This window comes from Tetrao urogallus (assembly GCF_951394365.1).
Source record: "Tetrao urogallus genome assembly, chromosome: Z".
Classification (NCBI taxonomy): domain Eukaryota; kingdom Metazoa; phylum Chordata; class Aves; order Galliformes; family Phasianidae; genus Tetrao; species Tetrao urogallus.
In genome coordinates this window covers 63,975,807-64,119,985 of record NC_136816.1, presented here as the reverse complement: position 1 = coordinate 64,119,985, position 144,179 = coordinate 63,975,807, and the positions used below count along the sequence as shown (strand labels likewise).

At 37.8% G+C, this 144,179-nt stretch overlaps 1 protein-coding gene across 4 annotated transcripts; it reads left to right on the top strand.

Moving 5' to 3' along the window:
* Window positions 1-51,684: 51,684 nt before the first annotated feature.
* SLC1A3 (solute carrier family 1 member 3) lies at window positions 51,685-106,707 on the top strand (the record flags this gene model as incomplete). 4 transcript variants are annotated; one of them, XM_079548821.1, is made up of 9 exons in its annotated part: window positions 51,685-51,865; window positions 69,051-69,188; window positions 91,135-91,339; window positions 92,720-92,762; window positions 100,237-100,532; window positions 102,183-102,416; window positions 103,787-103,981; window positions 105,346-105,480; window positions 106,503-106,707. In XM_079548821.1, the coding sequence occupies 9 exons, from the start codon at window positions 51,685-51,687 to the stop codon at window positions 106,705-106,707; spliced, it is 1,632 nt and encodes a 543-aa protein (XP_079404947.1). The 4 variants fall into 4 exon arrangements, with proteins under 4 accessions (XP_079404947.1, XP_079404949.1, XP_079404948.1 ...); XM_079548823.1 differs by lacking the exon at window positions 69,051-69,188; XM_079548822.1 differs by lacking the exon at window positions 105,346-105,480.
* Between the last annotated feature and the right edge of the window lie 37,472 nt (window positions 106,708-144,179).

Below are 144,179 nucleotides of genomic sequence, written 5' to 3'. Positions count from 1 at the left end.
TTTATTTTTTATGATGACACTTTAATTTTGGTTGAAAAGGATATAATGTTTCTTTCCACTTTGAAGCAGTGGTACATTTATATGACCTGCTTAATGCACTGCTGAGATTTCTTTTTTTTTATTTTTTTGTGAGGATCTGCTAACCTCTCTTCTTCATTTCTGTGCAGTGCTGCTCTTTCATGGTGATCACTTGTAAGTACCCCAGAAATGCTGCATATTGCTGATAAGCTGAAGGCTTATGCTCTCTGTCTTATTTTGGGAGCTTTCTAACTTGCACCTGGTGCAAAAGCGATGGCAGTTTCTCTGTTTGCTCGAATAGATTTTTTAAGGACGTCATTTGCTGCTTCCCTAGGTAAAGGCTAAAATCACATACTTGCTACTAATCAGGTTCTAGCAAAACATGGCCTTGTTCCTCAGATGTGAGAACAGGCTGCAGCCATTTCTAGTCAACAGTAATTGAATAGAATAACAGGGCTCATTTGAAGCGTAATTCAAGAGGATCACCATAACAGCACTAGCTGCAGAGTGCTGATAGTGTTCCTGTCCATAGTGTGACCCTGTCCTGTTCCCCATCTTAGCATCAATGCAGGCTGTCCCTGAGGACAGATGCTCCCTAATCCACCTTCAGGAGGCTAGGAGGATTAAATAATAGACGTAAGATTTATTTACAGGTAACTGTGATGCTACAGTGTTACCTTTCTGTACGACACAGTTCAAAAGGTCTTAGAAATACCAGGCGACAAAGCTGGCAACAAAAGGAGGTAATTTAAGAAATCTATCAGAAAAGGGAGGAAATCAGTTGTGTTTTTTTTTTTAGGATGAATCACAGTTCCTGTGAAGTCAATTGCTTTAGTGAAGCTATTCATGCTGGTAAGGTAACTTTGCTTGCTTGTGAAGGCACCCTCACAGGCTGAAGAAGTACAATTGAAGTTCATATTCTATTACTTAGAATTTCACAGAATCACACAGAATCACAGAATCATAGAATTGTAGGGGTTGGAAGGGACCTCCAGAGATCATCGAGTCCAACCCCCCTGCCAAAGCAGGTTCCCTACAGCAGGTCGCACAGGTAGGCATCCAGGCAGGTCTGGAACATCTCCAGAGAAGGAGACTCCACCACCTCCCTGGGCAGCCTGTTCCAGTGCTCCGTCACCTCACTGTAAAGAAGTTCTTGCGCACATTTGTGCGGAACTTCCTATGCTGCAGTTTCCGTCCGTTTCCCCTTGTCCTGTCTCCACTCACCACTGAAAACAGTCTGGCCTCGCCATTCTGCCCCCACACCTCAGATATTTATAGACCTGGATCAGGTCCCCTCTCAGTCTTCTCTTCTCAAGGCTGAACAGACCCAGCTCACTCAGCCTTTCTTCATAGGAGAGATGCTCCAGGCCCTTCACCATCTTCGTGGCCCTCCGCTGGACTCTTTCCAAGAGATCCCTGTCTTTTTTGTACTGGGGAGCCCAGAACTGGACGCAGTACTCCAGATGAGGCCTTACCAGGGCAGAGTAGAGGGGGAGGATCACCTCCCTCGACCTGCTGGACACGCTCTTTCTAATGCACTCCAGGATGCCATTGGCCCTCTTGGCCACAAGGGCACACTTCTGGCTCATGGCCAACCTGTCGTCCACCAGGACACCCAGGTTCCTCTCCGCAGAGCTCCCCTCCAGCAGCTCATCCCCCAACCTGTACTGGTGCATGCAATTATTCCTCCCCAGATGCAAGACTCTACACTTGCTGTTGTTAAACTTCATCCAGTTTTTTTTTGCCCAGCTCTCCAGCCTGTCCAGGTCTTGCTGAATGGCAGCACGGCCTTCAGGCGTGTCAGCCAATCCTCCCAACTTTGTATCATCAGCAAACTTGCTGAGGGTGGCCACTATCCCCTCATCAAGGTCATTGATGAAGATGTTGAACAAGACCAGACCCAGCACCGACCCCTGAGGAACACCACTGGTTACAAGTCTCCAGCCAGACTCTGCACCACCAACGACGACCCTCTGTGCTCTTCCAGTCAGCCAGTTCTCAACTCACCTCACTGTCCACTCATCTATCCCACACTTCCTCAGCTTTGTTATAAGGATGTTGTGGGGGACAGTATCAAAAGCCTTGCTGAAATCAAGGTCGACTACATCCTCTGCTCTCCCCTCATCCACCCAGCCAGAGACAACATCATAGAAGGCCACCAGGTTGGTCAAGCACGACCTCCCCCTGGTGAACCCATGCTGACTACTCTTGATAACCTTTTCTTCCAGTTGTCTGGAGATGACATCCAGCACAAGCTGTTCCATCGCCTTTCCAGGGACAGAGGTGAGGCTGACTGGCCTATAATTGCCTGGATCTTCCTTCTTGCCCTTTTTGAAGACCAGAGTGACATTGGCTATCCTCCAGTTTTCAGGCACCTCCCCCATCCTCCAAGACTTCTCAAAGATGACAGAAAGTGGTTCAGCAATCACCTCTGCCAGCTCCCTCAGCTCCCATGGATGAATCCCATCGGGTCCCATGGATTTGTGAACATTGGTGTTGCCTAGGCGCTCTCGGACCACCTCTTCCCTGACTGAAGGGAGGTCTTCCATTCCCCAGATCCTCTCACTAACCTCCAGGGTCTTGGATTCCTGAGGGGGATCTTTTTCACTAAAGACAGAAGCAAAAAAGGCATTCAGTATCTCCGCCTTCTCAGCATCCCCTGTTACCAGAACACCCCCGTCACTTAGCAGGGGAGCCACATTCTCCCTAGTCTTCCTTTTACTGTTAACGTACTTAAAAAAGCCTTTTTCATTATCCTTTATCTCCCCTTCTTGTGAGTGAATACTCAGACTACTCCTTTAGACCTCAAGTCTTTAATCACTTTACTCACTAAGCACATTTTTAAGGAAACTAAATTTTTTATCAACAGAATTGTAGGCATTTTGCTTCAGCTGCACTCAGAACACTACAGCTGCACGAGACTGAGCCAAAAAGAACAGAATGTTCACAGAGGGCATGTTTGCCTGCTCTTTCCATCTTCCTAGCTTTCATTTATGACCACTTGTGGAGACAAGAGTTTGGTGTTTGATGAACAGCTTTGCTGTGACCTGGGATCGTCACTCTCGTGCTCTCAAGTGGTGCCTGTTACTCAGGAACAAACAATGGCTGATGTGATTAAGCACAGCTCAGCCAACACAAAACTGCACTGCAGGCTGCTGATCTTAGATTCAGATCAGACAATGGGTGTTGCCTTTGCTGTGTCATTTACAATACACTCCAATGCTGGTCTGTAAAAATGCAGGTTATATATCTGGGAGGCTTACATCAATCCATGAATCAATCCATCTGTTGTGTAAGAGCAATCATTAATCCCACTAGCGGTGGCCTCTACTGCAATTGCAGGTGCCAACCCTAGGTCACTTTGGGAAATAAAGTTTGTGTGTGTCAGCACACCTTAGAAGAAATGAAGGCTGCACTACATAGAGGGGTGTTGACTGGTTGTACTTACTCCTTGTTGTGTAAATTATTGCAATGTACTTTTGCCAAACAGCTGAATAAAAAGAATTAAAATTTTTTCCAAATTAAAAAGATCTATTAAACTCCTACATATATAGTTCACATGACCATCTTTTTCTAAAGAGAAGCATTCTCAATGGAACAAATTCAAGATACAAGATACTAGTCAACATATTTAGACACACAGTTATCTGCAATAATATACATTATCTGAATCAGACATGTTTAACAGAAGTAAATGGAAAAGTACAGACTGGAAATAGGCAATGGGAAGCACTGGAAAGATAATTATTGCAAAAGGAACAGCATCACATAGCCTGGATGAATGTTGTATTTAGGAAAATATTTTCCAGTGCAAAGGAAGTATAACGCTCCATTTCTTGATTAAAATGCCTAAAACTTCCGGCCTACAAGCAATAAGATGAAATATCTGAAGAACTCTACAATCACACTGATTCTTTTCATTCTTTGTCTAGCATCATGAGTACAAAACTTACATCACTTCTTCGAATGATGTGTTTGAAATGCTTCTATTGCAAGCTTTTACTGCCTCCACTCAACAGTTCAGTTTCCCTGGTGCTCTGTACTTCCTTAGAAGATGCTCATACATACAGTATCACACATTTCAGTGGTTGCTATAGTAATGAAAGTACTCGCCTGTTACAAAACTGTAGAATGAAAAATCGAGGTATAAAATATGATGACTAAACAACAAAGTAGTAAGTTTGTGAGGGAATTTTGCTTAATTCATTGACTGGTATTTCAGCTCATTCCCTTTCTGCTTAATAACGTGAAACTAAACTAACATAATGAAAAGAAAATGCTTGTGTCTGGGCAACAGAAGTGTGCATATTTCACTTGTGCCAAAGTTTTGGATCAGTAACTGATCCAAAAACAAGTATCTAATTTCCACGTTTTTCTGTACAGTATACTCATCACACAACTTGCTAATATATATATTTATTAGTGTTTTTACTGAACAGTAGCAACATGGATGTTTGCATACAACAATAAGTGGTCCCTGCACTGTGAAAGAGACATTTTGAAGCTCAAATGCCCCAGCCAGTCTCATGTCAAGAGAGGTGCACATTGCCTCTTACCAAATGCTACCAATTTACAGAGGAAGAGAACCAAGGGGGAGACTACATTCTGGGAAAAGTACAGGAAGGAAACACAGTGGTAGACTCCAGTAAGACAGAAGTATGAGCTGAAATTAGCAAGATTTATTTGGAGAAGAGGTTGCTACTCCTGTGGAAGTGACTCAGTAGAACATGCAAATATATTAATATATTACTTCATATGCAAACGTATCATAACACATGTAAACAAAGTTGAATACACACAAAGCACAGCAGGACATACCTATGGAAGAGAGAAAAGAGAAAAAGTTACGAGACAGAAATATCTGCTAACAGATAAGAAATAAGCTATGACTGTAAAAGGAGATGTAGCTATGCGAAAACACCTGTTAGAAACAACTTTTTTCAACTATTAAGTTCTTAGAAATATTTTTAAGGATCTAGAAATATGTGACCTTATATTTCATACTCTTAAATTTCTACTACTTTTGTCTCAAGGCCACTCAAACCTTTCTGTAGGATTTGAATTAACTTTACATGACTGCTAGTTTCAGGCAGTGCATACAAGCATTATAGAGGTTCTTTTCTTTAATCTATGATCTTAAACTATAATGTAAAGTAGGAATCAAATGAGTTTTGATGAAATGAAATGAAAATTGTAATCAAAGTAGATGAAAACTAAGACCATAGAGTCTACATGAATTAACTTGTGGCATATACCATGCCAGAAATTAAGACAAGACATGATCTCAGATCACCAGCATCTCAGGGCAATGTCTAAATTGCAGGAGAGTGCTTTGTGAGTGAGAGAAATGCTAAGCAAGCCAGTTCCTAGCATTATCAGTGCGACAATTTTTTTTTCTACCTCTTAATGACATCAACAGTCGCAATTTTCTTTGTAACAAGCATTTAATATACAGTAACACAGAACAAACATGGAAATGTTCTCATTCTTTAGATATTACAGAATACTTTTTCTGCTCATTTACTGAACAATGATAATTTTGCTCATTTAGTGATAGTTACAGGACTTATTTAACACATATTAATCAAATTCTGATTGACAAGAAAAATTTGTGCTTTCCTTTTCTCTGGTATTTATAGAATCATAGAATTATAGAATCACCAAGGTTAGAAAAGACCTCCAAGATCTTGGACCACTCCAACCATCCACCTATCACAGTATTACCCCACAAAACCGTGTTCCTTAGTACCTCATCTAAATGTTTCTTAAACACCTCCAGGGACAGCGACTCCACCACCTCCCTGGGCAGCCCATTCCAGAACCTGACCGCTCTCTCGGAGAACAAATTTTTCCAAATATCCAACCTGAATCTCCCCTGGCACAACTTGAAGCTTTCACTCTCATTCTCTTGCTTGTTACATGGGAGAAGAGGTTAACTCCCGCTTTGCGACAACCTCCTGGTAGCAGTAGAGAGCTAGCTATAAGATCTCTCATAAACCTTCTCTTCTCCAGGCTAAACAGTCTCAGTTCCCTCAGTTCCTCCCCATAAGACTTGTGCACTAGACTCCTCATCAGCTTCACTGCCTTCCTCCAGGTCCTCAGTGTCTTTCTTGCAGTGAGAGGCCTAAAACTGAGCACAGAACTCAAGATGTGGCCTCACCAGATCTGAATACAGGGGGGCAATCACTTTCCTGCTCCTGCAGGCTGCAGTATTTCTGATACAAGCCAGCATGCCATCAGTCTTCTTGGACATGTGGGCACACTGCTGGCCTGTGTTCAGCTAAGAGTCAACCAGCATCCCCAGGTCCATTTCTTCCACACGGTCTTCCAGCCACTGTGCCACAGGCCTATAGGGATTGTTTTGGACAACTGAATATAGTATCTGAGTTGTTCATGAATGTTAATAAAAGTTTTAAAGCACTGGTGAGATGAGTGGGGAAGGTATTACTTTATGGATACAATAAAGTTGTTGAGCAGAAAGATTTTTTATAATTATTTATAATTATGGCAATTTCTCTGAGGCATGCATTTTTTTCTGGAGTTTTCATGAAAACAAACGAGAAAAAATAACAAACCTACAAAGAGCCCCTAAGTTTCGTCATGGGGCTTCATTTTTTCGTTTTTTTTAAACATGAGAACAAGATTTTTGACTTATGGCACAGCAATTACACTAGAAAAGTAACTATCATCATCATCAGCTGCTATATTTAATAAGATCTTTGAGGAGCCAAGATCTGCTGCTGCTTGACCAGATGCACAAAGAGTTTTTGAGACAAGACTGGTCAAGCACACAACATCTGGGTGTGAATATTCTTCAATGCATTCTTTTCCACATCTGTTCTCTCCATACTTTGTTATGCTAAAATGTGCTAGCATGAAAGGAATGGGGTAATCTTTTGTTCTCCTTTTTTCTTTTTTCCATGTTTGGACTTACGGCCCCTAAGAAAGATCTGATAAAAAGAAATTAACTCATTTGTTTACATCCTCTTCATTATAACCAACTAAATTCCTAAGTATCAGAAAAATCCCATCCTCTTTTCAGACCTTACCACTTGTCTTTCTGTTCCATTGAATCCATCCTGCTTTCATTCTAAACATTGCCAGATTTCTCTCTTTTCACTTGCAGCTCTCAACCTCATCACTACCTGTTATCTTTGATCATCCATTTTTGGACTAATTTACTCAGGGTGTTGTTGATAACACACTAATGTTTAAGTTTCTGCTGAAATTTAGTGCATTAAGACAGTGAAGGGAAGCATCACCTGTGTCAAGGCAAGGGATAGGGTAGTATATCTTACGCAAGAAGGGTAAGGTGGACAATCAGGAAGAAAGTGGAAATTTATAGGATGTGGCCCAGATGATCTCATCTTACTTGGTTCACTTTCCTGAGGAGCTGCAGCCTAAATCTTGCTTGCATCTGTTTACTTTAGAATTTTTCAATCTTATTTCTAATCAGCTCCCAGACCGTAGTGCTCCCCTACACCAAATTCACTGATCTACTCCCCCTGCTCATCTGGCCTTGGCAAGCTAAAGCTCAGCTCCCCATAGTTCTCCTGATTCAACTCTTATCTCCACTGCACTCCATAGCACATCTGAGTACAGGAGACACCCTGCTGCTCCTGGCATTTGTTTGCCTACAATTAAGCTAGCCCACAAGCAGCTGGAAGTAACTATACCAGAGTGAGGTTTTGTGCCTGGGCTCTGTAGAACGCACAGCTGTGTTTTTAGAGTGACGTGCTCAGGCTGGCCAAGAACTGTGAGAGGCTGTCTCCATCAATCTTCAGATTTAGTTGCTGAACTCTTAACAAGTCTTGGAGCACATTCCAAGTAAGATGATTCAAAGCATAACTTGGTTATGTGAGGGTGGAACTCCAGAGAAATAGCTATAAGCACACTGTCAAACTGTGAATACCATAGTAAAGAGCTGTTAGACTTTTCAGAGAGGTGGTTGACAGATATCTTGTTTTAATTTGAAAGTGAAAAGCTTTCTTCCATGCTTTCTGCATGGAAGAAATGTATAAAAAAAAAAATTCCTCCAAGCATTCAACTTATGACAGACGTTCAGTCTGAAAAAGTGAGTTAATGCTTGATAAAGTTATAGGTAATTGAAGATATATTCTTAATAAAAATGTCAGTTAACATTCATAGGAGAAATTGCAAACAGTCCTACCTGCATTATTGTTGTGTATGTTACAGCTACAGGATTGTATGTACAATACAGCTATGCAACTTTTTGAAAGGGTAGATAATGGTAGGAAAAGGGGAAATGGTTTTAAGTTGAAGGAGGGAAGATTTAGGTTGAAGCTCATGGGAAGTTCTTTACTGTGAGAGTGGTGAGGTACTGGAACAGGCTGCCCAGAGAGATTGTGGATGCCCTATCCAATGAACAAAGGTGTTCAAGGCCAGACTGGATGGGGCCCTGGGCAGCCTGGTCTAGTATTAAATGTGGAGGTTGGTGGCCCTGCATGTGGCAGGGGAGATTGGAGATTCATGATCCTTGAAGTCCTTTCCAACCAGGCCATTCTGTGATTCTGTGTGATTCTGTGTGATTCTGTGATTGTGTATTTTCCTACAACTTTACAGAAGTTATACCCTTTGCCTTGCAAGTTTAGAGAAATGGGTTTGAAAATTATCTGATAGGATAAACTAATTACATGTGAATTAGTTTAGGCTAGGTATTTACATGCACAAAAAACCTACCATGATATTTCAAGAAAAAGATTAGACTTTTAAGTCAGATTTTGCTACAATTTTTACTAGCCAACCTTCAATATGATAAGTAAACCAGCATCACTATGTAAAAGATAACCTCTTTTTTTTCCCTTTCCATTAATAAAGTTTGTTCATCCCTATAGATTTTATTCTCAGAAGCCAGCAGTGGCAAGCAATCTAAACACCACTGACAGTAGTAGTACATGCATAAAAGAAATGAAGATTCCACTGATAGATCTCTAAAGCTTTGGATGACATCAGTGGTAGCAAGATAAGACAAGGCCAATATTGACTGATTTTGACAATCTCTGCCAAACTGTTTTCAAAATTAGATTTTTTTCCTTCACTAATCTGGCAGAGCATCACACCTGCATGGCATAAAGCCAAACTGTGGAACTGACTGAATAATGGATCCTTTGGTTCACTGGAAAACAGAAAGGAAACTATTTTGTACAAATGAAAATAATTTGTTGACTAAAAATACAGTGCTATTCTTTGCTTTAAAACCATAAAGCAATGCAAGAAAATTCCTAAATACATTATATAACATTACAACTTTTCTTACTTTGACTACCTTGGTTCTGCACACAGAATCACAGCATCACAGAATCACAGCCCCACAGTAGGGGATGGAAGGGACCTCTAGGGATCATCAAGCCCAACCACCAGCAAAGCAGGCTCCCTGCAGCAGGTTGCACAGGTAGGTGTCCAGGTGGGTCTTGAATGTCTCTGGAGAAGGAGCACCCACAACCTTCCTGGGCAGCCTCTTCCAGTGCTCTATCATCCTCACTGCTCCGGTTTATGGCTGTTTCCAATTTATCACTCTAAAAATCTGTTAAATAAAGATAACAAAAGATCAGTAAAAGCAAGTATTGATTCTTAAAAGTACCTTTTTGTACTTTTCAACCCTTTGTGGTTGAAATAAAGAGAAGATGTATCCTTGCAATGCTATGGGTCATGAACATGAACGAAAAGTAAATAAAATAAACTTGTCCAGATTTTTCTTGTGAAATTGACGGAAGTACTCACATGCAATACATATCCTCTATTAAGAGAGAAGATATTGTCCAGTGTGGCCAGAAAAAATACTATCTATGGTCTTTTGAATTCCTTTTGGGGAAAAAAAAAACAAAACAAAACAATACAATCAACTGTGACGAAATGAGACACTTCTTGTTATCAACTAGTTGCTCTTTAAAAACAGAATTTCTGATAAATCTCTTGTAGTTAACTGAGATGAGATCAAGCGATTACTTGCTAACAGGTCTCTTTCCAAGTAGCATGCAAAAAACAAACTCTTACACACTCCAGTGGTTTGTATCACAGCACATGCATGTTTCCTGACTTTCTGCTTCCACTATCCCATTTCTCTCCTTGGATTCTTTCAATACACACACACCTACAAACATACTCTTTTGTCCTCACCTTCTTTTTCTCATGTATTTTAAAACACAGAAAGTGTTCAAAATCTCAGACATTGGACAAGTAACTTAATCTAAGACACTAAAAGAACACACAATCATTCTCCTTTGTCTGTCCCATAAATTGCTAAACAATTTAGTATCATTTTGCAGGCATCTGTTTAATTTTTCACAAATTCTTGAAACGTGTATTTCAAGAATCTCAGACTAAGGAGATAAGGAAGTCTGGAGAAAGGAACAGTTCCACTTGATTGAGGAGAATCTGGTTAGAGATCACCTAGGCAAACTCAACACACACAAATCATAGAATCATAGAGTCAAGAACAATTTGGGTTGCAAAATACTGTAGAGATTGTCTTCTTCCAAGCCCTCAGTCATGGTCAAGGACAATTCCCACCAGACCTGGTCTTGAATCCTTCCATGGAGGGGGCATCCACAACCTCACTGGATAATTTGTTCCAGTGTCTCACCACCCTCACAGTAAGAACTTCTTCCTGATATCTAGTCTAAATCAAACCTCTCCATTTTTATAACCATTACCCCTCATCCTATCTCTACATGCCCTTATAAACTTCCCTCCCTAGCTTTCCTGTAGGCCCACCTCAGGAACTGGAAGGCTGCTATTAAGGTCCCCCCAGAGCTGATCAACGCCAGCTTTCTCAGCCTGACCTCACAAGGGAGATGCTGTGGCCCTCTGATCATCTTTGTGGCCTTCATTTTGACCCACTGCAACTGTGGACCCCAGAACTGGATGCAGTGCTCCAGATGGGGTCTCATGAGATAAGAGTAGAAGGGCAGAATCATCTCTCTTGACCTGTTGGTCACTCCTCTCTTAATGCAACCCAGGATCCATGGACTCCAGTATGATGCACTCGAGAGCTAATGGAGCTGAAAGAGCTGATTGCCAAACTCTCCTCTATCATCTTAGGACTCTAGGACTCTAGCACTCTAGGACATCTCTAGGACTCTATCAAGTCCTAGAGAATGAGAAAGGTACTGAGGACTGAAGGAAAGCCATTGTCTCTACAGTATTTGAAAAAGGCAAGAATGAGGACCTGAGAAACTACAGGCCAGCCAGCCTCCCCTGTGGCCCTGAGAAGGTGATAGAACAACTTGTTCTGGATGCCATTTCCATACAAGTAGAAGAAAAGATTATTAGTGTGGATTAACCAAGGGAAAGCTGTACTTAACCATTCTAGTAGCCTTCTGTGGTATCGTGGCTGGCTGGTTAGGTGAGGGAAGAACAATGGATGTAGTCTTCGTTGACTTCAGCAAGGCTTTTGAAACCTTATCATGTAAGGTAAGCTTAGGAAACATGGAACAAATGAGTGAGCAAGGTGGATTGAGAACTGGCCGACTGGCAGAGCTCAGAGAATTGTCATTAGTGGCACAGAGTACAGTTGGAGGCCTGCAGCTAGCAGTGTTTCCTGGTGGTATATACTGGTTCTTGTCTTGTTTAATGTCTTTATCAATGACGTGGACGAAGGAATAGGATGCACCCTCGGCAGGTTTGCTGATGATACAAATCTGATAGGAGTGGCTGACTCACCAGAAGGCAGTGCATCTATTCAATGAGACCTAGACAGGCTGGAGAGTTAGGTGGAGAGGAACCTTGTGAAATTCAACAAGTGCAAGCATAGAGTCCTGCGCCTGGGTTGGAATAACCATACAAATCATAGAATAGCTTCAGTTGGAAGAGATCTTAAAGACCATCCTCTTGAAATTCAGCATCCTGACTCTTCTTTGTCAAGACCATATTCCTTGGCATCACAAACTCAATCCGAGCATAATTGTTACAGCCGAGACTGCCTCCAATGTTATTCTCTTCATTAAGCTCTTTTGCACTGGTGAGATTCAGGCCCAGTAAAGCTTCACCTCTGGTTGGTCTATCCAGTACCTGGACCAGGAAGTTATTCTCAAGTGACTCCAGGAGTTATTTGGATTGCTTGCAGAACACTGTGCTGTTTTCCCAACAGGCATGTGTGTAGTTGAAATCCCCAATCAGGATCAGAGTCTGTGAGTGTGATGACTCTTATAGCAGAGACAAGAAGACCTCATCCAAAGGATCCTCTTGGTCAGGTGGCTTGTAGTAGACCCTGTCCACCAATTGGTCTGGTCCCTAATTTTAACCCAGAAACTTTCAACCTGGCTGTACCTCAGAAGCATCTCTTCATAGTCTATCCACCTCTTAACACAAAGAATATTTTCTACCACCAATAGCAACCAAGCTCTTCTGTACAGAGACAGTTTGCATCTTGATAAATTGCTAACAGAAGATCACCATTCTGATCATTTCCATGGCATTCTATTGATGCCAACTAAACTCTAGTTATGATACCTTCAGATTAAGCATGATGTGAGTTGGAAGACTGTTTAAATTTTCCATGCTTAATGTAGAACTGTTCTTCATATTAGATAGTGCCTTCAAGTGCAAGAAAAGAAAACAAATGTACAATTATCCTTCCTGTAGGGAAGGCAGAACTTTACAGTCAAGGTGTATCTGTCTGCTTGTGGACTTGTGAATAATGTCTCTGAAAACAAATAACATGCCTGACACCTGTTTTTTAGAGGAACACCAGAATCAATGCTTATGTCACCCCTTTGGCTAGGGGGACATGTTTGCTCAGAAACTCATTTCAGGTCTGAAGACCCACAGTGTCAGAGAGCTTTTATATTACCTCAGCAAATTACTGCATGACCATGGCCATACCATGGTCGTGGTCACCATACATACCCAGACCATGGCCATAAGTAGTAAACCTTCAGAGAGATTTCTAAGTCATTTAGTGATGCTCATCACAAATTTTAAAATAGAATAAATATATTAAGGTGTGCAGTGTATTATAGATGAGATGGCCTAAGATGATAATGTTGTTACACTTTGAAATAACCAAAATATTTGGCATTTTATATAAATTATGAAGTCTTATTTTTAGCTACAAAAACTGTGACATTCAGAGTCCAAATTGTACTCGTGCTTTTAGCTTGTATATTGTTGTGTAATTTACAAAAACCTTACTCAGAACAGTAAGAAACCCTACAAAACAGTGGGTAATAAATAGCAATTCCTGCCTTAGGAAGTTAACAGAAAGCTGTAAGACTAAGATTCAAAGCCAGACACTGTACTTCCTGTCTCTTAGATCTACTAACATGTAAATGAACCGTTACAAAGACGATTAACTGTTAGAATTGTATGACTGGAGTCCAACATTGAGCTGTCTTCTTTATTCACCATCAGAGTAGACCAGGTGTCCAGAATTCTAATGCTCGTCTTTTCAGTTTAGGTTTGTATGATCTGCATACTAAGCACCAGTCACCATTGTTTTCCAGCTTTAATTTATTGATGGCCTTAACAACTGGCTGTTTTACTGCTAATTGTACTTTAAATTGCTAGTACAAAATCAAACAGCAATTGGGACTCTAAACATGCACTTTCATGAAGTACAATTATTTTAAAAAAATTTTAATTCTCAACTGTTTATTCTAACAAAAAAAATTATACTCATTTTTCTCACAGAAAATTATGCTTTGGTATTTTTGTTATGTTAATCAAATAAGCTTATTATTATATCTACATTCTTAAAGATGTTCTAGAAGTAAGATGACAGCACAACAGACTTTTCAAAAGTTGAAATCGTTGACTCAAAGGCATACATATATCTTTAAAAAAGGAAGCCTAGTGCTTTCAAGAATTGTCCTTCTTCTTTCTTGTTAAAAGAGACAGAAATGTTCTGACAAATTCCATTTTGAAAATCTGCTTTATCTTCCAAAAGTCACAGCATGGCTTCAGTTTGTAATTTAAAGCATGTTTGTCCTGATAGTTGTGGAATAGAGAAGAGGGTTGGTCTGCAATGAGAAGTTCACTATGTGTGGCTATGGGTCTGGATGTTCTACTGGTATAGCCCAGCCTTCATCTTTTAAGAAAATACAAACTTGAAAATGGGCTTGCATTGACCAAATGATATTCAACAAGGCCAGTAGAAAGGAGCTGCACTTAAGTTGGATCAACCACATACGTGTGTACAGAGTGGTACATTGATAGCAGGCCACAGGAGAGTGACTTGGTGGTTCTTCAAGCCAAATGAGAGAGCTTGCTGCCTGGAAGCCAGCAGGTTAAATGAGGTGATTGTCTCCCTCTACTCTGCCGCTGTGAGGCCCCACCTGCAGTACTGCATCCAGGTCTGGAGCCCAAAACACAAGAAAGATGTGGAGCTGTTGGACCAGGTCCAGAGGAGGGGCACAAAGATGATCAGAGGACTGAAGCACCTCTCTTACAAAGACAGGGAGGGAGCTTGCTTAGTTCAATTTGTAGAAGAGAATGCAGCAGGGAGACCTCATCGTGGCTTTCCAGTACTTGAGGGGAGTTTATAAACAGGAGGGAAAATGACTTTTTACATGGGCTGTGATTATCACAAGGGGGAATGTCTTTAAACTATAGAGGGTAGATTTAGATAATGTTAGGAAGAAACTCTTCAGAGGATGATGAGGCAGTGGCACAGGCTGCCTACAGATCTGTGAGTGTCCCATCCCTGGAGGCACTCAGGGCTGGTTTGGATGGGGTCTTGGGCAGCCTGGTTTGGTGGGGGACAACAAACCCAAGGCCAGAGAGTCAGAGGTAGATGATCTTTAACATTCTTTCCAGCACAAGCCATTCTATGATTGTATGAAAAAGCAATTCTTACTTTGATGACATGGATTTAAAGTACAGGTCTTGACAAATGTTTAGGAATCTGCTTGCTTAAAGTCACCATGTGACTTTCAAATAACACTTAGGTTGTCTCCAGTGAGGTCAGAAGATTTAACTGATCTAATAATCTAATAGGGGTTATCTCTTTTAAGCCTGTTTTAATAGTAGAAACAAACCTCAGGTTTAAAGAGTGTAAATGACTTATCCTCAGTTACATTTGGAACCTCTGGCAAAGCTGGAGACAAATTCTCAACTCTTCATCAATGTCCTGTGATAGAAACTCAACCATTGTTTTCCAGTAAAAGAGATCATTTTCACAGATGATCTTGATCTTCACAAAATACTGGGATTGCAGCATAATTCAGAAATGAGATACACTCTGCAGATTGATAGGCTAAGTACCTGCACTTCCATGGTCTTGTTTCATTTTTTCTGTTCAAAATACTGTCCAGACTGAGTAGATGGAGTTTTTGTGTTTTTCTGGGTTCACTGAATTGCCCATGATGAATGTATAACTTCTTGTATTACAGGACTACAATGTCAAAGAAACTCTCGTGAACTACGGCAGCCGTGTAATCAACTCTTGTTCATGTATGAGTAGTTACCTGGTGTGCTCTGAATTCAGTAATGCTAAGGAGGTTTGAATTCTTCTCTTCTCAGGACAAACATCAAAGAGTTGTGTTTCCAACCTGTGAAACATAGACCCATAGTCCTGATGTCTTCATGATGTCAGATGTGGAATAGCCTCTGATGCTCTGAGGCAGTTTAAAGCAGTTGGAATTTAAAAAATCAATCACACAAACAAAAAAAAAAAGCAAACAAACAAACAAAAAACCCATGAGAATATAAAATATAAGAAAAAAAAAGGAAAAAAATAGTGCCAAATTGCATCTCAAGCTCAAATTGTGAAAACTAAACCTTTGTTGCAAATGTATTTGTAAAGTTCTAAATTTGTTTCAAAATATTTAGAATAATATTTTCATGGAATTCGTAAAAGCACTAGACTTGCCTTGAAATACATGATGCGTTTTAATACATGATAAAAAGTAGACTTCAAATTCTGTGGAAAATATGTAAGTTAAGCATACTCAGTTTTTTAGCTTCCAAAACTGAAATCCTCCCTAAAGGTCTCTGTAATTTCCTTGAGCCAACTCACTCATTGATGATCTGCATACCCAGTAACAACAGCACCAGTACTTTTTTCAAACTACTACATGCAAATATTGAAGATATCTACTTAGATTAAAGACTTAGAACACCAGAACCCTACGTCCTTCTGTGCAGGGCTGCCCTCAACGAGTTCTCCTCCCAGTTTGTACACATATCTGGGATTGCCCCAACCAAAGTGCAGCGCTTGGGCATGTTGAATCTCTTTATGTTCATAGTTCACAAGGAAGCAAAAAGAGAGATAGCCCTCTGGAAATCTCATATATCAGTCTCGCCCGTTCTCAAATTTATCCATACATCCAACATTTTGCTTTATTTAGCACCGAAGTGAGTTTACCAGCATTGTAAGTTTGAATTCCCTGTTAATCTCTGTTTACTGAAGTCAGCATTTTAAATGGGGAATGCCTTATTTCTTTGATTCTTCCCTCAGTGTAAATACGTTGTGTGATACAGCATTTGCTAAGTTGAAACTTGTTCTTCAGCTTATGCAACAAAAACAATCCATGTGACATTAAGTCAAGCCACAAATGCTAAATAACATAAAGAAATGCTGTGGAAGAATCATCTCCAAAACCTTTCTTTTCCCTTCAGTGCAATTTCTCCATCTATAAAATGAGTAAGATATACTGAATACTTTATGTATTTTCAAATCTGCAGATGGGAAACACTGGATGAAAACCTGGTATTCATTTTTATGATGGCTAATGCTAGTAATATTAAGGAAAATCTACATTCTGGAGAATAGCTTACATGCACTGGTTTGCTAAATTAGATACCCTGCTATGTTCTGTCTGGGGCTGCTCTCTACAAACACATTGAGTTACTTGAGGTTTTGCAGAGAACAAGAAGGAAGCTGGTGGAGGGGGGTGGAAAACAAAATACATGAGGAATGACTGAGGCAACTGGGATTGTTTAGTCTCCAAAAGAAGAAGGCCAGGGGAGACCTCACTGCTCTCTACAAATACCTCAATGGAGGTTGCAGTGCAAATAGGATATGAAGGAACGGCTTCAGGCTGTGACAGAAAGATTTATAGTGAATATCAGGAACAACTTCTTCATGGAAAGAGTGATACAGAATTGGAACCGACTACCCAGGGAAATTGTGGAGTCCCCTCCCCAGCTGGTATTTAAAAGGAATAGGGTCATAGCAGTAACGGGCATATGTTATTGGCGGGACTTAGTAGTTCAGGCTGATGGTTGGACTTGATGATCTTAAAGCTGAGAATATCTTGTATAATATATTTTCTTAGTACTTTTGATGTTGGGGTTGATTGGGTTTTTTTTGTTTGTTTGTTTTCCTTTTTCCTTTCTTTTTCTTTGATAAATTGTTTTTACATATTTGGACAAAAAAAAAGATGAATTAATCACTTTGGTTGTAAGTAATTTATAGTCCATTCCCTTGCCCAGTTCTCTTCACAGGACCATAGACAGGGCACATATAAACACAGCCTATCAATGAGTTTGTGAATAAAATAGAAAACAATCCATACTGTTTCTTGGAAGCGATAAATTTTGTGAAGATTCAGCTGTAACATCATCAAAAGTTACAAGTAGTTGGCTACTATGCAGGTATGTTTCTTCAAGAGCACACTCAAAAACAAAATATAAATCAGAATATTTTAGTTAGATTGCTAGGTATATTCTATTTCATATCTTCTAAGATGTCAAAACACTACCCTTGCCTTGAGCATTTTTTGTACCATTCTATAACTTCACTGAACATACTTTTCCTTAATACACACATACTCTTCCCTCTAAATTCAGTGAGGAACTATAAAATACACCTTCTTAATAACAGTTTGGAATTGTAATTCAATTTAGATTTAATTCATCATTGATTAAAATAATAGTTCACGCACAGTTCTTTTTAAATATTACAAATGTATTTTTTCATTTGAGAAGGGGGTATTTCTTTCTGACTAGCTACAACTTACAGCAACATGTACAGGAAGTTATTTAAAGCATTTCTTACTAAGAATTACCCATGAATGATCTTAGCAGATCTGTTTTTTGTTTGTTTTTGTTTGTTTTTTTTTTCCTGACACTGACCTCTCAATTATATGCGAAGTGTTTAAAAACACTGATTTCAATAGTGATTTTCTGTGTATTTTTCTAATTTCTTTACTAGAACAATTTTTATTACTGACTGGTACACAGGATCATGCATCATTTCTGGATGAATGTTTGTTCTGAAGAATTGACTCTAGCATGATTCATGGAATTGTGGTACATCTACCTAGGAAAAATTAAACTGGCATTAATATTCTTATTACAGTCTTTTTTTTTCAGAATTTTTCTGATGAACAAAGCAAAAATGTATTTAATGTACATAATCAAGCAAGCAATAGTTTGAGACAGTTGCCAAAAACTGCATTCAATATATCATCTACTACATATTTTATTATATTTGCATGTTAGTCTTCATAGAAAGACAGCATTTCCCTACTGTATATTTTTCTAATAGATGGTACTATTAAAGGATGGAAGCAAACCTATTAAATACAGCACAGCAACGCACTGAGCTTCCCTGTGGCAGACCAGCACATTACCCAAAACTACTGCAGGAATTCAGCCAGTGACGTTTGGTTGCCTGCAGCTTCTAAACATGACTGAAAACCTATAAAACGTGGGCACAATTAAAGAAGAAAATGAGGCTGGTATGTAACTTCTTTCTGTGCTGAGGTGCAATACATACCAACAGAAGGGTGGAGATGGCCTCCAGTAAACTTTGCTCCATTTGTGTTTTAGGAAAGGAGAAATAGTGACAGAAATTACAGCAGAATTCTTATCCTCCAGCAGCACAAATAACTAATCATAACTGATCAGTTATTCAAATTGTTAGAGACTATATTTTTAAGCATTATATTCATTAAAAATCAGACTTATATATAACTCCATATAACTATATGGAGTTAGCACACCTCTCTGATGGAAAAACTTAACAGAATTTAATATTCTTGTAGAAACCGTGAAAACATGGATACAAGTAAAAGCAGAAATGAAGAAGCAAGATTTCCAGGAAGAGGAAAATGGTTGTCATTAGACCAAACAATAAAATTGGAAAAAACAGACACGTTTCAGCCTTTGTTACTTTGTAGTTACTTATTCTGAAACAGTTTTTATGGAACTGTAACTGTTTCACCTTAAAAACCTGATGATAATTCCCTTTTAAATAATTGGTCTTTTTCCGAGGTGTCTGTTCCAAAATTAGATTCTTTAAGTTTCCAACAACCTCTCAGATTAAAGAAGACTTGTGGAAAGTTTTTGCCTTGTTTGAATCTGCCAGATTTCTCTTTATAGAGCCATTACTACTGGCAAGTCAGAGCACGTTCCCTGTTTGTGCTCTGACTTCTTCAACTGTAATTTCATCGCAGTATTCTGTAGAGCTCTATACTGTGTCAGTCTTGTGATTGATTTCTTTAATAATTTTCTACATAAGATTCTTATCTCAAAAGCAGGAAAAAATCCTGGGATACTCATATCGTCATTTAGATTAGCAGAACAGGTGAGGCAAGCATCCCCTTTTTTGATGGAGTTCAGTCTGAGAGTAGCAGTTTTTGTTCTTGACATAATATAGTTGCTTGTTCTTTCATTTAAAATGCACTTCTGTGCAGATGTAGTTGTCTACATTTTACTGGTGAAGGGAACACTGGGATACACAAAGTGCATAGGTACTTGGATTGCAAATATCATAAGTTCTGTGCTTGCTATCCAAACCAACCATCCATGCAGCTGACTTCCTGCCCCAGCAAGTGAGGAAGCTGAGGTGTCTGAATCTCTTCAGGTGCAGCTGTGATCCCTAGGAAATGATTATTTCGTTTGTTTCAGATCCAAGTGAATACTGAACATTGCATACTATTACACCACACATCATCATTATAATAAAAACTTGAGCATGACATATAGCTACATTACCAAGAAAATTCTAGAACACCTTTTTAGTTGGTTTTTATACTGATAAAAACTACAGCTTCTGAATGCAAACTTGAGAACCCCTAGGACAAGGAAAAAAATGGAAGAATCGTCCATGGAAATACATAGGTCAGTGCTCCTCTATCACTCAGAGAAGATGAAGAAAAGAATGTTAGAGGAGATTCTCATCATTATTATTTTACACTGTGCATTGGTATATTGCAAACAATCCTTAGGAAAACGCAGCAGCAGAAATTGTGTTGCTATGTTTTTGTGTGTGTGTATAACCATTGCAGTTTTAAGTATCCTGCATTAAAGTAAGAGTCATCACCTGTAACTAATTACCTGTAATGCCCAAGGAGATCTCCATTCATTTTTATGTTCCACTTAATGATGGTGAGTAGTCACTTGTTTTAAGAAAAGCTTCCTTTGCTCTCCCGTGGGGACAGGAACTGCCCACAGGGCTGCTGTTTGTGTGCTCTACCACTTCCAACTTTCGGTCACATCCTTCATTTGTTTACAATTGCTATGGCAACGATGACTGCTATGGTAACTATTAATAAGCTGCCACTAGTTAAAAGAAAAGAAAAGAAAAGAAAAGAAAAGAAAAGAAAAGAAAAGAAAAGAAAAGAAAAGAAAAGAAAAGAAAAGAAAAGAAAAGAAAAGAAAAGAAAAGAAAAGAAAAGAAAAGAAAAGAAAAGAAAAGAAAAGAAAAGAAAAGAAAAGAAAAGAAAAGAAAAGAAAAGAAAAAGAAATCAAAGAAAACACATTTTGCACCAAGCTGCAAAAAGACAAAACATTTTAATCACCAGCTCGCTCTCTGTACAGCCAGATGCCCCTTTCTCAAACAGCAAGCAGAGATGCAGGACAAATCAAGGTGAAAAAAAAAAACAGTAAAGAGAATCAGAAATTTCCTCACAAGCTTGAGTTGAATTAAACTTTTCTTACTAGACCTCACTTAAAAGTCAGCCACTATTAATGTTTTATGAGTTGCATGAGTCACAGGAGTACATATGCACCAGACAATTTTTAGAGTGTTAGTTTCAAAAGATTTCTTGTGAAACATTTCAGTGAGTGGAGCAAGCATTTTTTGGAAGAGATTCAGATGCAGAAAAGTAAAACAATAGACTCGTGGTTGACTGTGAAGTGTAATGAAATGCAATTAACAGAAGCATCACAGTAGACAGGCAAACATGAATTAAATGCATTTCCTCATACTTCCATAATGTACAAGAGATATAATGCTGTCTAAATTAAAGCTTAAATTAAAAATCATGGAAGTAAAATCTATTACAGGAAAGCTTTGTAACTACTGTATTTATCCCCAGAAGCTTTAGAATAAGCTTTAGAATAAGTGTATGTTATTTTTCATCATCTAATAGTCATCTAGAAGTATGGCTGTATTTATCAAATTCCTAAGTTGGAATTTAAATTTTAAGTGTTCAATTCAACTTCAAAACATAAGGCAGAAAAGACTGCTTTCCTAATTAAAAAATTGATAGCAGACTGACTGTTGCTTGAACAGAAGACTTTGATGTAAATAGCGTTGACTGGTTATAGGTTTTAAGAAACTAGGTAAAAGTGATAAACCCTCCAAAAAAAATTCAGTATCCTTGTTATGCTCACAGAAATCCTAATAGATGAAAAGAAGAATGATGATTAAATCTGAGTAAGAAAGCAGTGTGAGGCCAGGGTACCACACTCTATGATCTTTGAAAAGTGGAAGGCTAGGCCATTCTGAGGGCACTCAACAACTCAGTTCATCTCAGGATGAACTTCAGTTGCTTGCATAGGCAGCTATGTAGGCTACGGTATGCGAAAAAAAAAGATTTTTAGGTGAGCAGATTAGAGTCCTTTGACATCAGCCTAGAGTGGAAAAAGCATTTAAACTTCAAATGTTCCTTAGAGTGTAATTTGTCATCTCTCCTGTATGCAGAAACGCTGTTTTGCTTTGTTGTTTTTTTGTTTTTGTTTTTGTTTTTGTTTTTTTGTTTCTTTGTTTGTTTTTTGTTTTAATCTACCCAACAGAAAAGCAAGAAATCATGGAATCATAGAATAGATTGTGTTTGAAGGGACCACAAAGATCATGCAGGTCCAACTCCCTGGGCCCCATGCAACTCAGCCTTGAACAACTCCAGGGATGGTATACCCATAGCTTCCTTGAGCAATTTCTTTTCTTCTCATAAACATTTTCAAGATGTTTGAATTTATTTCCACTGGCTTGGAGAAACAGCAGCACATGAGTGTCATACAAAGCTACTTCTAGAAGCATTCTATGCATCTGTTAGTAATACCTTCTTTGTTAGAGTATTTTTTGGTGGGTTTGAGTCATCAGTCTTGGAAAGCAGATACAATTAGAGACAAAAGAAGGAATGCAATTCTGCAACTCACTACTGGAACTAGCAGTCAGTAAAGGAATTACGAAACAGGGAGTCACAGAATTGTCTGAGTGATCCCTCTGAATTCCCATTCATCTTTTCATGAATGTAGCTTATCATTAGACATAATGTAAATTAGAACCTGTGTGAACATGAAACAATTTTGTTGTCTCTAGTACCTACTTAATGCTCAGAAGCTAGTGAGCTCTAGTTAGACAAGATCAACAGAAGAATTAAGAAGTTATTGCGGGAGCAGAGATGAAATCTATGCCCTAGTGTAAGATGGCTAAGTATTGCTGAATGGCAGATATAGAATAGTTTTAAGGCATGGAACTGTGAAGGAGATACGTTGTTTTGTGGAGATAAAAGGATAACACAGTGAAAAATCTTCCTGAGAGTAATTTTGCTATGGTTACAGTCTCTTGCAGAAAACATTTGAAAATATCTGAAACAAAATATGAAGTAAGTTGAGATAGATCCTTCCACCTGCCTGCTTAGCATATATAAGAAAGCTGCTGTAAAAGATCAAGCTAAAGAGAGAAATACATGAAATCTACGTAATCTCTTTCCATCTTCTAGAGAATTTCTGAAGTCATAAAAGTGGGGGATGTTTTATGGAACCAGCATGAAGTTGTTTGGGGCACAGACCTGTGCTATCCACCTTGCGTCCTCCGTCTATTCTTGGATGGCAAAGTACTCCAAGTGACTCCTCATGAAGGCAGAGCAGAGGAGGACAATCATAGAATCATAAAATGGCTTGGGTTGGAAGGAACCCCAAGGATCATCAAATTCCAACCCCCAGTGTCATAGGACCTCCAAGACCTTCTCAAGGCTACTCTCAAGAAGTTCTTCTCCCAGTCTGTATACATATCTGGGATTACTATGAAACAAATGCAAAACCTTGCACTTTTCTATGTTGAATCTCATTAGGTTCGCATGGGCCCACCTTTCACATTTGTCAAGGTCCCTCTGGATGGCATCCCTTCTTTCTGACATCAAGCAATCCTCTCAGCTTGATGCCATTGGCAGACTTGTAGAGGATGCACTTGAGCCCATCACTGACGTCACTGATGAAGATACTGAAGAACTCCAGCCTCAAGACAGACCCCTGAGGACACCATTTGTCACCAGTCTCCACCTGGACATTGCACCATTCACCACAATCCCCTCTCTCTCCCTGCTTCTATTCTTCTATTGATGCAGCCCAGGACACAGCTAGCCTTCTAAGCTGCGAGAACACTGCCAGCTCATGTCCAGCTTTTAGTCCCTCAGAATCCCAACCCCTTCTGCTCTGGGTTGCTCTCAGTGAGCTCCTCTCCTACTCTGGGGTTGCCACAGACCTTGCACATGGCCTTGATGAATTTCATTGTGTTATTGGGAATCACTTTTCAAACTTATCTAAGTCCCTCTGGATGCCTTCCCTTCTTTCTATTATATCAAGTGCACCACTCAGATTGGTGTTGTCTTCAATCTTACCTTGGGTGCTTGAGTAAAACAGGAGTACAAGCTTTAAGGTAATACTTTAAGTTTAGGAAGAAAGTACATCAGAGGTTAAAGAAGTTACAGGAAGTGGTAAGGTATTTGTTTGGCAGAATTCATTCCCAGAGAGTGCGTGAGGCAAATCGAGAATTGTTACTCTGCAACTTTTACCTCAGTTGTTAAACTTGTATCATTTCATATCAGTCACTATCAATGCTAAACACAGCAGCAAACTTTTATCTGTACATCAGGAAGAGATCTTCCCAGGAGGGAAGTCCAGGTATTTATATGAGATGGAAAACTCAGCTTTTTGTATCTACATTTTCAACATGTTTAAATTCAGTGAAACGCGTGTGTAAATTAAAATTTGAAAAAAAAAAAAAAAAAAGAAAGAAAAGCATAGTCATTAAGATGGTAAATTTTATATTCTTATCTCTGTAAATAGAAGGCTGAACTCAGTGTTTATTTATAAAATGCAGAGAATTCACTTATTCCAAAAGCATATAGTATATGTCACATTTTGTATAAATATATGTAAACATTACCTGATATCTACATATTGCCACAGGATATTAGCACTGCTGCAAACTATAGGCTTTCCTCAAGAATTATTCCCTGAAAATATCTTTAAATTATAATTAAGCCTGAACTGGCTTGCCACAAATTACCTAAAATTCTATACAGAGAGGAGTAGTAACATAGAGGTATTCCATTCCCTTCGCATAATGAGTTAACAAAGCTTTGGAATACATTCTGTAATCTTTCCTGATTTTTCTTCTTCTTTCAGTCATTGGGCAACAGCCAAAAACAAAATGAATTTGAGATTGAGACGCTTATTGCTTTACTGCCTAAAAATTAAAATCTAGGGTGCAGGAAAGTTCCCTTTATAGTGAGTAGGAGAGAGCTACCTATTGAGAAGCACACAGTGTGGAGACGATATCTAATCCAGGTGATATTAAATGAGAGGAAAAAATTGATCTGGAGCACTTCCCTTGCTTGCCTGGAAGCTGCAAGCAATCACCTTTGTGAAACCAGAGTTAAGAGCAGGGTGTCCTTGGACACATGTTACTTCTGGCACTTACACATTTGCTCGAGGCACCACTTCCAAGTCAGGAAAGTAACAGAACTGAAAACTTGTAATTTTCTTGTTGATGCCACAAAGTCACTTCTAAGCCAGATCAGTCCTTCAAACTGTCCAACTGTTTAGTTTGGCTGAAGTTCATACTGGCAACTGAGATTTCTGGCAGCAGCTTGAGCAATGGCTCAGAGAAATCAAGAAACTGCAGCTTAAGGATGTAGTATGCTGGTTGAGTGCATCTAGCAGCTGTGTACTTCCCATGGTCTCTGCTGGACTGTGCCCACCCCTTCCTTGCTCTAACAGTGGGGCTGATTTGACACATCAGTGATGTGGGTCAGAAAGGAAGTCTGGATTAAACTAGCATCGGAGGGAAAAATATTGAGGAGTGCAATGGGCAACTGAGAGGTGATGGTGGAACATATGGAAGCAAAAGAAAGAGCCGGACTAACTGCTGGAATGCCTGGAAGAGCATGATCCAAGTGTTACTTCCAGATACTTCTCTCATCTCTGAGCATCATAAAGCAAAGTCATGCATTTGAGTGCTGGCACACAGATCACTGTTTTCTCTTACAAACATGGAAAAGTAACTGGAGACCCACAGTTTTACCTTTAACATGGTACTCCAGTGTTTGGAACATTTTCCTAATCATGAGATCATGGTAGGTTATGTTGAATCACCCTCTGTGAGATTTTCAGTGACCACTTTTTTAATTCATTCTTGTCTTATCTCACATTTGAAAGACAAATGTGAAACATGAAATATTTATTTTTGTGCATTTTAGAGTCAATAAAGATATTTGTGTAAAACTTTCTGTTATAAATGTAAATGAGACAACTACAGAATCCTATGAGAATCAGAAATAAGATTTTTTTAAATGTGTATCAGTTAATCGTGTAAAAATCAAATCCCCCTCTATAAAATAAATTCACATTGTGTTGCACTTTCTATGTTTTAATGTTTATTCTATCTAGAAGTACATTCTGTTCCAATAGAAGAACAGATAAATTTAAACAGATTTTTGTTGGATTCTATCCACTTCATTCAGTGCAGCTATGACCTTATCTTCCTGTTCTTTGGGCTCTTGCTTTATTTTGGATACCCTAATCCCTGAATAGTGAGTACAAAATAGTGTCCCTTTCTTCACTTTCCCTCAGTTTTGCAACTTAATATGCAACATTAGTTAGCCCTTAAAAACGTTTCTCCAGGTTTTATGGCATTCAGCCCACTGCATTCTTACTGTTAGAAGTCTTTATAGACATCCAAGTGCTAACAAATGCGAAATAAAAGAACCTGTTTTTCACGTTGCCAGAGGAAAACTTCAAACCAAAGTAAAAACAGAAAAAGAAATATTTGTTCAAGATTTTCTAACCTCCACTGAGAACGTGATTTCAGGTAATTGAGTTCTAGTGATGGTATTTCCTGCATTTTCACATGCATCCTTTAACTGAAACAATTTATATGTAAGTAAAATAATAGTATGTAGTTACTGCAAATTCTTTAAGCATGTTACATGGATACTAAAGTCACAGCTTCTATAGTTCATCATTCTGCCCTTTTGAAAAAAGCAGATTTGAAATATTTCAAATATTAATTAAATATTTGCATGCCTCTTTGCCTCTCTTGTGACTCTAACTGTGGTTAGAGGAAAAAATCCTTCAGTCTTACTAATATTGGTGTGGACTTTTTAAACCACTTCTTAGTCCTCATTTTCAGCAAGGTCATAAGGAAAAATTATGGACTGAAGTTGTAATTTCTGCAGAATTTAAAAGCTTGGCTGTGAAAAGCACATCTGAGCATCAAGCATTTTGAGCCAAAGTTCTTTACCTGTCTAAACTAGATGTACTCTGTCTTCCAGATGCACTGTCAGCTTTCCAACTCACACCTGAATTCACCTGGAAACCAAAGGCAAACGTCCTTGTGCCCATGCACAAAAGAAGAAGGATGAGAATAGAAAAAAAGAAATCCAAACATACTTTTGACTACTGTGAGTTCAACTCATTGAATTTTACTGTATTATTAATGGCTGCACAAGACAAGTTGTATAAGGAATTCAGAGAGCAGAGAACTTGGGGAAGCAGAATGGAGAAACTGAAAACTGTGGTTGACCTGGCACAAGTTTCAACAGAGAACCCAATGAGAGATGATCATAAGTCAGTGGTTACTATGCAGAAAATTCCAGGAAAAGAATGCTAAGGCAGTTAAACTAGGGACAATACTTAGAAAAAGATGTGCTATGCAGTAGAAAGAAAAAGCAGAATATTTGCCTTGTGCTTGAAACTCAAAGTGAATGGAAGGATGTATCCCGAAGGCTTATGCATCACAGAAGATGGTGTAAATTATCTCTTTCTTATCTTCTCTGAATTTGACCCAGTAATTTGAGTTTCTTCTATATCAGTGAATTAAGTTATCTGAGCACTAAATTGTTCCTTTAACTGATGTGATTTGTTGAGTCTTTTGTTCACAAGCTCAGACTTTTCCTTATATGAACCGTGATAAAAGACAAAAGAGAACACTCTCTAATTCTGTCTTCTGAAAACCAATATTCTTCAAAAACTTTTAGCAAAATATGGTGGCAAAAGTTTTCTAATTAAGTCCTGATGAAACTTGACTTGTGCAGAAGATTAATTTTGTTGAGTTGTCTCTCTATAGATTTTTAACATTGATTTTTATTTTTATTTTATTATTTACTGTGCAGGTTACATTCAGATGCTCATACACTGTATGTATTACTCCAAGCCCACATGCACAAATGGCTGGAAAGGAGCTATGCACCTAACACAGATAAAGAAATTGCCAATAACTAAAGGAGCCGTTTGCATTTAATAGTTATAATAAGACACTTCAAGCACAGGGTGAAGTCTTCATGAATGGACATTTTCCCAAAGCTGTCAAATTGCTCAAAAGTGGTGCAGAAACAGAGACACAGAATTGTATATGGATGTTTCATTTATTACGCAGTTTTTCTGTGTTAAAAAAGACAGCTAAAAAAAGAAAACAACAAAAAAACAACAACAACAAAAAACACAAAAAGTCAACAACAAAAAGAATAGTGACTTCTAATTCATTGTTAGAGTGTGACACTGGTTGCACTGCATCAGATTGAGGATCTTCCTGTCCCAGTATTTTACTGCCAGCAGTGGTCACAGAGAATATCCTTAGGGAATCCTTAGTAAAGAAACAAAACAAGCATCTAAGAACCAAGCAAGCATGCAGCTACTTCCCCTTGTGCTCTCCCGGTGTTACTGCCTTGTGCTTGTTCCAAGTGTATAAAGCCTCCAAATAATAAACTAAAAGAAGATGAAGGCCCACTTGGAATTAACTGTGGTGAGAAAGATCAAGGACTACAACATGGGCTTCTGTAAGTATGTCAATAGCAAAAGGAAGACTAGGGAAAATGTGGGCCTGCTGTTGAATGAGGTGGATACCCTGGCAACAGAAGACACTGAGAAAGCAGAGTTACTGAGCACCCTCTTTTCTTCAGTCATTATTGCTAAATCTGCCCCTTTGGAATCCTGGACTCTGCAGACAAGAGAAAGAGTCTGAGGAAAAGACTATTTCTCCCTGGTCAAGGAGGATCTGTCCAGAGGTCATCTATGCAAACTTGATGCACACAAATCCATGTGGCAAAAGTGATTGATGAACCACTCCCCATCATCTTTGAAAGGTGCCAGAGAATGGGAGAGGTGCATAAAGGCTGAAGAAAAGCAGTGTCACTCCAGTCTTCAAAAATGGCAAGGAAGAAGACATGGGAAACTACAGGCCATTCAGCTTCACCTCTGTTCCTTGGTAGGTGATGGAGCAACTAATTCTGGATGTTAACTCCATGCAAGTGGAAGAAAAGAAGGTTATCAGTAGCAGTCAATATGAATTCACCAAGGGGAAATCATACCTGACGAATCCTGCAGCCTTCTATTAAGTCATGTCTGGATGCTTAAATGAGAGGAAATCAGTGAATGTTGTGTACCTTGACTTCAGGAAATATTTTGATACTGCCTTCTACCACAAACTTGTTGGTAAGCTTGGGAAGTGAGGGATAGATGAGTGAACAAATAGGTGGATTGAGAACTGGATGACTGGCAGAGCTCAGAGGGTTGTCCTTGACTCTGTGGTGGCATAGAGTCTAGTTGGAGGCCTGCAGCTAGCAACATTCCTGAGGGTCACGCTTGTTCAACATCTTCATCAGTGACTTGGATGAAGGAATAGAATGCACCCTCAGCAAGCTTGCTAGTGATACAAATCTGATAGGAGTGACTGACACACTAGGAAGACACCACTGAAGAAGACATAGACAGGCTGGAGAGTTAGATGGAGAGGAATATTATGAGGTTCAACAAGGGCAAGTATAGCGTCCTACACCTGAGGAGAAATAACTGCATGCATTAATACAGCTAAGGAGCTGATTTGCTAGAAAGGGTCTCTGTGGAGAAGGGTGTTCTGGTGGACAGCAGATTGGCCATGAGCCAGCAGTGTGTCCTTGCAATCAAAAAGTCCAGTGGTATCCTGGGGTGCATTAAAAAGATCACTACCAGCAGGTCAAGAGAAGTTCTCCTTCTCCTCTATTCTACCCTAGTGGGGCTGCATCTGAAATACTGTGCCCAGTTCCGGGCTCCTCAGTTCAAGAAATACAGGGAACTGCTTGAGAAAGTCCAACAGAAGCCCACAAAAATTATGAGGGTCCTGGAGCACCTGAGAAAGTCTGAGAGGTCTGGGATCAGCTTGGAGAAGACTGAAAGGGAATCTGATTAGCTTTTCTAAATATCTGAAGGGCAGAAATCAAGTGGATGGGGCCAGGCTCTTTCCAGTGATGTCCAGAATGAGGAAGATTCATATGAAAATAAGGAAAAAAATTCTTGACATTTTGGGTGACAGAGAGCTATGAGCAGTAAGAAATGGACTCAGGTCAAGTTTAAACACTATTACAATCTACTCCTGAAAAACATAAATAAGATCATTAACATAAGAAAATTTTGATCTCTGACTCTTTTGAGCTGTTTTATGATCTTTGGCTATACTATGCTGCTGCCTGAATTACAGAGAATTGTATGCTTTAGGGTCTTGCTACTTAGGGTCTTGTCCACTTAGGTTTTGAATGGCTCCACTTAGAAAGAGTCCACAGCCTCTATGGTCTTCTATGTCAAAATCAAAACAACTTCAAATTAATATACATAATATATATATATTATACATATACATATATATATTATACATATATATATATTATACATATATATATGTATTTTGTAATATATATTTTATATATATTATGTAATATATATATATATAATTGTAATAAGATGAAACTTAATTCCAATTGCTCTCTTCTTCCACTGTGCATCTCTGATAAGAATCTCTATTCGTTTTCTCCACATATTCCCATTAGATATTTGAAGACAGTAATAAGTTCCTCCAAGTTTTTCTTCTCTTCTAGAGGCAGAATAACTCTGGGTGTCTCCTCACAGAACACACTCTGCTGTACCATGACCATCTTCATCATTCTCTACTGGACTTGCCCCAACAAGTTAATGTCATTCCTGTATCAGGGAGGAGAAGACTTGATGCAGTAGTGCGATGAGGCATGACAAGTGCCACGTTGAGGGGAAAAATTAGTTCCTCAAGCTATTGGCTGCACTTTCATTAGTGAAAATCACTTTGCTAATATGAATGACCTTCTACGAGGGCACAGTAACATACCCATGAAAATACTTCATCAGTGTTGAGGTTACATGCAGGTACTAATACAGTTCCAGGCTAGGAACAAAACAATGATTCTAATTTAATGAAAGACTTAAAAGCTTCATCAGGCTTTTCTTAATCAAACTGCAAACAAAATAATTTTGTATCTCTTCTTTTTGACTGTCAAGCTTGAAAGAACTTCAATCATGATAACGTTACTCCTCCACCAAGCCAAAGGAAGAATAATACCAACAGTCTCTAATTCCAATGATTAGAGAATACCACAGGAAGAAATGGTTTGAGGGGAGAGAAGCTTGGAGAGACAGGGAGAAGGACTAATGGCATTGGAAAAGGGGAAAAGGACTAACAAAAGGTCAAAATGGGAAATCTTAAGTGAAACGGCAAGTAAGTAATTACAGAATTAAAAGATTGAGAAGTATTCTTAAATCTTCATAAGTATTTTGAGAGCTGGACAACACAAGTAAAGACATCTTCTGAAGTTCTAGATCCTATCGCAAAAATGACCCTGCTGACCCCCTTTTTCAATCCCTTTTAAAGTTCTAAATGATATAAAATCTATCTTAGTGCTTCAAGTCAACTCAGCGACTGTTTGCAATGCATGAATCCTTGATCAGTCTTTGGCTCCACACAATCAAATTTCCACAGTAAAGTGAGACTCTGGCATTGCTTCTCAGTGGCCAGTGCCAGCAGCAACCTGAATTTCAACTATTTTAAATTTGGAAGGATTAAGAATTCAAATGTAAATCCAGTGGCTTGTTTTGTATAGAGGAACACTCTATGCTTCAATATTTTGTTTTAACCAAGTCACTCAACATATTGACCAGTTGTCCCTAAACTGGCTGGTTTTCGTCAATTTCACTTTTCAGCTTTCAAACTACCCCTCCTATTTTTTAGCCATTTGCCCCAACAGGATCAAACAGGGCATTTTTGTGTAATGAATTCCTTTCTCCATGACCACAGCTTTCACTTTGAACAGCAAGAACGTTGCAAATAGGGCTTTATTTACTTATTGTATTTGTTATATAACACCCATCCCCATGTATCTGGCTTCACTACAAAAGTTGAAGACAAGAATAAATAAAGTAAGGCTGTACCCAGTGGCCAGAGAGAAGCAGCTGTTCTGCCAAGGGAAGAGCTAAGAAAGAACTCCAACAAAAAGAGCCATTGAGAAAGGGATGATAAAATGATCAAAGTTGCACTGTCCATGAATGTCTGCAAAGTTTATATACCAAGGCTTTTGCATACCCTGCCGGCTTGGATGCTATATCTAAGTATTTTATGGTCATCCCTAGAGCCTAATGCAGTTGGTGCTGCTGTGTGAACCCATCAGTGGAACCAGAAAATGCTCTACAGTTATCCAGAAGTCATGTAGTATGAAAGGAAAAAAAAACAACAATCATGATGTTCAACTGTAACTGCTTAACAGAGCTGAAGACAGCTTACACTCGTTAGAGTCATTGCCATAAAGTCAAGTTATTGTGATGGTACAGCGGAAGACAAAATAAAAGTAAGTGTAAATTATCTTTAGTACAAGCAACTGTAGAAAAGTAATTTTTTCATTAGCAATGGAAATGCACAATTAAAGCATTGTAGGAAAGTATATAAAGATTTCAGAGAATTCAGAAAATTATGATCACTCAATTTCTGTCCAAGTCTATAGAATCTCTTATACAAGCATAAATAAATACCTCTGTTTGAAATGTGTCACTCCACAAAACAGGGGGGAGGGGTCATTATTCTGACTGTCACTTGCCTAATGCAGAAAACCGTTCAATTTTGAGCCACATGATCTTAAAGTATCTATACAGCACAGTCACATGGTTTTAAAATATCAGCCCTAATGCCTGCCAGATAGCTTGCTAGTCAGTATCAGTATATGTGGATTTTGAGCCCTGTCTGAACTAGCTGGACTAGGAGGACTAGTTTTCAGCTAATCTGAATTACATAATTCGTACTTCTGGGCAGTTGAAATTGTTCTGCTCTTCTGCCTTTGCTTATCCCTCATATTCCATACCAGAGATAGCTACTAAGCAAAACAGCAGCATATGGATATTTCAGGACACATATTAGACAGGCATACACAGGCAGGTACAACTCCTCTTCATCCCTGGCCGCTTGCTGTTGCATGCCTTGCAGTGCTTACCATGTTGCCTGGCCTGCCAGTAGAGCAACTCTGCAAGCATCTCCAAAATACTTCAGTCAAACTCAGTCAAGTTCACAGGAATTAGCGGAAATCTTGACATATATGTCAAGTAACTTAACTTAAAATTAAATCTTTGAAATTCAAAGCATTATGGGTCCAGGCTAATATTTTATTAAATATGCCAAGCCATGACACTATAAACATTACATATTATTTTAAGAACCTTACACTCTTCTTTTTCCTTTTCAGCACCAGAATCCTAAGCATGATTAAAATTCCTCTAGGATGACACTGTGCTTTTTAAAGCCTTCTGCTTAAAATTCCAGTAACTAATTAGAAGATACTTTTATCTTTCACCAAATGCCTCCATAAGGCCCCATGCTCCTGGCATATTTCCAGCTATCAAGATTATGTGCCTGTTTCCCACCCCGTATTCCTTTTAATGCTCCTTCTTGATCTCCAATCTCAGAAGAAAAACAAAAGAAATAAGTTCCACAGGATACTGACTGTAGGGTCCACTCCCCATCAGATTCATCTGTTTGGTACAAACAGATCTTAAGACAGAAAGCCCTTCAGGGCACCGACTGTCTGTTTTCTGTGCTTAAGCTACACAAAAGACCCAGCCCTTGCTGGGAGCACCGGATGCTATCTGGGTTCTTACAGATGCTTTGATCTCCCTCCATTATCAGGCCATCCCTACGGGTCATCAAGCTGCTGAGGCTCTTCTACATTTGGCATCATACATTAAATCTGTATGTGGAGGATGTGTATGCTTTTCCTCTTATTCTTTTAAGAACACCCTCCTCTTCCCTCTGTACATCTGCTAAAGCACAACGAATCCATTCCTTAAGCACATCTCAATCTGTGTTCACAGTTTAACACACAGAAGACCTGGTAGTTACAATGCTGCCTGATGTGAGCTGGCCTGGTAGTGAGAAACCAAACCTCTCAATACAGGCATTCAAATCCATATTTCATGAAACCTGGATTACTTAACATGCAAAAAAATGTAGACCATCGTAGTATTAAATAGATGGAATAGATTTTCCTGAGACAGTTTTGAATTTTGTATCCACATGGAATCACCAAATCATCATCCAAACACGAAAGATGTCTTCTAAGCTACTCATCACCCTCCATCCAGATTGAACAAGCACAGAGATTGAATTACCTCTTGCCCATGGACAAAATAATTGCTTCTCTTTGCAGGGCTGCGGGTTTTGGCAGGGTACCAGGAAGCTCCCAGCATAGCTGCCTCTATCACAGGGCTGTATATGTCTTGAGGGCAAACATAAGATTCCCACTGTGCCAACATATCAACCTTCGTAAACACAATCATGAAATGTAAAATAAGAAGAGGCAAATGTCTCATGCCAGCAGTACATGCTGTATTTATTATTCTAGTGCATATGCTCTGAATAAAAATATCATTGCGGGGGTTCCGCTGCTATTCTTCAAAATTAGGCATTTCTAAATGCACAACAGCTGGTGAGATTGCTTTTCAAGTTAAAAAAAGATAATATGAGGAGAAATCCAGTTTAAGAATGACACTTTTTTCCTATTGCCCTTCCAGTTTTTATTTTCTCACTATGTTGTATCTTGAACCATGGTCAGTCATTGAGTTGTATAAAAAGGGGACCCTTGTCCCCACAGTGTTTAAGGACAATAGCTCTCCCAGCCTCTCTAGGTATCAAGTTCCTGCTAAGAGGGTTGCACAGAAGGTGCATACTGTAGGAACAGAATTTCACACAAACTATCTATGAAAAGGAAATCTTAATCATTTGAATTTTTTCTTTTCACACTTCCAATTTAATTAGAACCTTAATTCAAAACAGATTTGGGGAAGAAATATTTTCTAAGTTGTTTTGATTGTTCTGTTTTTGAATTTTAGTAGAAAACAATGAAATGATCAGGATATAATGGGACAGTCAGCATTATTCAGTTCTTCACTTAAACTTACGTCTAATTTTTATTTGAAATTTTATCATAGTGACCTTGGGAAGGAAATAACAGCTGTTACTGCAAGTTGTAAGAGACTGTCATTTTTCCTCTGAGTTTGCTCAGAATGCACATTTTTCTGAAACAAAACAGGAAATTTTTATACTTTGTCTGAATTAGAGTTCTCACATCCTCATATGCTTTGAGACTCTGCTTTTCACTCTCCATTCACCAAGAATCCACAGGCACTACTGGAATGAGAGCTGTGCCAGGAGGAAGGTGGCCTCAAGATCAAAATGCAGATTTATCAAGAAAACAATAAAGAATGGGAAAACAAAACCACTTGAACTAGACAGAGCCATTGTACATTCGTATCAGGAAGATTTCGCTCATTAGCATATTCATGAACGAAAAGGAGATCCAGGCACGAAGAGGAAAGTCAGACTGATGTTAATGAGGCTGCAAAAATGTAGCTGAGAGGTTTGTCTTCCAAGTTTCACATGTCTGTAATGTAGTCAGTGGTGGTTTAATATACAAGTGGGAGACCTGGAAGCTGTTCTGAGCCCAGAAGAATGTCTGGTGTAAAAGTGGTATGCTAGCTAATGAGAACAGTCTTTTCCAGAAAGTTTCCTGAGAGCACCTATGGCAAAAAATTTTGCTATATTGAGCTTCTACCATAATATCCTTGTTTTGATCTTGACAGAATTCACAAATAGAAAAATGCAGGAGTATCTAATGGGAGATGTTTTCCTATTTGCAAGAAGACTTTTACTCATATGTACTACAGAATGCTACATTGATAGCCCAAAAATGCTATAAAAATATTTTCCAAATGACATGATCTAGTTAGTTTAGCAGATAATACAACAAAAGAAGTAGTGTATTAAAAAGTTCTAATTAATTTATTATTCAAGCATTTTCTTTCAAGATTTTTCAATCCCAATAACTTCAATTCCAGCTTTTATCAGCGTCTCTGCTGATCATTTGCACTATTTGCACTAAATTGCTGTGATATAAATGTAAGTACATGTACTGACTTCCCTATGTACAAGCACAGAAGAAAGCCTGGGAGTAAGAAAATGTTAGACTGTTATCAAAAAAGAAAGCATAATTAGTGTGGAGAGCACTCTTTTTGCTTGTTTGTTTAGGAAATTCATGCTGCGTGATCAAATGAAGGAGGAGAAGAATTTTATTAGGATAGCAAAGTAAGTAGAATGCAAACTGCTCTGGTCTGGTTGTTTTCATTAATTCCAAGCAAGCATGCATCTATGTTCTCTGCTCTGTGGTAGAACTTACATTCCTGACCAGAGAATAAAAGACTTCAAAGTCCTTAGCATGAAAAGAATAGTTTTAAGATTAACACATATAACTTATTTATATATTAAAGTCAGATGTTTAGAATAACATCTGTACTCCCACTGTGACAGTATCCAGATTTCACTAGCATTTCTCTCACTCAAGAGCTATTTAATCTGCTAATAAAGATAGAGAGTAATGTAAAGATGTACAGTCCTTTTAATCAGATTCTGGAGTGTGGGCAGATTGGTGACTAGCAAGGTGATAGCCATCTACCTCTACATTTTCAAAAAAGCACACTAGACCCTTTTCCACAGTGTACTAAGTGTATAAGCTGGTAATTGACTTCTAAGTTCAGAAAAGTATGAATTTCCAGTGGTAATCATTTGCCTAAGAATCTCTGACTCTTCTGCGTAGTAGGATGGTGTTCACCATTGCTCCTCCGCCTGTTTTTGCATTCTGCTTGTGTGAGGTATTCACACCAGCAGCCCAACAGCCCTTCAGCCTGGTGTTTGTCATGCATAGGACACTTGACATAGCTGCTCACTTGCTCCTGTTACAATTGGGCCACAATTCCTGCCCTTTCACAAAGATGAATATGGCTATTCCTAAATTTAATCTCTATCTAAAAAACAGAATCCATGAAATTACAACTTACTTTTATTTTCATAGCAAATGTAGGTATTATCTTCACTTAAGAAAAAAAAAAATCCACAAAAAACAGATGAATTTATGAATTTGCATTTACAAATACTGTAGTTTCATGGTAAAACTACCATACAATATTCTAGTTTCAAATTATGAAAACCTGTTATAGATAAGGATATTAAATAATGAATGTGCAGATTTATATTTCTAATAGATTTTGTATGGCCATCTGAAATGTATACTCAATTTCCTTTGTGCATGCTAACAAAGCTATTCACAAAATGAAATTTATTCAAAAGGCATTTCAAAAATTACACAAATTACATTTGTGAATGGTTAAGATTAAGACTTCGACAGGAAAACAGTACTGTAGTCAAGGGTTTACACACAAATAAACAATGAATGAACAATAGAAAAAAAGTGCTATGTGTGTCAGTAATTGTAACATATGCTTAAACATGCTCATTTGCTTCCCTAGAAATATTTTGCACTTGCTGTGACAGTTAATTTCATTAAGATATGTGAGACAATCAAGGACCTAGAGGACTGTCCACTCTTGACTGCCCACATTGCTATCCCCTGTTGTGCTACCCTGTCTTTTATTCTCACCTGTCTCGGCTCATTGTTGAATCCTTTTGTGAGTTGATTGAAGTTATAAGGGAATAAGGAGATTGGGAAGAGAAAAGTTACAAAGTGACTTGAAGTTTAGGTTGTGGTCTAGTAATCTCACTTGCTGGTCAAGGGATTCCTTCAAAAGCTGTATATATCTTTTGACACAAACTTGCTAATTTTGTAGGCTCATACCAGGCAAATCCAGGTGTCAGAAAAATCTTCTCTTCTATGCATAGTTCCTAACAAGAAATATGATCAAATGGCTGCCTACAGAATATTCATGAGCAAAATGATCTTTCTTAAATAATTTTCATACTAAACTTTTCATGAGAAATTGCCACTCATTTTACATTTAAAGAGGAAATACTCGTGTCCTTTAAGTGTTGAATAATATCTGTATAGTTTCAAGAACTACCCTTTGACTGGATGTGTTGCATGACTGTCAAAATAGTGACATCTGTAGATAATTTATGTTGAATTTTCAGATTGAACGTGATTATCCAGACAGAATTATACCTGTGTAGTTGGTTCATACAACATCTAAAGTATAAAGAAGAAAAGCTGCATCATACATAGAATATCATTTCCAATATTCCACAGTAAATTGAGATTTTGTCCTACTGTTTGATTTTGATCAGCTAATACAGAAAATTTATACTGACTTTTACTACATAAACTACAAGCTTAAGGTTAAAATCTGAAAAATCAGGACATCAGGAAACACAGTTCACTATGAATTGGATAGTGATGTTACAGTTCTGTTTCACAAATATCAATTAAAAAAAAAATACCAACCAAACCCACATTTTTCCATTTGGTCTCCTTTTGTGGCCACAGTATTTATCTTAATATATAATGACACCAAAAATATACTGCATGTTACTCTTTCTTCTAGAAGGATCTACTGTGGATAAATGCACCTCTCTCTTTTATGTACAACTTCAGTATGAATGAATGAACAATATGCCAAAGAAGGAGGTGGTCCAAGTCAGCCAGCACAGCTTCGCTAATGGTATACTGTGCCACACAAATGAAGCGGCCTTTTTTGATAGAATGACAGCGCTGACGGACAAAGGAAGGGCAACTGACATTGTATACTTTGATTTGTGCATGGCCTTTAACACAGTCCCGTACCACATCCTTACAGCTAAGTTGGAGAGAGACAGATTTGAAGATGGTCAGTAGAGAAAGAATTGCTTGGGTGGTCATAGTCAGAGGGCTGTTGTCAACTGTTCTATGTCCAAGAGTATGCTGCTAATCATGAGCGGTGTCCCCGAGAGATCTGTCCTGGCACTGGTACTTTTCTGTATCTTTACTGACATAGACAGTGACATTGAATGTATCCTCAGCAAGTTTGCTGATGATACCAGTTAACAAAAAAAAGGAAGGGATGCCATCCAGAGGGATCAGGAGAGGTGTGAAGGTAGGCCCACTTGAAATAATGAGTTCAACAAAGTCAAATACGAAGTATGACATGTAGGCTGGGAGAAGAACTCATTAAGAGCAGCCCTCTAGAGAAGGACCTGGGGTGGTTCTGGTGGATGAAAGGCTAGACAAAAGCCAGCAGTGCTTACCTGCAGCCTGGAAGGCCAGCAGAATTCTAGGCTGCATCAAAAAGAGGGGGAGCAGCAGGGAGAGGGAATGGATTGATCTACTTTGCCCTCATCAGGCCCCAACTTCTGTACTGCCCTCAGGTCTGGGTCCCCCAGAATAAGGATATGAAGATGTTGGAGTGGGTCCAGAGGAGGGCCACACAGATGACTGAAGAGCTGGAATGCCTTTCCTATGAAGAAAGGCTCTGGGAGTTGGGTTTGTTCAGCCAAGAAGATTCTGGGGAAGCTTCATTGCAGCCTTCCAGTAATAGGAGGGAACTTATAACCAGGAAGGGAAGCAATTTTTTACATGGTCTACTAGTGGTAGGACAAGGGAGAATGGACAATGGAGAATAAACTAAAAGCAGGAAGATTTAGTTTAGGTATTAGAAGGAAATTCTTCTCTCAGATGGTGGTGAGGCACTGGCATAAATTGCCCAGAGAAGCTGTGAACATTCTCTCCCTGGAGGCATCCAAGGGCAGGTTGGATGGATCTTGGAGCAGTCTGATTTGGTGGGGGCAATCCTGCTCACGACAGCAGGGTTGGAACTGAATGATTTTTTATGTCTCTTCCAACATAAGCCACTCCAAAATTCCATGATTCTCTGAAAGGTACACAATAAAGATACCATGCCATGAAAAAAAGTTACAGAATTGAATGGGAACTGAAGTGTGTAATTTAATTTAAAGAGAGAGAGAGAGAGAACTGAAATAGAAATTATCTTGTTCCATGAAGATTGCTACACATTGTGAGGGTTGGTACCTCAGTTGGATGTGATGTATTAGGAGTCTGAAAATCTTGTTGTATTCTACTGTGTTGAAAGTATCAGAATGAAAAGAATAGTTGAGCTTGGAGAGGTTATTATCATGTACAAATACCCTACTGTGTGAACTGAATATATTTCTTCTCCAGGGCTTTTATCTGCAGTACTCAGAAAATGAATAAAATTGTAAATTGCTCTGAAAGTGCTCTGAAGTCCAGAGATGAAACCTTCCTCAGTAATAAAATATTAAAAAAAAAAAAAAAAAAAATCAATAGGAAGCTAGAAGAGTCCTTTAGTAAGCTTATTCTAACAGCTTTCTTATTATCTACATAACCACACAGAGAACACAGACACACAAAAAAGGGGATAATAATGAAAGAAGGGAAGGGAAGGGAAGGGAAGGGAAGGGAAGGGAAGGGAAGGGAAGGGAAGGAAGGGAAGGGAAGGGAAGGGAAGGGAAGGGAAGGGAAGGGAAGGGAAGGGAAGGGAAGGGAAGGGAAGGGAAGGGAAGGGAAGGGAAGGGAAGGGAAGGGAAGGGAAGGGAAGGGAAGGGAAGGGAAGGGAAGGGAAGGGAAGGGAAGGGAAGGGAAGGGAAGGGAAGGGAAGGGAAGGGAAGGGAAGGGAAGGGAAGGGAAGGGAAGGGAAGGGAAGGGAAGGGAAGGGAAGGGAAGGGAAGGGAAGGGAAGGGAAGATTGCATATGATATAATCTTTATATATGTATATTTGGGATGAGAAGAAAGCCTGTGATAACCCTGTATCAACAATAAATTTGATGTTACAAGCAACAGGAAATATCAGAAAGGAATAATTTAACTCTATAAAAAGATATGCATCTCATAGTGTCATTAAAAGTAAGTTTCTAAAAGAAATGGAAGAATCAGTGGAGATTTTTATCCTGAAGGAGGAAAATCTCATGAATATTATCTATGAATATTCTGTCTGCAAATGACCTTACACAAGAGGATGGTGATGGAGAAGTGGAACTGGATAGTTTTCAAAGGCTCCTTCCAAGCCAAACCAATCTATGATTTTGAGGCACTATGATAGTGCACATGAGAATCCTACGGAAATCAAAACTCATGTGACACACTCACAGCATGTTTTGTGTTTCTCACGTTATCCTATAATCATTTGTGAGGCTTTGAGAAGCTTGTACTATAGATCTACAATTTTAGTGTAATCCAAAGGAAGCTCTGTGATACTTTTCATTTTTCAGAATATTAGTTACACATCTTATAGAGCAGAGAGTGGTTTTGCAGGTGACTCCTATTTCCAGTCACACAAATAAATAATATCTGTTTAGAGAACAATATTGCAGTATTGAAGAATACTGCAAATGTATTAACAGCAGTTTCTTATCAAAATGTTTACAGAACAAAATATTAAATATACGCAAGCTACAAAGACATTCACATTAGTGGGATTAGTGAAATTAGTTGCATGGGGGATTAGACGCATCTTGTATTTCTTTTGTACCCTCTAAACATCCTTTAGATTTCAGGGGAAAACCTGGAATGAAATGAAATGATTAAACACATAATCAATAAAATAAGGGAAATACGGGTTATAAACATTTAAATTGAGGTTAAGGATGTTTTATTTTCATGCTTTTCCCCTACATCTATCACAGTAAAATATTACTATAAACCTTTGAACAAGATAATAGATGTAAGAATTTTGAGTTGGTTACTGACCCACTGAGGACTTGAAGAAATTATGATCTGTACAGTTTGCAAATCTTATGTCATGTATATAATGACAAAATCTGCTAAAAACTGTCATCTCATTTCATTCATGTCTTATTTTGTTCTCCTGAGTCACTGTGTTTCTGTTTCCAAGAAATGTATCAGAAACTTGACCAAATAATTAAATACAATCAATTTCCTGGCTTAAATACTATCAAATTCCTGGGCTTAACAGAAAATCAAAAGTATCAAATATTATTCAAGTATTCAGATTTCAGAGAAAATAGTGCTTTAAGGATACATTTTACAAGATGACACATCCTCATAGGTGATGCAGTTTTACAGTTATAGATCAAACCAAAACTGCTGGCTAATTATGCAAAAAATTCAATAGTGATTTTACAGAATTAATGAATCATCAGGAAAATAATATCAAAGCACAGCTGACTGGTTCCTATTCAGCACTTCTGAATCACTGCTCATTGAGCAAAGCAATCACTGGACAATGGGGGTTTTGCCTGAGCAAAATGTGAGTCAGGAGACCTGGACTCCCATTGTCTTCACTGGGAGTTTTGCCTGCATGTGGAGTGAGCTGAGACTCGTGGTGAATGGGACCCATTCACAGAGCAGCTAACTAAAGCACTCAATACATCACCATTTTGAAGTTAACACTAGGTGGTAGACATAACTGGAAGAAATACAGACATTTTTGGAGCCATGTGAAAGACTTGCATAAAGCAGCACTTCAAAAGTATTGTCTCTTATTTCCCCCTATTTTTGCCTAAACTTTTTTGTTTTGAAACGTATTTGGTGTTCACACTGACATTTCCTTTGGTTTAACAAATTAATTAAAATAATTTCCTTTTTTGCACCCAGTCTGTAGGCGGAAGAGACATCCCTGTTTGAAGAAGAGTTGATGTCCTTGCAGCTGCAAATGGAAATCTCTTCCACTATTCAGACAGGCTATCCTTATTTAGTTGGAGAAAGGAGAGATTTCTGCCTAACCAGTTCTCAGCATGAAACTATTTGAGTGCATCTTCACTGATCTATAGAGTGCCAGCTATACAGACTTCTCCATGAGCACAAGTCTGTATGAGTGAGACCTTCAATCCCACTTCCCAGCATAACTGAGAGCTAATATGAACAGAGCACAGGGAAGAGGCAAAAGGGAAAAAGGAGATGGTCAAGTAAAGAAAAAGGACAAAAAGGCCATACAAAAAAAGCCTGTAGGGAAAAGAAAATAATGGGAAAACAAAGAGAAAAGAGTATTATTATCTACACAAACGACGAGCATAAAATAGGGAGTGATTTGGCATAGGTGTTGAGGAACCAAACAGGCTAAGGCCTAAGCTTCCTTCAAAACTTGAATTTACTGAAACAAATGAAAAGAGTAATAATATTCCTTGGATTCAGAGAGAAATCTGGGTGGGATAAGGACTAAGAGAGGCGTTCGTTACAATGGAAATAGAATGTACAGTGAATGTACAGTCATGAGGAGAAGTTGCTCTATCAAAGGAAAGAGGGCAAGCGGGAAGACAACACTCAGATGGAACTGGAATTCAGAAAGGAGAAGAAGGGGTGGACCGGGTGACTGCATGGAAAACAATCTCCATGCATAATTCAAGGACTCCTCCAGGAATAATGCCTCATATTTCACCATGTTGGCCCATGACATCAGAGGTGGATGGTGGTAGTGTGGCAATAGACACTGAGACTTCCCACCAGTATTTCATTAAATTTTGTTGCTGTCAGATTGCTGCAGAGGGGCAGTCTGACAAAATGCAGTCTTACATGGGGATGTGGATAAGACAAAGGGGTGTCACTGACTTCTTCCACATGGAAAAAAATGGCACTCATTGACATTCATTTACACTTGCTTAATATTTATGGAGACCAAACTGTGGATGTAAGTGCTGTGGGGCTGTGAGTGGTGCATTTCAGTAGTGCCAACAGTGATTTAATATACGTGCCACGTTCTGGACACACAAAGCTGCTACACCACATAATGAAGAGCATCTCGATTTGTTCATCTGCATGAACTTTACTAGTGCAGTATGCAGGCTCTTGCTCATCAATAGCAAAAATGCACAATTGATGGTATTGACTTATGTTAAAAAAAAAAAAAATGTTTTGTAGCTTAGAATTTGTTCTATCGACTATTGTTATTTTGCTCTTTGTATCTGATGTAGTTTCTTTGGAAATAAACAGGAAGCACTACTTTCAGTCTCACCAAGTTGTGAGTCTATGAGTGAAGCATACCATATCATGGTTGAAGTACTTTTTTTGCTTATTTCTTTTAGTAATTTCTTATCTGAGTAAAAGGATCACTGTTCATGTTCTTCCTACAGATGCATTGATAATGTATGTCAAAAGAGCTGTACACCAAGTAAATGTATTGATGCATTGTTAATATGAAAAAATTATTAATATAGAAAATTTTTGATATAGAAAAAAAGGAGTTCTAAAATGTGAACTCTACGCATTTTCCTTTTTTGATTTTTGTTATTTTTTTTAATTATAGTTTTCTGAATTTCTTTCATGCAGTGGCAATATTCATGTCCTCTCAGAAGTGAAGAACCTGGTACTGAACAGAATAAACTAAGCTAACTTATCAGTGTGAGTGAGATGACCTCTCTCCTTTGAAATGTCCTTGTTCACCCTGATAACTAACACCTTCATAGGCTTAACTCTTCTATAGATCTGATGGCAGGCATTTGATAACACTTCAAGAACAATTTGTAATAAATACTAAAGGACTGTTCCTATTTGCTTTTAAGTAAGTCATGGAGAACTAATGAGTTCTGTGGGCCTGGGATCCCAATGGAGAATGGAATTTCAGAATGAAAAACACAGCAAGAAAATAAATGCTGACTACCAGACAGCCTGAATGCCCAGATGCCAGGGTTACTGGGAAGTGGAGATATTCTGAGATATACCATGTTATAAGTAACATAGATCATCCGCAAGAACTTAATGACCTTACCTTGTCTCAGCTGATGTGGACTGATTATATAGTGAAATAGAAGGAAAAAGACTTTCTGACATTTGTTTTTCCAAACCTGGTGCTGCTTTTCCGTCAGTGAAAATTTGCATGTTTTCTCAGAGCCTGTTTCTTTCTCACAATAAACAATGCAAAGCCCTCCTGCCAAAAAAATGTCCAAATGCTAAGCAGTTGCTATTATAGTCATTATTATCATAGCAACTTTGAGCTATGTGCTTTTAAATTATAATTATTTTTACAAAAGATTTTTATGTGTCTTGATTGCAGTAATTATGGTTCTATAGTAATAAATGTGTGTTTGAACAGTCATGTTAGTTTATTGCTCCAAATAAACAAGTTGACTCAACTGAACTTCGTGCACGTGAATGGTTTTCTTTGTATTAATCCTATTTGCTATTCTAGCAACACACCAGGATGTATTAAAGAGATGATAAACCATTGTTTTATAATAGAAATAACTATGAACAAAGATGTCAAATAAAAAGCAATATTTCATATGAAATGTGTTTCATGCAGATACTATTAAATTTTAATTTAGAAAGAAGTAAAGCTCTTTAGATTTGTTTTTCACCTATCTGCCCTCATTTTATTTAATAATTGTATCTTGTCAAAAGAATAAAGAAAGGTGAAAAGGAAAAGAAGTTCAAGACTATGTCTGTTGTACAGGCTGTTGTTCAGGCTTTACACAGGCCTGTACCCTGTGTAAAGAGCATCCCATATAATGAGCAGCACAGAATGCAAGAAATGGGCTTCTTTAACATAGAGCACAAGAGTGAATAAAGACAGAAAACTGCTTAGATAGTGAGACACCTACCAACAGCACTGAGTTCCCAGTATAGTACAAATGTGACATCATTGCTCTGTTGCTACCATGACCCATTGGCAGTGCATGCTTTCAGCAGACCTTCCCTTCAGCACATGCAGTAGCTCAGTCAATTCACATGTTAGGAAAATACATCTCTTCAGAGAAAAGATTTTAGAAAGATAAATCAGAAAGAGGTAGCAGAGAGAGAAAGAGGGATGTGAGTCTCTGTCTCCAGTGCTGTGCCCTTTCCTAACTAGCCACAGTGAACATGAACTTTTGAGCTGAACCTGTCTGTGTGGTTTTTGCAAGCTATGGGAAAGCCAACAAAGCAACCCTATAGAGAACCTTGGATCTGAATCTCTACCAGCTGCTAATATGATCCCGTTAGATTTCTCACAATGACACTGTCCCAATCTCTTATCCCTTTCTACAGCCCTACCTACATTTTGGTGAGAATTATTCTGTTGTATATTCAGGAAAAAAGTTCATGAGCCATATTCTCCACTGGCTAAACTTGTCTTCCCTTCACCCTTCTCCTGACACTGAAAAGAGGCAGTGCTGTCAATCCCAACGCGCATTGTGTGTTCAGGCCCAGGCAGCCAGCTATGCTGAGTGGAGATACTGCAGGTTTGTCTTTCTCTGCTGGGAACTGTCACTGAGCAGAAAGGAATGCTGTGTTACTATTGCACAGCTTCTAACTGAAAAACATCAGAGCTCTAAAACATAAAACAACCATTATTTTCATGGCACAAGACCTCAAAATGTTGGAATTAAAATAGCCAACAGGATTTCTTAGCCAACATGAGTTAGCAAAGCTAGGACTGTAATTGGACTTTGCTTTTAAAGTGTTCTTTTGTCAGAAGAGTGGCGTTTTACAATAATCGTTTAATCTCCAACATCAACAGAACATTTCACAACATCTTAATTATTGATAATTGGTTTTGACCAAATATTTGTAGTCTAGTAATCAGATGCTACAATTGTGATGATAAACTCAAGTTCAGAGTAACCAGTAGATGGAATTATCTTCTAATAGTGAATAACAGCAGCATGCTGTGATTCATGTCCTTGAATAGTCTTAGAAAATGTGATCTGTGTTCCTTTATGATAAAAACAAAACCATATCATACAGTCCAAGCATTAACAGGTATTAAGGCTACAAAAAGGAAATAGTAATAATTCAAGTTAACGTTTTCACAGTGCACAGATTCATGTTTTCTAACCGAACGTAACCTATGTCTTCTTTGATGCATGTAGGGTGCACACAGAATCACAGAATCACAGACTTGTAGGGGTTGGAAGGGACCTCCAGAGATCATCGAGTCCAAGTATACACAAGTACACACATTACAGAACACTATTCAGTGAAAGTGTTAACTCTCACTGCACTGTACCTTAAACAAAATAAGGTATATTTTTCACATTTTGCTGGCAAAACCTGAGGTATTTGTAAAATTCCATTGTGCTAAGCAGATCTGAAAGCAACCAAAACCAAAAATTAATTTCTCACAATTATTTCAGCATGGTAAAAAGGAAAACCCAAGAGCCAATCTAGTATCAAAAAAAAAAGCATGCCATGGTCCACGGGAAGTATTCAGGAGCATAAAGCTTTTTCTTAGCTCTGCCAACTAATCGTTAGTTTATATGGCTTAAATTTCACCTTTCAGAGCATCAGTTTCTTCATTGTCACAACAGGATCTAATGGTACTAAGCTGAGTTTGAGCTTGCAAGGCAATCACATATATTCTCATTTTGTCCAACTTAATTGAAGACTGGTTATGTACCAACATATAATTTAAATTACATAAATAAACATACTTTTTTCACAAGTATTTCATTCCTATTTTAACACTATGGCAAAGACTGCATAAAATTTCAACAATATTTAACTAAGCTTCTACCTAAAACAATGAATCTTTAAAGGCACTGACAGCATTAATTGATAGTGCTGATTTGTTAATGTGAAGACTGGATTGCTTGGATTGTTGAGATGCCTTTTTCAACTGGGATCCATGCATGCTCAAGCTAGGTTTTACTGCCATCTGAGAAATGGAGTGGAATGAAATGGAATTCGTTGCTTCACTTCCACATCTTGCATTTTCTACTTTTAATTTCCCTAAGGTTCTTTTTGATAGCTCTATTCAGATGAAAATAACAATACTTTCTGTTTGAACTGCAGCTTCCACTCTGATATCTTTACTTAGTTTACAAAGACATTTTGCCAATGTGCAACGTATATATACTGGCAGATTTTGCTCACAACAACAAAACAGAGCTTGAGTTTACCATGTGGACCCGCACAGCCTGTAAGGAAACAGTTCAAATTAATTTGTCCTCACTTTATCTGTGCATCTCTTGCTTTCCCAAGAAAGGACTGAAACCAAAGCCCAAAGCACAGAAGAGGGTGCTGAGCTAAAATAACCGTATAGAAAGGCTTACAGGGCCTTACATTGTTCCTAATGTACATTGTTCCTAAGGCACATAGAAATGATTTTACCAGTGTGACATTGATAGTAACACATGGAATGCTGCTGTTACTCTATGAACATACTGATGCTTTTCCACATTCTGAGCATTGTCTGGTTCAATCTAAAGTCCATAACCTTCTTAGGAGCTTTATATTTTAGGTTGTTGTCCCTAGAAACTTATAATGGTAAAATTACAGATTAGAGCCCTTAACCAGTAACACTTTAAATCTCATCCTAGTCCTGGTATTAAAGATTGTACACTAAATCCGCTAAATTTGCTGTATATTTAAAAGGTAAATGCATTAGGTGCGTTATAATTATGTTGCCAGGAGACACTGCATTACTAACTCTGACTCACTCATTGTTATTGAGGAATACCTAAAATACATGTTTATTATTATAGTACTATAATATTATAAATAAAGTACTATATTGGATAGTAATCTTTATATATTCTTTACAAGTTTCCTAATTTCACTATCAGAGATAAATAGATTTATAAAAGGAATGAATGCAATGGATGCTAAGAAAGGAAAGAGAGAGGAAAAAAAAAGAAAGAAAATTTTGGACACACTCCCAAAAATCTCTTAGTGTTCTATTTTTCTAAGCAGTCTTTAACAGTATCCATTGCTCATAAGAGCAAATGAAAATATCGCTGCTGAAGTTAAACTAAACTGTAAGGCTGCTTGATGTCTGTTTACATCTTGTCACATTCAATAGCTAGTTCTCACAAGATTCTCTTTTCTTACAAATTGAGCTATTAATGAAAGTGCTAAAAGATGGTGCACTTTGGGATCACCTCATTTGGGTCCTGATGTCACTCCAGCTTAAGACAACTGGAATATTACCACCTATTTGAATACAGGGCAGAACGAAGTCCTTATCTGGGTGGTGTCACAAAAATCTCGCCATGCTCCACAAGGAAACATCAAACAAACTGATCAGTAGAGGCCAAGGGTCAGGTAAGGGGTCAGTCCCAACTCCAGGCAAGGGGGTGAAAATATTTAAAAACTGCACTGGAAAAATAATGATGAGATGGACATCTAAGCTGCCAGGTATTAAAAAATGCAGCATGTGGTTTCTATCCTTGCAACACAAGCTGTTAACATTTTTTCTTGCTTTTTAAAATAAATGAATACAAAATAAGGTCATTCAGATGCTTATTTTCTCTCTTGTGAAATGTAAGATCAAGATTCCAATCCAAACACAAACCTTCATTAAGCATGACTGTGGATGCATTATACTGTAAAATTGTTTTTTTGTTTATGTTGTACATTGTTGTGTGAAGCACCTTTCAAATCAGAAAACATCTTTTCAAAGCTGTCTGACTGAGTGGAAGTTACACTGTTCTGAGTTTTATTTCTTACCTATTTTGTGTTTTTTGTGTGAGTGTTCTGTATACTTAAAGAAATTATTAAAGTCACATCATCTGTAAATGAATCTCATAAATGTAATCTTTATTATATATTTATATAAATGTCAATTTATGGATTTTGTTAATCTTATGGGAAAATACACTTAAAAACTCATGACTTGAAGTCATGAGAATGACAGATACACTCAATTATGATTATTGAAGAATTTAAACTGACTTGACCAACATTCATAATGTTAATACTCCTTCAAGAATTGAGAAATCTGTGGGAATTCCCCTGGCTCTACTCTGCAAATGTCTTTTCAGTAGTGCAAACTTTTAAATACTAAAAAAAAAAAAAAAAAATGAAGGCCAGTTATTTCCCAAAAGTGGATGTATTATGCTTTTCACTTCACCATTCATCCCATGCTATTGAAACAGGTTGAATGGGGCTTTGCATCCAGTGGATTTAAATTGCCAAATGAGAGACGAGTCTCATCACGTCCTTTGATTATCTACAGGAAATGTGTAAAGAATTACAACTGATTGCATTTTTCTCTACTCTTGACAGTGCTCCAGTTGCTTCTGAAAGATATGTCTGGTTCCAGTTCTAGAAGGGTATTCATGAATAGGCATTGTTAAGGGTTAGAAAATACCTGATAGCATCACACCTTGCTTCTTTTTGGCACAAGCTGTCATGCTAATGTATCATATCATTTATTTTAATGAGCACAGGGATGGTGTTATATAATTATGTGGAGGCTTTGCAGCTTTCAGCCTGCAGTGCTGAGTGGAGAAGCGCTCAGCTCCAGTGCATGTGCAATCCTCGGTCCTTCCTGGGTTCTGATTTTGCATTTCTAATGAAGCTGAACTGACAAAGCGTGAAAGTGGTCTAAAAGAAAAAACAAAGAAAGTGACCCTGTTCTCACTGCGCTGAGGCTCATCAATATTCCAGCAGCTCGGCTTTCCCCTCTCCCTGATGTCTTTAATTTTTTTCAGAGCTGGGCTGACAGTCTCCTCCCCTTTCCTTAAGTTGCAGTGATAGCAAGTTGCCGCGTTCCCCAGCACACGCGGATTGTCAGTTTGCTGCCTCCCGCTCGCTGAACTGTGCAGCTCTGCTGCATTTGCTGGGAAATCCCAACCTGGTCTGCCAACAGCGCACGGAATCACACAGGTCTGGAAAGGTGAGCAGACTCTTCAGCTGCGCGGGAGCCCTCATTTCTCAGTCCTATCCTTTGTATGTTCCTTAGTATAATGATCCTTCTGCCTATACCCACGTTCTCTCTTGACCTTAGCACTGAGTTGGTACAGAGCACATTAGCTCTGTTAGAGCTCCATAGATTAGCTGCATGAAGCATCTAGGGAAGAAAAGGCATGCAGAATGAATCTGTTTCTTGCAAAAGAGTGAAAATTAATTGCTCTGAAAAAAACCATCTTGCACCTAGTGCTCATATTCAAGCTGGAATAATGTAAATATCTGGTGCAAATGTTCCCACACTCCAAACAAGTAAAGCATGTGTCCTTCTGTTAAAATTCACAGAGAATACTGCGCTCATGTGCCACTTTCAAAACATATGGTAATTCAAAAAACAGTGATCAAATCTCAATAAAATTAATTTGCTACATAATACTATGATATTTCCTCTAAGACAAATTGTTTCAAAACTTTTGTATTTATATTCTAACTGCTTCCCAAAGAAGAAAAAAATATATATTTAGGCACTCAATTTACTAACATGTTGCAGTTAAGCTGTGTATATGCAGAGACAGGTTTCACTGACTGTACATAGATACAAATTTCTGATTTCCTCATAAAAACATTCTGGTATATTAATACCTCAGAAAACCAGATTCTCAGTCTTGAAAACCACCTTTGTGCAGACAACATTATAAAATAAATCAATGCCAAGTAGATGTCAATATTTTATTCTTAAACTGAAAATAATATTTTAATTATAAAATATTTTATGGTTGATTCAGTGGCATGATTTCTTGAAATCAGACTGTATGCCTGTAGTTGCTGGACATTACATGCAAAGAGAACTTGTATTATGGTCAGAAACCACAAGCTAAGTAGGATATAACTTCTGTTGCTTTACGGATGTACTCCAAATAATTTATACACTTCAAAGATGAATATTATCAACACAGAACTGTCAAGGGCACACCTTCTAAATAGCGGCTGAGGGATGAATAAATGATTCCTGCTGTGTTTTGCCATGTGAAAAGGAGGAATTCAGACAATGCAGGCAGCCAGTTAAAAACATCTGAAGTGCAGAACACTTTAAATGTTCCAATTCAAGAAAAATATTTCTCTCCAGTGTTTATAGTGAAGATGAGCTGGCTTTTTTTTTTTTTTTTTTTCTTTTTTTTTCAGATTGCAAGGATTTCCTAATCAGATGGGAAGCACACTTGACATAGAGTTTTAGACCCTATAGCATCTTACACTTCCAAGAATAGTAACCAGTTCATGTTACTCTATCTCTAGGAATCACAAAAAGTTACCCCTGGTTTTTACAGAATGACAGCAAGCTCATTGTAACTTTTTAATACACATAACGCTTGTCTGAAGAGTACATAAAATCCTTCCAAGAGTTCTTCTCACAGTCAACAATTTAGATTTTACAACAAATACAAGTTTTATTGAAATGGGAAGAACATCTGCTTCCATGTAAATATGTAGTTATTCATTCCTCTGAAATCTTATTTCAGTTTTTGCTATTTCTTGTCTTACAGGCTCCTCCAGCACCACTTATAGAAAGGGGTCTCCCATTTTTCTGAAAGGATTTTGATAAAAGTTTATTATAAGAGAATACTTTCTGCAAGATAAATGACTAAAGGTAACGGAGAAGATCCCAAAAATGGAAGTAGGATGGAGCGCTTTCATCAAGGAGTCCGGAAACGTACACTTTTGGCAAAAAAAAAGGTGCAGAGCATAACAAAGGATGATGTTAAAAGTTACTTATTGAGGAATGCCTTTGTGCTCTTCACCGTTGTTGCTGTGATTCTTGGTGAGTCATTTGTTCAATAGGAATATTCTGTTCTCCACTGCATTTGACAATGACAATTTGCTTAGGCATTTTGCATTACAAACAAGATCCCAAATTCTTCTGCACTGATAAGGATGGTCTTGCTTGGAGAGTTTGGGCTCTTGCAGCTGCATGTTGAAGCTGTGGGAAGAGCCATTTAAATTATTCTAGTATTACTAAGAAAAAAATTGGAGGAAGAGATCAGATGTTTTACAGGTTCTGCTCCTAAAGAATTAGGCTCAATAACTGTAACAGAATGTTTTCAGTAAAATCTTCTACCCAAAGCAAGTTCAGCAAAATGCTCAGGACGTAACTTTTCTTTACCCAGTCTCATAATGAATTGCACTTTGCAAAGACTAACAGAACTTATTTATGAATGAAATGGGAATGAAACTTTAACTTACTCCTAAGCATACTTCTATATCAGAGCATCAGTCTTTTTAGTTTCCCCATGACAAATGCAAACAAATCAGAAGTAAGAGCAAGCTTATGCTTTCTCTGTTGCCCATAATCTTACACATGCATCTTTCAGGTGCAATTGTGGCAACAATAGAAATGTTACCTGTTCAAAGAACTGCAAGATAACACCTGATTAAATGCCTTTTTAGAGGGTATGGAGACAAACATCAAACAGCACACAGCAACAAAACGTTAATTTAAAATATAGCTACACATTTTATATTTACATTAGAGACAGAATCATCTGACAAAATATGCAATTCTTAAAGAAAAATAAATACTTTATATAACCATATAATTACTTTTGATCATTTTCCTTTACGTGCAGATTGATTTTCTAAATGACATCATATGCTCCTTTAAGTACTCATACTGTGAGCGAGGACATTAAGGTTTTACCACCCTTTCTTTCTGTTTTCATTTTTAATTAGCTTGCAATATAAAACTGTGAAACTGCTCATCAAAACTCAAATGTTTTACTTAAAGGTATACATCCTAATCCTACATAGACCTTAATGTCCTTGATGATGCTTGCTCTATTTTTACATCTTTCTTAGAGTTGAAATTTTAGGGCTCTGCTATTATTGTTGTTTGATACCAGTACTGTAAGGGTATTTTAAACCTCATCAGAGATGTTTAGATGAGAATATAGATAGAGACCAAACTATACTCAGGTAAAAGATCTTTAATGCTTTCTGTAATCTGTACATGTAGAGGGCATCAATTTCTAGGGCCGCCAGTCCATAAATTTTCATGAAGCATTTAATTTAAGCTGATTTTGCCTAGGGAGTAAGATGAAAAAGCCACTTAGAAGAACTTTTCTGAATTCTTTGCTGAGCAGGATCCACGCAGGTACAGGTCAAGTGGATAAGGATTATCTGCCCTAGCCCACTTCCTGGACTGTAGCTTGATACATATTTGAGTATATCTGGTGAGTTAGCGTCTGTAGAAACAAGCACTTCGTTATGAAGCAGATGGCTGCAACATGCGGCACTTTGAGTACTGATACTTCACTGACAGAGCAGAGATTTTGTGGCATTCACTTGAGAAGGAGAAATACAATCAATTACCTTAACTTCTGCACATAGTCCAATTCTGAACTGATTTCCAAAGCAGCCAAAAACAAACACTCTTTAAAAATCTAAATATGAATGTTCCAGAAGTTCTAATTCTTACTGAGGATTACTCACGCGCTATTCTCAATTTTTTTAAATCTCAAGAAAGTTTCCTCTGACTTCTCATTTTGCATAGATAGTCTGTCTAGTACATCATTCTCATTATCGCCACTACTGCCATTTTTAGAGAAATTCAAGCTATTTATAAGACCTTTGAGAGACTGAGAAAAACATGGTCAGCAAAGTGACTTACAATTATATTTTTCAGATTCTGCTGGCTCAGCCAGAAATATTAAAGTAAGTTTTTTAGCAGTGGGTTTAGACCAAAGCCAGTAGATGTGAATTTAGGAAGCTGACCATTGATGAATTCAGTGTTGTGATGACCTGGAGCAGTTTAAGGTAGGATAGATGTCAGGGTGGCTCATGGAAAATCTGCAGGAAGTCTTGCAAGCTTTGAAGTTTTAGCCAAATTACTGGCAGAATCTCAGGGGCTGCCCTCTCTCCCACGCTATTTCACTTCATCATCCTGTCCCCAAAATGCCTTCCTTTCAGGAGTTCTTCCTCCAGAGGACACTTGATTCTCTGCTACCAACCCAATGCTCCCATTTTCCAGAACTGCATACAAGTCCAGATTTTGATCTGGCAGAACTTCTGAGTACCCAAAAATATCTTGTAGGTTCTGAACTTGTATTAGAGGAAAGATCCAAGCTCACAGAGATCCTGGGAAGCTGTTCACAGAACAAATACTATTATAATCAAGGGGCTCAGTGAAGAAGGAACTTGTGGAGAAAGTACAATAAAAAGCACTTTCTGAATAGAGATGAAACCACTATGGCACCATTCAAGAGGGATGGAGATGGAGATAATTCTGGGAACCAATTTGTGTTCTGGCTATCCACCCACCAAAGGGAGCACAGGGCTGGCTGCATTGTGACATGCAGTCCTCTGTAATTACAGGAAATCTCACAAAATATGTGAATTGCTGATAGGCTAATACAACAAGTGTGTGCCTTCCATAGGATCCCAAAACTATCTAATGTCCTTTTAAACAAACAAACAAACAGTTTTAATAATAATAATAATAATAATAATTTTAAAATGATTCACAAAAGGATGCAAGTGATACATGGTTAGAAATGGATTTTTAAAAAATGAAAAATAAAAATAAGACAATCTTGTACTTTGAAGCAATATGCTTTCTGCTACAGGTAGATCTCCTGTATCCACTGAAGAGAGGGTTATTTGACCCTGTTGCATGCTGACCATGTGCACGGTGACAGGGCTGACAACAGCCTTGGTAAAATTTGCATGAGAACAAAGCAGACATCTATCACTGTAGGAGAAACTGCTGTGGGAGATGAGTCCTAGATGAGATAATATGGTAAATGTAAAGAGAAAAATGGGAAAAGGATAAAACATATAGAAGTGAATCAAGACAGCTTAGGGTCAGCTGGAAAGAAATTAATGCTGTCTTTTATGAAGTCATAGGCTTTGTCCCAGCATTTTCCTAAAGAACCTGCGCTACACAAAGGATCTTTCTCACCATGTGAACCCTCCTAGCAATGTATTTAAAACATACATATAGCAATATGTTTCTAAGCAAAGCCTTAATTCTATTTGAAGTTTGAAAATATTTATACATTTGGGTGGGGGGGTGGGGGGGTGGGGGTGGGGAACAAACAAACAAAAAAAACAATAACAACAAAGAAGAACCAAACACCAGGTTGTTCTTTGTACAGAGCAACACTTAAAAATACAAAGATTATTCTTTTCCAAAAGAAGCATGGAAATACAAGGATCTGTCATTTTGCTGTTTAGCAGCCAGTAACAAATGGCAGACAGTGAAATATGAACAGCACACAGGTTAAGAAGTTACTTGTAAAATAAAATTATGTACATTTATTAACAGAATCTTAATTTCTTATCGTGCTCTTTGGTGTTAATGGAACAACCCAGCACTACAGTGCAGACATTAGCAAAGGTGCAAAATATGCCCAATGTTACCTTAATACCTTACATGCTTTTATTAGGTCAATGAATGGACTTGCAAAGTGGTGCTGAAATGTAATGTTTCTGGGAGATCAAAGATCAATCCAGAGATACATCTATTCACTGTTTTCTTCATACAGCTGTGAAAATGCTAACTTTTTCCAAACTCGCTCTAGAAATTCAATTTAAATTGTTTTATTTAATACTACCTTGTACAAAATGGATTTCAAGGCTCTCTAGGGTGGAGCTCAGGCCATTAACAGAGATATTTAGTGTGTTTATGTGATTTCTAAGAGATTTACTGATAAATTTATTGCAGTACTCATAGAACATGGCAATCATGCCATCAAAGGATAATGTAGAAAAGGAACAGTGGCTGTATTAAAGACCATCAAGAAACAATTTGTAGTTCTGTGAGCACTAGAGAGATCTAAACTGATATTTCAGTGGCAAAAGAACTATTGTCAGGTGCAGTTCTTTCCAATCTCTTTATGTGTGCTGTAATTACTGTGGTGACTGCAAAGCAACACAAAGTCATAAGCAAAGTGCCAGAGACTTGTATGCTGGATAAATGTTCAACATTGTTAGATTCTTACTAGCACCCTAGCTACTGAAATGCTTTAATGACCAGCCATCTGCACTGGAACGCCTCTTGGATGTCCAAAATGAAAGTGTAGTCCAAGATGTCATATTCAGTCATTTATTAATCCCTGAAGCTTTGTTGTTGTTGTTGTTGAATATTCTTGAAATAATCAGGTATCTAGAAGTTTGTGAGATTTATGATATGAAAATATTTGAAAAAGTACACAAAACAACCTAATATGAATGAGATAAATAAAGAAATTCAATCTTCTAAATTTTAATAAGGCTGCTAAAAAATAGAAGATACAAATGCAAATATTCTCAAAGTTTGTACTATAACATTGACATTTAGATCAAGGTAAGTGGAAGCTGGGAAATATTAACTTATTGATTATTTCACTCCTTCTTTACAAGGTTAGGTGCATAAAAGAGTCCACACAGTTACATTAGCTGTGTGTATATCCTGTTCATTTTCCCAATTCTTTCTTTTCCTGTTCATTACATTCACATTTTGTACTTCATTAAACTTCAGATTAGAACTCACCCATTATCCTTTGCATTTTCTATATTTTGTCACATATTTTTTGCCCAGACAGTTTGACTTTGACCTTTGGAGCAATAAGACAAAGCAAGTGATAAATAACAGAAAAGGAGCTTAGAGATTTCTTCTTTTTATGCTAATTTCTCCGAATGAGCTTCTCACAGTATATATTCGATATCGATATTGTGTATTAGGAAGCAGCTAGGCTACTGATTATGGAAGACACTGTGAAACATGGAGCAGGAGAAAATGGAAATAATTCCAGATACATTTTTGTAGGTGCTTGATTACTTTTTTCATTACATCAACACTGTAGAGTTGGAACTGTACTGACAACATGTGTACTTTTGACTAACACTATGAAATCCCTGAGTATTTAACTTTTAGAAGCCATGCAAAAGTTCGGTAATAGATCAGTTGAAGTGTAGATCAGTGAAAAGGATAGCAATTAAAAGCAGGAAGGGAGGCAAAGTCAGAAGGATAACATAAGAATCAGAAAAGTGTTATTCTTATCATCTCTAGATGTACATCCATGTTTCTTCTCTTAGCAGTTGTTATATTCAACTTTTGAATATCGTTCAATTCCATAAACTGAAGAAACACATTTCCTTCCTTTAAATTTGACATGGCTGCCTACTTCCTATTAGTACTGCTGTAAAATCATAAATGGATATTAGGTTAGCTGTTGCACACTGCATACTTGGTTTTTTACCATTTCAGTAACCTGGCCCAACTGAAAATTCATTTCTTCCACAAAGGTCTATAAAAGGTGTGACTTATTCGATAAACAGTATTTACACTACAGACAAAAACTTCTCCTTCAAATTGCCCCTACTAAATACTCAGTTTTTACCACATACAAGAACCAAGTTTAAAAAAAAAAGGACAGACGCTATCATAGCGTGATGTAGTGAAACTAACAATGAAGAAATTCCTAGGAGTGCTAACTAAATGCTACTGATGAATTAAATTGCTGCACAATTTTTGATGCCTTTTGAAATCTTTTTCACTTAGAAATATATACATGAACAAACACTTACAACCAAGTCCTCTAAAGTTTAAGTAAAGGGAGCTAGCTGTACATGGAATTCAAATCTGAGAGCTGAGTATCTTTTTGGAACACAGTGGAGAGCTAGGAGATTCAAAATGTTACCCCACAAGTCTGCAAAGCAGATATGTAACTGTTTAAATCTTGACAGGAGGCAAAATAAAGCAGGATTACATTCCTATTCCCACTCCTTTCTGTTAGTCAGGATCATGCGTATATTTCAGACCAGTCAAGATCCAGAAGCATATGAATCATCACCTTGGCCATGGTGTCAATGACTCTGGAGGAATTGACTTGCACTTTTCCTTTCAAAATCTGAGTTTTAGGATGGATTCCATAATTTCTTTCAAAGTTGTGTCACTGGGCAGAAGGAAGTGCAAGATTGAAAGTTGTGTGCCAAGAGAACAAAAGGAAGCATAGTCTTTTATCCTAATGGCTAAAACACTGATCTACACCACGGAGTCCCAGATAGTGAGGAAATGGGAAAAGAACAGTAACATAAGGCATTCCAAATCCAGCTGACTCTCTGTATATATGTGTTGGTTCTTAGATTATGGCAATTCTGAAAAAAAAACACAGGCAGAACTGTGAAAAGCTAGGAAACTTAATAAGTAAGTATGTAAGCAAATAAATAAGTAAATACATGCATACATACATACGTACATACATACATAATAAGGAGAAGTGACCAGTAACTTTACAGAGTCCCACAATTAAGCTTTTTTATCTAGAGGGACTTTGAAGGTCAAAATTTGGACAGATTGTGATTAAGTGCTGTTCCAGGTGCCAGTTTTCCTTTGCTGTTTTTCTGACCTTCCATTTTGAATACTTAGAAGTTAGAGGAGAGGTATCGGAATTTATGTGGAAGTTACATTCAAATCAATCCCCTTTGGTACAACACTTTCAGAATCAGAGACCACTCACTGTATCCTTCAAATTACAATTCATAAGAAGTCAGCCAATTAAGAGGCCCAAATTTGTCCTCATCAGAATCAAATTAAATGAGGAACTTTTTGAAATTCATACACTGGAAGAGACTGTTGACCAGTGAATAGAATGGATGGAAGATTCTAGATATAGGTAGTTTCATCAAAGTTATAATAAGATTTTTAGGAGGCTCAGCTGAACAAATCCAAGTGTCTGAAAGCATCCTAACCATCTTTTGAAAAGATGATAACATGATCCCACAAATTTCATTCATGAACTTAAATTCGTTGTTGATAGAATACAATTTCTTTCAATCCTTAAACCTGATACAGCAGCAGTCTTCTATTCCACATCTGGAAATCCTTTCTTTCAATTCTGTCCAGGCTATTTACATGTACCAGTGGAATACGGGATAAGAAATCTTTTAAATCTTCTAACAAAGTCTGCCATGTGAGTTATGTTCCATGACCCAAACAGGTCTGGCACAGGCATATCTTGATTCAACAAAAACTTAATCCTTGGTGGCAAATACCTTAATTACAGGTTTAGACTATCAGTGCTGAGTTGAATTAACAGGTGGTTTTGTAGGAATGAGAAGTTGGGCTAGCTCCATAGAGATACAAATGCATAATTCATGCGTCCCACAAATGATCATATAAAGCTGCACATCAAGGAAGTCAAGACTGCAAAGGAATGTTTTGTAATGTATGTCTAAGGTGGAATTAAAATGCACAAAGAAAAAGCAACCATCAAGGTCTAACCTCAGGCTCTCCATTAAACTACGCCAGACATTCTTCAGAGTAGAGCCCTGTTTTTTGATTTCGTTTACATAAAGTTCTTGGCATGGAGGGATCTCAGTCTCACTGACTGCAATTCCTGAGTGTTACTGCACTGTAAAAAAAGACAAAAGATTACTGATGGGCAGATGAATCTGTTAAGAGAAGAGCAACATTTGGTGATGTTTAGGGCTATGTCAACTTTCAAATGATGAAAAACAGGCAAGAAAGAAATGTAAAGTAAAGAAAAGAACTATGTAAACTTTACAAGACACCAGTTCTCTTATCTATTGGGAATTACTCTGTATGGGAGTGAAAACATGAACATTTGTCAAGAAGGTTGGAGCAGCAAAGTAAAACCAGGCATGAAAAAGTTATTACAGCAACACTGTACAGCACTGAATAATACCTTAATTCTAAACAATACTTCACAAAATACAATCTATCTGACCAACACATATGGGGTATGTGTTGTATTTTGTGTAGCACAGAAAACTCTTCTTTTCAAAATCTCTAGAAAAGCTTTGCAACTACTTGTCCCATTTTTAACAGCTGAAAAGAAATCAAAGATAAAAAGTAAACATAGAAACAGTCCAAGAAAGACAAGGCAAATAGTTATGAAAAAATTTGAAAACTGAGAAACCTAAGTTGAGCAAAAACACTTTTGAATGTGTTATCATAGAAAAAAATCATCCCCTGACTAAGGAAGAAAGGTGAATGAAGGCACTACTTGAGTAAATCCGGAATCAAAAAAGAGCGGAGGACAAACTTCAATTTCAACCTTTTATTTTTTAAATATTTAAGACAGCACTCAATGCTGTTATTTCTTTGGATTTTGTGTACAAAGTGTTCTAGTATATGCTGCATTTCACAAAGCAGTGATTTTACTCATTGCTTAATTAGAATCATAGGATTATACAATGGCTTAGGTTGGAAGAGACCTCAAGGATCATCAGGTTCCAATTCCCTATTGCAGGTAGATCTCCCAGCTGCTATATCAAGCTCAGTCTGCCCAGGGCCCATCCAACCTGGCCTTAAACACCTCCAGGGACAGGGCACCTTCTCTGGGCAAACTGTTCCAGCACCTCACCACTCTCTATGTAAGAATTGTCCCATTGACATCCAACTTAAATCTCCCTTTCTTCAGTTTATAACCCTTCCCCTTGTTCTATCACTATCTACCCATGTAAAAAGTTGATTTCCCTCATGTTTCTAAAAACTCTTTAAATGTTGGAAGGCCACAATGAAGTCTTCCTGTATCCTTCTCTTTTACAGTCTGATCAAGCCCAGTTCCTTCAGCCTATCAGTTCTTACAGCTTCAGACTCCTCATTTCCACTCTAGTCTTTCTGTCCACAGTATTCAAGGAGAAGCTGCTGTGCTTGCAGCTGTGCAAAGGCCCAACAAAGACTATCAAATCCAGGCCCCTCTGCAATAACAAGAAGATTTGAGTCTCTTAATTTTGAGCTGCAAATTGGGTACACTATGTATTTTAATAAATGTCTATAAAATAAATCACAAATTACAAAATGCCTCTGGATATTTGCAAATTGTAACTAAAGATTAATGCAAGTAGTTCAGAGTGATTTTTGGAAGGTGACAGCTCTCACTGGATGAAGTAATTCTTCAGGGCCAGGTTCAGAAAAAGACAGCAGCACAGCCTTTATGCTGAGCATAGCAGCCAGCACCATGGCACTCCTGCAGAGCCTGAGCAGCAGTAACATAATGACTTCTCCCATGGTACAATCTGACATCAGTCCAGAGAAAATCAAATGTGTGCTGGAAAACCTCTCTTTAAAGTCTTAAAATTCTATTCAGATAGAATTTGCAGATTTTTTGTCTGTTTTCTGATCCTCCATTGCAGGAGTTTCAGCTGCATTGCTTGATGTCTGGCAGCCTCAGAGAGCCCCTGGGTTGTGTGTTTGTGAGCAGTGGGCTCAGTAGCACATAGGCAAAGATTTCACATGTTTGAAATGCCAAGCCTGCCACAATCACTGTGTACCAGAGATATCCACTCATGCACAATAAGCACAGTGCATCCTGACTGAAATAGATTTATTTTATATGTGGACAAGCCAGGTAATCCATTCTTGTTGCTAGAACTGTCCCATAGCACAGTATCATAGGCTCCTCTGTCCCAGTCATGTCTAGGATATTCAGCTCTTTTAAACAAGTTCCTTCCTGGTTCCCTCCATCATCGTCTCTCAAGCAAAGGAGAGAGTTGTTTGTATCCAAATTAACTCGTACTCTGCTTCACCATATCCACCTTCGAGACCTCCTTGGAGCACTGCTCCTTAAGCTCTCTGTTGTATCAGCATCACGCAGTTAAAAGTGAAAAAACATATAACATAACTCATATATATACTGCTGTAGGTGGGAGATCCTCTGTCAGGTCTCTTCCAGTTGAGAGCTATAGAGAGAAATCAGCTGGTTTAATAAGTATGAAACAGAGAAGTAAGTGTATATTGAAAATAATTCATCCACAAAAGAAGAAACTTAAAGGAATTTTGAGCTAATTACATGCTCTATTTCCAGATTGCTATAGATGAGGAAGAGTAGCTGATGAAGTTGCTCAAGGGCATGTTCTTATGATAAATTAAATCAAGAAAGTAGATAACAGAAAATTAACCTCAATTTAAATCTGTGTTTGACAAGTACTCATGCACAGAAGCAATTAAAACTTAGATCAGCTTAAATTGTAGCTCCTCCATGGCTGTAGCAATTCGGTGCTCATCACTACATTATCTCCCTCAGTTTGGTGCAATGTATATGTGCCCAGTATTCCCCTGCTACAAGATTTGGAGTAAACAAGCTGGAATCATCTCTTCCAAACCAAGGAGAATTGGGGAATGAAGGCTCATAGAGAACTCTCAAAGCTATCCCACCAAATACATTTTTTTTTTTTTTTTTTTTTTTTTTGTGAAGGAGCTTTAAGGAGAGTCATAAACTCCAGGATAAAAAAGATTTGAAGAGATATAACAAGATAGCACTGATGACTATAGAAGGCAACAAATAGTTTTTTTAAATGCTTAACAGCAGTAACTCAGCTGTAGACCCAAATTAAATGAGCAAAAAAAGGTAACTGTCTAGCTACAAAAGAACAGTTGGAACAATAGGAGTTAATACTTAAAATATAATTTATAAAATTTTTTAAAGTTACTAACAAGAATATTGCTACAGTATTAAAATGCATAATACTTAGGTGAGGTACTTAGTATTTAGGTTTATCAGAATGGTGACAAAAGGGAACATACCTTCCTACCCATACTGGGAAAACTAGACAGCAAGGAGGGAATAGATTCTTACATACAGAGTGTGGGTAGAAGTTTTAATTTTTTTAACAATTTAATTATGAAACAAACAAACAAAAAAAAGTTTAAGAGGTTAAGAATGATTGTCGGCACCTTAAAATATTCCTTATCTTTAGAGGGATTATTTGCCTGTTTGTCTTAAGTAAATACAGTTGATGTCTTATCTGAAAATGGTTGTTAGAAGAAAAGGTGTCAGAACAGAATGGTAAATTAAGCAAAAACAAATGACCCAAAGAACAGAAACATTCATTCCAGGGCTCTGCAGGAACATAAGAATGAAATGGTTGTGCAGCTAACAGAAATATACAATGTCCCATTAGTCTGGTAGGAGCCTGATTCTCTCACTGGTTCTAACCTAATTTCTGTCACAGAACAAAATGTTATTTACTTGCTGGTTACAAGGTTTTCTGAAAGATCATGCTTAACAGTGATTATTTTAGTGACCACTCTACTTAGTCTAAGGAACTCTTTTCCAGTTACATGAATATTTCCTATTTCCTGCTGGAAAAGATAAAGTAAGTCTGTACTTAATCTTTTGAAGAAAAGGAGTTCATATAACAATAACTTGGGTTCTACTGGTAAAAAGCAGAATATCTAGAATAGCCTCCACTAGGCAACCCATTTTGCAAGAAGTTGGACTAGATGACCTCCAGTGGTCCTTCCATCCCCTGTGTCTCTTCGATTTCACTTAAAGAGCAGTTTTTTCACTGTAGTTTATACACCATCTAACAATTTACACTTGACACAAATCTGATCAATTAAAAAGGTAACATGCTAGATTTTGTACAAAAAATACACAGAACATAGACATTTAAATAATATAAACTCCAAGAAATTGTATGGCTTCATTTTCCATGTGTTCCTGATGTAAAAAAGAGAAGTTTTAAAGACTCATTTTAAAATTGAAAATACTTCTTCAGCAGAACTGCTGCTATTGTTCAATTAAAAATATCTTGCCATTTCTTGGAAGCTTCCTTAGTTTTTTAAAGTTATCAGTTATGTGAAGTACAGAAAAAACTAATGCTTCTCTCTTTATTTAATTTTTATATGCAATTAATTGAGGTAGGCCAAAGAGAAGAATTAACTTCCCTGAGGTTCCTGAGTAAGCCCCTAGATCTGGGTAAAGACTCTTTTATCATCTTCTAAGGGTTATGGGTTTTTGTTTGTTTGTTTGTTTGTTTTTTCACTTTTGCGGTGTTTTAAATGCATGTGTAGATGTGCAATCTTTCTTTTTTCTATGCAACATAAAGTAGCGTGTGAAACACTTCTCTACCAATATGAGACCAAAGCATTATGTAGCACAATTAAAAACATCTTCATTTTCTCCGTGGAATAATTTAAAATTAGTTTTCAAATTCAAGTTCAGAGAACTGTACATAAGCTGACAACATTCTGGTAGATCATCACAACATCATTTTTGTAATGACAGCATATTAAAAAAAAAAAAGAACTGTAACTAAACTGCTCATAAAAACTGAGTATAAAAATATTATTTTTAATTGCTGCTCCAAACCCAGATTTTAATACTCAATTCATCACACTTAATCCATTTCAGAAATTTCAAGTAAAAGGATATTTGTCTACAATAGTGAAAAAGTTTCCTTTCTGTTCCTGCAGCCATTTGAAAGTGAAAAGCCTAGACCAATTCATCAATATTTTCCTGCTTTAGGAACAAGCAATCCCAAATAATATCTGCCATTTCTGCCATTTTGGTTCCGTTCTCATTAACAGCAACATTATTTTCTTCTCTGTCCCTTTCAAGTTTTAAATCCTCTCTTGATCGAATTTATGTAAGCTAAATTCTAATTTGAACAACTACACCAGAATAAAAATGCTATAAAATAGTTCAGTTAAAAGTTTATTCTGATTGTCATCAGGTTTATCTGCAAAAAGATTTTCCATAAATTTGAGAGTATCACTGACAAGTACACCTCAAAAGCCATGTTTTTATAACTGTAATCTGATTTGCTTTGTTATGCTTAATCGTGCTTTTGTACTATTTTACAGATGTAGGGAATACAGCTCCTCAATTTAAACAAACGCTCTTGATTTTTGTCCAGAAAAACAAAACAGATTCTGTTGAGAAATCTACTCTTTCTAGCTGTGTAGAAATGGTGCTCCATTTACTGTTTGAGAAGTCAGGCTCTGATATTGTAGATTAGGTGTTCTTTTCTGTTACAAAGGGTAGACAGAAACCTGCCCTACAGGTTGTTGCAGCATGTTTCACACAAAGCTTTGTTTTGTTACAATTTTCAGAATTAATCGGAAACTTGAAACTTTTGCTGAGAAAAGCCTGCTCCATTATTTACCCTTCTCAGTCTTGATTGTGCAGGCTGCTAATCCATACAACTCTTACCAGACACTGATGTGGATGGCTGTTGAAATACTGCACATTTTCCAAAGGTTTAATGGCTCATACTGCATTCATTTTAATACCTTATTATAGTGCCTGACTTAAGTTATGGTTTTATGGTGTTATCTGATAATTTAAAACCTGAACCCAAAATGTTGGCTCGGAAAAATGAATTAAAACAAGTCAAAGTTATCTTAACTACTTTCATTTTTTGTTTTCATGACCATAATCTTTGTTTACAAAATTTTTACAGGAAAAAATATCCAGTATCTAAGTGTTAAACTCAGAACATAAAATGATATTTCATCTTCATTTTTTCTAAAATCAAGAGAGGCTAATAAAATCATGCTGTTCTGCTTTAATTTTCAGACTACAATGAGAAAATCATTTAGTTAAATTCCTTTTTCTGCTGCTAAGATCACTATGTTAACACAATATTCAGAGAGATCTGTAAAGCAATTACTACTCTATTTTATCAGTGGGGAAACTGAGTTAGAGAAAGGTTTTTATGGCCTAGGCATGACTTAACATAAATCAACTGTAGTGCTAAGATTAAGGCAGAAGAATTAGTAAATATCAGATGTCAGCCCAGGTCACCAGGGCACATATTTTCCATGTTGCAGAATTATTTTCTTGTAAATTACAGCGTTGGGCAATACTGTAATTATGCACAAAACACATTAGGACAAAAAAAAAAAAAAAAAAAAAAAAAGGAATACCACCAATAATATTCATTGAAGCAGCCATCCACTTGGGTCCTGGTTCTCTCTGAGCCAACATTGTACTGCTTGGACAGTAGTGTTTGAGATAATCAAGCCCTTATAGTATAGCATAAGGACTAGTTCTTATAGCAGCCTCAGAATCCCTCACTAACTTCAGTAAGTCTTTGTATTAGTGCAGAGATTAATCCATGTAGAACTAATTGCAGGACTGGAGCCGAAGTAAGAGACTGGTTTAGCTCTATTTGCTTGTTATCCAGTTGTCAAAATGTAGTGCTCATTAAGTGAAGAAACAAAGGGTCCAGATGGATTCTTTATGTCTGAGAAATGTGTTTCCCATATAAAAAGAAAATAATTAGTAGCACTGCAGAGGAATTTAAAATCTTAAAAGAAGGAAATTTTAATGCAGGTCTTCTGGGGCCCTTCTGCACTTTATGGTTCACTTTCATTTATAAAATCATTTGTACAAAATGCACTTTGACTTCCTGAGTCCACAAAAATGAATGAGGCTAAAATGAATGTCTTTCAGTCCCACCACTCTATTCCACTGTGTGATCTCCATGCTTTGTTCCACTTGTATTCTTAACACTTTTCTCTTACCCCTTAACACTGGGATTTTCTGTCCTACACATTTCCAGACACTTGTAACTTTCCCAGTCTTCCACGTTTCCCAGCAGGATGGTCAGACAGATACAGGTTACTAACATGGGAGTTATAGTTGTTTTCTCATGCCAAAAGATGGCAATAAGCTAGTGTAGGAGGCATAGCAAAATATTTTAGCTGATAAAATTTTGGGATGAAGATATCTGCTGCATGAATTTACAAATCTAAAATCTTATTTAAAAAACAAAAATAAGCAGAAAGTGATCAGGAACTGCAACTAGATGCTATGCTCTGGCATCTGCAGTACCTATCCAACTTCTAGGAAGTTTCATGAGGGAACTAGAATGCTCTGCTGCCCTTTATCTGAGGATGCAGTTCCATGAAAAGTATCAGGATGTCTGAGTATGCCTGGCTGCCAAAAAACTTCAGTACCACTCTTCTTCAAGGCACATTCCTACCTGTTTCCTTGTGGAGCTACCAACATTTGTGCAGCCATGCAAAAATATTACCTCAGTAAATAGATCTGGAAGAGAGTAAAATGAATAATTTCTGCAAATTGAATTAACTATCTGATTCAACTTTCTATACAGCCACAATTAGCCCAAATGCTAGTAATGTACAGTGGGCAAGAACAGGTTGCACAGAGATGTGGTGGATGCCTTCACAGAATCACAGAATCACAGAATTGTAGGGGTTGGAAGGGACCTCCAGAGATCATCCAGTCCAACCCCCCTGCCAAAGCAGGTTCCCTACAGCAGGTCGCACAGGTAGGCGTCCAGGCAGGTCTGGAACATCTCCAGAGAAGGAGACTCCACCACCTCCCTGGGCAGCCTGTTCCAGTGCTCCGTCACCTCACTGTAAAGAAGTTCTTGCGCACATTTGTGCGGAACTTCCTATGCTGCAGTTTCTGGCCGTTTCCCCTTGTCCTGTCTCCACTCACCACTGAAAAGAGTCCGGCCTTGCCATTCTGCCCCTCACACCTTAGATATTTATAGACCTGGATCAGGTCCCCTCTCAGTCTTCTCTTCTCAAGGCTGAACAGACCCAGCTCACTCAGCCTTTCTTCATAGGAGAGATGCTCCAGGCCCTTCACCATCTTCGTGGCCCTCCGCTGGACTCTTTCCAAGAGATCCTTGTCTTTTTTGTACTGGGGAGCCCAGAACTGGACGCAGCACTCCAGATGAGGCCTTACCAGGGCAGAGTAGAGGGGGAGGATCACCTCCCTCGACCTGCTGGCCACGCTCTTTGCAATGCACCCCAGGATGCCGTTGGCCTTTTTGGCCACAAGGGCACACTGCTGGCTCATGGCCAACCTGTCATCCACCAGGACACCCAGGTCCCTTTCCGCAGAGCTCCTCTCCAGCAGCTCATCCCCCAACCTGTACTGGTGCATGCAATTATTCCTCCCCAGATGCAAGACTCTACACTTGCTGTTGTTAAACTTCATCCAGTTTTTTTTTGCCCAGCTCTCCAGCCTGTCCAGGTCTTGCTGAATGGCGTGTCAGCCAATCCTCCCAACTTTGTATCATCAGCAAACTTGCTGAGGGTGGCCACTATCCCCTCATCAAGGTCATTGATGAAGATGTTGAACAAGACCGGACCCAGCACCAACCCCTGAGGAACACCGCTGGTTACAGGCCCCCAACTGAACTCTGCACTGCCAACAACAACCCTCTGCACTCTGCGCCTTGTCTTTGAGCCATCCATGGTCAAACTGTACTGTGCTTTGACCAACCTCATCTGGTTAAAGAAGTCCCTGTTCACTGCAGGGAGTTTGAAACAGGTGACCTTTAAGGGTCCCTTCCAATTCAAACTATAAACATGGAGTCAGGAGTGGGAAAGGATAGCTGAGTTTCATCATCTGTATGAATAAGGAGTGTACTAGATACAGAAGTGTGCTGCTTGGCTGGATATAGAAAGCCTACATCAGATAGGTACAAAGCCATTTAATGCTCAGTAAATTGTAATGAGTAACGTTGATTAACCAAATAGTTAACCAAATAAGCGTTGATGCCAGGTGGAGGATGAAATCTTAGAAATTCCAGCTGTGAACATGGGACAACCCATGGTTTCCATTTGTAAATATACCTCTAGCATTACTTGTCCACTCCCAGCAAGATGAATGAATTCAGACACTCCCTCACCCTACAGCTTCAGGTATTAAAACCTGCCACTTAGTCATCCAGAAAGGCCCTCCCACTTGATTAGCTGCTGCTTTGCAAGTGCCTAAATGTCTGAAGGCAGGCACTATAAAGCTACTCACATCCTGGTGCTGCTTTGCTGTTTGAAGGCCTAACCACAAGGGGATTCTCAGCTCATCTCCTGGTTATCTCATCCCATCTGAAGCATGTGTACAGGATCAGGTCCTACAGAGAAGACAGGCATGGACAAGACTTCTGAAGGCTTGTGGCTAGCATGCACACGATTACATTCAGAATCCCTGAAGTCAAGGAACAGTAGTAACGACAGTTTCCTTTTCATTAACAGTCAAGATTACCTTTTACATAAACCCAGATTATATAAAATAGTAATGAAAATAACGTTCTGAATCTGTAAAATGTAGTTCACTGCCTCCAGAAGAACTACTCATACAGATGGTTGATATTTGAGATTGGAGTGTAGTCTAGAGCACAAAAGCTGCATGTTTTATAATTTTCAGATTTGTCAATTACTGTACAACTACTTATACTCAGATGTTACTACTGCTTCAGAAGAGTAAATCATGACAGCTTTTCTCTCTCTACAGGTGTAATCCTTGGATTTTCTCTCCGATCATATAAGATGAGCTATCGGGAAGTCAAATACTTTTCATTTCCAGGAGAACTACTCATGAGAATGCTGCAAATGCTAGTCCTGCCACTAATTGTATCCAGTTTAGTTACAGGTAAAAATAATTTGTTGTTATTAATTTTATAAAGATGCACCACACACCAAATAACAAAAAAATGAGTCTATTCTAGAGATCTTGTAGCAAAAGTTTTGATGATGTTTTCTCCAGTTCCAAGACAACATAACTGTATGTTACTATACGCAGCTGCTGTGAAGTTGAGTCTTTTTCTCCTACATTCTGAAGAAGTGTTTTCTTCCACAATGTCCTATTATTCAAAAGAGAATAAGTCTCAGAAAAATGTTTCCAAGACGCAAGAAAATTCCAACTATTGATTGAGGTCAATAACCTGTGAGATTTATACGTAAAAAATTTATTTCCTTTAACAGATTAAAAAAAAACCAATAGGCGATATATAGATTATTTGGAAGAAACTTCCATCAGTTCTGGTTTTCTTTGCTCAGATTAGCAGCTCTGTTAATCTTCTTTACTAAGCTGCTCCCTCAGGTAGAGATGTAATAATTTATTTAATAGAATCATGTACACCTTATCAATCTACCCATTTCATGGAAGATGTAACATTTCTCAAGAAATGTTGATGATGCACCTGTGATATGTTTATAGAATCATGGAGTTATAGAATGGTCTGGTTTGAAAAGGACCACAGAGATCATCTAGTTTCAACCCCCCTGCTAGGTGCAGAGTCGCCAACCACCTGACTAGGCTGCCCAGAGCCACGTCCAGCCAGCCTTGAATGCCTCCAGGGATGGGGCATCCACAACCTCCTTGGGCAACCTCTTCCACTATATCAACACCTTCTGTGTGAAAAACTTCCTCCCAGTATCTAACTTAAACATCCCCTGCCTCAGCTTAAAACTATTCCCCCTTGCCCTATCACTATCCACCCTTGTAAACATCCTTTCCCCTCCTGTTTTATAGTCTCCCTTCAAGTACTGGAAGGCCACAATGAGGTCTCCCTGGAGCTTTCTCTTCTCCAAGCTGAACAAGCCCAGTTCCCTCAACCTTTCCTCATAGGAGAGGTGCTCCAGCCCTCTGATCATCTTAGTGGTCTTCCTCTGGACCCTCTCCACAGGACACACGTCCTTCCTGTACTGGGTGTCCTAGGCCTGGACTCAGTACTCCAGATATATATTCTGGTAATAATCTAAAGAAAGAAAAACAAAGACTAAGCAACTCAGTGATGCAGCATGGAAAAAAAATACCACATACTATTCAGCCTTTGGGCCCACACACCCAGTGTACACACAGTTCATAAGGAGACTGAAAACTTAATGCATGCTGAAACTAGAGATAAATGTATGGATCTTGTATTGGAAACTATGACAATTTTTAGTCCCAGCCAGTGTATATTCTGTTGCTCAAATCTGCTTACTCTCTTGTCCCTTTCTCCTGCAAATCTCTTCAGGTTGCACAAGCATTTACAAAAGAACTATTAAAAGCGAAAAGGGAGAGAGATTTACCCTTCCTCAATATTAGTTGAGATTCATGCTGTTGCTTTTGTTGATCCAGTAAGACAAGAAATTTGGTAGAATTCACTCACTTGCAAATTCCATAGAAGTACTTCGTTCAGGTACAGATCTTCAGATGCAGAGTCACAAATGTCAGAGGGAGTCATCTTGCATTAAAACAAGCTCATTTTGAGTATCTCCAGGTCTCCATAGGGATTTGTCAAAGCTTCCAGCTAATTCTAGTCTGGAAAGAATCTTCCATCTCTATATTCAAGCAATACCTTGATTGTTTGTTTGTTTGTTTATCTATTTATTTATTGTAAAAATCATTTAAATTTTTATATTTTTGACAAAAAGAATTGTTGTCTATCTAGGAAATTCACCTAATTATCGTGCAAATGCCTTACAGTGCTCAGTGGAATGGTCTTAGAGTTTCCCTTTAAAGCAAGAACATTTATTATTATTAGGGTGAACTACAGTAGTGGTGAACTACAGTAGTAGTGTACTAAAATTTTAGTGTACTGTGAACTACAGTCAAATTTCTTTAGAGTGGAAGGGAATAATCACAGAAAACTCAATGCATTTTGAAAGGGTAGATTTCATTCTGCTAAAAGAATTCTTAAAGACAACATTATTATGTTCTTTTTTGTTGTATACTACCAGAAATTTCTCAGCTTGTTGCTAAAAACTCCAGAAAAACTCTTTTCTACAATGGACAGTACTTCATTTAGTGCAAAAATAGTTTTAAAACATAAAGATGCTCTTATATATTTGATGCAGAACTCTCACAGTCATGTAAATACAAAGGTATTCTTCAATAACTAAATAACAAACTATAACATTTATAGTTATACTACTATGCAATAGCATAAACACTGTTGGCTTTTTTTTTTTTTAATATATTATAAGCTAATTCACTGGAGAAAAGTCTTATTCTTCTCAAATCACTTTTACGCCACTCTGTGAATCATCCATGGGCCAAATTTCTTATTTCCTGTATTTCATTTGGCAAAAGCGTAAGCGTAAGTTTCCTCCAGAGCCCTACATGCTGACAGCATAATATTACAGAGTATTATAATATAATAATATTTCTTCACACTTCAAATTATCTGAATAAATATTTTTGCTGTTGGCAGGCATGACAGTGTCTCCCAGAGGTGATGTTCTTGGTTTCCATTCATATTTATGTGTGTGCAGTTTAATTGGTTTTGAGGATGGCATCAGAATGTAAGATACTAGAAGTGTTGGAAACAGGTTCAACATAATTACATTCCTCTGTTAATTTTTTGAAAGGCGAAGAAATTAGGATAAAGGGGAAGTAATAACTACAGAAAGTGTAGGCTGTTACGTAAGTGACAGATATATGTTGAAAGTGAAGAGTTCTATGCTCCAAGTCAGCAGCTCTGACAGTCATGCGCAGACTCTCATAGTTAAAACAGGACTATAAATAGTAAAGTCAGCTCAGTCATGTTTCTTTACAGACCGTTTCAGCATTTTCACACAAGAAACAATAGAGAATCCCATTCAGAGATGTTTACTCACATTTGACTTCTGCCTTACCATTACTGTATTTGCTCTAGCAGTTTTCTCCATGAGATTTTATCTTCTGATCTATGTGTTACCAGGCATGTACCAACGCTTGCTTGGGAGAAAATTTAGGTATTTGCATACCTTTCACCGTCTTTTATTGTTTAAAGGAAAATAGGATTATATGAATATCTGTATTCTTCATCTTTTATGGTTTAGGCACAAATCCTATCCATACTCTATGCCAGTTTTTATTCTCTACAGTTTTACAAATGTCAGAACACCTAAATCAGCATTCTCAATCAGTATTTCTTACAAAGCCAAATTAAGGCATAGAACATGAGATGTAGCATAAATAGAGAAATAGAGAAAATTTCTATTATTTTATAACCAAACTACAGAAATTTTCTAATGCCTATTTGCAAATATTTTGTGCAATTCCGGTTACAATTCTGTCCTGAAATTTTGGAAGCTTGGACCACCACTTTTAAATGCAAGTAACCAAATTAAACCAAATGCATTTATTTCAGATGTATTTGTCTTTAAAATATAGAGGAGCACAAAAAGCCCAATCAAGCTGCATATTGCACAAACAAAATAAAAAACATCCTCCCCTGAAAAATACACTAGCTTAAGTCAAGCTGGGCAAGAAGGAAGGGAATGTAGAAAGAGCAATAGTATAAGCAAGCACAGATGTTGATAGCATTTACCATCACACACTATGAAAAGAGCTGACAAAGTGCAGAGACCTGTAATTTCTATATGCGGATGCCTGCTTACCTCAGACGTACATGTGATGCTCTTAATTTCAGTTCTCATTGGAGTGCAACAAATGATGATAATGCTAAAGACAAGTAGTAAGGAATATCATAAAAATAAAAAATGAAATAAAAATCCGAAGAGACACAAAGTGACTCAAATAATTAATCAAACATAAGTAGATACCACATTTAACAGTCAAGGTGCTTTAAATTATCTATAAAGGAGCAAAGATAATATTCGGTGAAGCAATTGAATACATATTCAATTGTTGCAATGCCAGGTTTTGCCCAAAGAAATTTATGGATGTAAACTGTGGAAAATTAATGCTGTGAAAAAATTGTGCACCTTAGGCAAACCATGTTACCTTTTTGTACCTCTGCTTTATCCTTTCAGATGTAGTGTTGGCAAAGATTTTTTAATAGTTCTGCTAAGTAGAAGACTGCATATACTGAACATTTTAGGGAAGATATATATTTGTTCTGGCTCAGCAGGCACAAAGCATATAGCAATTCTAATTGTATCATTGTGGAGATGGAAATAAACTTGAGCAAATAAGTACAGCAAGAATGGTATGGGGCCATCCATGAGACAGTTGCTATGGAAATACAATACCCATAGTTACCTGGTAATTGTTTTAAGCCAGCCATGATGTTATCTCCAAAAATCAGACAGGCATAAATGGATCAAGGAACACACTTTTTTTACTTGATCCAACAAGAATGTATTACTCATGAAGTTAAAAATAAATTCTCCTGAAGTTAGCATGTGGTATGATGGACCTACAGTTGGTTGCAATGCATAGAGCTGCAGTACATTATCATAACCTTCCACCGAAAGCAGCTGTACTTTGTCCCTATTAAGTACATCATTCCAGAAAATACTACAGTCCTGAGTTAGAAAATTTATGAAGTTGGGGTTTACTTTTCCAGTGTTTAGCATGAGGCAGTAAATGACCTATCAAATGCAACTGGATGCAAGTTCTATTAAATTTCACCAATATAGCCTTCTTCTGGAAAAGCACTAGCACTGTCTCATTTTGATATTCACAAAGTTCTTTATGAACATATTAAATTAATAGCAGTGAACATAAAGGACAAGGCTGGGAATCCACTCTTGCCTAGTTTTGTGGAAGAGGAAGATATATTGCATGAAGACTCCAATTAGTCCTGGTGATCTCCTGTCAATTCAGTGACAAGTCTACTATGGAATAAGTACTGTCATTTACTATAAGGTTCCAAGTGTTGTCTGCTCTCAGCAACAAATATATCAGTACGAGGAGTTTCTCCTTGATTTCTGTATGTAGAAAAATTGATTTAATTCATACTAATATTCTACTGAGTTTTAGCACAGCATCAGAAGGTTTCCACAGAGAGAACAAATGCAATCAAGCCAGCATTGTCTTTTTTCCAGGGAGAAAAAGGAGATGTTAAGAGTAATTCATTCTAGCAGAGCAGACCTATAAACATCTCAGGTACTCAAAGAACAGATGAAAGCCAAAAGTATTAGCAAAAATCAATCTCCCACTTCCGTGTCTCAGTTTGAGAAATGTATTCCTGATTCAGGTCTAATAGTTCATACATGGCACTTAGAAAATTAGGCAGTGTTTGTTCAATTTACCAGAACAATAAATCTATTTTCCAAAATCTAATTTATTTTTTCTTAATTATTCCAGAATTTGCTCATTTTTGTATGTCCTAGAGAAATTATTTCAGAAATCAGAACAATCAATGGGAAATTTTGTACTGATCTTAGTTGATCTTAGTTTTTTTCCAACAAAAGAAAGAAAACTCTCACTTTGATTTGTGTATCTCCAAAGTCAAGACTGACTTAAAATATGGCCATGCGAGTTATTAAATTTATGAAGACCCATTCATCTTTTAAACAGGATCCCTTGTAAGAATAAAGAAACAACTGAAGAAATATTACATTTGTGTTCTGTACAGCTCCAAGTTCTGTAAAAATTTTGCCTCAGATTGATATATCTGTAATATATTAGGGCCAACAGCAGCTAAAAATCTACAATTGATTTGTTAAAAAAAAGCATTTTTTCTCATTTTTCATAGAAGTAAAAAGAACAACCTATAACATCGTATTTTCAGTGTCTGTATTACTGTTTAAACCAACTGTTTATCAGTTGTTATCTATAGCTTCTCATGATCATTAGACAGGCAGTAAGAAGTAAAAAAAGCTAGAACCCTCTTATACACAGGGAACAGGGGCAGCACGAATTTAATTATTATGTCATGTAATTCTAAAAAAATTTGGACAAAAGCTCTCAGCAGTTACAAAAGCAGCAAGGTAGTTATGTTTTGGAAAATCAGAAAAGAAGTTGCAAACTACTCAAAACCTAGAAGCAGCAATACATAATATTTGTAAGACTGACACTTGTGATGATGGTCTCACTTCTCAACACTTTTGCAATAGGAATTATCCTGAATCAATCTTCACAAGAGCCTGAGGGAGAAAATCCAAGTGAACTCTGATGCCATTAAAAAAGAGAAGTCAATAACAGCAGAAATGAAATTACTGCATATAATGTTTCTACCTACAGTAAAATTTGCTTATATCTTAAAAATAAAATTCAAGCATGGTAAACAGCATCCGACACTGGAAAGTAATAAGAAGGGAAGTTTTGGAAGTATTATTTTCTGCAAGCAGTATGCACAAACAGGAAAAGTCTTCAAAATTAAAGTCTGTAACACTTAAAGAAAGTTAAATTAAAACGAACCTCTAAAATAATTTAACTTTGGTAATAGCACTTACCTAGAGGATGATTTAAATTTCACTGAAAATACAGATTTTCTCAATGGATCATTATTTCCAGTTGTTTCACAAAATACTGTATAACCAGTCATTACATGCTGCCATTCATTTTGCATTCTCCATGGATTTCCAGTTGAGCTGATGATAGGTAATAACCTCCCATCCATAAAGGCTCTGTTTTGATTTTTTATCTTACTTCAAATGCATAACAACAGGAGTTATCTTGCTGAAAGGCGAGTTGCTGCAGAATAAAAAGCAAAAACAATTTGAAAGAACTTGTAACAATTAAAACACCTTACTTGAGCACTGATGGACTGTGTCAAAACCACACTGACTCTTTATTAATATTTCTATGTCCATTTATTTCCTATTCCCATCAAAGGTGCAAGGACTGAAAATACGTTGGGGACAAATTATAATAACTTTTTTTTAACTTTTATACAAACAGATTTATACTGGTTACAGAAATAAAAACACACTATACTTGAAAAGTAAAAACCACAACAATATCATTAAATGTAAAAGTAGCTGCACCAGATTATAAACAAGTCTCCTAAACAGTTTAGGCATTAGGACACATAGAGCTAGCATTTTATTCTTGATAGTGAAGACTGAAGCTGTAAAGAATAGTGTTTTCAGTAGTGAATTACTGCGATAAAATTGCAGATGAACGGTGCCGAGTGCAACGTAATACACCTGGGAAAGGCAACCATACTACAGCTATACTACACCTAATCATTTGTTCTTAATTGGCCATCAGTATACAGGAAAGAATTTTCAAACTTGCCATGAACAGTACGTAGCAAATGACAATGCATACCAGTGTTATACAGTTCAGTGAAATACAAGCAGGGATTAAACAGACTACAACTTTTTGGCTTGGAAAAGATAAAACGGGTGGACGATTGCCATAAAACTCTACAGAAATTATAATCATTTTCAGAGGCTTAAATGGAGTACTTTTTATATCTTATACTGACTTTTCATAATAAAGGAAATGTGAGGTGTTCAATTAAATTGATTGGGAGCACATTATAATAATGCTCTTTTTCATACCATGCAGAATTAAATTGTGCTCCACACTGACACAAGCCATTCAACCATTTTGAAACAAAGCTGGAGAGCTCAGAGATGCAGTCATTGTTGACTATTAACCCTGCAGCTTTTGTTTTCCTACTTCTTTCACCTCATTACCTGTGGCTTGAACACTGTGATCTCAATCCCCAATTCTTATGCATGAATATAACACAGCTCCAACATGTTTACTTCCTTGCTAGTTTGCCTCTGCTTTAACAGAGATAACAGAGATTAACAAAGATAATTGCTACAACCACTCATGAAGACCAGAAACATCTAAACAGTCAAGAACATTCCTTTAATCAATAATGTTTCTGAGGGTGCATTTTGGGGACACAGGAACACTACTGGGAGTACTTGCACACCAGGACGAGTAACATATATCATCCTTTCACCAGAGCTGTAAAATCTGACAGACACAAATTACTTCCTGAATCACTGCATTAGCTGCTCAGGTCATTGCAGAAAGACCCACTGCAAGCTAAGTCCTTTGTGCATAAGCAGAAGGTTTTCAGCTCTCAGGAAACTGTAATGCAATCATCATGCTTTCTACCGTTGTTTTCACTCCTTATTTTTCTTTTTCAGTGCATTAATAGTGAGCAATTCTTGATCTTTAATGAATTATTTTGATTAAATTCTCAAATGTAATTTCTGGATCTGTTATATGGTGATCTTCAAACATAACTATCTGTTATAAAATTCTGTAAGACAGGATGATCTTTACTGGAGGCAGTTATTGTCTTTTGATAGCACTGCTGGATATCCCACCTGAATTCTGAGCAACTGCGAACTAGGGATATCACTATGCACCATAGGAACTACAAGACTCAAACCGTGGGTCTGTGTTCCAGTAAAGTATTTGATTTTCTGGAAGATGAGGATGATTGCTCTGTTAGTAGTTTATCATTCACTGGTATTGGAGAGTGAGTAAGGAAAAAACAGAGAAACTCAGAACAGAAATTTCTAACTGAGGAAATATTTTTTGAGATTAAAGAGACAGCAACATCTGGGATTTGAGCCTCATGGAGCAGATTATGTGTCCTCTTCAATTCCTCCCACCCAGGTGCTCCTATTTCTGCACATTTTTTTTTTTTACTTCTTCTTTATTGCTGCAATGTGTATATTCTGCAGTCTCCAATTCAGCTCTTTAGAAATGAAAGCAACAAAACATAAACGGTACTGTTGCATATGGAATTAAGATCATCACAGAAGATAGCACTGCCAAGTATCTAAGAACTTGCTATTTTTTATTGCTATTGTTGCTAGGAATATCTTTCCAGTTGCCTCATAGTTCCTTTTCATAGCAGATAACTTTTTGCAGATATGTGAAACACAGTGTGATATTTTTTCCTTATTCATCTGTTGAAATGTTTCACCAGATGTGACTGAGGCAGACATGAACACAGCTAAATGTTTGCTGAAACATGGAGTCTCCTTACAGAACTGTCAGCCTGTTTTAATTGGGTGGAAGGTCTCGTGATGTCAATTTTTCAGGCTCACAGACTGATCTGGTTTTCTTCACGTCAGTCAATCCAGTGTGCAACTCAGTGTTGTTGCACTGCTCAAGCTTTATGCAGAACTCACACATCATTCCATCAATCCCAGAAATCACTATTTTGGTTTGGTTTGGTTTGGTTTGGTTTGGTTTGGTTTGGTTTGTTAGTTGGTTTAATTTTGGTCATGGTTATTTCTAGGCAGTGTTAGATTTGGGTAGTTCTGGCCATATTCTGCAACTTCTCTGCACTGCATCAGTCAGGAACCACTCTGATAACACTTTTCCCCATTCACACAGTGTCCTTCTCCTTTTATTCTCTAGATCTCTCTGATCTTGCCCAGGTTTGACTGAATACAGTGAGATCACTGATACACAGTGATACAGCAGTGTCAATTACATTCACCTTAAAGCCTCGTCGGCCTGCCTCTGGAAGGTAGCAAGTACCATTTGAATTCCAGAAGTGGAGAAAAAGAAATTCTTGTAGGCCGTTGATAGTTCTCATAGCTAGCTGGCTTTTCTCAGAGCTTCCCAGGTTAGCACTGGTGGTACATTTAGCTTTTCTCTTCTCAGCAGAGAGTTTGTCAGTGCAAGACATAGTCCTGCCCTCTGGAAGGAGGACATGCACAGTTCATACAAACATGGACCACTCCAAGTTTGGTACAAGTATTGGAACAGGGAAGATTTGTATTTAACTGTCACTTGCTTCTGCTGAGAAAGCACTTGTGTTTTGCAAAATGGTAAGAGAAGCTGCTGGGACTCTAAACTCTTAAATCTTGATTACTCGGCAAACCAGATAAAAATGTCCAATGTATTTCTTCTGTAGATATTTTCTTGAAGAGACTTTTTACTCCACAGGAGTCTATCAAAACTAGCTATACAAATGATGGCCTACAAAGGGAAGTAAAAATTATTAGGGCACAGAAAGATTTGTGAAGAAAAACAAAAGAAGTTTATTTATGTTGCCACATGGGAAGTCAGAAGATAAAATCTCTTACAGTTTTGAACAATTGAATAGCAATTCAATTTTAATTCTGAGTATGAATATGGGAATAAAGAAAACTACAGAGCATTCAACTCCAGCATCTCTAGAAGCATTCAGGTCTTAATGTCATTTTTAAAAACTCATCTTTTATGGAAATGAAATATCTAAGCAAATTAATCTATATGTGAAGAAAAACTCAAAAGTATATTCTGACCATATTTCAAAAACTCAGCACTCAGACAACAAAAGCACTTGATTTATAAAATGTCCATTTTCAAGTTATTCCAGTATTTGGGGAGCATGAGTTGTAACTCCTGTGTAGTTAAGACTTATTGATTCTAGTATAGTTCTTTAGCCAGTATTAATGTACACTACTTCATTGAAGTGTTTGAATGACCTCATGGATCATTAGTTGTGAATTTGCCTCAGATCAGTATGTTTTCAGGATCAGGTTTTCAGTAACCCAGAATTAAGCAGAATTTACATTTCATCAGATAACTGCGCCTTTTTGTCTTCAGATAATTGTGTCAATAGCTCTTTACTGCTGGTTGATAAGGAAAAGAAAAAATACAGCATAGTACTGTAAGTACTATAATTGTACTAGAATTAATATGCTCCCTTCATAAACAGCTCTCACTACTTGTATGCTAAGCTAAATGCTTACTTTATTCTGACGTTCACCACCCACTTCTAACTTAGATTCGAATATTTGATAATATCAGAGATTCTTCAGTGAAAATAGTTCCTTTTTAGAGCTAGAAACACAAGTTTTGGTCAAGAATTCACTTTATGAATGGCTGTTTCATCAGTGAATACATTCTTGCACTGAAAATCAGCCTTGTCCTGTATTTACAACCTCAGTACATTTTAACTCTCAAAATCTAGTTTAAAAAAAACAAAAAAGCTCAAGAATGTTAGCTTACTAAGCCTGCTGATGTCTGTCTCAAGACTAATGAATTTGTGCGAAGAACCTGCATCCATAAAGAAAACAAAGTTTTCAAATTCAAGATAGGATGTTTAATAGTTCCTTAAAAGTAAACAGGATCCTGTAGAGCATCACAGTCCAAAAATAACAATAAGCTAAAACAAACAAACAAACAAACAAACAAACAAACAAACAAAAACCCTTCTCTTTCATCTGTTTAGTTTTAAAACGGCTGATAGTTTCTCTGGTACCCTAAGCCTCTCATAGAAATTCATATCCTTAGTTCTGCCTGCAAACAGATGATGCCCAGATGGCAACTGTACAGCACTTGATTCATAGAAGCCAGAACCCTTTTTCAGCCCTATTTATTACTATAAGATCCCAGAAAAGAGATGAATAATACTATTAAAAAGTACTCATTGGTACTGTCAGGCATTCCAGAGGAAGTCTCCACTTCTTTCCAGTGCCTCCTACAAGTCTGTAAGGTGGAGAAAGACAAAGCAAAATATGTACAGCTTTGATGTTGCAAGGCTGTAACTGAATCAGTGACCCAGAGTTCAAGAGGTCAGTGAAACAAAGGAGAGAAGAGAAGGAAAACAAAAGTCTGTTCACATGAAACTCCAACTCCACACTTTCATAACAAGTTCTCAGAACAGCCTTAACATCATTACTGAACTATGAAAAAAAGTCCAAAGTATAAAGGCAATTTGAAGCGTAATCGAACTGTTGAATTCACAAATAAGATGCTAGTTTTCTCTCTGTCTTTTACCCATTAAATTCTTGGGGTAGATTTAAATTAAATCATTAGTTATTATTGTCCTACAGTCCCATAGTCTGTGAAAAGAAAGGCAAAATGCTCATGATCTCATGAATTAGAATGTTCTTATTTATTATCAAGAGATTACCTGACGGATTGGAGATGATATTTTAAATGCCTGCTATCTCATAAATTTGAAAATGTTACACCATTTTTTTTCTAATACGTTTACGTTAGGAATTCCTAACTCTGTAATACATGATTAGAGAACTCTCAGGATGTTTTGTAGATTCATTATTAATAGATGATTCAAGTTCCCACATTTTTTAAAATGTTATATGCAGAATTTTTATTAACTAATCCAAGTTACTTTGATTCTTTGGAAAAAGATGAGATAAAATACTCTAGATTGTCTAATTAGTTTCTGTTCTGCAGTTTCTAATGCAAAACATGCTGTAGATTAATGAAAGAGACAGCAACGACCAAATATGTATTTCTTTTTAACATGGATAGATAACACTATTTAATAGTGCACATTATTTGTATTACAAAAGGGAAAAAATTATTTGTATTACAATTACCACTACATAGGTATTGCCTCAAAGTCACTATGGTTTTGGTGGCAATGTCTTTCAGGACAAAGTTCCCCAAGCTGAGAAGGGGTTTTATCTAAGCTGCTGACTTGAATACTGTAGATTAACAATTAAGATATTTTTCTACTGGTTCAGAGAATGGGGTAGCAACAGCAGCATGGAGCACAGTTGAGTTATGGTACTTCAAGTGAATGCAGATAATGCTACAACTTGGAAGAGATTAAAATTATAAATGAGGTGTGAGAAGAGAAGAATCAGGGAGCAAAGTGAAGGCCCGTCAAGAATGGCTGAAGAAAACATACATAATATTGGAAAGAAAAAAAGCCAACACAACAGCAAAAAAGAAAAAAAAACATGCCTGGCAAACAGAAAGGAATGTAATAAATGAAAAAGATTACAAGAACATGTAAACACCAGCAGGATTTGTGTAACACGAACAAAAAAGAAAGCAACAGATCCGTGAGCAACTCAGAGAAATGGAAGATAAATAGGTAAAACTGCAAATAAATGAATTGCTAGCTTGAAAGCAAACTGAAAATGTATCACTTTCAGGCTGGACAGAGATAAACTAATTGGTGTTATTTTCTTTGATAAGATTTCTTAAGAATAATACAGTGTGGCTTGATTATTAAGAAACGGGAAAATAGTAGCTACTGCAACAACAAAAAAATATGCAGGATTCTTTAATGAGTGGGCTGTTGCTGCAGTAACCTCAGATTACTCCAAAATATCAAGTCTTAGTTACATATCTACAGGCAATGTCACATAATTATGAAAGTTGCCTCAACATTGCTGAATTAGCAAAGATACCTTATGGTTTTAAAAATTGCGCTAAAATTAAATAGAAGGAGAAACCCAGTGGCCGGGTCAGTACCATATGCCTCAGAAACGCACTGCTGATAGTTCAAATCTCAGTTAATACCATCCATCTTAGCAAAACTCCTTTCTAAATCATGGCTGCAGCATGAACTTAGCCAGTTTCAGACCCCAGTGGACAATCATTCAAATAAAAGACAGTACCAATGCAATGGAGTATTGTTGAATATTTTAGTAAAGAAGCCAAGAGTTGGTTTTGGCCAATAATGCTGGATCACATCTTCGGTGAGTAGATGATGCCTCTAGCATAGAGCTATTACCAATCACAAATTTGTAGATTCCTATACACTAAATCCAGCCCCATTTTGTACGCAAACATACATGTATTTAATATCTTGCCCCTCTCACTAAAGTTCATTTCATTTTTTCAGCAATTCAACAGAAGTGTCTCTACAGATATCTATTACATATTGAAGATGGAAAAGCAAATGCATTTTTGTAAGACTGCAACACTATTTACTGTTCCTTTAGGTATATCTTCAGTCTTGTACCTCTGTGCTGAAGTATGTCATACTGAGAAAAATTCTCAGTAGCAGCTAAAGTTGATCAGGAGTGCATTAGTAACAGTAAATTGTTTACAGCTTCATCATGTGGTATGCAGCAACTGTACCTTTGTAGGATATTGCTTAATAAGTTCTGTACGTAATAAAAACTTGTCTTTGAAGGGCTCCAGGCACAGTGTGCCAAAACTCAGACCTGCACTTTAGCAGATTAAATGCTTCCACATGTATTTTGAGATACAGTTTTTATGGATCACTAAGTAATGTGCTTAGCATCATTCAGAAGGGAAAGGCATCCTTGTAAGTGGCATTTTGCCAGAACACATCGCAGTTTGTATTTAAAGTAGATATTTTTTGGCAACATGATCAGATTAAGTGAGAAGTGGTATTTTCATCCTTGGGGAACAGAGTAGAGGTCTGTTACTATAAAGGTGGTAGTTACTGGTGTATTTACTTCAGTCTTGTAACAATACGTCCAGACATAACTTACCATATTACATTATGTTTTTCCTCAAGCAAATTCTATGTGCTTATTGTTTTACTCATGGTACAGAAAATGAGCAGCTTCATGCCCAACAGAAGAATCTAATTTTCAGGGAAATTTGGTCAAAAATCTGGACCTGAAATTATGTCTTTTTAGAATCGCACTGTGCAGGTAGTAGCAGTGTTTTGTTACCAAAAAAATGTGAACTACTATTTTCTGTGTTCCTGAGTCTCTGATTCTTGGCTTGAATACAGTCAGTCCTTTGTACTGTGTTATTACAATGAGGTAACCAAAGAAAGAGAGTCTTGGTTTGAGACTGTCAGCTGTTACTAATCACTGCTCCATGGCTTGCTGTGAATCCCTGCTTACTTCTCCCTCCTGCTCTGCTTAGCACACATAAAGAAGATAAATTACTCCCTAGTTTCCCTTCAAAAAGCATATTGTTTGGCACATTCCAATACTGTGAGCAAAAGATGGAATAATGTGAAGAGTTAAATGGGCATCTAAACAGGCCCACAGCAGGCTTCTTCTGAGGCAGATGTGAGTTTCAGGAAATGTCCTTCTCTAAACAAATTCTGGTATCTTGAAACCCTGAACGGTAAATCAGTGGCAGTCTTCAGGATAGTACAGCACATTCCCACAAGAGGTTTTCTTCACTAATACACATATCACTGATGTACAGTAAATGCAGTATTTCAGTACTAGTTATGTATTTTGTTTTAGTGGAGGCTGTGATACATTGATGTCTATGTATCATTTAGCAACAACCTTGCTAAACAAGTCTTGGGAGGACCTTGATTTCCCTGCCTTCAATGACTAGCACTGTCTGAAGACTTTTAAAGAAGGAAAATGAAGTTATTTGTGTAGTATTTGTGAAAAAATTCTGTGAAAACCACCTCAGTAAGAGCAGTGAAAGACTGGAATAACCTACCTTGAAGACAGCTAAAGTAAAAATAGCAACTGATCTGAACTTTAAGCTAAATTAAATTCTGACCAAGACATTACAGTGTATTTGCCAGCTATATCAAAGCACTATGCTTGATGTCCCAGGCAATAGTTTTCACCAATGACAGTTTACTGTCATTTTTCAAAAAGACAAGATAACAATTTAAGCCAGCTGCAGTGAAATTAAGCATTGTGTCATTCTGTTAAAATGAATGTATTACACAGAGGCAGCAGTATCAGTGATGACTGACAACAAAAATTTTTCATTATTCATGGTTAAGTGACAGGTACAGATCCTGCAAAGCCACTGGAGTTTGCTTGAGCTTCTATAACGCACAGCAAGTTATGTTCTTTCAGTTTCTCATTGTGGTTTCTCAAGCATACTCCTAGTAATGATGTAACTGTTAGAAGAGCAAGGAGGATGAAGGCCAATAAACCATGGTCAGTTAGTAACCATTTTCCCTTGACAAACGTTAGAAAGGTAAGGAGGACATTTGCAGCTTGCAACACGTTATACCTATTTGCTAGAATATTTTTGTACTGTCTCTGTCAAGAGGCACTGGACTAACAGGAAGAGATGTTTGATTTGCATCACTGTGTTACTGCCTGTGCAAAAGCTTCCAGAATCATGGGGAATCAGTGGTCACTGATTGGTATCCAGTGCCCACATTCAGATATAATTCAAAGCAACTGTTGTATGAATACCAGCAATAAGTATGCATGGTGTGATTAGGTTTGCATTGTATACAACATTTCTCCTTGCTGCGGTGATGAAGAATCCACAGAAAAAGGCACACTGTTTTACGTTAATGCTTATGTGGACTCATCATGCTTTCAAAATCCACCTTCCTGTTAAGGTCCGTGATTTCTCTGATTCATTCATGCAGTGGTATTTCTTATTAAATGTAGCAAGAATATTTTTATATCTTCAGAATGGCTTATTTTGATGTTGATTTTTTCTATAGTACTATAGAACTATATCATGTAGCCCAGGCTCTCCAGAGCTGTGCTGAGCCCAGGTGTTCTTTTCCACACCTTTGTTCGCTTGACCTCATCCAACTGGTGTCAGTTGTGTTCTGCAAAGTGGTGAGAGCAGAGCCAGCTGAAAGATAAGCAGGGCAAAGTGAGGAACTCTGAATGTGCTTCAGCAGCACTGCCACCACAAGCAAAAGATGCAGTCTAATAGTACAGCCAACACAAAGCAAAGGAAAACTGCTGCCAAATAGGCTGTCTTCTCCCAGACATGCCGTCCTTCTGCTTCCTTTGTACCAGGTCTGGTGTTTGTCTGATACCATCCTGAGATGATTCAGAACAACAAATTGACAGAAAAACTAATTCTACAAAGAACAAAGTAAATAGCTTTCTGGTGGCGAGGAATGGGGCTGAATTACAAAGCTGTGGGGCATGTTTGGTCCTTCTGGGGCCCCTGTTGGCCACTTAATTGGCTCATTAAATTGCATTACTGCATCCCTGCCATGGTTTTCTTTATTCATTTTGGCTTAATCACAGTCACGTAACTTTGGATCAAACATCATTGCTGACTTTCCTGAGAGATTTGTCAAACTGTCTTAATGGACAAGGCAAAAATATAAAAGCATACAATTTTCTTATTTCAATTTCCATATTCATGTAAGAATAAACTATACTGAGATCTGGGGGCAGTTTGCTCTGTTGGTTCTTCTAAAAAAGGCAGACACAGCTGTATTTCAGACTTGAATTTTATGTGTCTTCAGGAGGAAATTAGTTGTATTAATTTAATATTAATTAATTTTACCACTGCTTATAATTCCTTGAAAGTGTTACATCACTTTTTTTTCTTTTCAATTTTATTTTCTTACCAGAAGAAATAACCTGGAGCTTGGACTAATGTGGGGCCTGATCTTGCACAGGACTCAGGTGTCAAATACTGATTTTCCTTTCCTGGGAACGCTTGGCAGTTATCAGAATAAAGCTTCAAACTTAATTGTGTTAATTAAAGTCAGGCAATACTCCCGCTGTCTTTACCTAACTAATGCTCTTCCTTTTTCTTAGAATTTTTCTGTTAGAATATTTCACCATGAGCTTACACAGCCTTATTCATTTGCACAAATCCTCATCAACATACACAAAAGGGATTGTTCTCATGGTCTCACACTGAGAGTTTACTCATCACATAGTGCTTAGTAGATGTAGGGGGTCGGGAGTAGTCCTTTTAAGACTGCTTCATTAGGAGAGTGAAAGGCAACCTAAAAGAAACAAAATTAGGGCAACACTCCTGAATCAACAGTTGCCACTATTGCTGTTCCACCATAAGAGTCTTTAATAAGCAACTGCAATTTCCTAATGAAGAGACTCTAAAAAATAAACAGGAAAATAATTAACAGTGAAAAGATGTTCTATTCATAATGTTCTGTATTTAAAAACTCAGTTTGAAACATGCAAGGGATATTTATATAAAAATCTACATTAGCAAGAAAGTGCTATTAATTCAGTTCCAATAATTGATATTAAGAAAAAAAATTGAAACAATTTTAGAAATCTCCCTTTTTTATTTGCCTTGGTGAATATTTATGAGGACCAGGCAGTACAGTTGCCTGTACACGTCCATTCAGAGTTGATTATTTTATGTTTAAAATCTTTATCATACTGAGTGACAAATATTTTTAAAGTAACCAAAATTTAAATCTATCCTGGGCAACGTGATAGATTCTATTACACAAAACACAAGAATTATGATGTAGGAAAGCAAATACATAAAATCCATTTTTTCCAAAAGTTCTAAAGGACAACAAAAGGCTTTCAGAAACAGAGACTTTTTGTATGAAAAGTAGTAGCTGTTCATTTTATTTTTTTCATACTAAGGATATACACATGCATACAAGTGTACATCTGACAAATGATAAAATCACTGAAGGCTTTAGGGCCACTCCTGTGCAGTGACCGTTTTTTTAAGAGAAGCAAAATGGGTCTTGTTAGCTGCCCAGTTCTTCAGTGGTGCACTGCTTACTCTTGGAACATCTTGGGATCAGTATGCGTAAAAATAAAAATATCCCATTTGAAACTGTTAATTGGGGCTTTGTTTCAACAAATATAGTAATTAACATTAGGGACAAATTTAAATTCAAGTATACTTTGCTGATTGGGGATTTATGTGCAGAAATAAGACCTCAGTCATACCAGCTGCTGACCAGTTATCATTGAGGTGAATATAAATACTCTTTATTAAACAAGACAGACAAAACCAAACCCAAAACAACAATAAAAACCTGCACCAAGTAACCAACAAACAGCAACAACAAAACAAACCAGGTAGAAACTCTAAAGTACTGTAACAGGAAAAGTAGGTATGGGCTTAAACTCAATTCTCAGAGTTACATAGCACAAACTTATGATTTTAGGGTTAGAGTTAGGGCTAGGATTAGGATTAGGGTTGCACCAGTTACAGGGAGGAAGTGCTCTGAAGTTGGACTTCTTAGCACAGGCTCTGATTTTTGGCTTGTAGAACAATTTCTTGGAATTCTTTTCAGTAAGCAGCTCCAAAGTAACTGATTTAAATATTATCTATAGAGAATATGATCAGCATGTTTTATCTTTGATTTTCCTGAGGGGTACAGTATTTTGACTGTGTTAGTGTGCCCTAGTAAATTACAAGAGTACAGATAGACTACAGATAGTTTGCTTGCAATGTAGAGAAAATTGATATCAATTGAAGTACCTCCAGATCCATAAATTTTAGAACTCTTTTTAATTTAAACTCAGAAGTATAGTGAATATTGAATTGAAAGAAAAGTAGTAGTAGTAGAGTAGCTATTCAAGAAAATTGCTACATGATCAGCTCATGCTAATTTGGAGAACCACAATTAAGTTAGGCAAACAATCAGAGCAGTCAGATTAACAACTTAAATTTAACAAATTGTCCTAACTAGATTTTTCTTCCTTTTTCCTCCACTGTTTCTCTCTTTTTCTGTCTTTTGAAGTTACCCCACTTACTTGCTTTCATTGCGTTTCCTACATCCCCTAATACCTTTGTTAAATAACAGCACAGTGCTTTGCTTTTTGTCCTGACGCTCCAGAGAACTCTGCAACATTTTTATTTCACTCACAGTGTGACTGATTTGCACCTTATTTCTCAAGAGGGGAAAAAAGTGAGTGAAGAGAGAGGACAGGCAGGGGTTTGGGTTTGTTTGCAGTTCTGTAGACATACTCCAGCCCCCTTCTTTCTTGCTCACCCTTCATATCCACCAACACTTAAAAAATTGTTCCTATTCACACTCTGCGCGCGCACACGCTAGGAGGAATTACGGGCGCAGTGCTTGAGGTTGCCCTGACAACTTCAAGGCATCCCTGTGCGTGGGGACCAGCAGCCCAGCAGAGTTTCCCAGGCCCCTTGGGGAAGGGGAAGGAGGAAAAGAGAGGAGGTTGCAGGGTGCAGGAGCCAGCAGCCATGGGGAGGGCAGCGGCAGCAGGATGAAAGGGGCACATACATCTCCAGTGACACAATGGGAGTTTTTCTGGCTGGCTATGAAAGGACACACTGAGGGTACAATGGTCTGTGACACATGAAAGCTTTGGAGCAAACTTTATTGCTTCTCCATTAAGAACACTTCCAGAGACCCATTCAGCTCTAAGAAATCTTGTCAACATCTTAAAATATAAAGAAAACAAAAACCTTCATTTTCTCATGTTCCAAAACAGATTTTCAATATTTTTTTAGATGTTGGTGTCCTGGAAGCTTTTGAAGCTTTAGCCCTGGCAGGTACTGGGTGTTCCTCTTCAGGTTCCCATTAACTCCAGCCTGAGGGAAAGCTGCCCAGCAGCACACAGTAAGGGCTCTCTGAGACATGTGCTTGCTTCCTCCTCATATAGCTTTTCTTCACACGTGTGCCTGCCATCCCTCTGCTGCGAATGCTTCCTGCTATACACACCATCAGCAGTTAGAGCCTAAGAAGAGAGGAATTACTGTCCCCTACTTTCAGGCTAAGTCATTCATATGATAAGCAACAGCAGAAATGAGACTAAGTAACCTAAAATAAGGGGCCATGTAGTCACAGCCAGAGTGCACAGTAGGAAGCCAAGATGAAAAGCAGCTTACAAAGGAAAGAGCACAACTCTTGCTCCCTGACATATCAGGTTCACATGGTTCACCACTTGATCTTACTGACCCATCAGTAAGCCTAGCTATAGAATTTATTTCCTGTTCACCAAAATAAGAGGACTATCTCTTGGCAGCACTTGCCATTTTCCTCACCAAATTTCAAAACTTACAAATGTAAAGTTACCACAAATACTATCATCCACTTTTGCTGACAGGGAAGCTGAGCAGAGAAATAAAGGACTGAGGACCTCAGGAGCTGAATTTCTGTTATCAGTTTCTTACTGTGTTTGTACATTTCAGTCTTCTACTAGATTGTCAATGGGAGATATAAATCAAGCAATTATGGGTGCAAATCATTTTGTCAGTATGAATCTTACTGGGCGTAATGGCTTCTGCTATTACATGGCAAGCTCTGTCTGATATGAAAAGGAATGAAATATGTGTTTTATAGTTTTATAGTCTGAAGATTTGACCAGAGCATATAATGCAGTCTTGACTTCATTTAAAACATTGGCTCTCGGAAGGGATCTCACTGTAACTCTGGTAGCACATATTTCCTCATTTAAGAGGTATAGAGAAGTAATATAATATATCTAGTGATGCTATGAGAAAATGTTTGGTTTTGCCAGTTCATGATTCTGATTTCATGTTTCTGCACTATTTATATTCAGAGTCCTTTTGTCTTTTTAAATGTTTTCTCCTCTTTATAGGTAACTTACATTGTATTCTAAATGTTCAAGAATGGCACCTAAATCTGCAGGTGGACAGTCAGCAAAGTTTGAATCCGATAATGCTTTATAGGAGTCTATTGAAGATGATTCTTTCATAATGTCTTTCTTCATCCTGCAGTATCAAAGCACTATTCCAAAAACCATTAGCACTGTTGTGGAACAGGTGGTGGAACCATGCAGATGGAGTTTGGGAAAGTTACTGACTACTTGAAATTTTAAAGAGAAAGCACCAAGAGACATTTCAGGGACAAAAACAGCACCTGCACCCATTAGGAAAGAGAAAGAGCTTTTTTTCTGACAATGGTCATGAGACACTTTTCAGAGGTTGTGAGCGCATTCGTTTAACAGCCACAGTGCAGCCCTGTTGGTGCAGTCTGGAGAACAAATACTTCAACAGATGCCATACTGAGCACTCTAGCATTGACTATAGATCAGACACATTAAGACAAGCCAAGAATTAGGATTAATGTTGAAAGTTTTGAAAAGCTTATAAAGGACTCTAACTGCTTATTCATAAAATAGTGAGGATTTTCTGAAGCAAGCTAACAGCATTCGAGCTATTTTAAATTCCCAGGGCTTGGAACAGAGGTAAACTCAGGTCATTCACTAACAATTGGAGAAAACTCACATTAGTTGTAGCAACATTATCAACATTCCTTGAGTACTTTTTTATTTCTTACCATTACATGTTAGGTGCAGAACATTTCTAAGGCACGTTTTTCAAATTATGGTCACTACACTGATGAAAATTTAAGTATCGGCTCACTGGAATAAGGGAGTGCCATACTGCTTCCCAATGATAATATTTGCCTTCAACAGGTGATAAGCACATAAAACTGTAACTCTTATGATAGAAACTGTGATAGCAAGCAAGGTATGATAAATGAAAACATTGATAGTATGAGCTACAAAAAAAGGCCAACTTACATTGGATAGCTTTCTTTGTACTGGTCCACAAAACTCTTCCCACAAACCTATTTGCGTTATGCTGAATATATAGTCATTACTCATGAGGTGAATGTGCTTGTGCTTAAATCTACTAGGAATTGCTGCCCTGGACAGTAAAGCATCAGGAAAGATGGGAGTCCGAGCAGTAGTCTACTACATGAGTACTACAATCATTGCTGTACTGATCGGTATAATCATTGTGGTCATCATCCACCCCGGGAAAGGTACAAAAGAAAACATGCACAGAGAAGGCAAAATTGTGCAAGTGACAGCAGCAGATGCCTTTCTTGATTTAATCAGGTATGGCTATGATATTGCATATTTTCTGTTCCAATGACAATAGTGATATCTGGATTCACAGGAGATGTATAGTGAATAAACTTAGATAGTGACTATATAAACTAGCTACATTTCTTTCAACTATGCCGTACTGATATCTCTAACGCTTACAATGCTACAATGCATAGTTCTATATTTCAATCAGGCTGTTTCAAGGGAAGAAGCTGCTTCTAATACTCAAAGAAAGAAAGATTCTTTGACATACAAAATAAAGATTTCTGTTCTGCTATCTGCATGGGTCTTTTCCTCTCCTTCCATATCCAAGAATCCTTATTACCAAATTCCTCTGCTTTCTTTACTTCCAACCTTCAAGAATTTTCACATTTCACTTCGAGCCCTGATTTAGCTATTCTTCAATGCCAATCTGGGTTTGTCTACTCAACCTTTTTAAATTGTATGGATGGGAAATAAATTCCAGGAACACGCAAAATGAATGTTTGAAATAGAGGGGCACAAATAGAAAATCTTGTTTCATTGCTCAGAGACTCTGCAATACCTCTTTTCTAGAGTTAATATGTCATAGATGTATTCCAGGGAGTAGGGAAACTGAGGTTTTGAACTCAGGAGCTTTTCCACAGGTAAAGCCATCAAAATTTTGTGTTCCACTAACCCATTTGGAGAAGCCAGAGACATGGAGAAAGGCCTCCAAGAGTCATGCTGCCAGGAAGGGGGACTTCAGAAAGATCCATGAAGAGGTTTGCACTCAGATTCCTCAAGATTTGCTCAGTTATGCTGCCTCTAATCCCCTCAGAAATATCACCATTTTGAAAAGGAAATAAAGTCCCATATATAGCAAGCATGCAAACACATATACTATTATGTGTGTCTGTGTTATTATTAAAGAATGCTTCGACTTCCGAAATATTTATTTTTTTAATCATAAGGCACTAAATTGAGTTATGAAAGTCATTATTAACAAGGCTATGTGACTGCAAATGTTTTTGAGAAATAGAAATGCACTATTAATAATTTCTTTATTAATCTAGGTTCTGACAAAATAAATAAATGTAAACTTTAAAGTTGGTATGAATACACAGAGCTTTGTTTACGTGATAAATTAGCTCATGTTCTGCTCCACTGCAAGACCTGCTATACAATACTGGATCAAAAAATATTAACTGAGGTGATCTATCCAACCCTACTGCATTTTGTCCTGATAAAGCTAACCAGGCCAATTCTGTACACAAAGTTCTCCTTGTTGTATGTAACTATGCATTAATATATATTCATCTTAGGGTTCCTTTGAAAATTATCTGGTCAACTATTTAATTGGCTGGGCCACTACTTAAGATGTTATTAGAGTCATATTATTTCTCATATAATTTTACTTTTCTTTCACAGAAATATGTTCCCTCCAAATTTGGTGGAAGCTTGCTTTAAACAGGTATGTTATTTCCGAATCCTATTAAGTCTGAAGATACAGGGATATGAAAACTCTTAACTGACTGGAAGATGCTAAAAAATGGAAAATGTGCATAGGTTAGAAACTGAGGCAACGGTTTTTTTTAATATCAACAATAGAATTAAATAAGGGGACCTTCCATTACCTGTGATAAGATTGCATAGGAACGTTCTTACTTCATTGCTTCCCAAATTCCTCGCTCATTAGCCTAGTCCTAACATAAACTATTCAACAGAGAAAATAATAGTAACTGGTTTCATACCTCTTTTAAAAACAAGACATCATGGATCCAGTGAAATTTTTAATGTGCCTTGTCATAACTTAATTACTTCATACAGAACCCATAAGAAATCTCTAAATGACAATTTACCAATTGGTACTGTAGCAACCAAATGAGCTGGAATGTTGAGGTAAAAAAGCAAGAGTACAACGTAAAAACTGACGAGTTGAGTTACAGCAGAAGAGAATTTAAAATAAACAGTGACATTTTCTTTAGTCACGTAATGTGTGACCACCAAAGGGCAGTGACTTTCTATATTAAAGATTTGTTTAAGATTAAAGATAAATTAGACACAGGTCCAAAACCAAAAAATACTATCTCATTGTTTTTAACAGATTATGTTGAACTCAGAACAGTGATGCAAAAAGGCAGTGTGGAAATGGAAAATCCTAGGCTAAACTAGAAAATAATTCAAAGAACTTTATGCAGTTAAGTCAGGAAATGACTTCATTTTCATCTCAAAATAATGAAAAAGTTAGGGCTTGAAGTTACATAGCTGGTTGCAAGCATTTTTAATAAGTCTGTCAAATTGGGAAGTTATTACCTGTAACGGGTGAAAGCAATCATACTGCCTGTTGAACTATAATTTCAAAAAGATTTGGGAATAAGTTTTAATTAGCTAATAATTATTAGCTTGCTCTTGGTTCTGCAGGAGGCTACAAGTACCTTGAAGGAAACAGAAAATTTTAATAACAAAACAAAAGAAAAATACATTTAAAAAGGTAAAGAGTAACAGAAGGGTCTGAAGCATGGATCAAACCTGAATTACCTATATCCTCCCGTTCTAATCGTGCTGGGTTTTGTTGTTTTGGTTTTTTTAAAATTTTATTTTACTGTGTGTGTATGTGCGTCACAGATGTGCAATGGGTTATTGGATTTCTGTTAAGCAGAGTTTTTAATATTGTATGGGAAATGAAGAAGTTGAACAGAGTATATGTTAATTTGGTTATTTTAAGAACTTTGAGACTTGGGGTGAGGATGACCCTCTGGAGATAGCTTATGGAAGGTGCTGAACTGAGATACTGGGTGCATATCAACAGGTGTTTTTATGAACAGCACTGCCCAAGAAATACACTGTAAAATTTACAAATTACATAAAAGTTGAAATACTTTGTTTTGAGTTAATTAACAAATACCTAAGAAGGTGGTATGGTTCAGCACAGTGTACACCTAAAGAAAGTATAAGCATAATAATGAGTAAATTTACCCTTGCAAAAGTTGACATGGAAATTACTATGACTGAATATAAACTGGAAGTTAGTATAAGGTTTTTTAATTAGAAGGTTTATCATGGTGAAGTCTTGGAAAAAATCTTCAGTTAATGGGAATAAAATAGCTCATCTGTTTTTAATGAAGATTCTTACCACAACAGGAAATTCAACTCAGTGAAAAGCAGTCCTAAATCTAAGTTGCTAATTGAAGATGTCCTGTAGATTCCATTATGTATGTTGTATTTCTCACATGCTTCACAGCTTAAGGGATTTTCCCAGTTACAGTTCAATGAATAGGAAATGTTTAATAGAAGTTTTTTCTGACTTCCATCAGCAGATGTTACTGGCATATACACCCCACATTTAAACCAGATCTTTTGATGCATCAGGTGCACACATTGTGTCTTATAGCATTCTCCAACATGTTTCTTTCCTGACAGAGATCTGCACTGAAATGCAGTGGAAGGATTTTCCTTCTTTCTCACTATTACCACTATATACAACCTCTAATGATTGTTAAGACTCACAGCAAGTTTTGGACACTATATACTGTATCAATAGCAAGTACATTCCAAACCAGTTCTAGTGATGCACCAAAGATGTCATCTCTATACGGTCTTCTTGTCCTTTGACTTCCTTTTACTGTATTTTCCCAGCAAATCTGTGAAGCAAACAAAACTAGCTCCTCTTGTTTCTCCTCCTCCTGCACTTCCTCCTCCTCTTTCTTCTGAAAATGTTCATTCCAGGAAACAGGAAGAATAGCAAAGGAAATCCCTGTTCAGACTGTTCAGCTGGGAATCACAAGATCCATTTCAGGCCTAGCTGATGCAGTTCAGCAACACACACTAGAAAGGCCTCAGGGCACATCTTTTCCTAGCATGCCTCATTAAGAATAATAACTTGGAAAATGTCAGGCTTTGGGTTTATTTCATTCTTCACAAGTTAACCCCTTTCTGCTCATGAAAGATCTGTTTGCACCCTGTCTCTATCAGTGCCAACTCCAAGTAAATCAGTGGCAGGCAGGGATCATTGGAGACAGTAGAATATTAAAACCTATGCTGGCTATTTCCATACAACATATGATGCTACTTTTCCTATATGGGGCATTGTGTCTTTTTTCGGCAACAAGAATCTGAAAAGACTGGTGGAAATATTCCATGCTTGTCTAAAATCAGATACTTTTGTTCAAAATACTCTCTATAGTCCAGTATTCACTCCCAATTTGAGGATATGCAAAGAAACCTTAAGATTCATCTTTCATCTCTGGCTACAGCCTTTCATTTCTCTTACCATGCTAAATTTAAAGTTGCTATCTATTACTTGTAAGAAGCCTGCTTGATGGGCAGAATGTGCTTTCTATCTGACTACTCTTTGTGTTGCGCTCTGAGGATATATCAAAAGACAAAAGAAACAAAGAGTGAACTTGGGACATCAGGAGAAACAGAATCAGTCTAGTAATCTTGGGGAGGAGGTCATTGTGAATAGGTGGAATTTGATGCCAGCTGAAGCTTAAAGATCTGGAAAGGTGTATCTGATAACTGCATTTCATCTGAGCTGTTTTTAATTAATGTTCTTCCCAGAACTCATTCTTATCAAGGGGACTGGAAGTGTTAATTACACTTTAAGACAAGACTACTAATACATACTGTCTATTCCTCATGATAGTATCAGCTGTTTGAGATGCATTTTAACCTGTGTCACCAACTCTTTTGCAGAAAATCTCAAATGGTTTCACAAATGTCCAAAAGGACAGGAAAAAAAAACAATCAGGAAGACAGGGTATTTCTGTATTATGCTCATTTATCTCTATTTAGCCTTGCATTTAAGGGCTAGCAAACCTGTTTTTTTCAAAATCATCACTCACTAATAACTACATCACCACATTGACCTAGAACAGATAACACTAATTGTCGGATGTTGCAGATACTGTATTAGGCATCTGGCGTCGAGATCGGGATGTGCCAGGAGTAGGCGTTAGCGAGGCGATGTTGGGATGTGACACGTTAGGACTTCCCCTGCTCTGTGATGGATGTATGACGCATGCTTTAGGGGCACAGACGAAGCACATAGGGTATATAAGCTAGAGTTCACTTGTAATAAATGCCATTTTGTTGTTCACCATACTGGTGTGCATGTCCAGTGATTTGGCCCTGGCCTTATCATGGCCAGTATCGTAGATCTTTAACACCGCAGTCAGAGTACTAATAGTAAACCATGAGTTTTCAGAGCATTTACCCATGCGATTACATTTTTCACATGCTAAATGGTAGCATGTGCTACTTCCATGGAATATACTGCTGCTTCTTAAAGTCATGCAGTGAATCCAAATGAGATGGCTATGAGTATCTTGTACCACTAGTGAAAAAAAAAAATAGTTGAAATGCGAACATTCATTTATGCAATTTATTACATTACAATGAGTAATTAAATCTATTGCCTATTTTATAATGAGATAGCTTAATTTAAAATAATTTAAAAGATTTATAGTGTCTTGCAACTAATTCCAGAAACTACATTATAGAATTTTCTTGCATATAAAGTTGTTAGAAGAAGGGTATTAGCATTATTGTGTATCAGATAGCATTTTCCTTGCTACCTGTTTGCTTTCTGCACATGAACTAAGGAAAAAAATATATGACTATTCTGAATCTAAAATCTTATTAAAATTCTTTTTGCCTGGTGACAGTGCATAAAAGACTCTTCAAAATGACAGAACCTCGGTGATGTTGTTTAGCCTATCACAGAGTATCAGTGTAGGTGTGCAGACTCCTGGTAAAACACAGCCATCTCTCCTGAAAATCCTAAGCCTATCTGTAGGTTTTACAGGAGCAGTTCTTCATCCTTTCTTCCAGTAATGAATAATACAAAAGAATGAGGATTCACAGAAGTGTAGCATGATATTAAAATGTCAATTTGAGGTACGCGCTTTTATTTAGATTTTCAAAGACAGCTGACAAACCTTATTCCCAGCAAGATACAGTAAGGATCTGCCTGAAAACAAAAATTTCATAAAAACTCACAAAATGATCTCTATCAATAGTCTCTTTGTAAAACAATGATAGTCTCAGCTATTTACCTTATCTAATTCACAATCTTTGATATTTTCTATCATTTTTGAGATTTCTTTATCCTTTCTACATGTAATAGACTTGTAGAAGTAGTAATAGTTGCTTTCTACAAACTGTTGGCTTTTTCACCATTCCACATCGAGATTTTTATTCCTTTTATTTTATTTTTTTTTCAATGCTGGTTAAACAATATTCTATTTTGCTTTCAGCATCATCTGAAAAAAGTACTAAGAAGAATAAACTTCAACCTATACTTTTTCCTTTGCAGTTACTGTATTTATTTTTCCCTAATTTCCTTTGATTCACCAGGAAGTTTCTCACAATTTTTTGATAGACAGCTTTGTGCATAGTAAAACAGACACATCAGTGAAGTTATCCATAACCTCATTTATCACTAATGAATAATGAATGGCCAATGCAAGTGACTGTTTTAGAGCAAATAAAGGTTGCTCTCTGAATTGTGTGCTCAAATTCCTGTTTTGAATTCAACTCTAAAAAAAGTGTTTTTCCACTGCTCTCCACCCTGGGAAGAATTCTAGAAAGACTGATCTCCCTAGGGTAAAGCCAACATGTTTGAATACTTCATTTTTACTAACAGTGTGAGTCAACAGAAAAGATCAACAGCTATGTGTACCAGTAATACACAGTACATAGTAGTAGTAGAAAAGGGAAGACCTTGCTGAGAGAAGTTCTAAAATCTGTATATAAATTAAATAAAAAAAATATATATATATATATACATATATATATATATATAAATAAAAAAAATATATAATCTGTATATAAATCTGCCCCTAAAAAACACCAGTACAATGGCACCTTCCCATTTGGACAGAATTCCAGAAGCAGCAAAAAGAAGGAAGAAAAAAAAGAAAAAAAAAAAAAAGAAAAAAAAAAAAAAGAAAAAAAAAAGAGAGAGAGAGAAAGAAAAGGAAAAGGAAAAGGAAAAGGAAAAGGAAAAGGAAAAGGAAAAGGAAAAGGAAAAGGAAAAGGAAAAGGAAAAGGAAAAGGAAAAGGAAAAGGAAAAGGAAAAGGAAAAGGAAAAGGAAAAGGAAAAGGAAAAGGAAAAGAAAAAGGAAAAGGAAAAGAAAAAGAAAAAGAAAAAGAAAAAGAAAAAGAAAAAGAAAAAGAAAAAGAAAAAGAAAAAGAAAAAGAAAAAGAAAAAGAAAAAGAAAAAGAAAAAGAAAAAGAAAAAGAAAAAGAAAAAGAAAAAGAAAAAGAAAAAGAAAAAGAAAAAGAAAAAGAAAAAGAAAAAGAAAAAGAAAAAGAAAAAGAAAAAGAAAAAGAAAGAGAAAAAATTACTGTAACCTAAGATGATTTCTAACTGCCTTTCCAAAGAGGTTAGAAACTTCATGTGATTGTGCTTTCTCGTCCATTGCCCAACTCTTTATCAGTTCCCCCTAATAACTTTGGAACCCAGTATCTCCAATGTAATTGACACTGGAGTGGATATCTTACATAAACAAGCCTGTGTTACCGTTGAAATAAAAGTAGTTTATGGATTAGTAAATAACCTGTGGCAACAGGCAGCAGACAGCACACATCTAACACTGTCTAGCAGCCCTACTATGTGCTGCTTTTGACTTACTTGAATAGGCAAGAATAAGAGAAGAACCCGGGGATGATTTAGGAGAATCAAGGAAAAGTCAGTAATTGTGTACCTAGGGAGAGCAAGAAATGAAAGGAAATTCAGTAGGAAATTAGTCTTTAACTTCAGTTCTCATTAAGAGATTACTTTTTTATGTTTGTCTAAACTGCATGTCTGTAAGTCCAGCATAATTAGACCCTTCAGATGTCCAAAATAAGAAACTAGTTGGTTTTGTTTTATTATATACAATAACTAAGAGAAATAAAAATATATGTATTATGAAGCCTTTACACTCCCATTAAACCTTAAAAAAAAAAAAAAAAAGCAACTAGAAATATTTCACGTACAACTTTGGACAATAGTCCCAATTTCAATGTTGTTCCACTTGTGGAATTCAGTTTCTTGACCTGATTCACTTGATTAACCTCCATAACCTACTAAAAAAAAAAAAAAAAAAAAAAAAAAAAAAAAAAAGGAAGAAAAAGGAATCACATCCAAAGGAATAAAAATTCAAAGATACTGAATAGTCTTGACACCTGTATCCCATTGCTTTAATGTGATATTTAGCATCCCAAGATAAACTAGAAACATTTTAGGAGTGTTATTTAGTATTTCTTGTGCTCAAAAGAGTTTAATAAGGATAGCGCTGAGGGGGTTTTTTTGAGTGATGAAACAAATATTTAGGGTACATTCACATTTCTTTTTGGAAAAGTAGTAGGTGGTGGAAGACTGGTTGTCAAAGTAGAGGTTTAGTAGAGCACTGAGATTTTTAAAATGATTTCCCCATTCACTAGAGGAATTATTTAAACTAGAAACTTCTGTATAAACAAAAGTGGTACCTTTTTATTGCATAGTAGAGAAAACTAATGGCTTCTTTCATAGCAAATTTCTAATTTCAGACTAAAGAATTGAGAAGGGTAGGTATGTTACATTTAGATTAATTTCAGTCTATTTTTTTCTAATTCAAAAACAGTTGGAAATATGTTTTGGGGAATAATAATTATTTATTAAAAGGCTAATTAAATATCAGTAGATTTATAATAAATTCACAAGCATGACAAATGTGTCTTCAATTTCAAATTCTGAGAGAACAAGTCCTTAAATCCAAAGGGGAAAGATTTAGCTCTTGAGGTCAATATGTTTTCATGTTGCTTTCAGGAAAGCCTGTCACAGCTTGCCTTACCAACAAGCATTACATAAAAATGTATGTGTTCTACAATGGAAATTAATTATGTAATGATATGTGATTTTTACCTTTGTTTGGACAATTCACATGATTTCCATCTTTCTGTTCTTCTCGTTTTACCAGTTCAAAACTAACTATGAAAAGAGAATGTTTAAAGTAGATATCCCATCCAATGACACATCCACAGTGGCTTCCATAATAAGTAATGTATCAGCAGCAATGGAAACCCTCACACAAATGAAAGAGGAAATGGTTCCTGTTCCAGGTTCTGTAAATGGAGTGAATGCCCTTGGCTTGGTGGTTTTCTCAATAAGCTTTGGCCTGGTGATTGGAAGCATGAAGGAGCAAGGTCAGGCCTTAAAAGACTTCTTTGATAGCCTTAATGAGGCTATCATGAGACTGGTAGCTCTAATCATGTGGTAAGTGCCTCTGATAAATTACGTATTAAGTTGCTAACTTTATTCTTTCACTATGGTGGATAGTCTGTTTGGCAGGAAGTAGTACAATAAGAACTTAACTGAATTGTACCTTTCTGCTAAATGAGCTCCTAAGTTGTAGTTCTGTATATTTAGTCTTACAATGTGTTTGGCTTTTTACCCTGAGAAGAATCAGGATCTTTGGCACAATACACCAAGCTTAGTACTCATTCTATGTCTTCATAATGTGAGAAGTCAAAATAACATGCTATCAAAATTTCCTTATCATCTACTCAGACTTCACTAGAGGAAACTGGCAAACCTCTCCTATAATCTTATTTCTACACAGCAAGACCTTGCTATCAATTAGTTTCCAAAACAAGCAGCTCCTGCAATTATGTAGTATGTAAATATGTCCTTGCATCGTAGCTGCACAAAGATACACATATTTTTTGCTACTTCATTTCCCATGTTCAATAGATAAATAAAACCTATACATTTTCCCTCAAACATGTAGAAATCCTTTTCAAAAATGAAGTCTTATTTTCTGTCATGTAGAAGGTTGATTTTGAAAAAAAAAAAAGCTGAAATATCTTGTTACCTTCTTCACAATCCCCAAAACCTCAAAACCTACACATACTTTTGTAGTACTATCTGCGAAACTAAAAATGAGTATATTGTAAAATTCTCCTAAAACATCCAGAAAACTTCTGTGCAAATCAAAAATCTTTTCTCATTATTTATAAGCACACTTGAGATAACAAAGCAAAGGATAGAAAATGTTACTTCAGGTAGACTTCAACACGGATTTTATGTTTCAAAGTACAATTAAGATGTTCTAGATAATTATGCTCACTGATAACCAAGTGTAATAAGACAAATGTGCATTTATGGAAGTGGAAATAGGGCTCTCCAAAAATTCTGCTGTAATAATAGAACTGTGTTTCTGTAGATCTGTAGAGTTTCATGCTGAGTGCTAACTCCTTTATTTGTAGCTGCGCTTACTGATAGGAAGAAATATATAAGACCACTCATGTTGCTACCCCACAGTGCCATGACCTCTGCCGTACAGACAGCTTCATGCTAAAGTATTTATGGAGTGCTCCACTAGGAATGGACAGAAGCATCTTGAAATCACTGGAAGAGTGAGTTCTTCCTCTGTGACATAAGAAACAACAGTGGAGAGAGAACAGAGATGGGCACTTGGCATAATCTCCAACTGTGTTGAATGAGACTTCATTCTAGCAGGCAGAATTTTAACAGAATTTGCTAAACCAGCTTTTAAATAATAATTGAATTACAAAGGAAGCTCATCTCCCTACATATGAAAGCCTAATGCTGGAAAATTTTGAGCTGAAACTGTTCTTCTAATGATTCTTCCTTTACATGCGGTGTCAGTCCACGTGTCTGGCCAATCCAGTTTTCTTAAGTGATTTACATGCATTTTTAAGTTATTCTTCAAGGCTTTATGTCTGAAAGGCATAATATACTCCTCTCGCATTCATCTTACCAGATTCTGAATCTAGCAGAGCCTATCAAAAATTTTCACACTGTGCTTCATCCAAATTGAATTCTCAATAGTCAAACAAACTCTAGAACTGCTTCTGAACTACAATCATCCGATTAGTAATATCCTACCTTTCTTATTTGCAGGTATGCTCCACTTGGAATCCTTTTTTTGATTGCTGGAAAAATTGTTGAGATGGAAGATATGGGTGTAATTGGTGGTCAGCTTGCCATGTATACTGTAACAGTTATAATCGGTTTGCTTATCCATGCTGTCATAGTCCTACCTCTTCTGTACTTCCTAATCACTCGTAAGAATCCCTGGGTATTTATTGGAGGCCTAATCCAGGCACTAGTCACAGCTTTGGGAACATCTTCCAGGTAGAAAACAATATTTTAAGGTCAAATATGTGTTTTTTAATATTATTGGTTTAAGAAACACTTTTGCCTAATGCAACTGGTTGACTTCCCTCTGAGAGATTATTATTATCATTATTTTGACTCAGGCTCTTATTTTTATTAAGAACCCCTGAACAGACATGAAATTGATGTGTTTGGTGATGCAGACTGTATGGCTGAACCCCTTGTGACATTGGTTAGCCTATGTCTTGGAGTTGTATAGGTAGTTTGTAACTGTTGGTAAAGGACGAAGCTGGCAAAAGAAATCTTACGTGTATCAAAACAAAGAAGCAAGCACAAAGACTCAGAGGCAATTGTGAGAGAGCTCAAGAGTCTTGGCAGGTGATTTCCTATTCTAAAGATCCTGGACCTGCAACAGAAAGGCCCCTGTTGTTCCATGTCAAAGGGACTTAATGTGAACAAATATCTCTCTCCAACTGTGATGAAAGAAAATGTTGTTGAAATCAAATATGTATTTCCTATACCATATCCAGATGATAAGCTATTAGGACTATTAGAAAAGAATCTGAGTAAATTTTGTATTGCTCTTGAGGCTCTTGAGGACTTAGAAAAGACTATGTCATCATATTTTCAGTTAAAGAAAGACAACTACTGTTGAAACTGACTCTTCCTTGATTGACATCTTGGTGTCAGTCCTTGCAATGTGTGGAATGTCTAAAAGGGAATTTTCTCAACAATTTTAAAAGGAAAATAGTACAACATAGTCCAAGAGAAAATAAATGGTGGCAATTAAAAAAAAAATCTAATTTTATCAAAACTTAAATTTGGTGTGTAAGAGTAATAGCGTTAAAAGTGTATTTTCCAACTTTAAGCTGCTGAAGATTCTTAGTAAGAACCTAAACAGTTGCTGGATTAAGACAGCATAATGCAAGTAGATTTAAATACTATTCAAAATTCAATTGTACGTTGTCACCAAAGGGATTTTCTAGCACAATCTTTACTGCCCTTCTTTACACTTTATCAGTATTTTTACTTTATCAGTATTTATCATGTTTTCCAAGTCTGTGAAGTAGTTAGCAATGAAAAGGTCACTGACACACAGTAACATGGGTTGCTGAAAAACCTCTACAATGTGATCAGATGGAGAGATTGGAGAGATGTATCTTTAAGAACAGAAGCCAAGTCCACTCTTACAGAATAGCCAACTAGTCCCAGAGGATCAGGAGAACCTACAGTATTATATATGCCTTGGCAGATATATATATATAATATTCTGGTAGATCACAAAAATTTAAGACAATTAGAAAAATCCTTCAAGTCATCACAGTGAATGACAGTGTACATTCCACTATGTAAAACTCATATCATGCATTATCTTCTTTTTGTTTCAGTTCTGCAACACTGCCTGTTACATTTAAGTGTCTAGAAGAAATAAATGGAGTGGACAAACGGGTTACAAGATTTGTACTGCCAGTTGGTGCTACAATTAATATGGATGGCACTGCCTTATATGAGGCTTTGGCTGCAATTTTCATTGCACAGGTTAACAACTTTGATCTGAACTTTGGGCAGATTATCACAATCAGGTACAGACATCATTATTACCTACATCTAATCAAAGCATCTTTGTGATGACTCTTTGCCATTAAATAAGGGATTAAACAAAAACATCTAGAGCTAAAAACAAGAACTACTAAAGTAGCTAAATAACTGTAATTATTTACACCTTCTGCACAGAAGAGGCCCCAGCACATACTCTTCATTAGGTAAACATTTGAAAAACTGCTGCATGACATACGTATCACTGTACTTAGTAGGGTCAACAAGAAGTTTTAAATTTCTTTTGTCATTAAAATTTTCTTGAAGTATATACACAGATGTCGGATCTGCACCAGATAGTTTAGAGTGCACGCACCAAGCTGTGGCATAAGAGCAGCACAGGGGCATGGTACAGTGCTACGGATAGCAGGGTGCTATTTTCCTAGTCTTGGTCTCAAGCAGAGCAATCTGTGTAAGGAGAAGCAGTACATTTTGTTAAATCAGCTCATAGAGGTGGAGAAAATGAGAATGTTTAAAGCAACAAGCCTTTATGTTTGAAATATAACAGAAAAAAAAAAAAAAAAAGCTTAAGTAGCACTTGATAATTGATTGGCATTAATTTTATTATGTGACTAAAATGGCTTAAGAGAAAAAAGTGATGGGTACATGTGCATTATTGATAAATGTCAGCAAAGGGAAAGTGGGAAAATATGGGCAGACAAACAAGTACTTATTACTCAGCAACACTGTACATTCAGATAATGGTGACCTGGAAACACAGGATAAACACAGGTAAAACTGCCTTCACACTCCAGGGCAGAAATTCAATATTCATTCATACTAGAGCTGCTCCCTGACAAATCATCTGGCAAAACAAAATTCTTGCTAAACTGAATGTGAACAAGCATATTTATGTCAAGCTACTAGAGTGTATGATTCAGGGGGTTTGCCAGTTTTCTGTTTCGTGTTGACTGAATTCAAAATGGTGCAGGAGTTGGTAATTCATCTAGCATAAGGTTATAGTGAGATGGACAGAGAATTAAACTTTTTGTATCAGATCTGCCAGGACAAAATTACTTCCACAACCTTAACACATCTGGGGTGTTGGAATTGGTTTGTTCAGTGAGTTATGGCATGTGCCTATAATGTTTTTGACAGGCCGTAAGCACAAAGGAGGGGATTTACCATGTCACAAAATCACGTTACCAGAGTTCAAGATAAAAGTTCAGCGTATACATTTTGGACTAAAATCTGCATACCCCTCCACCTGTGCAGTGTTCAGATTAGGGTCTCGTTCACTTTACTAAAGAACAAATGACTTTTTTGCTTCATATTTGTTTTTAATGTTTATCAGATGGTAAAGTGTTTACTATGGAAGTGAATTAATTGTTCTTGCTGTCTCTTTGCACAGCATCACAGCTACAGCTGCCAGTATTGGAGCTGCAGGCATTCCTCAAGCCGGACTGGTCACCATGGTCATTGTGCTTACATCAGTAGGTTTGCCTACGGATGATATCACTCTTATCATTGCAGTGGACTGGTTCTTGTAAGTATTTCTATGGCTGAATTAAGAACTTAGACCATATCTGGAGGTAGCAGTAGCAGGCACAATTTGACAATATCGCAGTCTGCAGTGTGCTTTTGCTGCAGAAGTCTTGAATCACAATTTCTTGCAATTAGTATATGTATTTAAAGCAGATGGTTTAGCCTAGTGATGGCTCTTCTTGTGTGCAAAAGGATGATTTATAAACCTGGATCCTTAGAATACTATGAAAATTTTCATATACACTGTAATGCAACTAGAAAATAATTTCTTTAGTGTTTCAACTTATTTATTTACTTATTTATTTATTTTGGAGGCTGTTAATGAAATTCTTTCCATCAATCAGATTTAGAATATAGTAGCCCGTCTGGTTATTTAATCCAGGAAAGGTTAATGTCTTCCACATAGACACAGAATTGAAAAGTTGTTTACTTCTTATCCAGCAATCTGTAATATCATCAAAAAACATCATCAGTTGTTCTGTTCCTTTGTCTGCAGAAGACAGCCACATCCATAGGTATGCAGGGAAATCTCCTAGATCCAAGAAGTAAATCACAGGCATGTTTCTTCCAGTCAATTTCTCTGATCTAGTCTCCAGCGGCTTTTACCCTTCAACTCAAGGATCAACCAAGTGATCCTTGCAGGAAGTTGGAGGAAACTCTGGTCGGGAGGGAAATGAAAATAAGGCAGATTCTCATTGGCTTATATGTTCAGAGGGTATAAGCTCAAACAAGTATAAAAATGCTTCTGATAGACACTTGCCATATGCTCCCTTTGTTCTCCACATCACAAACTGTTTTTTAGTGTGGAGTTGCCAACAGTATTAACAGACTTAATTTCTCCAAATCCCAGTATATCGCAACTTTCTAGAAGGAGTAATAACATTAATGAATTTGACAAATATACACTATCTACATAAAACTGCTGAATCATGTAGTAGATAAGTAATGGCAATTTTAATATCTTGTCTGCATACTATATCATACCTGTGATAAACTCAAAGCTAATTTACTATTTCTCCTTAGGGATCGTCTCCGTACCACCACCAATGTCTTGGGAGACTCCATTGGAGCAGGGATTGTTGAACACTTATCACGGCATGAGCTGAAGAACAGGGATGCTGAGATGGGAAATTCTGTGATAGAGGAGAATGAAATGAAGAAACCATACCAGCTGATCTCGCAAGAAAATGAGAGTGAGAAACCTTTAGACAGTGAAACCAAGATGTAGGGTAAAGAAGGCATGAGTCTAACACTACAAGTGCGGAAAACACACACTTTTCCCAGCCTTTTATATCTTGAATTCACAACATTCACTTATCCCTTGTCTTTTCCCTTTATGCTAGCACTGAAAAGAATTAATGGAAATATATTCCAAAGTAGCAGTGATCGAGTGGCTTCCCACATAAAAATAAAAACAATTAACAGACAACAACACTGGTCCTGCTAGACATGTGCTAAGTGAGGATAAAAAAAGAGATATCAACAATTAAATTAAAAGGAAAAAAAAGTATATATGTTACTCAGTCCTTAAATGTGATATTTTTAATGAACTGGAAAGTAACAACAGATAACAAAACTTGAAAATGTTTTTATTCTTTAAATACCTATTGGAAAAATTTAACATCTGTAAGCACAAAATCAATGCTTCCACCTTGATAACTGCATCCAGCTGGATGATTTTTTTCACTTGATGTTCTTTTTTTTTCTAGCATTACAGCCTTTTTCAATTACTAGACAACAAAAGGACATTAATTGAAAGAATAAAAAAGGAGGTGTATAGATACAGAAACAATTCCCACAATCAGCACTTTGTCAGCTAAGCTGAAATACTTCTGAGAAAGTGATTTTATCTAGACACTATTTTTTATGCTATTCTCAGCTGATCTTGACAAAAACTCAGCCTAGTCAGTTCCCATGGATTTGCAGACATTTGTGTATGTATATATATGTACCTCCGCACGGATTTGACCTTTAATTTCAACTCCACAACACAGCTGAACAATCAATGTCTGTAAATGTTTGTAGGGGCAAGGCCCTAGGCTGTACTGACTCTGGGACTGGAAATGCATCTTCTACTTTTGGGGATATAAAAAAATATGCTTTAGGTGCACCAATTAATCTACTTAATAAGCAATAATATAAATAGGAGGCAGTGCCAGCCCTCTGCAGAGAGTGCAGAAGGGTGAGTTGTTCAGATCCTAACAGGACTGGATTCTAAATCTGAATCCTTAGGGCTAACAAGAGATCTTCTGATTGTAGAGCTCCGAAACCCTTGGTCCTCCACTGATAAGTAATAAAGCTGTTAGCCAGACTTATGTTTTTCCACCTGGAGAAGAAGGCTCCCTGTTTCAATGCAAAATTCCAAAATCCTTATGCATTTATGAGCAGCATCCCAAAAACAAAAAATAACCCTCTAGAAAGAAAAACTTATGGGTGCTTTTTGACTTTTTACTAGGAAAAATATATAAATCTAATCTAAAATACAAAATAGTAAATATTATAATAAATATATAAAAATGATTAGAAAGGATTTTAAAGCGCAATATTGTGGACTTCTTTCAGGGAATCAGTAGGGAAAGAATGAAAAAAGAGAGACAATGCACTTGTAATCCTGTTTCTTTTTTTGTTCATTCCAGCATTATTCCCCAGTGAAGCCCCTTCTTAGAAATAATAATTATATATGTTCTCCTTTTAACTTGTATCATTGTAGAGGTTAAATTGGAAAGTTTTATAATACAGCTACAGTTAGGGGATTAAGAAATGCCAATCAGAAGGCAGAATAATACTGAGTGATTTTTTTTATTTAAATGTTTATTTTTTTTCTTTCTTCCTCGCCCAACAAAATAAAATCTGACTATATGAATGAAGGATACCCTTGTAATTCCCTTGCAATTCCCCAAGTGTAACACAAAACATATGCAGTATGCTGCTTTTGTCTTTAAGAGAAAATAAATGCAGTGTATTTCACTGTAATGAAAATGTCAACATCCTGACTGAAGGTAAATTTTTTCCCATGTTAGAGCAACAAGGCAAGACCGTTTTGTTTAGGACTGAAAACTCCTGCCCATCTTCTCCAGTTGTTTAGTCCAGACGATAGGAGCAGGAACTCTTCAGTGATTGAAGTGAGCAGGGTTTAACTCAGAGCATTGAGTGGTCAAACCTACAAAGCTCTTAAATTAATCTCTCACTGAAAGAAATCAAGTGTGACTTTTATGTTTTTGCTAACAAAATGCAAATCTAGGACAGATAGACATTTTCTGATATGTGTAATTAGAGATATTTTTATATAGATACTGTATTCAAAATGTGTGCATAAATTTTAACTGTAGAATGTACAGCATAACAATTTAATTTTTGTTAAGATTCTGTTTGGAAATACATTGCAAAGACATAATGCAAATGGCTGTCTTTCTATGACATCAATTGAGAAAAATGAGTTGTTTCACAAAACACGCTATCCTTTTTATACTAACTTTGTTTCTTATGGAAATCAGGTATTACAGAAAGATTCCCTTGCTCAGTCCTCATTGGTTCTGCATTGGTATGCACACAGAGTGGATTCATAAACATTACTTTGTAGATGTATTTTCAATAAAAATAGTTTTACATTACTGCTTTTTGGGGGGATTTCTTTCAAAGGCTCTCTAACTGAAGTTCTACGCAAACTCAAAGCAAACAAACTCATAATATGGGACTTCGGGAATTCAGGCTCTTTACACAGCAGGGGTTCCTCACTTCAAATATCTGCTTAGAGTTCCAAGATCAAAGAAAATAGATAAGTGAAACACCACTGACAAAAGAAGGCAAGGAAGTGAAGGCAGAAAGGAACATTAAAATTATAAGAAAAAAACGTCCAACTGAATGAAGTTCATTCACATTTAGGTACATAAATACATCTCTGCAAAATCTTAAAAAGGTAAGAATTTATATTTTAATTGATTCAGTAACTGAAAAGCTGCCAGTTCATTTTGAACGTGTAATACATGGTCCAAACGCAGTAAGGTCACTGTGCCATGGGAAGCAATAGAAGTCCTTTGACTGGGGTATTACAGCACTGTAATGTTATGGCCATCGTAGACAATCCACTGTTTTTCTCACAGAAGTAGTTTGTTATGGTGTCAGGGTTCATTTGGCAACAACTTCAGCTAGCAGAGATACTATCTAATGGAAGTGAATATCTTGTCAGAAGGAGTGGGAAGGTATGTGAGCTGAATCACTTGCATTTGGAAATCTGTCTTAGTTGAAGCAGATGGAGACAGCAGTGAGAAGTCTTGCCTTCCTGAACATAGCAACAAAACTGGACAATGACCTCCACTGATTCATCTGCAGTGTTTTGAGCAAAAACAATACATAAATGCAATCAGCTTTAAAAAGCAAGCAAACAAACAAAAAAGTAATGGTATTACCAAATGCATAAGCATAGTTTTTCCCATTTTTTTATGTTGCCTACACGTTCATTCTTTGATTCAATTCAATTTGGTATCTTTGTGTTTCTATAATTAATTTTCTATAATTATCTATCACAGCGTGAAGAGCTAAAGAAAAGAGAGTTAGTGCATTACTTGGAGGTGCTACTGGCACAGTGACCTCAAAGTTCTATGGCTCCATACAGAATAAAGATCTCTGGTATTCTATAATTTTTCAGTGGTGGTTTCATTTGGAAGCTGAGGTACAAAACAGGCATGCCATTCTTAGACAACAATTTATGTCTCTGTAACAGTGTGTGGCCCATACAAAGCAAAGGGATCATGCATGTGGAAAATGAACTACTGGCATAAGCGAGTGCTTCTGCCTTCCTTTCAGAAGGACTAGTTTGCACTAGGGACATTTGTGTTCCAACGCAAGCACAATTGATGAGAAATTGAGGGCATTGTTTTCAAGCAATAATATAACATGTATTTGGTTTAATAAAGAATAAAAATGATCCAGAAGAGTATAACCTGCTTCTGACATGATCAAATGTGCTAGCTGTTCTTGTTGTAATCAACACAGTGTCATCAACTTGCTTCTAGCATGATCAGCTGTTTCCCAGAACAGGATAAAAAATTGAGGTGAGCTGACAGATCACTCCCTGTCTGGTTTTCTGTCATTTTTTTTTATTAAGAGATTGGCTTACACTGGAAGTGTGGAGCAATAGAAAGATGGGGAGAGATGTCTACACCTCCACACCAATCTGAAAATCCAGAGTTGCAACATCACCTCTCGGCAGCAAAATTCTCTCTGACAGTAAAGAGAACATTAGCTGAAAGATAACATTCTGCATGGTGAGACTTTTCTGTCCTTTTCCTGTCCTTTTTTCCTCCCTTCTGGCTCCCACATACACAGAGGTATCTAAAATGCCAAAATTTTAGAACAGGAACATTTTCATCTCCAACCAAAGTTTTTCATTAGCATGCCTCATTACACAACTAGGGCTGCACAAATAATTGATTTTTCACTTCAGTGAGAGAACTGAAAAACGTGGAAGAATAAAATTTTTCCGTGGCATCATGAAACAATTTTTTATTGCTAATTTTTTATTACAGAGCAGTCTGTTTCAGGTATAGATAATGTTTCATTCTCCTCTTCTTGAAACATCTCATTTTAATCTCATTTCTGGATTGATTTTAGTTTATTTTAAATGAAATGAATCAGCTTTTAAGTGATTTGCCTTTCTCAAATAAAACACTGAACAATTTTTCAAGGCAAATGTCAAAAAGAAATAGCTCAACTTTTCTACCTCTCCTCACTTTAAAGCCAGTTGTATTCACAAAAGCTGGCACAGCTTCATAAGCACTTACCTCAGCACTGCATTTTTCAGCAATATATTTTTAAATGAACACTTTTTCTTTGCTCTTTACAACTTTGCCTACACATTGTATATTTTTTTGCTTTCCCTTATTGCTCAGAATTTTTTCTCCATTGTTGACAGAAAACAAGGTACAATCAGAGGAGGGCCACAAAGAATGATCCAAAGGATGGAACATCTCTCCTTTGAGGATGGCCTGATAGAGCTGGGGTTGTTCATTCTGTAGGAGAGAAGGCTGTGGGAAGACAAGAGAGGAGCTTGTCGGTATCTAAAGGGGGGCTGTAAGAAAGAAGGGGACAGACTGTCTGGCAGGGCCTGTGGTGATAAAACAAAGGGAAATGGTTTCAAACTAAAGGAGAGGAGACATAGATTAGCTATAAGAAACTTTTTGCAATTAGAGTGGTGAGGCACTGAAACAGGTCACCCAGAGAGTGACTTAACTCAAAAAACTGTATGATTTTATGATTCTGTGATAAAGATTGTGGAGAGCCCATACAGTGAAGCCAATACAAAGCTGAGTAATGCCTTGTACACCTTCCAGACTCAGAAGATCTGCCCTTACTGACCTGGACCTTTGAATGCTTCCGTGCTGTAGATTTTAGAGATGCATTTGGGAACTCATGCAATCTTTGCCTCAAACAAAACTTAAATCAATTTGGTCACTGTAATTGTGCACAAAAACAGGCCAAATTCTTTGGTCTTGATTACTCCTCCAACTGGGAAAACTCCCACTAACTGCAGTAGGAAGAAGAATAGAATAAAGATTTGACTCATATTTCACGCACAGAGAGTAAACTACAGTGCAAATATACTCAGAATAAAATCAGCATTGATGCCAGATGGTGACAGTCATTGGGTCTTAGCAGGTTCCACAAAACATCCCCCCTCACAGAGTTGCTGCTTCTCCTTGCCCCTTGGCCTCACACCTATTTGAATCCCGCTCCTCCACCAGGCAGCATTGCCTGGCCATGCCAAGCTGTAGGGTGGTTTTGTGATACACACAAAAGGAGGCTGGGATGGGACCACCCAACTTGCTTCCACTTGCAGGCTAAGCCAGGATGTAAGGCTGAGTCTCTGGGAGAAAAGGACTACGATACTAACCCAGTGTGCCACTTAGCATCCACATGCAAAAGAGCTATTCAGATGCTGCCAACACTTCATTTTTAGCTGTTCTGTGGCTCTGTAACAATCAGCCACCTACAAACTGCAAAATGTTTCCCAGCAGTGACAGCCATAGTCCCATTGGATTGTGCTGCCATCATGTGGCAAATGTTTTTTACAAGAAAAGTTTTCTCTCCAATTAAAAAGTGAAACCAACTAGTGAACAATTCAGCACAAAACTTCACAAGCAGACTCCAGCTGCAGAATGTTACTGTAATCCAGTTTATTCACATGAATAATAGATTCATTCATCTTGTTCGTTCAGCACAGCCATTAAGAGGTTAACTGTGAACAACTTAATTCTTGTTAATGGATTCTTTTATGTGCGTTTTTGCTCATTTGACTGTGCTTTGTCTGAGCATTGCTGGCAAGATAAATTTCCTTAGAGTAAATGTCTGACGCTGTGCCTGAAACACTCTTTTAATTATTGGGACAGTGCTGGTGTATAGGCTTATTATTTAGTAACTCTGGTTGCTAACAGGATGGAGTTTAGCACAATTGCTGATCTCTCTTCCACTCTCTTGGTGATCTTGGTGATCTGGTATCTTCCAATGCACTGTGAGAATAACATAATCACAGAATTGTGGAGGCGAGGAGGGACCTTTTGAGATCATCTAGTTCAACTCTCTGCTAAAGCAAATTCCTTGGAGTAGATTGCACAGGAAAACTTCAAGGTTGGGTCTTGAATATCTCCAGAGAAGCAGACTTCACAATCACTGTGGGCAGCCAATTCCAGTGATCCGTTGCCTTCAAAATAAAGAAGTTCTTTCTTGTGTTATTATTTAACTTCCCCTGTTCCAGTTTGTTCCCTCTGCACCTTGTCCTACTGCTGTACACCCCTAAAAAGAGCCTGGCCCTCTCCACTTGACTCCCACACTTCACATATTTAGAAGCGTTTATAAGGATCCCCCATCAGCCTTCTCTTCTCAGGGCTGAGCAGCCATGAGTCCCTCAGTGTTTCCTTAGAAGGAAGATGCTCCAGGCCCCCCATCATCTTTGTGGCTCTTTGTTGGACTCTCTCCAGAAGTTCCCTGTCTTGAACTTGAGAGCATAGAACTGGACATGGTACTCCAAATGTGACCTCACCAGGGCAGAGTAGAGGGAGAAGATCCCCTCCCTTGATGTGCTGGCTGCATTCTTTTTAATGCACCCCAGAATATCATTGTCCTTCTTGGCCAAAGGGCATATTGCTATCTTATGGCCAGTCACTGGGTCACCGAGGTCCTTCTCCACAGAGTTTGTTTCCAGCAGGTCAGCCCATAATCTGAATGTGAAGTTATATCTCTCAGGAGTAGGACTCTATACTTGCTCTTGTGGAACCTCATCAAGTTCCTCCCCACCCAAATTTCCAGTTCTCCTTTGTGGAATGCTAGATTTCTACACTTGGAAACTATACTTGGAAACTTGTCCCTGTTGACGCATACAGACAGTAAATAAAGATACTGCATTTTAAAAGGACTTTACCAAATGATAGCCTTTCTACAAGAAACTCTGAAAAGGTTTCATCCAGGTTGCTTTTTGACCACAGCTGATGATCCGGATGAAGAAACATTAAAAAAAATTGAGTTCCTTTTTTCCTGGCCCATGCCAGCTCCTCAACTCAGCTCTCTAAACTGATAGAGCCCCATTACAGATCAAGCGTTGTCTTCAATGCTCTTCCACCTGGGTGGCTGATGGTCTGCCCCATGAACAATGTCAGAATTCAGGTGAGATCTTTCAGCCACAGGGTTGCTCTCTGCTGGCACAAAAGGGAAAAAAAAAAAAAAAAAAAAAAAGAGTCTGTGTGGCATCTAGCCAGGGCCTGAGCTTTTCCTTCTCAAAACTGCAGTGTTGCCAACTCTAGTAGTACTACATGTTGTATTGCACTCTCATAGAGTAAGAATAAGAAGATTGATAACATTATCTTAAAATAACTTTTCATCCCTCATAGCTGTCTACAAACATAATTCCACTGTGACATAATCATAAACTCATGTTGGAAAGTACCCTTAAGATCAGCTAGTTCCAACTCAGTGATATAGGCAGGAACATCTCTAACTAGACCAGTTTGCTCACAGCCTCATACAGACTGGCCTTGAATGCCTCCAGGGAGGGAGCATTCACAACTTCACTGGGCTACCTGTTCCAGTGTCTCACCACTCTCACAACAAAGATTTCTTTCTAATATCTAATCTAAATCTACCCTCTTCCAATTTAAAGCAATTTCCCCTCATCCTGTCACTACTTCCCCTTACAAAACATCCCTCCCTGGCTCTTCTGTAGGCCCCTTTCAGGAACTGGAAGGCTGTTAATGTCTCCACTGGAGCCTTCTCTCCCCCGGGCTGAGAAGCCCCAGCTCTCAGCCTGCCCTCACAAGGGAGGTATTCCAACCCTATGATCAGCTTTGTGGCACTCCTCTGGACCCCATCCAACAACCCCATAACCTTCTTGTGCTGGAGGCCCCAGAACTGGATGCAGTATTCCAGGTGGGGTCTCACAAGAGCAGTGTAGAGAGGCAGAATCATATCCCTTGACCTGCTGGTAATGCCTCTCTTGATGCAATCCAGGACATGCTTGAGCTTCTGGGCTTTGTGGGCAGGCTGAGAGCTCATGTCTTTCATCAGCTGACACCCTCAAATCCTTCTCATCAGGGCTGCTTTAAAGCCATTATCCACCCAACCTGTATCTATGCTTGGGATTGCCATGACCCAGTTGCAGGACCTTGTACTCAGCCTTGTTGAATTTCATGAGGTTGGCATGGGCCCATCTCTCAAGCCTATCCAGGTCCCTCTGGATAGCATCCCTTCCCTCTCAGCTGCACCACTCAGTTTGGTGTCATCTGCAAACCTGCTGAGACTGCACTCAGTCCCACTGTCCAAAGATACAAAGATATTAAATAGCACCAGTCCCGGCACCAATCCCTGAGGAAAGCCATTCATCACCAGTCTCAACTTGGCCATTGGGTCACTGACTGCAACTCTTGTCATGCAGAACAATGTCAAATGCTTTGCAGAAGTTCAGGTAGATGACATTAATTGCTCTTCCCTTTTCCACTGACACTGTAACTCCTTCATAAAAGGCCACCAATTTTATTAGACATTACTTGCCCTTGCTGAAGCCATGTTGTTTACCACCAATCACTTCATCTTTATTTTCCATGTGCCTTAGGGCCTTCAGGATGATCTGCTCCATGATCTTGCCAGGCCAGTCTCACCTGTGAGAAAAAGAGCCTCCAATAATATTTTTTGTTAGTGTTAGTCTCAAAATGGTTCAACTGATGAGGTCTGTAATACTGAATGATACTGAAATAACATCCTTCAAAACCTATTATAGCAAATACTGACCTGTCAATGAATGCCTTCATGAAACTGCACAAGAATTTTCACAGCTCCACCAACATCAGAAAGTGCATGATCTGCTAAAAACATGGATAAGATTTACGGGATTGTGAAAATAAATGCAAGAACAGGTCTGGTGAAGACCCTGGTGACTGGAAAAAGGGAAACGTTACTCTCATTTTTAAGAAAGGGAAAAAGGGAGACTTGGGAACTACAGGCTGGTGAGCTTCACCTCTGTGCCTGGGAAGATCAAGGAGCAGATCCTCCTAGAAGCCATGTTAAGGCATATATGAGATAAAGAGGTGATTTGAGATAGCCAGCATGGCTTCACCAAGGGCAGATTGTGCCTCACCAATCTGGTGGCCTTCTATGATGGAGTGACGGCTTCGATGGAATTTTTTCACACAGAGGGTGGTGAGGCACTGGCAGAGGTTGCCCAAGGAGGCTGTGGATGCCCCATCCCTGGAGGCATTCAAGGCCAGGCTGCATGTGGCTCTGGGCAGCCTGGTCTGGTGGTTGGTAACTCTGCACATAGCAGGGGGGGTGAAACTCAATGGTCACTGTGGTCCTTTTCAACACAGGCCATTCTATGATTCCATGATTCTCTGATACCACATGTGCCAGGCAGAACTTTACCACCATAGGCACAGGCAGGACTTGACTTTACTGCCAGCCTGGAACAGTTTCTCTATGAGAGCCCTAACAACAAACAATAGAATCAAGCTTTGCTTGTTCCTTCTTTCCTTTCATTCACAGAGTCATAGAATATCACAAGTTGGAAGAGACCCACAAGGATTACTGAGTCCAACTCCCAGATCCACACAGCACCATGCAAAATTCTAACTCTGCGTGTGAGAGCATTGACCAGAAGTCCCTTGAGCTCCAGCAGCTTGGGGCCATGCCTGCTGCCCTGGCAGCCTGTTCCATGCCCACTGCCCTCTTGGGCACAGCCTTTCCCTCACCCTTGCACCTCCTCCTCTGGCACAGCTCCATGCCATTTCCTCAGGCCCTGTCGCTGTCACAGAGAGCAGAGCTCAGCGCTCAGAGTTGGTCTCCAATGTCTCATCTCCTGTATGTATACCCACAGTTGCCCTTTACCAGGTGCACTTGCACGAGTTAAAATTCATGCTGTTGGTGATTGCCCAGACTTGCCATGGCTTTACATAGCCACTACATCAGCCTGGTAAGTAAAGGCCTCCTCAGAAACAAGCACAGATCCCTGAACACAAGAGATAGAGCATTGCAAAAGAAAAGGTACAGATACAGAGCAGCAGTTCTCACTTCCTTCCATTGTAAGATGATAAATTCACTCAGCACATGGATAAACACAACCTTGTGAAGGAGCTGACACAGTGTTTGCAAAGGGAAGTACAGCATTGCTGGCCTTCTGGAGCTCTGACAGTGCCCTAGTAGGGGAGCCGGCACATCTGTGAAGGCATTTTATTAAAAGTAAGTTACTTAGAAAACTCAGCAGAATGAAATTCAGACATACTGTGGAGTTGCTATTTTTTCTCTCTCTTGAGAGGCATTTTACGTTTCTTTTGTGCTGAAAAGAAGTTCTGACAAAAACTGTGTAAAAGGTCATATGCCATATGGCAAGTCAAAAGTAAGTTAATTCTGAACCTCTCTAATATTTTCATTTGGGAGAATTTGTGATAGACACATATATTACAAGTATTATGAGAGCTTCAAAGGTGATGTGACATCTCTATTCTAACAATTCCATTCACACAACTGTGCCAAGCATGATGCAATGATAGACCTGTGATTTCTTTCCCTTAACAGCTTGGGGCTGCAGTTACAAGCTCATCACAGAGCCATTAGCTTGATTAGCACTAAACATTCATTCAGCTGAGATCACAGAAAAAAAAATCAGATGTTTCCTGTGCAGTCTGATCTAATGGGTGGCAAACCTGCCCGTGGCAGGGGGTTGGAACTGCGTGGGTTTTAAGGTCCCTTCCAGCCCAAGCCATTCTGTGATTCTATGACTCTACGATTTGTAGCTAACCCTAAAGGATGGCAGCACTGTCCATTTAATTTTTATCATTTTTTATCACACTGCTTCACCCTTGTCTACTGCTTTCTGGAACTGGGTTATAAGTTGGTATGGAAGGCATATTCAGCAAGGGGCCTTCCTGAATTTGTCTCATTCATTTGCCTCTGGCCATTTATCCTCGTGTAATAGAATTGGTTGGAACAAGAAGCAACACAGAATTTGCTAGCTCTCGTATAGTGAAAATTTTGCATTTGAAAGCTGTAATAATTTGATGAAGTTTCACACCCTTCCAGCAGTGTTTTAGTCCAGAAGATGTCCTGTCCCTACGTTAATTACAACCTTCATAATAGCATGTCTCTTTATACAGAAAAAGCTTGAGTGGTGGGTGTTACAAATAGACCATTAAAAGAAAATGAGATTCACTCCAAATCACAGTTTTAATTGTTTGTTCAGCCTGACATCTAGTGGCCCTGAATAGAAGCATTTTGAACAACTTAGACTTACTCCTTGGCTCTCATTTCCATCACCTACACACACTTTGAAACTACTATTTCAGACTGAGGGCATGCAATCCTTTAGAATCATAGATTTATAGAGTCATTAAGATTGGAAAAGACTTCTATTTAGATTATCCATTCTAGTCCATTTCTTGCATTTTTCCTTGAAAATGATTTAAATTTGGACTTTGATGTGTGTAATTATATTTCAAATGGAGCAAAATAATTCATTAAAAGTGTATAAGTCTCAATCAATATTCAAGAGAATCAGCTTTGATTATGCATGTACCTAATGTAAAAGCAGAACAGCTTTGATGCATGAGAGATGAAATAACTGTCCTATAATATGCAATACATCTATTTTAAACATAAACAAAAACTAAACAAAACAAAAAAAACAACACGAAAGAGTCACGTCACAGATTTTCTAGAGTAATGTTACCTTCAGACGTGGTGCCCAGTAGAAGTGGTACATAGAAATTCAGCTCAGATTTTACGCATATTGCTCTTCATTTTTCATCATTCTGATGTTAGGATTTAATATCTCTTTCAGCTATAACTTTCATACCTTTCAAAAAACAATGTCAAAAATAGTTTATATTCAATGAGAATTAATAAAATAAGAAAATACTTCTGTTTTTTGTTGTTATTGTTGTTCTGTTTTGTTTTCTAATGGACTGAATAGCAGCTTCTTCCTCTTCATATTTGGCCACATAATTTCAAAAACTATGCAATAGCAACGGGACATTCCAGGAAAGGTGAAGCTACTGTCTGTATTAGCAGCATGAAAAACATTCCAGACAAAAGTAGCATAGAAGGAGTAGAATTAATTGAAGTTCTACAAAGAAAGACAAGATCTCTATGAAGTGGAAAGTGAATGTGCCTTTTGTGTTGTCTTTAACAACAGTAGTCCACAAAAATTTGTGCATTGCAGTCAGTTTCTTCAGATTATCTTGAGGTAAAGATTTCTGCAGAATCCAGAAGAGTGCTATTTTATAAAGATGTGATGAGTAGGAAGAAAATCCCCTTGCGGTGTACTAGAACAAATGCTCTATTCAGTAGTTTTGCACTCTCACTGAAGCTTTGGCTTGCTCTTCACAAAATCATATTATTAAAAGAAGTGAACTGAAGGTCTGATCCAAGACAGTGATTCTTGAGTTCCCAATTACCGTAGCAGAATGTGAAGCAAAAGACATATGTGATTGTTACTGGAGGACAAGAAGCAAGAAAGCAAGATTTTGTGAGGAAAGTGCCCTGTTATCAGTGATACTACCTTGTACATCTCTTGTCACGAATACACCAAGATCCTTATTGATGAGGAGATTTAGGGTTTAGGATTTTACCTCTATCACTATCATTGTGAAGCTGTTCATTAGCCTATCCAGTGATTAGGAGTTTCCTCTATTTCCTGCTTCGATAAAACCACTTAGTATCCATTTATCCTCTTCCAAATACTTTCTACCACGTAAGTAGCTCTTTTCAATCCCATCTCTGTTAAGGTACTGTATTTCCTCTTAGCTCTCTTTCTACTGGACAAACAATAATCTTTTTCTAGTCTACTGTGATGTATATCTACTCCACTAACTGCTTGCAGTCCCATGCTATGCCCAAGCCCTCGCCCTTCTCTTACTTAAGCAACCAGAATTGTAAATAGTATTTCACATGAAATTATGGACGCAAAAAAAATTTTAATTCTTCCTAATAGCTACCAAATATCTCTAACACATCTTCAGATCTCACGTACTGCTTTACTGTCATCTCATTCTGGCTACTTGCAGTCATCTTTAAAGATTTTTGACTTTTTTTTTTTTTTTGAATAGCAGTAAATATTGTTTTAATCATTTGACTTCTTTTTATATTAAAGACATTCAGTGAATTATGAAGATTTTTCTCGAGGAGGAACTTTGCCAGTAATCTCCCCTTCAATTTTATTAATCTCAGTTTCTCTTTTAACCAGCACCTCAAGGTCCTGAGCAGATCTACGTAGTCCCAAATAGTTTGATTCAGTTGATAATTTTCTCCAAGACGTCATGCCAAGATTGAATATCAAAGAAATATAATGAGTGAAAATGATGTGGCTTTATACTTGGGGAGTCCATTCTGCATTTATCCTGTTTCATTTTCTCTTCACATCTTAATTCTCATTTTTCTCAAGTCCTTATATTCTGTTTAAACCAGGCTTAAACAACACTGCAACAGTGGGGCTTTTCAGATATCTGTAGAGACTAAGCACCTGTACAGAGGCAAAATCATAAGAACATTATCTTTGACAGATGTTTGCCCGACCTGCTCTTGAAGCTAGCATAGCTATGAAAATCTGTGATTAATCACATGATTAATCACACCAGTGTTACATTTCACAGAGTCACAGAATCACGGAATTATAGGGGCTGGAAGGGACCTCCAGAGATCATCCAGTCCAACCCCCTGCAAAGCAGGCTCCCTACAGCAGGAAGTTAGAAGCAGCTTGTATCATTCAATTCAAGCCCTTTCTGCAGCAACAGAAGATAATTCTTTCATGCTATTTTCCCACACAGAACAGAAAACGGTTGATCATCTCCCTCTTTAGTACAGCCTCATTGTAATCAGACACAGCTGTGTTTGTAGTATCCTTTCTTGCAGATTAAACAAACTCAGTTCCCCCAGCTTTTCCTAGGAGCATCTTTTACAAATCTTTTACATTTCTTCTTGTTTCATCTGGGATTTTCTCCAGTTTATTTAATAAATATTTAATGTAATAATCTACTCATTATAATTTACAGTATAATTTCCTTGCAATCCTGTAATTCCTGCTTCAAGCATGAATGAAATTTGATAACCAGTACAGTGAGTGTTTGTTGTGCAACATGTACATCAGTACATGCGTTCCTGTACAATACACACAATGTTTGCCTAAGTCAGGTAACCTGCGCAGCCATTCTTTCACTGTCTGCATGTCAGATAGATACATCTGCTGCTCACTCAAAGTATTTTGTTTTCTCTCTTCTACATATCTAGAGATCCTGCAGATCCTACAGACTTAAAAAAATAAAGTCACTTCATGGACTGTGCAGAATTCACTCCCATGTTCCAGCTGAAAGAGGCTGCTCTTGGTGAATGGCTGCTGCTTCACCATATACATCTTAGAGTCGTAGAATAACCTGAGTTCAAGGGGATCCACAAGGATCGAGTCCATCTCCAGCAAAAAGATACTGTTCTCTCCTTGGCTTGGATAAAGCAGAACGAAGGTATCTTACATTAAGCAGCTGAAGAATGTGTATCCATCTTTTAGGTGAGATCTGGCCTGGAAAAAGCTCTTGGGGGGGAGAGGGCGTTGGATGAATGCTGCATGGTTTCTCTTGCTGCTTGAAGTTATGCCACTACTTGGAAAAGAATTTAAGATGCTGAGCTAGAGCCAGCATCATTCTGTTGGTCAGTGATTCAGATACACATTTATGTTTCGCCCTCTAATACAATGTACAATTCCATGTTTATATTAAACCATCAGAGAATACAGACACACAAACACCACCTAAAGACAGAACTGAAATCTAGAGGCTTGCTCTCTCGAGTGAATGAACAGCCATGCTGTATTTCCTGCCCACAAATTCACCAAAACTCCATTTAAAATAAGGTAGGTATTTTGAACCAACATTTTCATAAGGAACTCCTAATGCTTTTCTCATGCAGTGTTTCCTCACATAAAAACCTTAGTGAAGCACCATCACTTTCTAGATTTTGTCTTTTCTTTTTCTTAAGATCAATGTAGCGTTTTGACTTTCAGCATCATTTCAACTGACACTTGTTTTCTGCAGAACTATTTTACTTTGGCAGTATTCTTTGTATTCTAATTATAATTCAGAGCCTAAGGTGTATTTATTTATGAGTTTTTCTTCCACTCCTTCCCATCACAAAGAAACTAATCTCTTGGTGCCTGCTCTGTAAATACTGTTGAATCAGTTCACAGACTTACATTCCAGTCTTGTTGCCAGAGCAACTATGATGAAATGGCCTGAGTGTCTGATGCAATAGCAACATCCCCAGGTGTCATCTAGTCCTGATTTACACACTTTAACATGAACTCCTCTGCTCATTTGTCCCAGTGAACACTGCAGTCCCCATCTTCAGGCTCCTCATCTCCTCTGCTGCTCACTGTTTTGACTTTGACAGTAGGACTTTCAGTTATTTGTTTTCATATCCATTTCAGCTGTCCTGTGCTTAAAAGAAATGAACTATAAAGCAAACACAGGTTTTATAATGAGGGTGTGTTCCAGTCCCAGATAGTTTCCCAAGTTTCCAGATTTGTGATGCTCTAGGCTAATCAGTGACAGGATGTCTCAAACGGGTTATAGAAGTCTGGGCTTGCACAAGAACGAAAACTTTTGCCTTTCATAGCTTAAGAGCTATTTTTTACTTGAGGCAATTTCAGAGTCACTTCTACTTCAAAGTATTTTCTTGAAAAAAGTCAGCAGAGCTTTAGACTGATTCCCTTCCCAGGAGGAACTGAAGAAGCAGATGTAGATCAGAAAGGTGCCCTGTGGGGGGGAAAGCATTTGTAGAACAGGAGGAAGGACCTCTCCCTTACAGCTGTGGCCACAGGGCGACAGCACACTTTCTTCATTGAGCCCAGTGCTCTAATTCCCCAGTGATCATGCAATAAACACCTCCTCCTTTGGAAAGAAGTAAGGAAATGAGCCTGGAATGTCCTGTGAACATGTCTTTTTAGAGGAGAAATGATGCAGTCACAGATAAAAACATCACTTTAGTAGTGGTTGCTTGCGTTAATTCATTTTTGAACCTACATATGAGGGGCATAACCTTTAACATAATCTCATTACCTGCCTTCCCTGAGTCCTTCACTTACGTATCTCCACACTGTTCTTGTTTATGCCTCACACAAACAGTAAGCTTGATGTCTTCCCTTCCAGGAAGCAAGCAGTTAAAATTCAATTTGAAATAACAGTTCCCAGAAGTTTCTTCTATCTCAGTAATTACTGCTCAGGGAGAGGGAGAGAAAATATCCATGTCCCTAAATCCCCACAGTTTGCTGGTAGTTCGTCTTTACAGTTTGCTGGTAGTTCGTCTTTGCAGTTTACTGCAAAGTATTGTATTGTATTGTATTGTATTGTATTTACTGGTATATAGTTTTGTATTGTATTTACTGATATATTTTAATTCGAGCATGAAAAATTAGTCAAAATCATTAACTTTGTTATCCAGAATGCTGACAAAGGAATTAATGGAGCAATTAAACAACACATTGGAACAGGCTTGTTAAACTGATACAGCCACCATTTTACTGGCAGCAGTATCTTCATTAAAACTGGGTTGAGTATCAGGCAGAGGGAGAGAAAGAAAAGGGAAGAGGGCTGGGAAAGTTAGAAAGGGAATGTTGTAGCATTTTGCAGGACATTTTTCAGCTGGGAAAGGACAAGGTACAAAAGTACAAGTACAAGTACAAAATTACAAGTCCTTCCAGCGTCAGTGCCAGCAGTGGGCTATGCTGAGTTGCCCTCACATGATCAAAGACATTCCCAAGATCACCTCTGAGAAACCTCCTGAGGGAAATTATCACCTTGCTTTAGGAACAAGCTGAGTAACTCCTGCAAAGTGCAGGGTGGACAACACAGATATTGTGTTATGATCTATGTGGGATTATGGATGTTCCTGCAGGACCTACATGTAAATCTCCTAGAGCCGTGGGGACAGATCTCCTGCTTACTGTCAGGATTTTACTGAAGCACATCAGTGAACTGCAAAGGAATGTGGACAGCACAGCCCATTTTTAAGTTAGCACAGTGTACTCAGTTCTCTGCATAGATCTTAAGATTTCCTGTGAAATGTTTATTGTTCTCATGAGTAGCAGGTAACTAGAAATTTGAACAGATTGTTTGCTTATCTCACAGCTCCTCTGCTTTTATACCAGGAGAGGTGAGGTGGAAGAAAGATCTCTAAGCTGAGAATGACCGCAATCTGAATCTGCAAGCAGATGTCCTGAGGAATCTGTTTCTCATAGAAATAGCATGCCTGCCTCTGTCTAAGCCTTTAGAACTCACTCAAATTAATATTCCAGCGTCTTCTTTATTGTGCCAAAGTCATATTTGAAACTACTTGTTTTCCACACTGAAGACTTTACACTGATCTGTGAAAATCTGTATATGATCTGATGTGCAAAGTGCGTGCCGCAAAGCTACCTCCTCCCTTTCCAGTCCCTACAGGATTAATGCATGCAATGCTTAATGTTAATCTGAACTAAGAAATCTTTGCCATGCATGGGTTGGAACAAATTGAATTTCAGAGAGTGATTATTCATTCAGCAGAAAACTGTGTGAGTCAGTGGTAAGCAAGGACGGTTTGGTAAGCAGGGTAGCAGCACAGTGCTTCATAGGATATCATGTGCAGGAGGAACACCCTCAAACCAGGCAAGTGCTGAATATGGTATACGTGGCAAAGACGGAAGATATAATTTTTAAATAGCAATGGCAGTCATGCATTAGCATATTTGAAACACTTTGTGAACATTAAGTATTAAATCTGGCTCTTCCATTCGCTTTTCGTGTGTGCTCTGCACTTCAGCAAAGACAAATGCAAATAGGGTAATAGGCGGAGCACAAAGAAGTTCTTGCAGTGCAACCCTCATCCACACAGAAAGTTTCTCTGGGGATACCTTGGCACATTCATGGCTAGAAGAATATGTGGATATGTGGAGACCTTCTGAGCAAAGGGAACAGCCAAATCCTTGTGGCATAGTTCCCTGCAGCCATGGGGAGGCATGTGGTTCCAGCAGCACTTTCTTCTGCTCTGAGGAAGGAACTTATCACCACCTTCAAAATAAAATGCTAAGAAACTATAAATGAACATATCCATGGGAAACAGCCTCACCACAAACAGTCATCTGTTTTGCATCCCATAGATCTCTAGCAGGAGATCCTATCAGTCTCAATTGTGTACAAAGACTGACCTAACTCCACTGGTGCCTCCAAAATTCACCGAAGTGCAGAGGAAAATAGTGTCTTCAGAGCAAGGTGAAATATAAGACAGTGGTGGGATGACATATCCACCTTCACTTGGAGTCTGCAGATTAATTTCTGGTAATGGAACAGAGATGCTGTAATAGCTGGTGATACCCTTACTATCCCCTAAGATCATCAGCAGCTGGTGGAGATATCCCTTACTTAGGCCCAGATGCAGTAAGCTTTGCAAGTAAAAGCAGCCCCTTTTAATGTGGCTCTTGGAAGGTTGTACAGCAGGAAGGGGAAAAGGCTGTGTACCTGAGGAGCAGCAATGGATTGGGAACAAAGATAAAGAGTGAAAGTTGGGTGAAAGTGTATGAACATTCCTAAGAGAGCCAGGAGAGAAGTGAGAGGGCAAGAGGGGGGTGGATCAGAAGGACTCAGGCTTGATTGTGACCTGTTAATACGAAGATAGAATCTGAAGACGTGCCATCACTTAGAAATGAAATGGTGGATCTAAGAGCATCCTGTTAATTAAGAGACCAGAATTCCAGCCTCTATTGATTTTAGTGAGATTATAGTATATATTCTGCGCTGAAAGATGTTTTATCAGCTCTTTTGTTCAAATAATTATTTAAGTAGTCCTCTGTCCATACTCATCAGCCTCTGTACAGGTTTGATCCTGTAGGCTGCTTTACATGGAAGAGAATCTTGGGGATGCAAACTAAAGATGGGTTTGGCTTTCGTGTAAGAGAGAAAATGAACACTAAACTAACACTTATGCTGGATGCAGATGAATCCATTGCTGTTACTGCTGTGCAGCATTATGCCCAGCTTTTCATTTACATCTGACCTTCCTGCAACATACTTGGCACAGACTTCGTGCAAGAAAAGAACATTCATATTTTGCCTCTAGACCAATGCTACAGTAACATCATTCCTGCAGACAAAGGCAAACAAGTTTTTGCACCCTGGGTGAAAAGCAGGAGGTGACTGAACGTTCTGAGTGCAAAACAATTGTAAGGAACGTGACTTAGCTTAACTTTCTTTCACTGCAGTCTAAACTTATTTATGTAAGTGTTATAAACCTCATATATTGGAAAAGCAACATTTTGCTTGGCAGTCTTAAAAAGAATTTAAAACCCCTGAGGTGTATAATGTGCTCTTCCTGCAGATTTCTTTCCAGCCCCTCACAGGAAGAACATACCAAAGACAAGTCTATGGAAGTAGGAGAAATGCTACGGAGAAGTTGGTTCTCAATGATCACGGACAGATATTAAAGTTGCAAGCACAATGTTGTCCAACACAGTGTATTCTGGATTCATAGCTGGGACTTTCAGAGGGCGGTGAGGCACCTGCTAAGGAAAATAAGTGCACTTTCATGGTGTCAGAATGTGGTAGATAGACAAAGTATCAGTAGATAAAGTTCTCCTTCGTTAGATCTAATGTGAGCACCACATAAAAACAAAGACCATAAGAAAATCAGCAAAGCATATCTACTCATTTTATCAGCCTTTCCAGCCAAAGGGGACTGCCACTTATCAGGGATATATAATCAACAACATCTACAGTCTCTTTGCCCACAGGCAAGACTAATCTCAGGCTGCGGTAAATGTTGGGGTACTTGGGCTGAAATAAGACACAGGGTAACGTGTTCAAGCTGTGGGGTCAGAAGGAGGTCAGATAGCGTCAGATCAGGGTCAGGTTCCACCACTCCACACTTAGTGAAGCTATTCACTACTGAAGCATTCAGCACACCAAGAAAAGCTCATTAAAAATAAGGAAGTTTGGGGGAAGGAGAAGGAAAAAAATGAGAGTAAGTGAGAAGAGCATTATCAATTGTGGGACAATGAAAATTTCCTTCTGGCTATAAGACAGACGGTAGCTATGGTCCTAGCAATCAGGGGACAAAAAGGGACAGAAGTAGCAGAAGGCAGATATTAAAATAAAATACTGCCAATGACAAAATTGTTTATTTTGGTCTACTTGTTGCACTTATTACTTCAAATAAATCATTTTAATTTGTGCTTTTAGTGTAATGGTGTTACGCACTTGTTGGACTCTTTCCAAGGAGATTTTATATGCTGTTCCTGCAGGCCCAAGCTTGTAAGGTGTTGGAGAACTGAAAACAGATCTTCAGATTCAGTCCAGTTGAATCTAACAACCCTAGCATAGTCTTCGAAATAGCTGAGCGTTATGGCAAGCACAAGTACAAGGTTTTTTTCCAATTGCATCTGATGTGATCTGATTTTTCCAATTGCTGCTGTGTTCCTCTGCCTTCCTCAGACACGCTCTGGAAATACACTGACCAGTGTGCCAGAAACAGGCAGAATGAGCTTTGAAAGAGTGAAGCAATTACAAGGAATGTAAACAGACTTGCTTCGTGCTCTCTAAAAAACCCATGGCAACATTCAGCTATTTCAGTTATCTTTGGAGAATGGACCTATAAAGACATCACTGGAAGCACTCTAGAAAGCACCTCCACTGACTTTGCAAGATGACATATTCCCCTGTCAGTGTCCCAGCGGCTGCTCCCCTCGCAGTGCAGCCATGAGCCTTGCACAGTGCCTCTTTCTTGCACTGGTACTTGGACGTGTGTGCAATGATCTGCTAACACCTGCCCCACTACAGTTTTGTAGTGATTGTACCAGTAGCCAGAGTGACCCAAGAGACTGGCTGAAAAAAAACAGATTTAACTTAAATGCACTCTGCCCTTACCTCTCAACCTGACCTCAGACACAAGCAACCTGTGAACTCCATCCCATTCTCTCTAATTTAAAGTCAGTCTTTTCATGCATGACAATGAAAGAGAAAAATGATTAAGCAAACCTCAAAAATAATGTGTTGGAGTACAGCACACTTTACTACTTCTAAGAGATATGAGAATTAGTCTGATGGGATTTATTCTAGATGACAGAAATGTTTTCATTTTATACTTATGAAAAACTGAGCTCTGTACACAGTATCTGAAACATGTAAAAAACAATGCTGCATATTTTTAACCCAAACAAATGTCTTCATCGAACTTGTTAGGCTGCTTTGGTGGTTTTGCTTTCCTTCCCAGATGGACTTTTTGGGATGATTTTCAAAGCTAGGTGTTTTGAAACAGCTTCATGCTTGGAAACATTTAAACTCTACTGCTTCTCATTCCTCCTTCCAGAGAAGACGATTCACTCACTGCTGGAGCAAATGAGTACCTTAAAATGCTCTAGAAATAATGAAGTGCAATAACAGAGACTGGTATGTTGCTGTGTTTCAGTACAGTACATTTCTAAAAAGCACCATCAGTTGAGGATGTGACTTAATTGACGTACACACATATACAAACTTTCATTTCCCTATGACGCAAGGCTCCATGGCAAAAGCAATCTAAAGGCTAATTCTGGTTATCTGTGCCCATAACTTGTCTTCTAAATACACTTTTACCTGTCAGTGTTCATTATGTTTCCTTTTCTAATGGGCACATTTTGCTTGCAGGAAAGACATGTAGAGGTCTTGTAAAGTACAATGCTGGCACCCCCAGCTCACAGAGGATGGCAGCTTTCACTGGTCTGACTTCAGCAGCAGGGGTGTGATGGAAGAGGAGGAAGAACACTGATAGTCGCATTGCCTGCCCTGGCTAAGGGCCCACAGCTCAGAGCCACACGCAGCTGCGTGTTCTGCAGGAGCAGGGAGCAGGAGAATGGCTGTGCAGCATGTACCCACAGTGTGCTGAGGCACGCAGCTCACATGGCACAAGCACTTTTTGTGCACCACAGTCTCTGCTTTTGGGCTGACAGAGGCAGAGGTTTCTATTTCAGCTATAGGCTGTAGGCATGCTGTGCCAGACAGAAACGTGGCACATCGTTCTGTGCACCTTTTTAATTAAACTTAGCTCACTAATGCAGATACAGAACCAGCACCGTTGAGAGTACTCCTATGTCAAGTAAACTGAACATTCAGACACAATATTACACATTGAGAAACTTCGAACACTAGAAGAAAGTTCCACTTTGCTTTCCCACGTGAAGTAAATGCAGGAATTTCCTTACAGCAAGGATAAACATTTGTGCAGAACCAAGCATATCTGCCAGACATGATGTGAAAGTGTGATTTAGTAAGAAATATGGCAGATTACTGTTCATTGTTTGTTATTTCTTTTTTTTTTCTTTTTTTTTTTTTTCCTGTGGGTAAAAATTGATTCTGAAGAAGAATACACAGCTAAAAATTCTGACCTTATAGTCAGAAATCTACAGTTTATTCCTCGTGAAAATAGGAATAGATCTGCGGCAGAAAGATTACTGAAGCTTCAGTTCTCTTTCACAAGAAGTATGAGTGTTTTCTTGTTTATTTCCTTATTATGTTATGTGTGTGTGTTTATGCTCTGTGTTCAACACAGAGGATGACTATTCCTGCAACTTAGGTTTTACAATGCAATCTTCTCTTCTACAGCATCATATTGGAAAATGTGTGGGACAAAGGGTCATGCCAGAGGACAATAAAATGACTACAGATTTATCTCAGTATCATGTTATGTGATTGTTCTAACCAAGTTTAATCAGCTAAATGATGATATACTCAAATGATGTTTAGCTCTATGTTAATACTGAACTATCAAATAGTTCATTAACTGAACTGTCTCTGCTTAATCCCTGAAAGCAGTTGTTTTCCTCACCGAAAAGCGTTTTGAAATACCAATTTATGCCACTAGAGGGCTATGCATTAAGGTTGATTTCACGAGGTACGTTGCGAGGAAACGGTGAGCTCTAAATGACAATCTTTTGCACATTATGGTACTTCGTACAAAACTCCAAATATATTATCTTCTTTATTCAATATTTTCATCATTCTGTTTCTCATAGAAAACAGAAAACTGGTTTAAACATCGATAAACCAAATCAAAAATACCAAGCAGACCAGAATATGTGAAATAAGGTCTTTTGGAGATTAGTACAATAAAAAAGGAACTGGGCATCGATGGCAATTGATGAACTGTTTTGTTCCTAGTCACTGAAAATGTACCCTGAGATGGTGTGGGATGCTGAGGATCACACACACGTAAACCTATGATCTTTCAGTACATTTTCAGGCATAAAGAGGTGCTTTATTAACTGTAACCAAGGGCAAACATGTAAATTTAAAAGTTGTGTTGATATACAGGGATCTGGTTTAGGAGCACGTGATGCTTTTACTACCCCTCACAAAAAAAACTTCTATGCAGAATCTCTTAAAATTTTGTGTATCCAGATATTTCCTTACAGAACAAATCTGACACCAGATTTGTTGCAGAGCTGACTGTTAAATTAAAATTAATAAAGCGGATATGCAACTGATCAAATTACTGATCAAAATGGGGAGAGTGAGCTGTGGGTAATTTGTAGCTAAATAAAAGAATGAAGAAATTGAGAGATGTAGTTTATTCTTATAAAATTGAGACTAGATTCTTCATTTCATCATCTGCCTGAAGAGTAATTGATTTAGATTTCAAACAAAATTCAAGCTCATGTTACAAAGGGATAATGTATAGAGGAATGCTTGCTGAGGGGTACTTGTGTAAAAGCATGAACTACCAAAAACAAGAAAATTTTACATAGAATCAATATCTAAACAGTCTGGAGGTCCATGTCAAATCATGCAGGTCATGTGAGAAAGGAAGGACATTTACACCAAGACCAATGACAGCAGGAGGTTCTAGTCTCCTTCCAGTGGAACAACAAGCATACCAGCATAAGAACAGAAGTCCATTTAGAGTTCTTAAAAGTTTGTGAGTGTTTATATCCAAAAAAGACTATTTTCCCACATATAGAAACTATTACAGAAACAAAACTCATTTTGGTTTCAGGATGGTAACATTTATGCTATTGTCATTAAGATGTCCAGAAGAACTTGGCTGGGATCCCTATCCAAAACTTATGTAAATGTAACATGGACATGTATAAAATGGACAATATATAATATGGGAATCATTATCAAGGAGAATGAAAGATATGTTCCATTCATGGGTTTCCAGGGTTCCCAAAACCTAGTAAAATCAGACGCATTTTGTAAGCATCAGATGAAGTGCTTATTTTGTACTGATAGACAGCAGTTTCTAAAAAATTGCTTGTCAATCAAAAAGAAAGACAATGACAATGACTGCAAGCTGTGCTCAGCAGAGTTGCAGTAGACTACACTCACCAGAAGCAAACAGAAGATTCTTGGAAAGCAATAGAATTGCAGTAGTAGTGATGCTTTTCTTTTTGATGCTGTCTTACATCTAGGAATATGAAAGCATTTTACAAAAAGTTGGATAAACATCTTGAGAGAATGAAGGCGTAGGATCTGAGTTACTCAAGGTCACACCATGAAATAATGATTCAGGAACACAAATTCACATCTGCAGTTACCTGATCTGGTCCCAGATCACATTCCTCCACAAAGAGCACTGTTTTCTAGCAACATTTATTTTCCTGTCATTAAGAGTAGTTAACTCTACTGACACCAAAGCCTACTGGGCTCTCAGTTGCTCTGAGACACAGTTGTTTTGTGTGCTGCAGTGTTAAGTCAAGCGCATTGTATGATGTGATTTTAAACTCTCATTTGTATTGAATGCATACCTGTCTGAATGTTCTGCTTGCCATTATTTGTACTTTGTGTGTTTTTCAGTCACTTGTGGGGCAGCACAAGATTGTTCAGTTTCTGGAGGGTAATACAGGGCACTCAGAATCAAGCTAGGATTCAGCAGATTAGTACAAAGCTTGCACAGATTAATTCCGTGCTTAAGAAAGTCTTTCAACAAGTCTACAGGGCCATGTCTGCAGAACATATCTGTCACAAAATGCTAAGCCCATCATGGCAAGTAAAGCATGTGACAACTCAAAGGTCTGATTGAGTGTCTGTGCTCCATGCTTCTTTCAGGCTTGATTTTAGTCCAGCAGAATTTAGTGACAAAGAAAAAGTATGTGAGGAAAAGGGAAGAAATGAGGAAAGAGGTTTAGAAACATGGTGTACCTGGAATTCTACCATCACTTATTGTGGAATTGGGCTAGGGCAGAAATAGAGCCAAGGTTCGTTGCCAGGAGATACTGCAGCGAGAACCTGCTTACCCATCCAAGTACTTACTTTTAATCACAGCAGTGCAGTGGCACTTGCAGCAGCTATGTTCTTTGTTCTGGCTGAAACACGACTACCTTCAGTAATTCTGAAATGCAAAACAAAGCCATTCAATGGCAAAACGTAACTGTAATTAGAGGTCAGAAATGTCCTTTGTGGTGCTCAAAATGAACACTAAAGGCCATAAAGGCACCGAGGCATTATGCTTTGGTTTCTTTCATGCAAGAAAATTGATGATGCTTTTTCACCTCTGGGGTGCAGTATTGGACAGTTAAAGAACATAGGATTCCTCCTAGTGCACAGTAGAGCAGAATAAACGCCCCTTTCAAATATTGTTGATTTTTTTTGAGAGCACTTAAGGAGAATGCACTCAATGCCCTCCTCTGCGACATCAGTAAAGACATCAAACAGGACAGACCCCAGTACCAAACACTGTGGAACACCACTCGTGATCAGTCACCACCCAGATGTGACTCCCTTCACCACCACTCTCCAGGCCCGCCCATCCAGCCAGTTCTTTACCCAGTAAAGAGTGTATCTGTTCAAGTCATGGGCTGCCAACTTTTCCAGAAGAATGCTGTGGGAGACAGTATCAAAGGCTTTGCTGAAGGCTAGATGATAGACTAAATCAACAGTCTTTCCCTGTCTACCAGGTGGGTCACTTGATCATAGAAGGAGATCAGTTTGATCAAGCAAGACCTGCCTTTCATGAACCCATGCTGGCTATCCCTGATTCCTGGTTGTCCCATACATACTGTGTGATCTCCCTCAAGAAGATCTTCAGATATTAGAAGGCCACAATGAATCCTCCCCTTCTCCAGGATGAGCATCATTTAGACAGGCTCATTCAATCACGAATGATTTAAATGGAAAGAACCTTGGAAAGAGATGATGCTCAGTGAGCTCTAGGCAAAACCATTTTTCTGTAGAATCTGCCAAATAGGCCTCCTCCATAGATGTCTCTTTTCTGAATTTTGCAAACAAAAATTGGAGGATGGAAAAATGATCCAGTTTACTGTTTCTACCACAACTGCACATTTTCTAACAGCAACTGCCTTATATAGTATCTTTGTGCTTTGCAGTGCAGCATATCCTTTTGTTATTCTGATTAACACATAACAGTGATAATACTGTTTACAGCTTGCCTCTCAGGAGCTTCTCATAAATATTTCCAACAATTTTATGTTGCTGTGATAAAATATAAAAAAACAAATTATCCCTCTTTCTCATAAGTCTTTCCTCACAGGGAAGGTACTCCAGGCTGCTCACCATCTTTGTAGCCCTCTGCAGGATTCTCTTCTGCAGTTCCCTGTCTTTTTGTCTTTCCAGATCTGGGCACAGTATTCCAGATGTGGCCTCACCGGGGCAGAGTAGAGGGGGACAATCACCTTCCTTGTTCTAGCTGCACTTTTTTTAATGCACCCCTGGATACCATTGGCTTTCTTGGCCACAAGGGCTCAGTGCTGGATAATGGCCATCCTGTTGTTCGTTGGTACATCCAGGTGTTTCTCTGCAGAGATCCTTTCCAGCAGATCATTCCATAACCTGTACTGATGCATGAGGTAATTCCTTCCCAGATGCAAGACTCTGCACTTGCCATTGTTGAAACTCATCAAGTTCCTCCCTGCCCACCTCTCCAACCTGTCCAGATCTTGCTGAATGGCTGCACAGCCTTCGTGTGTGTCAGCCACTCCTCCTAGCTTTGTATCATCATCAAAATCATCAAACTTGCTGAAGTGCATTTTATTTCTTCACCTAGGATATTGATGAAAATGTTGAATAAGACTAGACCCAGAACAAACTCCTGGGGATCACTGCTAGTTATCAGCCTCCAGCTAGGATCTGCACCATCAGTCACAACCCTCCAAACTCTGCCAGTTAGATATAACAGAAAAACATAAAGAGTGTGAAAGAAATGGAGAAAGTATAGAAAAGTTTTGCCAGAAGTTCCAGAACTTCAGAGATCAAGACAGCTTGAAGTCTTGTGAGCAAACAGCTCATGGCTGGTTTTTTTTTTTTTTTTTTTTTTTTTTTTGTTTGTTTGTTTGTTTGTTGTTGTTGTTGTTTTTATAGACTTTGGACATAGAACCCAAAAAAGAATTGTTGAGCTTTAATTAAGTTCAGCCACATGGCCAAGCCTGCTTACAGCATATGCTAATTTAAATGCTTGAATTTTATACAGACAGTTTCTCATTACAGCTAATCAGATTTTGCAGCTACTACAAAGATGTGGCAAATGTTCCACCTGCCCAAAGAGCATATATATTTCTGAGTTTTGTACTGTACACTTATGAACATTTAATAACTATATTTCCAGTGCCAATAAGAGCAATGTCTTCTTAATTTGCAAATGACAGCCTTAATTTTCAATTTGGTTATATCCCAGAATGAGGAGGAAAGAATGAAAGGGGGAATGAATATACTCCTTTTAGAACTGTTAAGTAACAAAAAAAATAACAGTTAGCAGTCATATGCTACATCTGGGTAACATTCTCTGTACGAACAAAAGTATCTGCTGAACTCCACAAAGTTATAAAACTGGTTGCATTTGCATTTGAAGTTCATAGCACAGCTACTGTGAATGTGTATTGGAAAAGGCCACTCACAAGGAAAGGAAAATAAATTCTACCCATTCTATCTTCTTGCCAGAAGATTTATCTGAGAGACATTGTACAGGGGAGTCCAGTTCTTTCTTGTTTTTTTTGCTTTTTTCACATACAACATGTATCATACACATTGACCATCATGCCCAGTATTCTGGATAGCAAGATTTCTGTGAAAATTCTGCAATATTAAACAAACTCAGTACAGTTGTATCTGCATTTTCTCCTCCTCTTAGTGTTATCTGGGATGTTCTATCTTACATTTTTCATTTTGGAAATAATCTTGTTTTCTGGTATACTGAAAAGTAACTAAGGCTTATCCACCTTTGAACACAACATTTTAGACACTATTAATCCTATGACATATGTATGAATATTAATATATATATATTTACAGTAGTTGTATCTAATAAAAAATCTAGATACTCATCTTACTGACATCATAGTGAATGACGTACTAGATTTGCTTTCTCGGCACAAAAATGTTTGCATACTGGGGTTTCTACTAGCAAGAGAGAGGCAAAAACACCTCTACATCTCTGAAGATGGTCATTCATCAAGACTGAGTCTTAGTACAATGAAGTAGCCAGAACAAAATACGCCTTCAAAAGGCCCTGGAAGGAAGCTCTCCACAACCCTTAGCATCTAGGTTCTTTAGGTACTAACCAACATTTATCTTTCCCCTGTCCAAACAGAGCTCTTGGCTGCATACTGCCGTTCAGTACTACCAGCCTTCACTGTTTACACTGCACTTCTTCCTAAGATCAGAGTCCTCTCATTGAGGTAATTCTTCCTTCTCTAAGAGAAAAGCCTAGGAACTCCCAAACTTTGATCCAGGCAGGTCTGCTAGCTTCCTCACCTTTCTGTGGCTGACTTACGGTTCTGCATTTCTTCCATCCCACATCATTAGATGACAGGTTGCAATGACATTAATTTCTGACAGAGAGCCACCACAGCTATTAGTATAGTGTTTCTGTTTCATGAAGAGTAAGTCAACTAAGAAAAGTCAGAAGGCAGAAAATGCAGAGTTTGACATAAAAATATGCTGTCAAAGAGAAAAAGAGATATCAGCAGGTAATTCTCCAAGGTGGAGATGTTAATTCAGTCAGCCAGACTAGTGCTTTAAACTAAGTATCAAATTATTTGAATTGGAAGCATAATAGGAATGTGACCATTTGAAGGAATAAGCCTCGGGAAAAAAATCCAAGCTCCCTTCATTACTTTCTCCCTACAGCAGAATCCTCAGAAGCCGGTGGTTCAATATATTTTCAATGGTGGCAAATCTGTGGTTTTAATTCTCTCAAGAATACATTTTTAATTTTTCTTCTCATCTCATAATGTTCTTGCTGCTCTTACAACCATTTACATGCATAAACATCGTAACTGTAGAAATATTTTCCACAGCCATGCAGCTATACCTCTACAAACTGACTTGGTATTTGCAGGCACCAATACAGATAGTGACAATAGAAGTGTTTTTACATGAAGTGAAAGTATCCATTTTCCAGAAACTTCCAAGTGAACAAGATCATTTTCCCTTGTATATATATTCTCCTTTTCATGTTTTGCTTGTATGTTAAATAATAAAATGCATAAATCTCACTCTAAACATAGTTACACCTCAGTTTTGGCAAAGATGGCTTCAGTTCTGCCAGCATCTTAGGAAAGGTGTATCTATCATGCTTCTGTGGCAGTCTGATCCATGCTGAGTCATCAGGATGGCTCTTTTATCCATCAAGTTCCTCCGAAGAGATAACTCACTCTATGGCAACTTCTGAATCTTTTGAGCTTGCAAAGGACCTGCAACTGACCGAAGTTCAAATGTGCATGCTACAAACCAAGCAAAATACAGACTTTTTGCTCAGTTCAGAAATCACAGAGTGATTGTAATTAGCAAGCTGAAAGTTTATTTCCTAAATAGGACCGAAGGAGGGCTGACGTAGACAAAATGTGACACCATTAGTTTGCATAACAGTATCTTACCTTTGACAGGCACAGCTTTCCAGTCCCATTAATGATTGCTTGAGTTGCAATTTGCTTGGCTTGCAACACGCTTTAGATCTGTTTGTCACTGCATTAGTGGCATTAATTATTTCCACATATCTTGGCATCTCTTGTAGGCTTCTCCTCTCATTACAGAGCTCTCTCAGTTCCCCATTCCTCTGACATCTGGACTGGACTACTTCAAGTGATTCTGCATTTTCAGACACCAAAATGATATGACTGAATGTTCACTAGATGTTTTTCATCCAATTTCACTTGCTATGATGATTTTCTTTTTGCTTTCACCTTGAAGCCCTGTTCTCTGCAATCATGCAGATCGAATACTGTAGCCTTTGCCTATCACTGACCTACATGAGAGGCCTGAGAGAACCTGAAGATACAATTTCCTATTCAGATTCATAAGGATGGTGTTATTTATTCATCATCCACGAAAGCTCTCACAGCGTAAGCATCTTCAAAGTTGATGTTTTGTGTTGATGTCTATACTTGGTGAATGACCTCCCTTCAGTTCCTCAGGAGATCATCTACTGCAGATACTAGGATACAGATTGTTTTGGGGAATACTGATCTCTTTTTGATTTTGAGCTTAGAATAGGCCAAATTTATGAGACATATATTTAAATTTGCTCACCCTTTCCCAGAACAGATAGAAAAAACCCACATTATATATTTATTAATTTAAAATATTTTTAAAGTAGAGGCCATGGAAATTTCTTACATTATTTCTTACATCCATTAGGGATGTAATTCCTAAATCAAATAATTTTCAGTGTGTAGCATTGCAACAGATTTTATTTTGATTTCATTTTTCTGAGTGACATTTTTTGCTGATGCTAGTTTTAGTTCGCATAACTACTATTAAATTAAAATAATAATAGTAAACTGAAAAACCTGCTGTGCATTTTCAGTACTGAGTAGAAAGACAAAGGGGAAAAGAGAGGCATCTCCATGCATAAAACCACTGTATCTGACAGTTCGAAGTGTGGTACATCATTCTTCATATCTGCAGCACCTGAGAAACCTTTGGTCACCTACATGGTGGAACAGTTTTGAGTAATAACTGCTACTGCTACAGAGAAATGTCGCTCTCCTTGATCAAAAGGAAAGGAATGGAAAGTTCAAGGATCTTTATAAAGTTGATGACGTAATAATCATCTTTGGCACAAGTGATAAAAAAACTCCTACTTAACCATTACAGCCTGTCAGTAAACAGCACTTCTATTGATCCATGGACTCAATGACATCTGAGTAGTTACGGTCTTCCAAGTCATTGATCTGCAAACCAAATATTGTCTAGGTAGACTCTGAAGCAATTTACTGCTGGAAGTGCTGATTATCAACAATGGAGTTATTGGTTCCTTAAATAGAAGGTAAGATTCTGATTTCATCTGAGTCACTCAGAGGTATTAATTGTGCCCTTAACTTCTTTTAGACTAGTTTCTGGTTTAAATCATCATGGGCTTGAGACATATCTCATCTGCTCTGCTTTGCTGCTGATGGATTTTTATCCTCTTTTCTTTCATTTGTGAACTAAGAATAGCTATCTCACATTTTTAAGGCCAAAAGGACTGTTGCATTAAGCTCAGTGGTTTGTTTGACTAAGTGTATTTTATACAGTAATTATATAAAGATAATGTTATTAAACGGATTCTAAAATCTATCAGTGAAAATTGCTACATAAAAATTATTGTAACTACAGAAAAATTCTGTTAAATCAAGAAAGGAGGAATTAAGTGAATTGAAAGTCTTGCTGATGTCATTTATGTTTCCTAGCATTGTATTTTAATTCCTCCACAGATAAATGACTTTTTCAATACAAATACATATAGAATTTGAGTCCTGACTGAGGTCTATGTACAACACAGTAATGCAAACAATGAAGGACTGCATTTATAATAATTTGAAATATTATAAACTGAATAGTGGTTGGTAATTTTTCTGATATTCTCATGCTATTCCACCAAATTTTCAGGAAAATCTGGGGAAATTTTTTGTCAAAGATTCACAGTTAACACCAGTAAGAGTTTATATTCATAGTTTCTCTTCCTTACATTTTTAATGGAAAAGTCATCCCAGTTTTCCTCTGGCTGGTCTAAATGTCAGTCTGACACCCCATTACATTGACAGTCCATGAAATCTGACTTGTGTCCCATATCTGCTTCTGAAGCTTTCTCCTATGTGATTCATTTTACTGTAGTATATATTCCATATTAAAATTATCCTACGATTTAGTTGCTTTCTCTTATGTATCTCCACTGAAGAATGTTGGTAGAATAGTCACACTGTAATAAATAGGTTAGAATCCCAAACTATTTTCAAGACTGATTTATTTTATTGTACTCTTAATTCTAAACCAGCTAAGGGTTTTTTCATATTGTACTGTAACTAACATTTTTACTGGCATTTGAGGTGCCTGCAATCCTGTAGCAACGTATTTCAATCTTTCCTTCTGCAGGAGAGGGCCAGAGGAGGAGAAGTAAAAATAAAAAATCGAATTTGAGGTTATGTATGCCATGTATATCCTTATTTTTTATATTTCAAAGGTGATAAGCAAGCTTACAATTTGGTAGGATTTAAAGCATCCGTCTTAGCTTGTAATATTCTATGAGGATGTATTAGTACTCTACCTAAGGTGATAATTTTTCTTTGTGCTACTTAAAATAAGCAATATTCTACCTAGTCATGCCACAGTGATCCACCAAACTAGGATAGAATAAAATAACATCTAGAAATTAATCCTACTTTGTAAATTTATGAATAATTATCATAGATTACAATAATATTGTTAAATTTCATAAATAGAAAAAGGATTAAAAACAAGAAAAGCTATTGAAATATATCTTAAAAAGACAATGATCTTAAACCAGTCCTCAGAACTTCTTAAATTATTTCAGATTAAGACTGATAAAAGAATACCTAAGAAATTCCAAAAAGCAGCTCAGACAGTCAAAGCTAAGTGGGATATTTGGTAAATGATTCAGTCGTTCTGATCTTGCCTCCCAGTCCTGCTCTGAAGGCCCGGGCCTTCAAGTTCTGGATGACATGTGTCGACAGTTCATTTTTTACTGCCTGGAAGGTGAGGAAGAAATATTGCGTATCACTCACTGAAAGCAAACAGCCTCAAAAAACTGACAGACTTGGTCATTATTTATGTACACGGTCCAAGATCTTTTTATAGAGCTGTTGTCTTCAGTGGAAATAAGCTAATTTACATTAATTGAAGATTTGATCTGACATGCCTTTTACAAATCTAGCAAAGAAACAGTGCAAAGACTAGGCAGCTCCAGATTACTTCCCTATAGTAGAAAGGAGAATACTTATCATTGTTGTCTTTGAAATTGCATTATCAAAATATCTGTATACAATGCTAATGATGTCACAATCCTTATGTTTTCATAAAATGGAATCATAGAATAGACCACTTTGTTCCAAATCACTACCAAGGACTAGTGGCTGCCCACTAGATAAAGCTCCCCAGGGAGCTTTATCCAATCTGGCCTAGAATGTCTCTAGGTATGAGGCATCCACGGCTTCTCTCAACAACTTGTTCCAGTGCCTCAGAGAGGGAGCTCTGTGTAAAAAATTTCCTCTTAGCTGCTAACATTAATCTCTGTTCCCCCTTGTCCTATCAGTATCCAACCTTGTAAAAATTTGGTTTCTATCTTGTTTTATAAACTCCCTTAAAGTACTGGAAATATTGCATTGAGATCTCCTCAGATCCACCACAAACTCTAGGCTGAACACGCCTATCTGCCTCAACCTTTCTTTGTAGGAGAGGGACTCCTACAGAACCCTTGCAGAAGCAAGGTAAACAACATCAGTTCCTTTTACTTTGTCTATTACATAAAAGCCATCCGTCACAGGAGGCCACCAGCTTGGTCCTTGGTGAAGCTGTGCTGGCTGTCTCAGATTACCTCCTCATCTCACATGTTCCTGAATGTCTCCTCTTGCAGGATCTGCTTCATGATCTTCCCAGGCAAAGACATGAGTCTCATCAACTTGTTCTTTCTTTCTCCCTTTCTTGAAACTGGAAGCGATGTTTCCCTTTTGCCAGTCACAAAGGATTTCATCTGGCAGTCATGACTTTTTAAATGTGATGGAGAGTGTTTTGGCAACCACATCAGTAAATTCCTTCTGAACCCTGAAATGCACATTACGGGGCTCCAATAGATTTGTATACCTTGTATGCTCTGCTCTTACAGTGGAGGGGATTTTGCTCTCCTCACCTGCACCTAGAAGTTCAGGGATGTGAGAGGCATGGGAAGCCTGAAAACTGGGCCAATGAAGACTGAGTCAAAGAACTTGCTGAGTACTTCAGCCTTCTCTACATGTCTTGAAGCCAATTCTTCCTTTATTTATCAGAAGATCACTTTCATTTGCCTGTCCCTTCTGGCCAATCCACCTGTAAAATCCCTTTTTGTTATTTTTCACATTCTTTACCAACTTTAGATCCATCTGTGACTTGGTTTTCCCAGCCCCATCTCTGCACGTCTTTGTATCTCTACATGGACATCTTTGTATTCTTACCAGTCCACACATCTCTGCTTCCGTTGCTTGTATATTTATTTCATGTCTCTTAATTTGACCTGCAGCTTCTTGCTCAGCCCAGCCGGCTTCCCGCCTCCTCAGCTTGAAGAATCCCTAAGAGTTTGTCTTCCTTGAACACCCCCTTTGCAAGCTCTCTCATAACTGAATCTATGCTGGTTGTATGAGAGAGAATGCAGGGATCTGGGGGTCTGGGATAGTGGGAACCAAGGGGACAGGCTGGAGTGTAGGTCAGCCCACAATTTTGGCTGGCCCAGGAGATGCTGCTGCTTGTCAGCCCTCAAGGAGACCTTTTGGAGATCTCTCCCTAGCATGAGGCAAGCTCAGGCCCTTAGCTCCTCTTTCTTTGCAGGAAATAGCCTCAGATGCTACAGAAAATCAGAAGGAAAGTAACTAGCATGATGATCAAGAGGAACATTAGACAGGGCCATTGAAGACATCAGAACACCATACCTGCCCATTCTTTCAGGGCGATGTCAACAATATGGCATGCTTCTTTTCAACAGCAGTTTTTCTTCCTCCAGCCCAAAAGCCATGGCATTGCTTGGGCAGCAGGAGGGCACTGACTGTCCCCACAGGGGTTAAGAGGTCCCAAACAATACAAGGGAATGAGGCAATGCTGTTGATCTATAGGACTTATCTTGATCCCTATCAGCAAAGCAAATCTCCAAACCCTGAACATCCCAGGATTTCAGCAGCAATCCAAGAGCAAACTACTATTAAAGCAAAATAAAATAGTTGTCGTGGGTTTAAGATGTGGAGAGGTTAGGTTTCAGAGGCAGCACCTCTGAGAAAATGTTTTGCACTTGGAGGGATCTATCTATTTTGAGTTTGAATTTTGAATATGAAAGATGTTGAGATGTTGAGAAGTGTCATTTAGAATCTCTTTGTTGGAAATAGACCTGCAAATGCAAAGCAAATATTTGCAATTAATTTACACCTCCTTGGACAGAACAAACATCTGAAGGTCACTGGAGAGCATGCTGGTCTAGAGGCTGCTGTGGTTTAACTCAAGAGACAGCTCAGCACTACGTACACATTTGCTTATTTCCACCACCAGCAGGATGGGGGAGAGAATAAGAAAAGGGAAAGTGAAACTCATGAGTTGACACAAAGACAGTTTAAAAGGACAGAAAATGAAAGGAAAACAAATAATAATAACAATAATTGTAGAATATACAAAACAAGTGTTGTGCTATGCAATTGCTCATCATGGTCTGAGCGATGCAGCCTTTCACCAAGCAGAAGCAGCTTTCCAACCAGTTCCTTAAGCTTTATTGCTCAGTCTGATGCCATATGGTATGGAACATCCTTTGGGTGGGTTTGGGTCAGCTGTCCTACTTCTATCTCCTCCCATGTCTTTGTGCAGCCCCAACCCATCCCTGGCAAGGCAGAGTGGGAAGCTGAAAAGTTCTTGGATCTGCATGAGCACAATTCAGCAACAGCTGAAAAAAACACAGAATGATAAGCTGTATTCTCATCGTAAATCTTAAACAGCACCATACCCAGCTATAAGAAGAAAGTTAATTCGATCATATTCATTTTTTCTTAATTCATTTTTCTTACCGAAGCTTTGCCCATTCTTCTTTTCAGAATTTTTCTTTTCAGATTCTTTTCAGAATTGTTCCTTCTCTCCTTCAAAATTCAGTGATATCAACTGCCTCAAGTGCTAGGGCATGTTTCACTTCCAATGCTTCATGTTTCAATTCCTGTAAGAATTCTTCTACCTCAAAATACACTATAAATCTGTCTTCCCCAGAGAGGGAGGAAAAAAAAACATTTATACTCTTCTGGTTTGCTAATGCAAAATGGCAATAGCTTCTAGGTGACAAGAAACTGCCATTTCCATGCAAATCTGATGCTTCAGAAAAATTGTTTTGTTCTTAGTTCCATAACTTGTGGTTGGAAGATTGTGAGTTTGTTTGCCCTACATACTGTTCAGTTATATGTAAGGCTTGCTGCGCTACCTGTGTAAATGAAGAGTAGCTGCAATCATAAAGATAAAACTACGTATTGAGATGCCTCTTCGAAGCTCTGCAGTTTCTGTTACACTGTTCTTCTCTTCATTCAGGTATACCTCTTTGTTTCAAGTCTGCAGGAAACTTAACACTTAGTCTCATGAAAAAATTCTGAATGGCATCTCCTGTTTGGATGGGAAAGGTTGTAGTGACTCTTCAGTTTCAGGCCTTTGGCCTGTTTCCCTAGGGCAGCGCTCCTTCCACCTTCCGCCTTCAGAGCACGCTAATGTCTGAATCTCATGTTCCTTTCAATATGCCCATCCATAACTCAATTCATTTTTGCTCCATTTCCAATAAAAATGCACAATAAAATCCAGTGTATATATTAACACAATACATGAAACACATTATAACATAAAATCACAGAAATTACACATTAAAATATATTTGATACGTTAAAGAGAAAAGGAGAAAAAAAGAAGGAAGTAGCACAGAGTAGAAGGTAAGAGGAAGAGGAGCGGGAAACTTTTCAGTAAGAATGAAAGAATGCAAAACAAAAGCAGTAATGTTTACAATTATAATATTCTCTCATTAACTCATAATCTAGTGTTTTCTCATATGAAGTATTTTTACTTAGTATTGCAAAATCTTTCAGACTTTTTTTTACTGATTTGCAGTAACTGGATATGTTTCCAGACATAATGCCTATAGTTTCCATGCTGGATTTTGACATAATACAAATTTCACTGGTTGTACTTTCAGAACAACCTCTCAGTTTTCTTTCAGAGCTCTCACTTCATTCCCAGCATTCACACTGCAGAAATCTTA